Source organism: Ostrinia furnacalis, unplaced genomic scaffold (assembly GCF_004193835.3).
Source record: "Ostrinia furnacalis isolate ACB-3 unplaced genomic scaffold, ASM419383v2 OfSCF2610, whole genome shotgun sequence".
Classification (NCBI taxonomy): Eukaryota; Metazoa; Arthropoda; class Insecta; order Lepidoptera; family Crambidae; genus Ostrinia; species Ostrinia furnacalis.
In genome coordinates, this window is record NW_021132849.1 from 159385 (window position 1) to 303563 (window position 144179).

The 144179-nt window shown below is 38.1% G+C and overlaps 8 protein-coding genes across 8 annotated transcripts; 4 read left to right on the forward strand and 4 right to left on the reverse strand.

Annotated features, from left to right (window-relative positions):
• Nucleotides 1-10553: 10553 nt before the first annotated feature.
• On the forward strand, nt 10554-12235 carry LOC114356045 (uncharacterized). Its single transcript, XM_028309130.1, has one exon. It carries the CDS (start codon nt 10583-10585, stop codon nt 11804-11806), a length of 1224 nt encoding a protein of 407 aa, XP_028164931.1. The 5' UTR covers nt 10554-10582; the 3' UTR covers nt 11807-12235.
• Nucleotides 12236-17441: 5206 nt separating this feature from the next.
• On the reverse strand, nt 17442-43479 carry Parn (poly(A)-specific ribonuclease). The gene is made up of 14 exons (XM_028309128.1): nt 43314-43479; nt 42880-43230; nt 42660-42792; nt 40319-40474; nt 39821-39953; nt 39086-39207; nt 38496-38614; nt 37288-37527; nt 37112-37198; nt 36134-36282; nt 35878-35915; nt 19587-19615; nt 19002-19195; nt 17442-17750 (listed from the first exon to the last, which is right to left on the reverse strand). Exons 1-14 carry the CDS (start codon nt 43330-43332, stop codon nt 17469-17471), a joined length of 2052 nt encoding a protein of 683 aa, XP_028164929.1. The 5' UTR covers nt 43333-43479; the 3' UTR covers nt 17442-17468.
• Nucleotides 43480-43926: 447 nt separating this feature from the next.
• Nucleotides 43927-55215, reverse strand: Dnaaf5 (dynein axonemal assembly factor 5). Its single transcript, XM_028309131.1, has 12 exons — nt 54433-55215; nt 54175-54358; nt 53699-53916; nt 53044-53201; nt 51345-51548; nt 50800-50950; nt 48104-48268; nt 47414-47605; nt 46762-46919; nt 45082-45274; nt 44547-44735; nt 43927-44179 (listed from the first exon to the last, which is right to left on the reverse strand). Exons 1-12 carry the CDS (start codon nt 55067-55069, stop codon nt 44046-44048), a joined length of 2583 nt encoding a protein of 860 aa, XP_028164932.1. The 5' UTR covers nt 55070-55215; the 3' UTR covers nt 43927-44045.
• A 159-nt stretch (nt 55216-55374) lies between these two features.
• Manf (mesencephalic astrocyte-derived neurotrophic factor) lies at nt 55375-57539 on the forward strand. Its single transcript, XM_028309132.1, has 2 exons — nt 55375-56099; nt 57328-57539. The coding sequence occupies exon 1, from the start codon at nt 55554-55556 to the stop codon at nt 56073-56075; it is 522 nt and encodes a 173-aa protein (XP_028164933.1). The 5' UTR covers nt 55375-55553; the 3' UTR covers nt 56076-56099; nt 57328-57539.
• Nucleotides 57540-57822: 283 nt separating this feature from the next.
• Nucleotides 57823-58984, reverse strand: ATPsynF (ATP synthase, subunit F). The gene is made up of 4 exons (XM_028309133.1): nt 58816-58984; nt 58638-58736; nt 58210-58326; nt 57823-57978 (listed from the first exon to the last, which is right to left on the reverse strand). Exons 1-4 carry the CDS (start codon nt 58892-58894, stop codon nt 57950-57952), a joined length of 324 nt encoding a protein of 107 aa, XP_028164934.1. The 5' UTR covers nt 58895-58984; the 3' UTR covers nt 57823-57949.
• Nucleotides 58985-59119: 135 nt separating this feature from the next.
• On the forward strand, nt 59120-60813 carry Rpn10 (regulatory particle non-ATPase 10). The gene has a single exon (XM_028309126.1). The coding sequence runs from the start codon at nt 59230-59232 to the stop codon at nt 60325-60327; it is 1098 nt and encodes a 365-aa protein (XP_028164927.1). The 5' UTR covers nt 59120-59229; the 3' UTR covers nt 60328-60813.
• Nucleotides 60318-77103, reverse strand: RNaseZ (ribonuclease Z). Its single transcript, XM_028309127.1, has 32 exons — nt 76493-77103; nt 76129-76315; nt 75695-75816; nt 75386-75594; nt 75213-75298; nt 74635-74800; nt 74080-74215; nt 73387-73627; nt 72612-72775; nt 71943-72158; nt 71306-71448; nt 70721-70896; nt 68846-69032; nt 68220-68452; nt 66555-66702; nt 65010-65123; nt 64012-64122; nt 63804-63887; nt 63584-63673; nt 63267-63362; nt 63071-63169; nt 62926-63003; nt 62419-62487; nt 62273-62338; nt 61922-62170; nt 61772-61837; nt 61612-61680; nt 61452-61529; nt 61033-61230; nt 60843-60953; nt 60574-60675; nt 60318-60501 (listed from the first exon to the last, which is right to left on the reverse strand). The coding sequence occupies exons 1-32, from the start codon at nt 76759-76761 to the stop codon at nt 60458-60460; spliced, it is 4407 nt and encodes a 1468-aa protein (XP_028164928.1). The 5' UTR covers nt 76762-77103; the 3' UTR covers nt 60318-60457.
• Nucleotides 77104-77228: 125 nt separating this feature from the next.
• Nucleotides 77229-101251, forward strand: LOC114356049 (Cyclin-dependent kinase 1; the record flags this gene model as incomplete). The annotated part of the gene is made up of 8 exons (XM_028309134.1): nt 77229-77612; nt 80777-80916; nt 94843-94866; nt 95642-95927; nt 96829-96896; nt 97925-98131; nt 98979-99109; nt 101116-101251. Coding segments are annotated over exons 1-8 (1089 nt in total), but the record flags the coding sequence as incomplete, so codon positions are not given.
• Nucleotides 101252-144179: the final 42928 nt, after the last annotated feature.

Sequence of the window (144179 nt, forward strand, 5' to 3'; positions counted from 1 at the left end):
TACATGCTTTAAAATGTACAAAGTTATAAATATTTATGCGAGCTAGGCAGTAACGTATCCCAAACATTTTTATCTTTTAAATAATCATCGACTTTATAGTAGCCCTTTTTCATTAAGGTACTTTTAATATGTGCTTTGAATTTATGAATGGGTAGTTCTACAACAGTTTGTGGTAATTTATTAAAGAATTTAATACATTTTCCCTTGTTCTGATAAGTTTTTGACGTTTTTGGTGAGATATACGACTTTTTCTGACATATATTTCGATTAACAACAATGATGTGTAAAGGCTCTAAGTTATGATCTCTATCAATCATTGCCCTTTGTAGTTTCGTCATGCAGCAGCCCTGTAGCCTTGATCCCGCAGACAAGTCGGCGCGTATGAAGGTATTACACATGCGAGGCGAAATTATTGCCCTTCAAGATGTATTGTAACTTCATTGTACAGTCTGGGGCTTTATTAAGGTTTCTTTTTTGCTTTAATAACTTTTTTGACATACCGCTATCTTGGGGAATATGGCGCGTAAAAAGCATCAATCAAAGCATTGAGAAATAGACTAAAGGAAATCGCAATTAAAAAATCTTTAGTCTTTGTTTTAGATTAATATTATAGGCAGGAATTATACTTTTTGTTAACATTAATTAAGTTTTGAGTCTCTACTATTTTTTTTTATCTTATTGATAAGAATCACAGTGGGTTTTTTTAATTTACATAAGTCAAGTAAAAGTAGAGACATTATTTTAATTGTAAGAATTTATTAATACAAGTACGAACGTAAATAATACGTACGTACCTTCATATCTCTTAAATCTCGTCTTCTACGTTCTTGTATTCTAGAATGTTTCAAACAAATTGATATAGTATTTTCGAAGCTGACTGTACCTGCGCCTACGCAGGTCCGTCCGAACAATGCATGTTACCGTTAGAGTGAGAAATGCGTTAACATTCACGACAAGATTCGATCAGGAAATTATAATAATCTTCGTATTATCATCATCTCTTTGCACATTGAGTATTATCCATTGACAGACAAAGGCTGTTGTCTTGAAGTATTATACTTAGCTGATTTAAAAAAGCAACAACAACAGTAACCTACTTACACAGTCATCATCATCATCATCTCAGCCATAGGACGTCCACTGCTGAACATAGGCCTCCCCCAATGATTTCCAACATGGCCGGTTGGTGGCGGCCTGCATCCAGCGCCTTCCCGCTACCTTTATAAGGTCGTCGGTCCACCTTGTGGACTTATACAATATCTTTCGCTAATATGTAGGTAGGTATATTTTTTGACAGATTCTGTAATCCCCACTTTTATAGTTTTGCTTTGTAACGACGCGAGGTCAATTGGTATATTGGTGATAGTTCTCATTTTACTAAAATTAAGTTTCAAAATTTTTTTTCTTATCTTCAAAAAGAAATCCTTGAGGTACCATTTGATAGTACATAATATTTGTGTGGTTCTAAAATTTGATTAGTATGCTTCTTTAGAAGCATACTAAAGCTGAGAAGAATCCAGAAAATCAGGAATGAAGAGATAAGAAAAAAAACCAAACTTACAGATGCCCTTCAACATGCCCTACGTCTCAAATGGAAGTGGGCTGGACATATTTCCAGATACAGTGAAAGAAGGTGGACACAAGAAACAACAAAATGGCTGGGACCAGCTGGTAAAAGAAAATCAGGTAGACCACGAAAACGATGGTCAGATGACATCGTCGAAATTGCCGGCACCAACTGGATGAAAGTCGCGCAGGATAGAGAAAAATGGCAAAAGATGGAGGAGGCTTTTACCCAAAAGGGATCCGTATAAATATAATAAAAATCATATTTTATGTGTAATAACTTGAAATATGGATAAATAAAAAAGCTTTATTATTATTATTATTAAAATTTGATAGCACAACCCCGTGTATGGGTAAAAACCACAAACTTAAACTGTTATTACTTTTGAGAAGTTGTATAATTAAGCTTACCAGTAAGGCATATTTTATATTATTTGTTCGAAGCCGACGGTCACCATCTTTTTGTACAGTACTCTTTCATTTGACTCCTGCACTTCGCGCCGTGAATGCATAATTACCCGTATTGTTGGTTCCCAAGCCTGATTGGTGGTTTGGACACAGTGTAGAGATATGCAGTAATACCGCGGTAAGAAGAATACGACCACACAACGTGTTCTGATACGGCAATAAGCCTACACCGTGACGCAAAATTTCGTTTCAGAGACACATTCGTTAGTTCGTTCGTTTCAGCCAAATGACGTCCACGGCTGGACAATGTCCTGTCACCCAAGTGCGTCAAAAAATCTATGAAGATTTTAGTTCTTGAAAGTACAGTACCCGATAGGGGCGCTGTACAATCTCCTGTCATATACTTAATGTATTTTTTTTTCAGTCACCAGCGAGCGCACCTTGTAAACTCATGGTAAGCACACTTATTTTTGATAGAAAAAACACTTGACTTTTTTACATTTCTGACTAAAATCGTTTCCACTGCAACAGTGCTACTGCATACTGTATACTATGTTGGCGGCTTCAACCCATTGTCGTTTGTCCCACAATATTGACAGGAGCGATGACCTCACCTGCAGGTCGACGCAGCGCGTAATGTCAAAGGTTCGAGTCTCGTTTTGCATTTGTGCTTGCTAACCCACTTAGTAATGGTATGTGAAGTTCTTTTGTACAGCACATCAAGGTAAGTACTGTGGGATCTTATGCCGGTGGAGTAGGAGCTAATTTGCAACAAAAATGGGTGGAATATTATGTATGTTTGTGAGTTTTCGTACCTACTTGGAAAAAGCTTTCTTATTTTGTTATTATTTGAAATAACAACGGTATTATCATTGCTATTTCACGTAGAATTCACTATAATAGTATTGGTCTAGCTGTAAATGTTAGACTGTGGGATTGTACCATTGTATTCATCATTACAACGGCAAATAAAATGACAATTCAAAATTAACAACTACGAACCCTTTTACGAACCATAAATATATCATATTCATAATTCAATCGCTTCACAAAAAAGACATGGTTTATGTTTGTCATAAATCATGAAAGATGACTGCGTTAAAACAATATCAATAATAAAAACACCGTACGCCATTCAAATCGCGAGCGGCATATCAGTGCGATCTCCACGCACGGATTGTTTTCAGTGAGCAAGAGCATCCGTTCGTATTATTATCATATTCTATTGTTTTATATTGTTCATAACAAATATGTAAGAACAAATTGCAGTAGCTAGACTGTGAAATCACTTTGTCCCCTAAAAATATCAATCTTTTTCGGTAGGTACTCAAGTACCTTTTTTGCACATTGACTTTTATTATCAAGAAAGACAGAGCCAAGTACAAGTAAAAAAATATATTGCACTAATAAAATACATATACAAGGTGTTAGGTAAATGGGTATATGAGCCGACACTAGCCCATGTTAACATGGTCATATAAATGATATGGTGAAGTCAGAAAATTGATATCTACATTTTAATTATTTTATTTTTCATACAAATCGGATTTTATAAATTTAATTTTGTATGAAAATTAAAAAAATTAAAATGATGATATCAAATTTCTGACTTCACCATACCATTTATATGACCATGTTAACATGGCCTAGTGTCGGCTCATATACCCATTTACCTAACACCCTGTATATAAATAAACTAATTATTTAAGTATTTATTTAATAATTTGGCCCGCCTAATTTTTGTATCTGAATATTTTATGCAATCAGTTCAAAGTTTATCTATCCCTCTATATCTTTCTCCTTTCCTTACTTAAATTCAACATACGCATTTCAAAAAACTTACAGCTCTCCAGACTGCTTTGTATAATTTACCTGAAACAATAAAAAATAAAATTTAACTGTTGCACTTTTAAAATTTCAATAAATGTCTGTCTGCACAGAGCATTTCTTATTTGAAATTTTTTTCAATTTCTTTGACATCCCACATAAACCCTAAACCACCGTGTCCACCCAAGCTTGCAGTTCAGCTTATTTCAATGCAGGAGAGCAAAAAAGTTCATTTCTCCTTTTGTTGGCCTGTCACATAAATAGCACCACGGGTCCGACTGACCGCCATAAATCATCCAGGTCGTTACCCGATAGCTCGTGCCGATACACTTTTATCGATTTATGTATCGATAAATATGTCAAAAGTCCAGGCCAAGGAGTCTAAAAAATAGTTCTGCGAATGCGTTTGGTGATGCAGTTTTGAAGATTTGTCAATCGATTTTAAAGCAGAGGATATCCTCAACTCAATATTTTGATGGTATTTCGTTGGATTTTTTATTTATAACTTGGAGTTAAGTATCACGGTTGAGTTATAACCAGGAAAAAACTAAGCTCTATTCTAGATATTTTGGCGACAAGAAGTGAGGAATTTTTATCAAATAACCTTGATATAGTGTTGCATTAAAAACTAGTAAATAAATAACTTACAAAACTAGACTACAATCATAAAATTATTTCATAAAACTTAACTATATGTTCCATTGTTTCTATTCAATTTTTATTCATACAGCCATATTCTGTGGTCAAGCATTAATAAATACCAGAAATTAGCATTATAATTAAAAATACGTCATCAAAGTGATTGGAAGTCGACCTACCGCTCGCCTTCTCTTTAAATAACACTAGAAATACCTGAACATAAATACCACAGCGACTTGTAAACAATTTAAGTTATCGGCCGGTAGTTAATAAGATTAATCACTTATACCTTTATTACGACCGTGGTCCTAAAAACGGGTCTCCAGCGCGTTTTGCTCTACGGGTAAATCCACGAAACAGTAAAAAACTATGTTCCGATCGATAAAAAAAAACTGTTGTAGTTCTGGTAAATTAAATTTCTGAATAACGATTCATACAAGTTTCCACATAAGGCGCCATGATCCATATTGATTAAATACTTCAAGTTATTTCGATAATCAAGAAAACACGCACTAAACGTCATTACCATCACAGTAAAAATACTGACCTTTGCCGTTGTCTTTTAATTTTTTTTACTTTACCTATACACAGACCAGATTTTGATTATAAATTTAAAATGTACATATTTACCGTGACAAAATAACAAAATTATATTGAAATCGTATTAGCCAATAAAATGGAACCATGAATTGAAATATTGTCACGAGAAATCGTCATAGCCATCGCGGCAGCATCAAAGGTTCTTTAATGTGGCCGCGACGCGACTTATCCCCGCTTGTGTCCGCGCGTCCCACTCTTCAATTCGTTGCTCGTAACAGAACAGAATGCACGTAAAATTTACGCAGCTCCGAGACTTTTTAAACTCCGAAAACGAGAGACACTCGCAGTTTGTCATCGGCTCGCGTCATTCCCATTTTGTGCGATTTTTATAAGATACACCATACAAGAATGCATGGTAAATTCAGTGAACTGCTCCTGAATCGAATGTAGGTACCTACTACTACTATTTCTATTTATTTATATTAACCGGCAGACAGTAGTGACTGAGTTTGTTGCGGCGCTTCTTCTCAGTACTTGCCAAATGTTGGTCTCGAAGCGCTGGTAGGGTAAAAAGATTATGAGACATGTAGAGGCTTCTTAAGAGCAAAATGACGATTTGTAAGAACTATTTATTAGTCCAAACAAATAAAGAAATTTTGACTTTGACTTTGACTTTGACATGCAGCCTGGTATTCCGCACTCGGGTCTCCTCAACTAAATTGTTTTGACGTCTCACACCAAAGCGGTGCTACCCTACTGTTAAAATGTCCTAGACGCATCCTTGCAATTCTACATTACAGCTGCTAATATCAACCATCTCCGCTTCTCCGCCGGAGGGCTCTCAAGCACTCCTCACCAGAGAGTGTTGATTAATCGCCCTCCGTAGATCCTCCGCCCGCGGCACGTGGCGAATACGATTTATAAGTCGCACTCCACTCGTACACGATAAACAATGCGATGTGCACAACGTTTCTTGTTCAATAATGTAGATTGCTGATCCAATAACGGCCGGAATGTAATGGATGCTCATTATGAATAAACGAGAAGATTACTGGAAAGTACGAGTACGGTACCCACCTACGTAGCACATAGTCGGTGAATCTATTTTCTTTTACCCACGTCCATCATAGCAACCTAGCTCTTTGATTTGACTCATGTACCTATCTTGTCCATCGCTCATTAGGAAATAGAGTTTTATTTGACTTCTTATGCCAGTTGCAGAACAAGAGCTGCTTCGCTCGCTAAAGATAAAAATAAAGCTAAGCTGACGCAGTTTTCCATAGTTGTTGTGTTCAAAGTGCAAACTATAAACTACTTAGCTTGGTCTGCAAACCGCATTAGACTGATTTGATAACAGAAAAAAATTAAAAACACTTCCACAGCAAGACATTCCATGTTTTAAAGCCAGTAGCGCGTATGTGTGTTCAGTATTCATCGATTGGTCCTGCGCTACATTCTGTCACTGGGCAGCGAGCCGTGTTGACGTGCTCCTAACGACAGCCAGGACAGCCTACTAAATACCCGTCGACAAGGAATGCCCGGAACCACACGAGTTTATAGGAATTTCTTCATGAATACGTTTAAAATAGTTTACTTTCTCGTTCCTTATCTTATCTGGCCGATCCATCGCTATTAGATGGAAGATTACGAAAACTAAGCCAACATCCTCCGTTTTCATTTATAAACATGGAGGCAGACTGTCTACTCAGATTAAATACAGTTTTACATGTCTGTAACGACGTAAACTTGTATGATTAAGACGCCCTTTCATTACTTAAATGAAAACTATACTTTCATATTTTAATCGGGCCGGTCGGATTTCCAATTATAACTATATTACTCTGAATGCCCTGATCCTATCCTTATTAATTTTAGTTTCTGTTTTTTACCCACCTTTCACCTTGTTGTGCAAATTTTAATAATTACACAAGCAATGCAACATAATAAAACAACATGAGAGAACAATTACATCAAAATCTCAGTAAGAGATTTTTAAGCTTTTGTGTCAGTATTAAGTATTGACGTCGCATTTTAAGAAAGTTTTGAACATCTACAATTAAAAAAACCTCAAAACTCATCCAAAGGAATGTAAGGTATACCCACATTTCTTTGTCCTACAGATAACTCCTCGTTGTAATTCCGATACCTCATCCTCGCAACATTAAAAGTAAATATTAAAATGAGTTATTACACCTTCGTGCAAAGTATGAGTCGACAATGGCATATCTCTATCGTAGCCTATGAATCGACATTAACGCCGTTTTATTGGTCGCCGTCGCGGCTGCTATTGGTTAATATACAGCATTGTCCACTACTAATAACCCGCAGCGCATGCCGGTGAAAACTAGGTTTACACATCACGAGCTAATTCCCACCTCTCTTTTTCACCGCTGCAACTCCTGTGTAGCTGATCTACAACTTGACCGCCAATAAAAACCCAACCAGAGAAGGTCAAGTTTGACCCGGGGGAAAGTTAAACTGTCATTGGACAGAAGAACATAGTTAATAGCTAGCAACATTAACTAGAAGAACATACAGCGTAATATGTTTGTATCCCATATTCTCAATAGAATCTACCGCCATTATGCTGAACCTGATAGTACTGCTGAATTAGCAGACAGTGGTGACCGAGTTTAGTGCGACGCTTCTTCTCAGCATTTGCCAAATGTTTGTCTCGACTTTCTCTCTCGACTCTCTGTTTATAAAAAGAATGAGGCATAGGCTTCTTAAGAGCATTTGACCATGTAAGTACCCATTTAAAGGCACGGAAACGACTGATAGCTTCCGACTAAAATCGGAACCTGTAAACTGCCCGAAGTTTGGAGCGTGCGTTCGCGCGTGGGCCCGCAGCGACGACCCATAACACGCTTAATTACAGTTGTTTATACGTTTATTCGCCATTTGAATAATACTAATGCGGTACACGATAAAATAGAAGCCATTCGCGCGGATTCATGTTGATATTATAAAGCGGGGATGCGCAGAAAGTCCGTTTGTACAAGCTGTACGCTCAAGAAAAGAAGATGCACCTTGGATTAGCTTGAATTGGTCATACTTAGCTTAGACAAAACGATCATTCGTTTGATAAATTTTCTATGACACATTTTAATTTCGTGGAGGAATCGTACGCGTACTGAAATGGAAGCTGCAGCAGGTTATATTTTGAATTTCCCATTAATAACGGACCTAAGAATGAAAAGCGCTTCTTGTTATTGCGTTATTTACGAGATAAAAATCTGTGCTTTTAATTTTCGAGGCACCTACTTCTTACCTCGATATAAACTAATATGCGCCACTGCATCCGTGTTATAAATTGTTGAGCCAACTGCTTATTGAAGATTATTATCATAGGCTACAATTTTCAATTAGAAACTAGCAGTAGCGCTAGATGAGTGAGCGTAGGTATTAATTAATCTTTATACACCTTAAAGCTTCTGGTGCACCAAAGCTAGTATGAGCACACTCATAAAACTCATTTATTTTTGCAAATAGGCTTTTAAAAAGCACTTTTACACGTCCCAGTACTAACCCTACCACTGCTTCGGGACAATAAATGGGCCAGTGCTGAGAAGAAGCAGCGCAAGAAACACAGTCACTATTGTCAGCCTCCTTTTCAAGGGTTTACAGTCTTTAAAATATACAAATTATAGTCATAAGTATTGATGCGAGCTAGGTAGTTAAACATTCCAAACATCTGTATTAGCCATTTTTCATTAAGGTGCTTTTAATGTGTGCTTTAAATTTATGAATGGGAAATTCTACAACAGTTCATGCCATTTCCATATTCCCCTATTTATTCCCGCTCTGCTTAAGTTTTAGGATTACTGTTAGCATCTCTACAGTGTGGACATCTACAGTCGTGCCCCTCCGTCGTGAACAGCATACATATTTAATATTGGCCAAGAAATTCATGCTAACTGCCTTGTAATAGTATACTAATTAGCGTAAGATAAAACCGATAGTAATCAAATAGTGAGGAAATTGAAATTATTTAAGCGAGTATAATTTTTTATGGCCGCCTCTGACTTTACATTTTGTGTATTGTTCCTTAAACGACTTTCATAAGAATCATCAGTTTGTTTCAGCGAGCAATATTCAATATTTAGAAAATTTGAGTCATAGTCTGCCATTTGCATGATTTTAAGAATCTTATCCATATCTATTTTGCCACCGACTTTTAACTGATGTAAGTTTAATAAGTATAGTGTTTTTCTGATAACAACTTTCCTTTTAATATACCGGACCTGCGCAAGAATATTCAATGTCCATCAAAGGAGGTTTACTATTATCAACACTTCACTAGAAGCTCAATTATTTTATGAGCTTTCAGGATACCGTAGTTTAATTAAAAATCGCCGGCACATTTTGTTACAATTTATTACGTATTTCATTTATGAAGACGTCAGAATATCCATTCTTCAATCAACCTGATATTCCATTAAGAAAAAACAGTTTAGGCTTAGAAGCGTTTTATCTACGATCGAACTTTGTCAGACGCATATTGCCTCCAGCCATCAATAAGGCTTACAACAATGTTGTAACTAAGCACTTTTAAGTTTTACTCTCATTTGTAACATAACTTCCTTTTATAATAAAGCTCGCTTGGTTATAAGCACTCTTGGCCACTTTTTATCCTTTTAAAACCATTTTTAGAATCTACTAATAAGCAGCCACTTACGTACGTGCTTGTATGGAAATGTATGGCTAATGGAAATGTTCACACGTCCTTCCATGCAATCATTCAATTATAAGTTACGATTTTCTAATGCAGTGACATTTTGTTGCAGGTCTGATGAAGTTGGATGAAGTGGAATCTGGAATCGGGTGACTCACTAGAAGATGTGAATAGAAGAATTATAGTAAGTATATTTCATTTACCTAGGTACTTACATTCTGAATATATTACCATAAGATGTATTTACGAAAATTAATTTGAAACTGCATACCTAGCTCACACCAATACATGTTTTATGTAATGTGGCAATTTACTTTAATTTAAAATGTATTATCAGTTGCGTTGCGACTTATGATTTTGTGTCAGTTTTGATAAAAATCGACAGCATATTAACTAATATTTTTGCTACTCATGACTAACTATCAACATTGGAATTGTATCACACAAACTAGAGTTAATTTAGCTTTTGTATTTGCCTATGGAACCCTGTATGTACGAGCTTCGGACATGGCTCCTTACGCCGAGGGTCTTGGCGGTCTAGTGAGTGTGCCATCTTACTGGCCTGCTAAGTCCCAAGCTGTATGGAACCAGAACAACAGGAGATTCGCCGATGAGAAGATACTGAAGATATTTAGATAAGTTCTTAATTTATGTAATTTTGTATACCTTACAAATATCATAATGTAGGAGTACGTGTCGGCAGAAAAAAAATAAAGTACTAGTAGTAATACCTACTTCATGTACATGTATCGACTTTGTGCCGTTCACTCGATCGGACGTGTCAGCGCTATGAAAATAAATATTTAATTTAACTATTCACTAGCAAAATCGCGACCTACATTATCGAAACTCGGAAGTGTTTTATCTGTGTCATTTATTTCTAATTGAACAATGAACTTATAATGATTTGTGTATAGACTTGATAATATGGAAGGAAGTCCCTTCAACCGGAGTGCGCTCACGCAGCGCAGCCCTCCGCCCACGCCCACGCAGCAAGCGCCGCCCGCCGCCCCCGTCATGGAACCACTCGAAGTGGTGGCCACTTCAGAACTCCAGAACTGGATGAAAAGCATCGAGCAGTGCCTGAATGAGGTGTGCATAATCTCATCGGAAGGAAAGCTCAACACTGACCAGAAACTGAGGATTAGTAACCTGTGCAGAAGGGTGAGCAATGGAACATCCCAAATGGCCGTACAATACCAGTCGCTGAAGCAAAAGGCCATTCAAGCTCATAGCAACATACAGGTCCTTAAAGAAAGTCAAGACATTTCACAGCAACTTCAAGACCTCAAGAAAAGCATAGAAGTGACCTCAAAACCTATCTCGGGAGCGTTTTCCTTTGCTGACATGGTTAAAAAGAGTCCTGTCAATTTTATTCAGCCCAAAAACTTCAGTTCTGTAGCTATTTACCCGAATGATAAAATGAAGTCAAGCGAGGAAACCAAGTCCCTAGTGCAAAAAATAATTAAGCCCGAAGAAATGAAATTGCACGTGAGAGGTCTACGGAAAACTAGAGATGGCGGCGTTATCATCAGCACCAACTCCAAAGACGACATCGAGAAGATAAAGCAGTCAACGCAATTAAGAACATCAGGCCTCATCATAGACGAGACGAAGAAACGGAAGCCCAGGATTATAGTACTGGGAGTTCCTGCTTCCATGGATGAAACTGAGGTATTTAAATGCATATACCATCAAAACCTAGCCGACAAACTTCAAAATACGTCACTGGAAGCGTTCATGTCCTCTATTAAGCTAAGCCATAAATCAGGGAGGAAAGACACCGAAACCTGTAATTATGTAATTGAAGTCACAGCTCAAATACGGAAGACCTTGATAGCAAATGACAGAGTTTTTGTGAACTGGTCATCGTGCCCTGTTAGAGACTTTACCCTAGTGACAAGGTGCTACAAGTGTCAGCAGTATGGACACGCTGCTAAGACCTGTCGTGAAGCTAATATCACTTGCGGCCACTGCGGAGAAGTGGGTCACGTATTAAAGGATTGCAATAAAAAGGATGAACCCTCAAAATGTGCGACCTGCTTGCACTTCAAAAAGCCCAACAATCACAAGACAGGTGACGCTGAGTGCCCTGCTAAGAAACTAGCAGAACAAAGATATATTAACACCATAGATTACGAAGGCGCCTAAGAGCGTCCCCTGCGAGTTTATGTTTGTCTTGATGTGTCAGTTTTATCATTAGCTAATTTACTACCTAGATTGTATAAATTAACTTTTACCATTAGTACCTACTAGTAGATAACTCCATAATTAATCATAGAGCTGTCCCACTAACCTTTTATCAAATCTACCTTAACAAACCGAATTGCATTTAAGTATATCTAGAGTAAACATAAATAACTTGTATGATTTTTGCAACATTGAGCGTGACCCAGTTTATTATTTTTGTTTACGCAGACACTGTATGTTGGATGTTTTTAATAAAGTATGTAGAACAAGCAATATTATGTAGCACATCGTATTGATTTCAAATCTTAAATGTAACTTGTGTAGATTTTAATTTTTTAATTATATATTATTATGTATAAATATTAGATTATATATTTTGCTAGAAATAGTTCTATTAATAAAGTAATGTAAGCCTTTTTTTTTTTTTTTGCCTGAGATACAGGAATTATAATTCTTAGTTCAGGCACGTATGTACTTTTACCTATTATAGTTTAATATTAGCCTATTGTTAAAAACTGTCAATAAGTTATTCAATAAAGAATTTATTTATTTATTGTAAAAAAAAAAATATCACCTTATATTCATCATCAACAGCCCTTTACAGTTTACTGCTGGACTATGAGCCTCCTCCACTATAGTGGAGGGTTTTGCCATAATCTCCACGCTTGGCAGGCGGGTTGGAGATCGCAGTTTAAAAGATTGATGTTTTTCAGAGAGCGCTGCTGCCCATTCTCTGTTTGATGTGTAGTCCCTAAGTCGCCTCTTACGACACCCGCGGGATGAGTAGGGGTTGATGACAAATGTATTCTACTCTGCCGTCACCACACGGCTAGACGTCACCTTATATTACAAGGAGGCTTATGCCCGTTTTCACCATCAATCCCTAATTTTTAAGTGACCCCTATGAAAACAAAATGCTTGTTATGTCATACCATAGGGGTCACTTAAAACTTAGGGATTGATGGTGAAAACGGACATTAGGCTGGGTTGCACCATCTTACTTTAACTTTGACAAAGGTCAAAAATCTGTCAAATTCTATTAAAGGTACGTAAAAAAGTCATAAAACTCATTTATTTCTGTAAATAGGCTTTAAAAAAGCACTTTTACATGTCCCAGTATTAACCCTACCACTGCTTCAGGACAAGAAATGGACCAGTGCTGACAAGAAGCAGCGCAAGAAACTCAGACACTATGGTTTAATATGGTCAAAGTTATGTGGTGGTGGTTAGGTGGTGCAACTCAGCCTTAATATGATATAAATTATACATTTATGTCTAAATTGTATATATTTTGTGTACAGTCGCGGAATGAAAAGGTTCGTCAGTTTTCAAATTGATTCCTTCAACGAATCGCGAGCACATATTACCTTTTGAAACTATGTTACAGAATAATCTCGAGTTAGAGAAAATAATCTTTAACTGTTCGTCAGTAAAGTTCAAAATTATTCAGATCAAAGTTGTTTGACGATTTATCTTGTCAAGAAGATTATTATGATTGATAAACTAAAACCTTCTTGTTGGTTCAACCTGCCATTATTATTTCTATTCAATAAAAAAACTATTGTCAATTGGTCAATGTCATTATTGCATTGCACTGATGGGATAGAAAAATAAACAAGCAAAACCTTATTCGTTAGCAAACGTCATATTTATTTCAATGTTAGCAGCACTGTTTCTTGCACTGTTATGTTGGCAGGTTTGACTCTTACAGTACCTTGTGCAAGCGAAAACCGACACTAAGGTGACGAACCTTTTCATTCCGCGACTGTACTATCTTAATAGCTAAATCGTATTCGATTTATGTAAATAACATTTTACATTGGACTAGTTGTAGTCTAATAGATAGTGTGCTAAGTTTTGTTTCACATTAAACGTCAGTAACTTTATAAATATCAAGTAGAACTGAATTTTATTTCACACATTTTCAAATAGAGTTCACAATCCAATATCACTAAAGTGCAAAGAATACTTTTATCTGTCCTCCCACATCGAGTTAACTCTAGATAACATCGATATCGATAACGATTGCAACGAGACACGACACTTGTCGCAAATGAACTGTACAGTCCCCCACAATAGTTTTAACTCAAATTGTGCCATAAATGTAGAGCTATACGGGATAGGTTTAACATTTGAGGCATGCTGTATAGTCATCAATGTCGATCAGGTCCATCCATCCTAGTTGTTGCTAAATGGCTTTACATTTATTTTTGAGCGGACGTGAGCGACGCGACACAACCTTACTCTTACGTGTTCCGTCGACTTATTTTAAAAGCAAAATTGAATAAAACTGTCCACGCATTTCAAATTCTTTACTTGCAGTCAGTTGAAGACGCTTAGTGACATAGAAATTATTGTGATATTTATTATCTTCTTTAGATCTTTTGATTTTTCCTGAAAACTGAAAAGGAATTGAGTATGTAACCCTCGACATCAACCATAAAATGGTACTTACTTCTTGCTACGAGTAAAAGGTAGCAGGTGCGTAATTTTCCCGAATAATGTGGTAACTGGTAACTTACAGCATGTTGAAAGTTGCAAAAATATACATATACCTACAGTATATTTTTATTTATTTTTTTCAGTAGGTAAATCTTTTCAACTAATATCATTGTAATTTAATCAAACACCTAGTTAAAAAAATCACTAAACTATTGTAAAATGTATTATCATAATAGTGTAATGAAATCTGTAACATAAATATGCATGGGACCTGTGAGAACTTCTCCTGACCTTATTTGCTAAACGCTGCGAGTGATAACTGTTAATTTATTCGCAGCAATCCGCGAGTCCAACTGCCCCGCAGTCATATTCTTGGTAGGGCTAGCTGCTATGAATGTAGTTTAACAAAACGAACCATTGCAATTTAATAAATGTACAATAAGTACATACAGTGCCATCTTATTAATACATTATCATTCGTCGCTAGTGAACAACAGTGGTTTTAAGTTGGCACCCAACGTGGTGGTAAATCAAATTCACATTGTAGAGCAATAGCCAATAAGAGTTATTTTTTATTTGTTACAGATTTAATGTCTTACACTGGGTTCCAGTACACAACTTGATTTGACACTATGTCTGTTTTCTCCGGGAATCGAAGCCAGAACCCCCGAGTTGAGAGAGTCCAACTTCTAACCACTTAACTGATACGTTTTCTCAAGAGAATGAGAATATAACTAAATAATAATAACAAATAAACCAACCACTTAGGTTGTTTTTAAATAAATGTTATTGTTCATTAAAAGTAAGAGTTAGCATGATATACCTTTGCATAAATAAATAATATGGATGATCTTTCGATGACGTTTGACATAAAGATAAATGTTGCGTTTGATACCGTTTCAATTAATTCTCAACATTACCCGCAGCAACCCTATCGCCTCAGGCGTTACGTTGCGTGCGTATGTCACTTCCCTCCGAGTGACGCGTCCGGCTGCGCCCGCGCACCCGACGCACGATGATCGGCCGCGAACGAACATTCGCATACATCATGCGAACGCACTTACCCGCTCATCTGCATTTAACAAATTCGCGCTAACAAGCTGTATCAATTTGAATACTGATCATTCGGTTTGAAAGGTGCAAGGAAGCAGTAGGTAGGTATTTAAACACTCATCTATAAATAATAGTACGCCTATGTTATGTAAATATGTTCGTAGTTATTGCATTTATGAATAACAAATTGTTATCCTATTGAAAATTTATTTTTTTTTGTAGTTAAATATTGATTGGCTTACAAAATAATGGCATTTTGTGATACAAACAAAAAAGGTGTAAATTAACCTAAGCACTCAGGTATTTTTGAAAAAAAACATAATGGTGACAATTTTCTATCACATGGCTAATAATGTCAGATTTTTTGCCGCTATAAGCGTCTGACATGGCACTATCGAGCATACTACTGCTATAGTTATCAATTTTGAGAGATATCTATTTTGAAATAATCTAAAACATTCCACATTTATTGTATCACATTAGGTATCTCTGTGAATAAATAATCTCTGAATCTTTAAAACCGCTTAAATTGTGTGGGGATTGTTCAAGCAAAGGTGCTGTATACCGTATTTCTCCTCTTAACCGTGACGTAGACTTAATTGCCCAGAATAATTAATCAGTTAATTACCTGTGTTCTAGTACTAATATATTCATATCGTAAGCACATATTAATAACTAACTCTTTTTCATGTGTATACTTAACAGTTACAATGTCCATCGTCAAGGTTCAGAGCAGAGTTAGTACGGACAATTTCAATATTAATGAGCCGGGATCATTAATTGTCCTATACAACGTCTGTTTAATTAATCCTGATTGACGACGTCTGCATCAGTCACCATTGAGAGCGCGTCGGGCTTGGGAGGTCACGTTGGCCGCGACAATGCTACTGAAATTGTGACTGCCACTACATACTCGTACATCTAGGTACCTTCTAGTATTTGTTAAGACAATCTTTGGTAGTGGTTTTAAGCATTATGTATGAGTAAAAATAAATATTGTTGGTACACACTATCCGTACTGTCAATTTTACTGTAATTGTATTTTAGACTAATAAAGCCTAGATAGATAATAATAATAAGCGAAAGAAAAGTGATGCACTTGAAAGTAACAAATCCGACAAATTGTATTTTTTTAATTAAATGTTTTAATAAAGTTTTTTAATAATAACTTTTTGACTGTAATGACGTAAGACTTTTGCCTCACTTTAGACAAAGCGCTTGTATGGAGATTCATTATTTATTTTATTATAATTAATTATTTTACTAGTACCCATAGTACAAGCTTTGCTTAGTTTGGGACTAGAAGCGCAGTGTAAAATCTCCAAGGATATTTATTTATTATTATTTATTTATTTCATTCAAGGGAAGAACTTGAGGATTTAGCTACATAATGTACGAGTAACATTTCGTTTTCATAATATCGCTTAAATTGTTTTGTAACGCTCTCTTTTCTTGAATCGAAATCAATAATCACTTTCATAAGGATGTAAAGATGTTGCTATTTTTAAAGATTCCCATATGCACCTCCCATAACTCAATGAACTAATAAAATATAAACTTATTTTCAATTTCCCACTGTATTTCATTAGCAGTAGTGTCGAAGGTTGGTTGAGTGTCGCCGCAGAGCTGGGGTTTCAAAGCGGCATGTGCCTCCCGTTATGCAATGCCCTTGGAAATCCCAAACATGCTGGCGACCGCTGGCTCCGTCGTCGCCAAGAAGGATACGGAACATTTATAATGTATTTTGTTTACTTATTTTGTGCACCTATTTCTGTGTTTATTTTAAGATCTAAGAAACATTTCAATTCTGTATTTGACGAGTAGAATCACTCTGCAGGACGGGCTTTTTTTCCAAGCTTGACTTCATTTCGCATGCTCTATGATTTTTGTAACCTCTACTATTTTGTATATGCATACTGTTTTATGATTTTTATCGGATTTATTGTTTGTACTTATTATTTGTTAATTTACTTGGAAATGTGTACAAGAGAAACAGGTGCCCTATATTATAGACCGTATGGATGGACAGTAATACAGTTCGGTCCTATAAAATTTTCTTTTTATGCTTTTGAGGGTGGACCGTAAAAATTAAACCACAAAATGATGTCAACATTCATTTATTCTACGCTTAATCCCAACTGTCGCTCTCTTTGAAAGCAGACACTGTTTTGGTTTTCGCTGTAATGTCGAATTGCTCTATGGGTTTTTTTGTCTCTTTCTGTTTCACTTTCTCTTTATGCCTATCCTTGTCTCCGTCGGCGAGGTCCGTCTTCCGGCGACCGTTGGAGACCGCTTCCGATTTCTTTTGAGAACCGTCTGAGTTAGGCCTCACTTCCGGTTTCTTTTGGGAACCGTCTGAGTTAGACCTCATTATTTCGGCCTTCTTCGGGGGTGGTTCCGCATCATCGACCTGTGAATAGTGAGTTATTACTTAATGAGGGTTTTCGCGAATGAAAAATCCGCTAGATGGCAATACGTAGACGCGAGGTCCAAATGCTGCATGATTGGTTATTTTTGACATGACATTGACAGATATATCAAAATCCACCAATCACGCAACAGTCAGACCCCACATCCACGTCCCGCCATCTAGCGGATCTTTCATTCGCGAAAACCCTCATTGGTATATAATATTGTGATAAAAAAAATGGTCAATTCGAACCTATATTACACTTATTTTGATAACAGTTATAGGTGATGCATTCAATTCAATATCTATTTTGAAAGAACAACAAAACTTTTTGCCGACATCATAATGATATAACCTACCCCTACAAAGTAACATGCGATTCTGCTTCTAATCCTGATTTTGTCTCAATTCCAGATTCCCGTGGATTTCTCTCAAGAGACAATGGGCCGCACTCAGTGTAGTTTTCATGCAAGAAGTTTAACAACAAGGTGTAATCTGAGGCTCATACATAAGGTGTGCGGTAGTGTGTGTAAAGTGCATTAGCATAGCAGATCAACGAGTTAGAATTTTCCAATCACCAGCATCGCTGTAAGAGGCCTAGATAGGCTGCTTGCTTTCTTGGGGGATCTGCCCCCTAGACAAAATGCACTTTTTGATCGAATCGAAAATCAAGTCCGTCAAAACTCAATACAAAAAGGCTTTACGACCACTTTTCGACTGGTTTGCGATTATAATGTGCACTTTGTCTACCACCTTGGTTGGTTGGAGTTCCTACTCCACAAATCAAATCAAATCGCGCACAATAGCCCAAACATGAGGCTAAGTGCGACTTTGATTGCCCTGGAAAACTAATTAAGGTGTGACACTACTAACTTTTGAATACTTCAGCCATAGTTTGGCTATTTTTCCTTTTTTTTATCCACAACGAAGTAGGTCTTGGCCTGTACCTGACCTGATGGTAAGTGATGATCAAGCCGAAGGTGGAAGCGAGCTTCACCCGGAATCCTCAACCGCGGAGGAACTGGCTATCTTACCTCTAACTGCCGGAACACAACAATGCTGTTATGGCGACAGACTTAGGCAAGATGGTGGTAGCTAGCCAGGCGGACTTAAAACAAGCCCTACCACCAACCAAACCGAACAGAAAAATCTGCCCCCACTGGGAATCAAACCCGGGACCTCTGCGTCTGAAGCAGGTGGTCTTACCACTAGACCATAGAGGCGGTTAAACGATTCTGTTATACTACCTACCTGGAATACTCCAGAAGAAGTTCTCTTCCTTGTGGGCTGCGTAGGCGGAGTGGACGTAGGCGAAGACACGCTGCTTGACCGCACTCTGCTCTGCTTGACAGGCGAATTGGCCACTTGCGGTAGCAGTGGCGGTTGCGACTGCGGTTGCGGTGATGGCTGCGGTTGTGGTGAGTTGACCACTTTTTTGTTCACGCCTGTGGGAGAAAAATTGAGGAAAAATATAGGCGTGACGTAGTTTTACCCTTCATTAAAATGTCTGATGTTAAAGTCAGCCAAATTCCAAACTGCTAAAGGAGAAGATCCCAAGTGGGTATCATTTTACAATAGAAGCTTTAGAGTAGGCGCACACCGTTGATTTTTAGTTGGCCGATAGTTGTGCCCGATTTTAAATTGTATGAAGAATCGGCCAAATCGAATCGGCGTAGTCTGCGCACTCCCATACATGCCCATACTGATCAACTGCCCGACTAAACTAACGGCCGACGAAAAATCAACGGTGTGCGCCTACTCTTAATGTAATCCATAAATGCTGTTAATTAATAAAGCTATGTACAATAATAAAACTTTTGTGTATATGAAACTTACTTTGACGAACTTTTTTGTCTGGCGTAGGTCTGGAACAATTAAAAAATAAATTATTAAACATACAGTAAATAAAGTCAATCCAATCTACTATGAGAAGATAAATAATTTTAGTAACTTGATAATGAAAATTAAAACAAGAAATAAACTTCTAGGGACCACGTTTCCTCAGCAGTGGTAATTAATCAAACAATTCAACCGCAATTTATCGCAAACTCTACATTTAATCGTTCATTAGTAAATGCTTCTTTCTAGAGCTCGATTTCCTCTCGAGATAAATCGAATCGAGTGCGATTTTTAAATCGAGTCCATCGTTGCATTCAATGCAAAGGCCGAGCTCATGTGTTGGAGTTAATTGGGAGCGGAACGAATACGCTAATTGTGTCAACACTAACGCCGGGACACGCGTCTGGAACTCTTAGTTCTCACTAATTTACCATGCAATGATTGTGTCTATGGTAATTTTTTGTGGCTTTAGCCTAGGCGCAGACCACCGATTTTTAGTTGGTCGATAGTTGGGTCGGGCTGTTAATCAGTATGGAGATGTATGAAAGTGCGCACATAACACCGATCCCAACTATCGGCCAACTAAAAGTCGGTGGTCAGCGCCTAGGCTTAAGGCTGGTGTAAGGATACAGTCAGCGTCAAATAGTGCGTGACACCCAAATTAGCCAAAAAGTTCGCAACACGTCTTTGTTACAATAAAATTGTAATAAGGTTGCGTTGTAAATTTTTTGGCCGCTTCGGGTGTCAAGAACTATTTAGCTGACTGTACAGTACAATGATTCCTATTGCGCAACGTAGCAGTGTAAAATATAAAAACTCGTATCCTGAAACAACGCTGATAACTCGATAGAAGCTCCTAAAAGTAGAACAACTGGCACCTGTGAGATTGTAGATTATACATGAGCGCCTTTCCATCAAAGGTAAATCATGAATATCATCTTCCAATATTTTGCTTTAGTTGACTGAAACGCTTCAATAATTCCGCCAGTGCCTAGAGACCACAATTTATTATTTACTAGCTGACCCGGCGAACTTTGTTCCGCCTTAATGGCAATAAATAAGCAGACTTTTTTTTATTTCGAACGGGTTAAAAAGTATCCTATGTCCTTCTCCTGGCTCTAAACTACCTTCCTGACAAATTTCAGCTAAATCGGTTCAGCCGTTCTTGAGTTATAAGTGAAGTAACTAACACGACTTTATTTTATATATGTCACCGTGAAATTGTGAATTCTGTCAGAATATAATCTGACGTAGTTAAATTACAATCTAACCTAACCTAACCCACTGTTAGTTTACAATTTAACGCGTTATATTATAAACTGACAGAGTTCACAATTTCACGTTGACATATATATAGATTACATACAAATGATCAACTATCAAAAACTCCTGACACTCACAAGATAATTTCAATAAAGCTACTGTAACTGCACTTAATCCAGTACGAGTTCATCCCTAGAAAAAATCAATAGGCCTATTATCCGTTATACTGGTTTTATTTTAAGAAAATCGAAGCGCCATCGCATTCACCTGTCTTGGCTGCGCACGCCGCGAGCCAAATCACTGCCGACACTCACGAGCGCATTTTTGCCGCCCATTTTAACCCTTTAACTGGTATAGAGAAAAATATCTTTCATTTGTTTTGAACCTTATGTCAGCTCACTAAAGTTCAGCATATGGTGGTATACATATTGCCACCTCCAAAAGCCTTAAAGCGCATCGGTTGAAATACGACTTAGGCGCTAGAATGCATCGGTTTATTCATTAGATAGATTTACACAAATTATTTCAAAGGGACGGATTCTTAAGGGGTCATTCGGAAAACACCGATTTCAAAAAAGTATGTTAGAAGAAACTCAATGTTTAAGACAAGGAAAAATCCGAAAAATCGGCTTACCAAAATACCTGTATGGTGCTTTAAAAAAATTTAATAGAAAAATGAAAAAACAACCTAATTACGACATAGATACGAAGTATATTGTACGATTGGATCGACCTTTAAGCGATATCAACATCGATAAATTAAGTTAATTATCCGACCCATGATTACGACCTGCGTGTAAGTCTCATCTCTAAGCTTTTAAAGTACCTATATCACAACTTATTCCGCAGAACCTTCCAGAACATCGTAGAAAAATGACGGCGCTGATCAAACCTGCATTAAGGAACTGTATAAACGTTTATTACGAATCCTCATAAGCCTGGAGCCATTTATCAAACGCACCGCCGTAAAAGGCGCGCGGCGCGACCGCCCGATGACACCCGCGTCAACTTTTGATTGACTTGTAACTTTCTAGTTTTTGCCGGTCACATCGTTAATAAGCTATATTCCCGCAGTTATTGAGGCTGGCAGTTACTTCAACTTAGTTGAAGCTGTTTTGTGACAAACACTACGCTAGCAGCCTCGGCGGAAGATCATAATAGCCGATCGTTAATGCCAGCTGACGACTTTAATCATTCACTTAAAGGTACAGACAAAATTATCGATATTACTTTACCTAATTAGGATTGAATCGATATTCAATACAATAATACAAAAAAAGACGTTAAATTGAGAGTTTACTAACAGTACTTTCATCTAAGATTATGAGTACCTCGCGAAGTTGCGTTGTTATTCCGCCGCTTGTCTATTTTATTCATTAAAACGTTTCATCAGTTGTCCAACAAGTCAAAACTTTCACTCTTTATCCGTAATGGTATAAATCTGTACGAAACACCACCGGGCTAGGCATTGTATTAGACCTCACAACAAACGCCCGCACCTAATTACCGCAAACGATACCAGCTCCCGACTCTCTTTTGTTTTCTGATGAGCCCCTTCATCACACGATGACAACGATGTCAACTGTTGAGTGAGATCTTGAACGAAGAACTAACGAATTGAATAAGTCTGCCACCATCGTACCTATCAAGTATCATGCTTGTTATTACATGTGTACACTCCATGGTGTCGATATTGTTGGTTTGTACTTCGTATTTCTTTTCATAACTGAAATAAATTCTGAATTTCGTTATTAAAATAGGTAGTACAGTCACGGAATGAAAAGGTTCGTCAGTTTTCAAATTGAATCCTTCAACGAATCGCGAGCACATATTACCTTTTGAAACTATGTTACAGAATAATCTCGAGTTAGAAAAAATAATCTTTAACTGTTCGTCAGTAAAGTTCAAAATATTCAGATCAAAGTTGTTTGACGATTTATCTTGTCAAGAAGATTATTATGATTGATAAACTAAAACCTTCTTGTTGGTTCAACCTGCCATTATTATTTCTATTAAATAAAAAAAACTATTGTCAATTGGTCAATGTCATCATTGCATTGCACTGATGGGATAGAAAAATAATCAAGCAAAACCTTATTCGTTAGCAAACGTCATATTTATTTAAATGTTAGCAGTGGGTCTAGACAAAGTGCAAATTATAATCGCAAAGCAGTCGAAAAGTGGTCGAAAAGCCCCTTTTTTGTATGGAGTTTTGACGGATTCGATTTTCGATTCGATCAAAAAGTGCGTTTTGTCTAGGGGGGCAGCACTGTTTCTTGCACTGTTATGTTGGCAGGTTTGACTCTTACAGTACCTAGTGCAAGCGAAAACCGACACTAAGGTGACGAACCTTTTCATTCCGCGACTGTACATAGTACCTGAATGTCAATAATGTCATCTACATTATACAACTAATCATTATTTTACCTTATCTCATAGGTAAACCATTTATCTGATTAAAAGGCATATTTTGTAACCCATTGGTATACATTTTACCGCCATATACACTACCTAGTTACATAACAACAAATAAAATCAAATTAGATAAGAATCATTGGTACTGAATAAGATAAGGATGAAAAGCCCAGACAATGTTGAACGTCTTCCAATCCAATTAAATATTTTATTGCTTTTCTCACATTGTATTTACAGATAAGTAATTAAAAAATATCTGTCTCGTATCATGTGCACCGTCCATCATAGCACTTGGAAGCATCTTCGCCGCGCAAATCACTTACGCCTGGGAATGTAGACGCCGGGACGTTCGCGTTCGCAATTTTTAGGGAGGACTGGGAATCGCTTATCGTTATCGACTTTCGAATTCGAATGTTAAATTTGAATTTTACAAAATTAAATGTCAAAGAAACAAGCCACGGAAATCCAAATTCAATCGGAATAGAAACCCCCGAAAAAAAGATACCTACATTTTTAATAAGAATTATTAGACTCGCGTTTCAATCAGTCAATAATTATTAGACTCGTGTTTCAATGAGCCAATACCGAGAAGTAAATTAAATGTAAGTAATGATCGCAAATTATACCTCACTCACAGTTTTCTACGGCAAAGTTCATAAAAAATTATCTAATAAAATTTCCACGCGCATCTCTCGTCTAAAATGGCGTTTAGTGTGGAAGTGTCATTTCAAAATAGTGTTTAAATGCGTGTATCATATTAATAATAACGGGGATTATGTTTTTCAATTAAATACAAGAACGGAATCGACTTGACTTACTACTTTGTAGATAAATTGTGCCCACATCACTGGCCTCATGAGAAGTTAACGCGATGGCTAACTAATCATCAAGGAGGCATGCGTTTAACCTGCGTTTAAGTGTAAATGAGCTCCACCATTTTAGGAGAAGCGAGATAATGAATCGGGTGTAATCGATTCGACAACAGCTCGGGACGTCCATTTTTTACGCGTTGGCATCGATAATTAAGCCATGAACGGTGAATATTAATCGATATACAACAGTAAAAACAAATAAGGCGTCAAACTGTGTAGGTACCTTACTTTGAAACACACGGTCCTTAGTAGTATCAAGCGATAAGAATCATATTAAGTATAAGTATAACAACATCATCTATTGTGGTTTGATAAATAAGTTGCTTGCTCATCACATAAGAAAAAGGGACATTAAGAAAATAAGTTCCCAATAAAGAGCCCACAATTTACGCAACTGCCATGTCTCATCCGAAAAATGTCCAAGGAATTTCCGAGCATTTTTCGTGATTTAACACAACAACGGGTACAAGCCAGGAAGAGGGTGAGGTGGTAATGTTAGCACTTGTCCGTAACCCAATACAAAGTGAGCGGACGTTGTCTGCGCGGGCGCGTCTGTAAATCGCTACCAGTATTTATTGTGTGTCGGGCGCGCGACACGACCCGCGGGTAAATCACGAGGGGCCTACCCTGGGAAAAGGTGTCGAATTTGATATATCGAACCCGTAACTGTCTGTAGAGGAAATGTAGCAAACAACCATCTATAGAATCCACAAAAACATTAAAATGCTAGGAAAATTCGTCTATCATCGTTGCGTAGACCGCCGAAATCCATTTTTAGCAAAATAATTGTCATCCCCCATTGATCTATAACAAACTAGCGGCCGCCCGCGACTTCGTACGCGTGGATCCCGTTTTATCCCCTTTAAATTTTTCCTGAATTTTATTTACTATAAACCTCACGGAGCCCGAGACCTTTCCAACGAATGCAAAACCGTGGAAATCGGTTCGTGCGTTCTGGAGTTATAGCGTCAGGGAGGAAAACCCGACTTATTTTTATATAGTAGATTAACAACTAATGCAAACACACTCAATCTTACTGGCATCTTATGATGAGAGGATAAATAGAGACAAATAAGTATCGAAATTGTTTCATGGAATAGACTCCTTGGTGCTATTGGATTCCTAAAGGAAATTAAAGAGATTCTCCAACAATAAAATTTCAACGTCCCTTTTGTTAGAATTCACTGTTCGCTGAAAAATATTTGAAACTTTGAAGGATAAAAAACTTCGAGAAAGAACAGCGGAGATCAAAAACTGGTGAAGGAAAATATCTTTTATCCTGTTTTTAACCGACTTCAAAAAAGGAGGAGGTTCTTTGTTACCGAAACAAAGCTTTGCACTCGAGTGCACGACAGTTGACCGCGTAGCGGGATCAGTCGCGTGCGCCGATCAACGATACAGCTTACATGCTGTAATTCACTTATAAAGGGACCTCGTAGTGGTAAAGTAGCGTACTTTCTTTATGCATGATTTCACGTTAAACATTATTTAAACCATATTTATATCAGATTGATGCTTGAAATGACAAACTAGGGTCATAATTCCCATGAAATAGGTGTAGTATGTATGAGTCTGGCAGTAAAGCTCTATTTTAATTTACAGCTATTTTACGAATAAGTAGTATTTTTGAGTCTCACTCGTCTGTTATTTGGTCGTTTCCCAGCCGATAAGGCTCCACGAATCCTTAAAAGGCGAAATATTTCGACCACGTTAGACTTGATGCATATGGACTTCTGTATTCACACATCGACACAGCTAATTGACGGTCGTCACCGTCGCCTGCGCCGCCCGAAAGCGACCGAAAGCGGTCGAAGTGAACCGACGTCACCTCGCGCCGCAATTTGCCCCGGACGCGTCACTCAAAGTAATTGGACGGTAGGAGACATAGCACGAGCTTTAGGTCTTAGAAACCGACGGTAGACCAAACGCGTCTAAAATTAAAGAAAGGCCTAGAGCGACAGGAATGACAGAAACATTCATTACACACGCCTCTATTAGAAGCAATTATACTCAATTTTCATCAACATACCGGAAATTTGATCGATTTAATTTAACGAAGTTAATAAGTCTAATTAATGGATAAAGCCAATTAAACTTAGATTATTCGATTTGACAAATAAAAAACACTACGACGTAATTTTCACGATTATTTGAACAGAGATTAAATTCAATTACGTATGTAGAATCGAGTTAAATTATAGAGCATTGAGATCTACCTAAATAAATAAACCAACTAATAAACCCAGTTGAATGATATCAAACCAATGCTTCCTTCTGACTAGTAAACGGCACGGCCCGCTAAAAAAGGGTGCTGCATAATCTAATTTGAAGCATAAAAGTGCCGCGTTTCCGCAGTTGACTTGTCGCCACAGTGTGCCCCGGACGCGTCAGTCAGCGTAATTGGCCGGCATTAGCCAATGAGACCGATACGATCAGCCGTTAGCTGGCGCCGATGACAGCGAGGCGACAAGGCCGCGCATCCCCGCCACCAGATAGCGACTGACAGCTAACATCGCGCTATCGAAGCAAATGAGGTAATCAGTTTTTGCTAACTTAGCTAATGAGGCACAGTATTTTCAGATCGTTTTTGAAGCTAGAACGATTCGGGTTTCACTTTATTTCAAATATGATGTAGCATACTTTAATTCAAGTATAAACTAAACCCCTTAAATTCCTGAAGGGATAGAAAATCACGAATACAGAGATACCAGCCGCGAATAATAGTATGAAACATGTGACCATCAATTACGGATCGCTGCACGAAGCAAGTTACAATCCCGAACATCAGTAAAGAGCGTCGGCTTATATTTACTATTATCAGGCCTTACATGATGCTACAAGTTTGGTAGTAGCACAGTAAAGTTGTCTTGGCACGTCGTAACTCTGCGCATGCGGCCCTCCCAGATCTTGTTAGGAGTGCGTAGGGCACATTCCTGGAGCAAACTTATACGCACTCGTTAAGCGCGGAGTTTTAACGATAAATCGCGGGCGTCGTCGGGCGCCACCATTAGTCCGACGTCAGCGAATAAAGCGGCGCTCCTGCGTGCGCGCAGCCTTATCGCGACCTTTGTTTCTCTGTTTCTGACAGCGTGTTTGTTTTGGATGCTTTATTCTCATGATCACGTAACAATGTCTTTCGCGAAGACTGTGGCTCGGGACAAGCAGGAACTTGAAATAGGTTCTATTGGACTGAATGGAAAACCCGCACACGATACGTGACAAGACGTCTGCTTTGTGGATAAGTCACCAAATCACTTTGAACCTCTTGTATAGTCACATGGCCCATCTCAATATTACTTCTTTTAATAATGGTTAGTTACCATTAATGGTATTCTAGGAGATCCGCAGGAGAACCAAAGTAACCGACATAGCTCGCAGAATTGCTAAAATCAATGTGCAGTAGACGGGGCACATAGCTCGTAGAGACGATGGCCGTTGGGGCAGGAAAGTTCTCGAGTGGCGACCACGGGCTGGAAGACGTAGCGTGGGCAGGCCTCCTACTAGGTGGACCGACGATCTGGTAAAGGTCGCGGGAGGAGCCTGGATGCGGGCAGCGCGGGACCGTTCATTGTGGAAAGCCTTGGTCGTCATTTGGCTGAAACGAACGAATGGTATTCTAACAGGTATACAATCTGCATGATAGAATAAGGGATCAGGAATAAATCAAGGGCGTCCTCGCGCGTCGCCACTAGTCGCGAGCGCGCGTGCGCAGCGCTATCAGGGCTTTTGTCTCGCTGCAGGTGACATCGCGGCTCAGAGTAATGTCGCTGCACAAGGCACAAGTGGTGTGAGAGATGACGATAATATTTGTTGATGGAACAGCTATATCCCATGAATGGAAAAAGTGACAATGGTGAAGGTAGGCAGACAGGTAACGCTGTCGACGGGTCCAAGATAGAGTCTAGAGTAGAGACCGAGTAGGTACTACTACTAGCTTCGCAAACTTCGCATTTAATAACGAAGATCCTAACCTAATCGAAGTTAGAACTTGCGAGGAGGTATTCCTATTCCAATCTCGCTGGAGATTCCTTGTTTCACTCTTAACTTTGATATTTTACATTCTATAACTTGCCTTCTCTTTCAGCTAGATGTAAGATGTAGGCTAGGAGCATCTCCATTGTGGTTAAAAAAGTTTCATCAAACCTCTAGCTTTGGCCTTGGTTTACTTTTCAGCTTAGAACAAAGTCTGTAAAATAACCACGAAGTTTTTTTAGGTATGGTCATTCGCTTTACGCTTCTCTCCTGCACCAAATCCCAGCTTCTGAATGTTATCACAGCAGTGTTAATCTGACGCGACACTCGGCCAGCGCAGAATGGCGCTCGTTCGTCATGCCGCCTGCCGCTTGCCCTGTATACAGGTTGTCCAACATAACTGGGGATGGCCAAAACTGGCACTATGAATAACATAACTATTGCTACTATCTGAAAGAAGACACGTGTTCATAAAGTGTGATTATTTTAACTTTGGAGAAAACTGCAGTACATGCCCTATATACAGGGTGTCCAACATAACTGGGGATGGCCAAAACTGACACTATGAATAACAAAACTATTACTACTATCTGAAAGAAGACACGTGTTCATAAAGTGTGATTATTTTAAGATTTTGGGAAAAACTGCAGTACATATTTTTTATAGCAGCATATAAATGTTATGCAATTTACACAGTCATAACAGTCCCGTAGTAAAGCTTACGCTGTATAGATAACCTTTGCCAAGTTAATATCACCAGCAACGGTTATACGTGCATTACTCCACAATAAGATGTGTGTAAATCTTTGATTAGCTACCTTGGGTAGGTAACGGTTATGAAATTGTTGGAAATGCCCGAGTAATTCGAAAAAATGGTCTAGGATGAGACATTCCTGGCTATATACTAACTTACTGCGGGAAAATACATTGTTAAATGTAGGTTAATGATAACGAATCTATGGTCAAAGGTTGAGTTCACTCGACCTAACGTTTTGGTTGTCGTCTCGAGTCAAATACAATTTATTTTAAATTTCCCGTAAATTATCTGTAGTAAAATAAGATTACCACGAATCTGGTGCAACAAAATTGACAGATCAACAAAGTAAACAGTAAAGAACGCTAAATACAACACGCAATTTGAAGATCGCTATCTTCCTTCTAGAGAGTTACCAGGAAATGATGTAGACCGACAGAATGATATCAATTCTCTGAAAGTAACATATTACCGAGATTCATTCGAGACATGAAATACAATATAAGCGGGCCTGATTAACGAGTGCCTTTCGTTTCTTTAGAAAACGTTACGAGCGAAGATAGTGATCATTAATTTTAGCTAACCGGAGCAAAACTGTGCGATGCGACGTCTAAAAGCAGATACTGCGGTAACGCCGGCCGGTTATAAATTGAGACAAGCCACAATTAGGATGAACGAGAGCCTTCCTTCGTCATTAGGTTGCGATTTGCGAGATAGCGTTTATGATGAAAAAGTCGCGACTTGACGGCTGCAACTGCATCTTACGGTAATTAGATTTGTTGACGTAAAATTAAATTTAAACAAATACTGTGTTAGGGACAGTTTCATTTAAACGGACAGCGTGTATGTTATGGACATAAATAAGCAGCTCGCTACTAATTAGCATCTAATTAAAGACGTTTGGTTCGATTCAGGGGCGTGCGATGCATGCTTATAGATATTTTCGCTTATCAGGGAGCTGAAGATTAATGGTAATTAATTATTCGATGATAAATCATTTCTAATAGGTATGATTAAAGTAAAGGTTAGATGGTCTACGCCAATTTACCTACTTCAGTTTCTAAAAAATGATATTTCTATTCCTCAAAGAAATTCATACATGCTGGAAGTTTCTGACGGTGACTGTTTCAAAATTATAGTGAACTCCCCGAACCGTTAAATCACAATATATGACTACCACGAACCCGAGGCGCGAGCTGCGCTTGTCGCTTGTCTTCGGCGCGCGCGCATGTTTATACCAGATACGAGGCCTGCAGGTGCCACGAGCTTTCTAATCCAACCCCACAAAAACCAACCTTACCGCAACGTAATAAGGGAGTTTCTGATATTCGTGAAATACAGGAGACATTTGGAACAAGGTATGGTGAGAGACTAATGAGGGAGACGACGCGCGATTGTCGTTTGACCTTAGGCAAATGCAAATTGGGTTGACGCGGAACTGTTTAAAAATAAAGGGTGGCCAATAAAAGCTTGTGCAAGGCGATTGTGTGCATTCCGGAATAGATTTTGGGATAATTTCAATCCAATTTTTCGCTAGGTTTATTCGGAGGATACGAGCCATCAGCAGTCTATGAAGACTTGCAATAACAGGGTGTCCACTGCAAATGTTCGAAAAAATTCCCTGACTTTTCCCTGACTTTCCCTGACAATTTTTTCAAAATTCCCTGACCAACTATGTATACAACGTGTCCCAAAATTCAAGGATAAGCCGACGCCACAGGATGGACATAGTCATGACTACTTTAGGAAAAATAAGGAGAAAAAATCTATCTCAATTATTTTTTAACTTACACAATAAATTATGAAATTCAACGAAAATTGACACCCCTTACGATATTTTACATTACCACGACCACAATTTTTCAATTATTCCTGGTTTTCTGTTTATATCGGCAACTTAAGTAGTGCTTCTGTTCACCCCAACTCTTAAAACCCCCAGAATCCTTGCAGTTTTTACACAAAAGTTAATCAAAATATTTTATTTCCTTAAAATTTTGAACGATTTTAAGCAGTTTTTCGATATCTTGTGTAGTTTAGAAATAATCGAATGAGATCAATTATCGTTTCCACCCTGTATTAATAGCACTCACAGTGAACTGCTCACTAGTCTGCACTCAATAATCAAATCAATAAATAATTATAAAAAAATATAAATAAACATAAGTTATAAGTTGCACTTTCACATCGACAATAGAAAATATTACCTATTATATCATTTTACTGAAACAAAAAAGTACAACTATTAAAACAAAAAGGAGTAATTTAGTTATGACAAAAAAAATCATAACATAGATCACTCTAATCCTGAAAAAAGAACTATATGAAAGTAATCTAATTATGAACAAAATTATGTCATAATTTAGATCAATCCACTTCATTAGATAAAAAACTAAAAAGGAGTAATATAATTATGACTAATAACAAAGTCATAATGTAGATCACTCCAAACCTGAAGAAAAAAATGCTTCGATAGTCAAGATCAAAGGTCTTTCTAGAGCATAAATTAATTAAATCCCTCATTTTACAATCACTGGGAAATTTCGGGAGACAAACAGTGTTTTGGTAGACAAAATCTCAATTTTTCCCTGACTTTCCAGGTGACCCCTCTATTTCACTGACTTTCCCTGACTGCTATGAGCTTCCCTGACTTTTCCCTGACTTTCCCTGACTTTCCAGAATGTGGACACCCTGAATAATACTTTAGGAAGATAAAATAGTATTTATTATCGCTTAAAGGGTACCAATTAGAACGAGAAAAAATCGATGAAGAACAATGCTTCTAAGAATTATTTCACGTTATGCGTAATTCCAAAAGCTACTTTAAGTAACGAACAGAATTCTAAATGAGCATAGCCGTGGGCCAAAAGATGTATTTTTCTATTAACATTTTTTTCTCAAAGCAACATAGAAATTAACAACAAAGAATAAAATGGAACAGGAAGCACATTTTTCTTTAGCTTGTTTCGCAAAATGTCGATATCCAATAAAGTCTGTCTTGCTTAATAAGTCCAGGAACCTACAATTTTGACATTGCAATACAAACGCGGCGTACGTCTACCCGCACGGAATGTCGAATAGTTCGCTATTGCTTTTATAGGGGACCTTTAGAAATGGGCAATGCCGCGTCAAAGAACACGGCCGCGTGGGCGAATCGGGCGCGGATCGCACATGCAAATTGCTTGCCCAGCCGTGGGCTGTGGGCATGCCGCGCAGTGACATTCAGAATAACCCCAATACCGGGCCATTGATGCATTCAATACAAAATGCGTTTGGGATCCAATATCTAGCCGCATAACGAATTGACTCGTGCCGTGTATTGGTAATAAATCTAAGCTTTCATTTTGATATATTTCTATACTGAGCTCCAATTAAAACTATATAGGTACTAACACAGTTATCTATTTAGAACAGAATCGATGTGCTCCAACGGAATCAAATACGGATCGGACGGATCGGATTCATTCGTGAAAAATTACAAGAAACGAAACGTTTTCCGGAGTCTGGGTCAAAACTCTTCCCTAAACTTGCCACAAGCAAAGATAACATAAATCAAAGACAATATTATTTTCCATGGACACGTGTAACAACTGTTCTGGAGTAAACGGCAAAAATACAGCGTGTGTTAACATTAAACCTAAACGGAATACCTTCGAGGCGCAATCTGTACCCATCTCGCGAATTACATGCCCCAGAGAATGGGTTCAACCAACGGTACCGGTTACTAATTCATAATCTCTAAACACATTTAAAAGCTAACCATAACAAGAGAGCATTAAAAGCTCCACAAAGGTAAATGAGAATAAAATATCATCTCACTTGTCTTCGGCATGCAAATGCGCGCGGCGCGGGCGCATTAAAATGCAAGATGGCGGAAGCGGCACGCGAGGTCGCGGGGTCGCCGGTATCGCCACGCGCCATTGTCCAGGCTACCGAGTAGGGTGGATATGATTTATGGTAAGACTTGGAAACTAATGCAAAACCGCTTATGAGTAAGCCAGTTAAACGTGCACCAATACCACCAACGGCCAATGGTTAGTGGTGAGGCGTATTGACAAGAGAAACTAGATTTCCTTTTTTATTTTGAATTACATCGTTCGTTCGTTCGTTCGTTTCAGCCGAAAGACGTCCACTGCTGGACAAAGGCCTCCCCCAAGGATTTCCACAAAGACCGGTCCTGCGCCGCTTGCATCCAGGTACCTCCCGCGACTTAATAACGCGACTTTAAACTACATAATGGTATCAAATTACCTTACTAACGAATAACCAACGATCAGAAAACAATCCTACCATGATGCTGATTAGCAAATTTTCCCAAGGTTCATATATCCAGACTTTGATGACCTACCCCGGACTTCAGAATGAGACGTCACTTTGCAATTTCAAAACCAAAAATATTAGTCTCAGACAAAACTTGGTCGTAGGGTCGTTCTGACAGATACTAAGTAAAGATTTTGATTGTCAAAGACACACAAGAGCATTAAAATATAAGATGGCGGAAGTGGCGCACGAGTTCAAGGGGTCAGCCACGCGCCATTGTCCAGGCTTCCGAATAGGGTGGCCATTAAAAGAAACAAAAACGAATCTGTGAAAAAAAAACTCAAGTGACCGAAATAACGTGGTGCGAGCAATCCCATTTAGGTGATAAGGAATCAAATTTTGTGTGAACTTGAAGCATTAAATATCTATCCAAAGTGATGGACCCAGCGGTACTGATGATGTGATGCTTTATTTCTAGCCTTGATAGTATCGTAAGTGCTCTACATAAAATAATATTAACGGGCCATAATTTTTGATAGCTGTCACGGGATCCTAATCCTTTCTAAGCCATGGCTACCCTACAGCTATCTTCTCACGATCCGCAAAATCGCAGCGTACAATGGAAGCGCTCGCTAAAACTAGACCCATTGAAACGTTGGGCGGCCATGGAATTATTTGGGTAATGAGCTATTTACCGTAACACTAGTGCGGACTCGATGCAAATGCATCGGCAGTACCAGAAATAATAATGAAGTACGATGCGGCCAGCTAAAATGACCCTTAAGTAAACCAAGGTCTGTGCATAGGACTCTCGATCCGTAGGTTCTGGGATAACAGTCCCAGAGACTGACTACTTGATTGAACTGACAGAAAATCAACTCTCGATTTTGAGATCTAATAAACTAAATAAAATTATTATACCTGTAAGTCCTGCTCTATTACAACTGCCACACACAATTTATAGAAAAAAACATAAATTACTATTTATGAAAATAATATTGAAAATTATGAAAAAATAATGAAAAAAAAGTTGGAGCGATAAATGAAAATGTTTACAGAATACAAACTTACAAGAAATTTGCATTCTTGTAAATTAATTTCAACAATATGACTCCAACAACAAGATGTGAAATAAAACAAATATACAGCCAAAACATTGTTTATTTTATTGCCATAAAATTGAAATCAAAAAGGGGAAAACACAATGAGATCTTATTTAATACCTTATTGTTAGAGTCAACCTGTTGAAAAAAGTAAAAATATTCTAAACGTAAAAAAAACCTACAGCTAATATCATTTAAATTGTATTAGGACACTTTATGGATCACTACTACACATGACTGTTACTAAAAATAACAATTAAAACACGAAAAATTGGCTCTCAAGCCTGAGATTTCAATATAACGAGAAAATTTATGAACGTCTCCAATAAAATATTTTTCAATATGTAATTTAAATTCAAATAATTTTAACTTTATGTTTGAATAAGTATTTGAGCCTCCATTTTTATAAGAATAATTTAATTTACCAACACGTTTACAATAAAGTCTTTTTAAATATAAATATCACATTAAAACGGAATAATATCACGGTTGTCCAAAGCCTTCACAAATATTCATAATATTTTTATTACTAAAATAAAAAAATATCCAAAAGTTCACTTAATATCTAGGAATTCTTATATTACGTAAAAACGCTAAATAGTAAATACCAATGTAAAATACCCAATTGGTAATGACAGTCATCGACGTCGAAATGTATGTAACCATGCAATATTTCTACTTAGGAAGCCTGCTTCACAAAAAAGATATAAAATTAAACAAATGACAAATACCTACTCCTCCTAATTCAAATAATCACCGCATAACATTTCAAAGGAATTTGAAACTTACAAACTAAATCGAATCATTAAAAGAGATCCAAACTATTCGAATGCAACACACAACACAAATACACATAATAATATCAAGCAGATAAAGAAATTTACTGGAAAAATACCCTCTAATCTAACCTCATAAGGCTCCTAACATAAGACACCCTACCCCCCTGCGTAACATTAATGAGGACAAAAGAAATTCACCAACCAGTGCTGTAGACAATGTAACATCGATAGATCCGATGAATTTTCGTCATCGCTTCCATACCCAAACTTATAAGACAATTTGTCACATATGTATCCCTATATTTAAAGGTTCAGTCAAACCAACGCGATCACACGCGATCAGCCGGCGTGCAGCGATGGAGATCAGACTTAACGTGTATTCGCGTTGGTTTGGCTGCACCTTAAATAAATTCAATATTCATTTATGGTCAAACTCAACTCAATTCAAACTACTTGACGACTGCCTTTACAGTTTAGTAATAATAATATTCGAGTCATTTTTAATTTCGACGAATCGACTCGTAACCGTATCGTAGACATATGCTGTCAATGACGATTGTTAAATATGTACTGCTTTTTTGGAATTTCGTTTTGGAATGCAAAAAAGTTAAAAAAAAACGCTACGTTTTTGTGTAAAGCGATCAGTCAAATTACTAACGATATACCTAAAATTATTTTGTAAAAAACCGCGCGATCGTAGCGCCACCCGGTGGCAACATAAATCCTCGATATCGATAACTACAAGGCGCTCATGTCTAATAACAATCACCGGTCCAGTGACACAAATATGCGTGTATACGCGGGTACAATACGTGTTTCCAGTGCAAGAACCACGCGTAACAGACAACACCAAATAAAAGTAGAAATACGCACACTTGCTTCACTGGCGATGGATGCCGATGATCGTGGAACTGTGAACAAAAGAGTCTTGTTAATAAAAATAAAAGAGATAATTCGGTACAATAAATAAGATCAGGTAAAAAATTAAAAATCAATCATGGCAACTTTAGATTTTTTTTATCATAATGTAACAGAATATTTTTTATTTTATTTTTATCTGATCAAAACTAGATCACGCTAGGATACATGTAATATAAACCTTGTAGCCAAGTCATAAAGCATAATTTACCTTGGCTAGCGCGTGCTTGTACCGGGTGAAGGGCACCAGCTTGGTGCGCGAGTGGTGCGCGAGCGCACGCATGACGTCACGCGCCTGGTCGCGCCGCGACAGCGCGATGATGGCCGTCGTGTCGTCTATAAACTGAACTGTGACTGGACCTGTGGAACGGAGGAGGAATTAAACTCACTGCAAGTATTTTAATTGATTTTTTTAAATTTTATTAAAAATTATCATTACTTCAGGTAAATAAAATAATAATAAGGTAGCTTGAGCCCCGCCCCGCTTCCAGCGGATGAACTACATAGTTTTAATTTTTTTATGTATATCCATATTTTTATTTTTGGAAGGTAATTTACATGTAGTGAAAAAAAACTAAGGACGAAGTGAATTAAACTATAATAATAAAATATTACCTACATACTGAAAAATTATATCCCTTAAATAATGTAAATATATTTAAAAAGTATTTAATATGACTGCAGTGCTACGATCTCGTTCTACAAGTGCACCACCAATGACGTCGTGGCTTGGAGGGGAGAGCACTTCGTAGCAGCGTAGTCGTAGTCATTCCGCTATGGACTGTCGAAGCGAACGGACGTCTAAGTGGACTGGAAAGTTGTCGTTTTTTTTCCGTGCTTAATATTTTTTTGTGTGATAAAGTGAGTGTAATTATTTTGAGAAATAAACCGAAAATACCGCGCTCCGGCAAATAGTTATCAATACAGTTAATTCAGTGCAAAATGATTGTGTTTTCCACGGCACGCCCGAGCAACTGCGCGAGCAGATCAGGCGTATTCTACACAAACTCAGGTAAGTACTTTCTATTCTTTCTAGATATTAAGTCGGATTTCTTTTTATGAAATTATTTTCTATTGTTTGCAACTCAAACGGCTGTGTAGTCACATGAATGTTACGGGTCTATGTCTATTATGTAAGAACCTTTATATACCAACATAAAGCATGAAATATAAAATACAACTAACTCACCGAAAGGGCTAAACAGCTGATTGATGTCAGTCCTGAGCCACTCCCTGGGGAAGGTCAAGTGGAACACGTGGTCTCTCGAAGGTGATGCTGGGAAAGGAAATCAATTATTTAAAAAAAAGTCGCAAGTGAAAAATTATTCTTCTTGTTGTAAGATTTAGATCATCAGGAGTACTCACGGTCGTCTCCATTGAAGTTCATGTAGGGCGAGTCCTGGTGCGCCGTCTTTGCCAAAAACAGCTTGTTAAGGAACGGCTTCAACACAGGGCAGTTAGGCAATACGCGGCCGGAGTCCTCGCCCCTCATCTTGCAGAGATGCGAGTACATTGAGAGGAAGCAGAGACCCGTGACGTAGGCGTCGTAACCAGCCTCATGATTCTTGTCTTCCGAGCGACAGTAGCCGCGGCCATCTTTTGACTCTAAAGTTTGAGGAAAAGTCATCATCTTCATCAGATCATTTAAGGATTTTTGCGGTCTGTAGTCAGATCAATGTGAACGTAGCCCGCATCATGTATTAACAACATTGTCTGTCTCTTTACATTTTATATTGATGTGATCTAACATTGCGGGCACGAGCAAACAACGCAAACTGATAGGTGCGGGCTACGTGAGTTCATTTGACCTGATCGCAGGCTGCATCCAATGTGACAATGCTATAGTCTCCAGTACAGAAAGACGATCTTCTCTAATTATAAATAGAGGCAAAAGAAACAAATTTGATCTACACTCCCCATGCTGCTGGCTGGACTAGTTGGGGAGAAAAGCAATGTGTGCAGACGCACACCAATATAAACATTGTGACATCTTATGTCGTTGTAACTTATAATAGGTGATATTTTGTAACAAAAAAACGACTAAACCACCATCCCAATATTTCCAAAGTAAGATATCCATAACGTTAGTCGACATTCTAAAAAATAATGTGATCACTGACGCAAGCCAATGATCACTTGCAAAAATTGTAAGCAATAATACAGGTTCAACGTCTCTCATGTCTTGTACTTGGTTATAAAGCATTTCTGAAAAATTTAAATGTCACCGCGAGTTAAATACGTACACCGCCATCTAACTGACGGAGACGGCATCACATCCTACTTATAAATTTATGTTGCTTGTCCAGCCGAATTCAAAGAATACAAAATCAAACCATTTGCCGAGAAAGTGAACATAAATGAGAACGACTGATTAAATTAGTAATACCACAGAATAATAATAAATGGCATGGCGTGTCCTCCATTGTTTTTAGTCTTTCATAGTAATATGTATATTTCATTTTTTCAAGCGAAAATCTCGATTAAACTATTTTATATTTGGCATGAAAGTTTTTGCTTCAGTTTTTTGTTTTTTTTTGTGTCAAATAAAGTTAATCTTGAAAAACGAAATTAACCTGTCACGGGCATCGAGAAGGGCTCTTCGGCCAGGGTGGTGAAAAGGTGCTGCAGCACGCTGGAATTCACCCTGTCCTTGAAGGGCGGCAGGCTCGACATGTACTTCGTGTCTAGCAAGCTGGAACAAACAATCAATAAAACACCTACTACCTATTTGTTTTTTCTTTTCAAGCAGCTCGCCTAAATTCAGTGACTTGTGATAAAATATCTTCTTGATAATCAAACAAGAGAGCAGTAGCTCGGAAAGCGAAAGGAAGTGGGTTCGATTCCCACCTTAGGCAATTCAATAATTTCCAAATAACTAAGATCTGGGACTCTAAATCCTAAAAAAAATTAAAAATTATTTAAACAAGCTTTTGAAACAAACTCAAGGCTCAAGGTATAGAATTGACAAAATGATACAATTTTCAATTCAATCCACTGAGACCTCGCGCGCAGTTTAAAGTTTGAAGATTTTTTTTATAATAAAAAATACAGTTAGTTTTTCATGAATGAAATTACGTCCAGAATGAAATAGAACACTGTTATCAAATGTTTGCTAATTAAGAGATATTATTTTCAAGGGAATGTGCATATATTTTACTCTTACCTTGGAAACATGCAATGCGTGAACTCCTTGAACGACTCATAGTCGTCAGGCAGCGGCTGGAAAAAGTGGTTGAGTGTGTGCAGCACGTCCAACAGCATGTTGTGGCCTATCACCAGCTTTTCCTGCAATATAAACAATGTTAGTTAGAAAACACAGTGGATTTTTATTACAATGCCATGTCTCTAAGTTACCACATTATAAAATAAGTTGCAAGATTTGACGACAGACACCAGACATGTGAAAGTAATAAAAAGCTTGTAAAAACAGTGTTTTCTTGGAAAAAATGGCTGAATGAATAATAATTAAAATGGCAGTGGCCTAAGTACCAGTTTTAAAAATAAATATTTAGACCCCCTTTTTTTTTATTGATATAGATTTACCAATTTTATACAAACAAAGGTTTTTATAGAAAGGTTTACTTTTAAAGTTTTTTCTCAATACATTTTCATGAATACATAATATTTAAAACATCACTTGGTGGTCACTTGCTCCTGGGCAACATTTTTTTGTACAAAACAATATTAGAAATTTGAATTGTACAAATTACTAATAGTCCCATTAACCCCTCAGCCTCATGCTAAGCTAAATATGCTTTTGTAACTCACAAAACTCATTTTATATTGGCAAGTAGGTTTTTAAAAAGCACTTTTACGAGTGGGTTCCTCATAATAGATAACTTACTTACAGTACAGTAAGGATGTCTATTGTTCTAGTTACTTAGAGGGTGTTACTTACAGACTGACTGATCATCCGCGCCACTTTAGAGAACCCAACGGCAGCTTCAAAGTCCTCCCACTCCCTTTCTTTCTTCTGTGTGTCCCGACTCTTCGAGTCGTCGCCTTCTTTGAGGCGCACCACTTTAAGCACTCTAAAATAATACATGTAAAAGGGATTTTCTTTAGTATACAGCAAAATAAACTAAGAAGTTTGTTAATGTATATTCTAAAATTGATTAAGACTAATATAATCCTTTCAGTAGGTATGTAATTAAGAACAACTATGTTTTAAGCCCAACATCAAATGAAAAAAAAAATTCATGAAACACATAATAATAATATTATTTTGTCTGTTTCATAAATCTAATAAATACAACATGTTTTCCACCAAGTAAAAAGCTTTTTAAATATAAAAAGGTCACTTTCAAACTCACCATCATGCTGTATCCTTAAGGTGCATTATTAAAAAAGATTATTCCAAAAACTTTATTCGTAAACTAATAACCCTGAGGTTTACCTGTTTTTATTCTCTAAAACCTTGGTTTCCACAGCGGCTTCTCCTTTGAAACGTGTCCCCAGTTCTTGGAATAGCAGCCGTCGGATGAAGGCATTGCAGCGGTCTACCTCCAGTTCATCCGAGTCTTCGTCATCAAGGAACTTACGAACACGATTGCTTAAAATTTAAAAAGTCAACTTTATTCATATGGACTATTAAATTTTGCGTACAAATTGACAAATATTTCAAGAATAAAAATAAAAGACTAAAAAAATAGTTTGGCTCTTAAGGGGCCTTTATGTAAGACTAGCGGCCGCCCGCGACTTCGCACGCGTGGATCCCGTTTTACCCCCTTCATCTATCTTACCCGGTTTAGATTTTTTCATACAAATGTTTTTTTCCGCTAACTCCCGTTTCCGTGGGAATTTTGCAATATCCTGTTGTAACTAAGCTTCAAGTTTACTAAGGTACCTGCATGCCAAATTTCAAGCATCTAACTTAAGCGGTTTAGATTTTTCATACAAATGTTTTTTCCCGCTAACTCCCGTTCCCGTAGGAATTTTGCAATATCCTGTTGTAACTAAGCTTTAAGTTTACTAAGGTACCTGCATGCCGAATTTCAAGCGTCTAACTTAAGCAGGGTTCGAAAATATCCGATATTTATTATAAATATCAAAATATCGGATATTTATGATATATATCAGATATATATCAACTTTGATATATATCCATTTTGTATGAAAGCCATACTATTATTTTTTTGTATTATTCATGAATATTATTGCATAAGTGTTACATAAACATGTTTTTAATGTTTTTAAAACTTAAAATCAGACAAATAAAGCAAAAACATAAAATTTCTTTTAAATACGGCAAAATCAACTAAAAAAATAAAAATCTTATGTCAAAAAGTATAAATACAGTAACAAATTTTAAAAGTTGATATATATCAATAAAACCAGCTTGATACAGGGTGGAAACGATAAGTGATCTCATTCGATTATTTCTAAACTATAAAAGATATCGAAAAACTGGTAACTGATCCTGAAAGTGTTTCACGAGCTCTATCCAACGGTACCAAAACAGGTTACAGAATTAATTGGATCTATCCAAAAATTAAATGTTTTCAGCCTCCATACTAAATGTATGCCAGCCAAACAAAATTAGAAGTATTAATTTTTTTTATTAAACAATAAACACTTAAAATTAACTCGTAAATTGCATTCTTATTTAAAATTATTCATGGAAAACATTGGTTTTAGGCTTTACTTGCTATAATATTATCAAGACATGAGTGCCATGACTGTGGCTGTACTAAATGTATGGAAGCTGGAAACATTGAATTTTAGGATGGATCCAGTTAATTTTATAACCTATTATTGGTATCGTTGGATAGAGCTCGTGAAGCACTTTCAGGATCAGTAAAAAGTTTTTGAATATCTTGTATAGTTTTTAATATTATGTGGTTTTACTAAATGTATGGAAGCTGGAAACATTGAATTTTTCGATTGATCCAGTTTATTATGTAACCTATTATTGGTACCGTTTGAAAGAGCTTGTGAAGCACTTTTAGAATCAGTAATCAGTTTTTCGATATCTTGTATAGTTTAGAAATAATCGAGTGAGATCACTTAACGTTTCCACCCTGTATATATCGGATATATATCCGATATATATCAAGATATATATCAAGATATATATCCTTTGATATATATCCTCGAACCCTGAACTTAAGCGGTTCAGATTTTTCATACAAAACGATTTTCCCGCTAATTCCCATTCCTGTGGGAATTCCTAAGTATCCTATAACCTGCCCAGGAGTAAGAAGAATAATTGTACCAAGTTTCGTTAAAATTCGTCGAGTAGTTTTTGTTTATACATACAGACAGACAGACAAAAATTTTACTGATTGCATTTTTGGCATCGTATCGATCACTAATCACCCCCTGATAGTTATTTTGAAAATATATTTAACTAGCTTTCCGCCCGCGGCTTCGCCCGCGTGTAATTTTGTCTGTCACAGAAAAACTTTATCGCGCGCGTCCCTGTTTCAAAAACCGGGATAAAAACTATCCTATGTTCTTTCCCGGGACTCAAACTATCTCTATGCCAAATTTCATCAAAATCGGTTGCGAGGTTTAAGCGGGAAAGCGTAACAGACAGACAGACAGAGTTACTTTCGCATTTATAATATTAGTTGGGATGTACAGAATTGACCTCTCTACAGATTTATTATACGTATAGATAAATCAAATGTTGACTTGAGTGCCAATTTATGAGGATATACACAACTGTTTAATATAAATTGCAGTAAAGTCAAGTAGGTATAATACTAGAATTATACTGGAAAGATGATATTTACCATACATCTTCTATTTGTGGTTTATTTTCTTCAGGTATTGTAATAGTGTCCTTTTCATTTGAATAGTTTTTTTGTCTTTCAGTCAACAGCTCACGCAGTCTGGTCTCTGTTGGCTCTGTCATATAGGAAATACCTAAAACCAACAAGAATATGATGATGATTATTTTTATACAAACCTTAATGTTTTTCACCATATTATGTATGTTAATTATCAACAAACCTTCTTTTATAAGCTTGTTAAAGTCAAATCCTTGTGATGCCAAGAAATCTAAGCTGGAACTCTGGCACATAAACATTTTCTCAGGTCCTGGCCTCCCGCGGGGAAATAAGTAGAAGTTATACGCATCGTTCATGTAATGCCGGTTCTCTTTGTCCCAATAGAACGCGCACAGCCCATACTGGATCAGCAAAAACTCACTAGACCCCTTCAACAGCCGGGAATAATACTCAGATGGAGAATCAAACATAGATACATCTCGACCGTTTATGAGGCCGGTGAACTCTGCATCTATCACCAGGAAGTCAGCTTTATTAATTGAATCCTGTACGAGAGGCAAAACGTCTTTAAAATCTGAAAAGAAAGGATTTCATAAACGAAAACTATCCGCATTGGTGAACAACAATATTTTTCAATTTGTGGGTACCGACACATACTTTTACGAGTCACTTCCATATTTGTGACGATAAATATTAACAAAATAGTCAGATTACAGTCATTAATAATGGAATATAAGCAATAAAATTGATGAAAAATATTAAAAATCACATCACAAGCGAAACCACACCATCCTTATCGTTTCCACAGCTGTCATAAATGACACTAATGACAGCGGGCCAGCAGGATTTTTTATTTATTGTACTTTACGGCTCTGGGCTCTAGGCTTTTGAGCCAAACGACAGCAAGTGTTTTTTTTTATAAAATCTTAAACTAAGACCGCCAATGGTGATTTCCTGTCAACATTTTTCTGATGATGAGGATCACTATTTATCAATTAAATACAAATAATTATTTCAAGTTGTCTGATTGTCTGAAACTTTCCACAAAATAAATGTTACAGGAGTACAAATTGTACTAACAATCCTGGCAACATTACTTGGCGGAACAGCGCGAAATACAGATTTTGCAAACTGTGGTCGTTTTTTTACATCATTGGTAGTTTCATGGAGTTATTCTTTTCTCTCTTTCTTCTTTCTTTTTTTCGTCTTCCGGCGGCAGTTGATAATGAGTTATATTTTGTTGTTTTTAAATAAGTAAAACCACAAAATTAGGACATAAAAATATATTTATTATCTACTAGCAATAAACTTAAAACCACTCAACATAAAGGCACAACCTTGTCAATAATTCATTTCAATAATTAAATTATTCACTACGTAATTCACAATTTATTTTTTTACTAGTTTCTCAGCTTGACTAGAAAGACGTTCGTACGCAGTTTTATTCCTGTAAAGGTGAATATTCGCTTTAACCTTCTTCAAGATCATCTCGGGGTCTAGATCGCAGAGTGACAAAAGTGCATCTGAAAGAAACAAAATAGAAATATCAAAATCATTTCGGATTGATTTTACTTTAGATTTAGATTGATTATAATTTATGCCAATACCATAAATATTGGACTAGATAGACAGGTTCAATTCTTATCTAAACATGCTAGCTAATGAGGGCTATCGTTTTTATACTTAACAGTTGGCACCCCTGGCGATTGACAGGACCTTACTCTACAGTGGCGCCATCTTGATGAGTGCAAATGCGATAGTCCTCCTACCACTTTAGCGCTCACAAGTTGGCGCCACTGTCTTCGCTACTAGCAAGTGACAGGACCTTACTCTACAGTGGCGCTAACTGGTGAGCGCTAAAACGATAGCCCTCATTCAATACTGTCTTACCCAGCATCTCCTTTCTGAATCCTTCGTCCGTGTCATCCAAGTGAATCAACATAGCGCTGTAGAGAGCGTCAATATGGGCGCCGTACGTCACGTTATTATACTCCGGTCGGCTCTTGAAGAGGGTGCATAGCGTCTGGACGGCGTACGAGCGGACCTTATCGCTGCTGTCGTCAAGGCGTTTGAGCACCACTGGAAATAAAAAGGTATTTTATCTTTTATGTATTTGGTGAAACTGTTATAGCATGAATCGGAACGCTCTGTCTGGGAATTTATGATCTGTGGTAAAGGGTAGTATTGCCATTAGAAAAAAAAATACAGGTCTTCTAACTTCCAACCCAGAAATATTAAAATTAGAGCTGTGGTTTTCTGAATAAAGAAAAATAAAAAAAATTAAGATAGTAGTTATCTATCTCTCTTGGGTTCACAGCTGCAGAAAAGTAGCCTGGATAAAGTTGAACCGATATCAAGAATCAAGATAAGTATTGGAAGTTAAGCTTTTGGGATATCTGCAGATATAAAATCCAGTGTTGCTCACCAAAGTACAACTTGTGCAGAATCTCGACGGTGAAACAGCCGCGTTGCTTGGCTAAAGTGGCCAGGTAGCAGATAGCCCGCAGCGTGTGCTGTCTGGTCAGCGTAGAGTTGTCGTCCGCCAGCCCCACTAATAGGGGAACTATTTTCTCCATAAATGGCTCCAAAGATTCTTTAGTCGGGAATAGATTCACTTCCTGAAATAATAAAAAAAAAATGTAACACCTCTGATTCGTGTGTATGAAAAACTTCTGCAGAATATAATTATGTCTTGGGTCTTGTAAATAAGATTTTTTTGGTCTATACTGAGAAACGCTTGCAATCATGGGCGTACTACCCAGAGGGGCAAAGGTAGGCTGCCTCAAGGCCAAGCGACTGTGTTGATGCTACGCTTCAAAACTTCCGAAAAATCTTCAGAAGCTAGATAGCACCAGTGTCCTCACTCAGTCTCGTGTGAACATGCAATGAGGGCTATCGTTTTTATACTTAACAGTTGGCACCCCTGGCGATTGACAGGACCTTACTCTACAGTGGCGCCATCTTGATGAGTGCAAATGCGATAGTCCTCCTACCACTTTCACGCTCACCAGTTGGTGCCACTGTCTTCGCTACTAGCAAGTGACAGTACCTTACTCTACAGTGGCGCTAACTGGTGAGCGCTAAAACGATAGCCCTCATTGCAGCGCGGAGCAGACTCATTGTTTGTAAACTCAATCATAAAAAATATACTTACCTGCTGTCCCATAAAAATAACCCCCCAATCTCAGAAATTCCCAGTGAACATCTGAGTCGGATATGTCAAGTGTCTCTCACCTTCTCATTGTTGTCCCCGTCGCCCCCCTTGTCCCGTACAAGCTTGCAATCGTCCTGCGGAGCATCTTGTAAGGCAGAGCAGAGACAAGCCACGGCGGCGCTGCGGATGGCCTCAGTCGCGACTCTCTCTGCTAAGCTTCATCGTTTGTCCTCAGACACAGATGTGCCAAGTGTGTCACCGTCTCATTGTTATCCCCGTCTCCCCCCTTATGTCTCACCTTCTCATTATTGTCCCCGTCGCCCCCCTTGTCCCGTACAAGTTTGCAGTCGTCCTGCGGAGCATCTTGCAAGGCAGAGCAGAGACAAGCCACGCGGCGCTGCGGATGGCCTCAGTCGTGACTCTCTCTGCTAAGCTTCATCGTTTGTCCTCAGACACATATGTGCCAAGTGTGTCACCGTCTCATTGTTATCCCCGTCTCCCCCCTTATGTCTCACCTTCTCATTATTGTCCCCGTCGCCCCCCTTGTCCCGTACAAGCTTGCAGTCGTCCTGCGGAGCATCTTGTAAGGCAGAGCAGAGACAAGCCACGGCGGCGCTGCGGATGGCTTCAGTCGCGACTCTCTCTGCTAAGCTTCATCGTTCGTCCTCAGACACAGATGTGCCAAGAGTCTCACCGTCTCATTGTTATCCCCGTTTCCCCCCTTATGTCTCACCTTCTCATTGTTATCCCCGTCGCCCCCTTTGTCTCGTACAAGCTTGCAGTCGTCCTGCGGAGCATCTTGCAAGGCAGAGCAGAGACAAGCCACGGCGGCGCTGCGGATGGCCTCAGTCGTGACTCTCACTGCTAAGCTTCATCGTTTGTCCTCAGACACAGATGTGCCAAGTGTCTCACCGTCTCATTGTTATCCCTGTGTCCCCCCTTATGTCTCACCTTCTCATTATTATCCCCGTCGCCACCCTTGTCCCGTACAAGCTTGCAGTCGTCCTGCGGAGTATCTTGCAAAGCAGAGCAGAGACAAGCCACGGCGGCGCTGCGGATGGCCTCGGCGGTTCGTCCCGCAGACCACACCAGGTTCGGCATTATCACCTCTAAACATGGATAGATATCAACGTTTAATTTATTAAAGAACCGGTATCATGTGGTCTGTACATGAGTAAGGGCTGTAAGCTACAAAAGTTACCCTGCGTTGAGCAGGTGCAGATTTGAGCCAGTTTAGGATAATAGCTAACCGATCCGTTTCATTGAAAATCGGGTTTTAGTAGGTAGACCCACCCCTTTTGGCAGGGAGAGTCCCACGAAACCGACTGGCCATCTCCATGCTAAAACAAATATTAATATAGAATCTATTAATATTAGCTTTAGCATGGAGATGGCACAGATAAATGTGTGCATCATAATTATAGTCAGTGCAAATAACAATGTCACACTTGTAAGGCTGATCAAAAAAGTCATCTAAAATACAAACTGGATTATCCCAGTCAGTTACACTGCGCATAAGGAGTTTCGGTCTTACGCGATAATGTCAATTAAATAAAACCCCAAAACCCAAAAAATCAAAGTGTTATGAGAAATTCAAGTATACCTTCTATAACAATCTTGAGGAAAGCCTCCAGCTTATCAGTCTCGCACTTGCAGAAGTTGGCCTGCCTCTTGAGGAGTACAGTGGACAGCACAGTAAAGATCTTCAGCTTCACCTCTGGGTCCACTTTGGGGGTCGCCAGACACTCTTTGAGGAGAGGCGCGATGAGATGCAGCTGATCGCCCATGGCAGATCCTGATGTAAAATGAGTGTTGCTATTAGAAAAAAATATTTGGGACTTCTTCTTTTCGTATCGACAACAAACCTACACAGTGTCAGCCCAAAAATCCGCCACAAGAGTGGCGTTGTCAGTAGCACTCACCAAATCCTGCGTAAGCATCATTTCCACCTCGTGCTCGTCACTAAATGACATTGAAATATTTCGGACGAATTGAGGATTGCCAACATTAAAGATAGTTTAAATAGCAATGCATGAAAATAAAATGATCCCAAGTATTGATTTTATTTATCTTTATTTTATTTTAACTATTAGGACACGACATCCCCATGCCAAGTATTGATGTCACATACAGCTTCTGGCCAATTTTAGGAGCGATAATCTTTCGATTCTGGCTTACTATTACTTTGTAGACTAATTTCGGGGCCTTATGTTTTTAGTGCGATGTCGTCAGATGACGTAGGCAATTTTGCAGCGGTCTCACGGACTAACAAATAGACTTTGAAATCACTTACCGGCATGCATGAGCACGCACTCCAGCAGACATCGATCCGGCGTGAGAAGACTCCAGGTAAGCGCGTCACTAGTAATGGCAGCGAGCACGCGGCGCACGTGAAGCGAGTACAATCCCGTGAGAGACAGCCCGCACTTCTCTATGGCGCGTAGCTTGTCGAGGTTGGCTGGAAATCATTTATTTATTTATTTATTTATTAGGTCTACCAACATTGTTACATTACAACATGGTACACTTAAAAATAACAATTATGAACAAAGTTACAATGCAACAACAATTATAGGCTGACACAACATGCAATATAGATTCAAATCATCATCATCATGAGGGAAAAGTCTTTAATTCAGGCACCAGGTCAGCGCGTCACTAGTGATGGCAGTAAGCACGCGGCGCACGTGAAGCGAGTACAATCCCGTCAGAGACAGCCCGCACTTCTCTATGGCGCGCAACTTGTCGAGGTTGGCTGGAAATCATCATCATCATGAGGAAAGTCTTTAATTCAGGCTCCAGGTCAGCGCGTCACTAGTGATGGCAGCGAGCACGCGGCGCACGTGAAGCGAGTACAATCCCGTTAGAGACAGCCCGCACTTCTCTATGGCGCGCAGCTTGTCGAGGTTGGCTGGAAATCATCATCATCATGAGGAAAGTCTTTAATTCAGGCTCCAGGTCAGCGCGTCACTAGTGATGGCAGCCAGAACGCGGCGCACGTGAAGCGAGTACAATCCCGTGAGAGACAGCCCGCACTTCTCTATGGCGCGCAGCTTGTCGAGGTTAGCTGGAAACCCCACGTCATCATGAGGACCTCTCTAATGGGACAATATTATTTGATCCTCTAAAAACTAATTGATCTTTTTTGTATGTGCACTTTTAAAAATAAATGTTTTTTATTATATTTTATCTTTATATTAATTATTGGGTCTATATTAGTTGATCTACGGATAAATTATGAATGATCTTCATTAAAGGTAACATAATATTTATGTTTAACATACTCTTTTAATATTTGGTAAACAAAAATAATATTTGATCCTCTTTTTTAGTTATTGATCTTTAATTTTGTTAATTTGATGATTTTTATATCAAGTTTGCCTTTTAATATTGATCACCTAATAAATAGATTTCGATCTATGTATAACTTAACTTTAAAATATATTTGATCTAACAAAAAATAGTATTGGTTAATATTTTTAATTAAAAAATATCTTTTAATTTACGCGGTACTTTGTGGTTGAGTGACAATCGTCCGTCATTGGTTACTGAGTTGGCCAAGGGCTTAACTTAGCGGCCAATAAGCAAGCAGAATGGTACATTGCCATGTTTGTTTAAATTACAAGCTTTGCTTAGTTTGGGACTAGAGGCGCTATGTAAAATAATTTCATACTTCTGACATCCCTGAACCCGACATCATAATTTTTACCTCTTTATTTTTTTCAAATCGCAAGGTTGATTCTCTTAGTATACCGATCTCGACCGTGATCAGTGACCATAAAGTCATCTGTCAACGGGTTGATTAGACACGATAAAAGCACTAAACGATATTTATTTACTTTTAGTGCGACATCGGGTCGTAAGGACCTGATAAGTTTTTTTTTCCAAATATTTACTGTGTTTGACGAAACAATTGCAAAACAATATTTATCTTTCGTACTACTGAAAAGACCGAATATATCCATCCCGTACCAACGCATCCAGCACCTAAGGTCAATTCGACCCGATAACGCAGTGTGAACGTGTTAAGTATGTTTTTTTAATAAAAAAAATCTTTGAACATCATGTGCCTTTAAATAGTTTCCATCCTTTGACTACAACTTAATAAAAATAAGTACCATAACATAATTATTTTGAAGATTATTTGATATAGACAAAAAATCTAAATATATGTATAAAAGGAGAAACTGACTGACTGACTGACAGATCAACGCACAGCCTAAACGGCTAAACGTAGGCACTTGAAATTTGGAAGGGACGTAGCTTAGGTACCGTAGAGGTGCACTAAGAAAGGAATTCCCGAAATTCCCACGGGAACGGGAATTAGCGGGAAAAACGGGATTCACGCGTACGAAGTCGCGGGCGGCCGCTAGTAATTTATACAAATCGAATTATTTAAAAAAGTATCACAATATTGAATATTTGGTGCTCATTTCTTTTATTTTTGAGGACCAACAAGTAACGATCAGATATAATTTTTACATCTCAATTTTTTTTGCGTATTTCAAAAGAGGTTAATATATCGATCGATTTCATTTATTTTATGTCTCAAAGAAAGAGGATCAATCATTAAAATAGATGACCATTTAGATTTTTTTATTTGCCGTTTTTGCTAATTTAAAAAGATCATTTAAATACATGCCCTCTCTAATTTACCAGAGGCAAAAGAGAAGATTTGACAGAGGATTAAGAGGCTGTTGTTCGCATAATTATGTCTCCCCTTGTCGCTTCTTACAACATCCACGTAGTCATACTCTGTAGGAACCACACGAAATCCCCATATGAATCGACAGCAGTAAACTGTATAGTTCAGTGAGTAAGACTAGACTTAGGTATCTAAGCTGCACAGTCCATCTATTTTGGCGGAAACTTTATTTTAAAGGCGCCAATAGTACCTACGATGTCGGATTCGTGAGGTCGCAAATACGTTTAATATAGTTACCACAATTCAAGCTTAGCCCTGAATTATTTTTCGCAATGTCAACTCACACAAAGCCATGATCTGTATCTGGTCGTCCACAGGCATGGCGTAGACGGTGAAGCTGATGACGAAGAGGTCCTCGGCGACCGGCAGGCACTCCTCCTTGCACAGATCCATGAGAGCTTCCACCACGCGGAGGAGGTTCGTTTGGTACTTGGGCTGAAAATCAAACAATAAGACCAGATCAAAAAGCATTCCTCCTTTATTTTGCAAGAGGGAGCGTGGATATAAGAAGATAAGGTTGGCTGTTGCCAGCTCGCCACTGGGAGCGGTCAGAAAGATGAAGGATCCTGTGCCCGACTAGACTAAGGTGGACTAATGAAACTCAGTTTAAGAACCGTCACTGAAAAGCAAGTCTTACTGCTGTTTTATAAGATCACGGTCGATAGACCTTTGTAATTGAACTTTGTCTTTTTTTATAATGAAAATGATTGCGGGTTTTGTACACCCCCACTAGAATAACGAGCGCATCGTTTGAACTAAACTAATAAGGATTAAGCTTGAGCCAATGCAGAGACAGTCTAGTATACCTATGGGAGAAGAAGAGCCTTACCTTCCTAACCCTGCACCGATCAGGGTCCACCAGTTCCTTACAGAGCTCCTTCATGACTTTTCCCTTGATGTGCTCAGCCTGCGAGCCTCTGATGATGTTGGCGATGACGAACAGAGCGCCCCACGAGTCTACTTCGGCTTCTAGCAGCGGCCACCACGTCTCGGGCGTTATGAAGTAGCCGAACAACTCGGATGCTCGTTTGATCTGGTGAACATGGAGGATACAGAATAAAAAGCTGATTGTTATGTTAAGAATCTGGTTTTTGACTCTTTTCCCATTCCTAAGTTGGGACGATCATCTCAAGATGGGCTGAATGATGAATCGTGTACAAACGAACACGGTATTTTTGCGTTTGTTATGGCATACCTATACGAGTCGTTACATTCTCCGGCCTGCAGTAGAAGTTCTGGTGAACAAGTTAAGCTGCCAACCAGAGTTTAGGTGGAGGTAGGCAAAAAAGACCTGTGAGTTACGATAAAAAAATAATGAGGGAAGGAGGATTTACTGATAAAACGCTTGTACGTCGACCAAGAATATGATTTCTAAACCTTAAAGCTTTGGATATTAGTAGGTACCTCCAAAGTGATCCTGGGATCGTCATCGCTAGCGCCGCGGTGCAGAGTCCTGACGATGGTGTTGGCGTGCTGCGTGGAGCCCTCGTCGGCGCATAGGATGAGCCAGCACAGCAGCTGTGAGACTCGTAGCCTGGCGTCGCTTGCCAGCCGTCCATCTCTGGAGGAGCTGGATGTTGGTAGGTACCTCCAAGGTGATCCTGGGATCGTCATCGCTGGCGCCGCGGTGCAGAGTCCTGACGATGGTGTTGGCGTGCTGCGTGGAGCCCTCCTCGGCGCACAGGATGAGCCAGCACAGCAGCTGCGAGACTCGCAGCCTGGCGTCAGCTTGCCAGCCGTCCATCTCTAGAGGAGCTGGATGTTGTTACTGTTGGTAGGTACCTCCAAAGTGATCCTCGGGTCGTCATCGCTAGCGCCGCGGTGCAGAGTCCTCACGATGGTGTTGGCGTGCTGCGTGGAGACCTCCTCGGCGCACAGGATGAGCCAGCACAGCAGCTGCGAGACTCGCAGCCTGGCGTCAGCTTGCCAGCCGTCCATCTCTAGAGGAGCTGGATGTTGTTACTGTTGGTAGGTACCTCCAAAGTGATCCTCGGGTCGTCATCGCTAGCGCCGCGGTGCAGAGTCCTGACGATGGTGTTGGCGTGCTGCGTGGAGCCTTCCTCGGCGCACAAGATGAGCCAGCATAGCAGCTGCGAGACTCGGGCCTAGCGTCACCTTCCAGCCGTCCATCTCTAGAGGAGCTGGATGTTGGTAGGTACCTCCAAGGTGATCCTCGGGTCGTCATCGCTAGAGCCGCGGTGCAGAGTCCTGACGATGGTGTTGGCGTGCTGCGTGGAGCCCTCCTCGGCGCACAGGATGAGCCAGCACAGCAGCTGCGAGACTCGTAGCCTGGCGCCAGCTTGCCAGCCGTCCATCTCTGGAGGAACTGGATGTTGGTAGGTACCTCCAAGGTGATCCTGGGATCGTCATCGCTAGCGCCGCGGTGCAGAGTCCTGACGATGGTGTTGGCGTGCTGCGTGGAGCCCTCGTCGGCGCACAGGATGAGCCAGCACAGCAGCTGTAAGACTCGTAGCCTGGCGTCGCTTGCCAGCCGTCCATCTCTAGAGGAACTGAACGTTGGTAGGTACCTCCAAGGTGATCCTGGGATCGTCATCGCTGGCACCGCGGTGCAGAGTCCTGACGATGGTGTTGGCGTGCTGCGTGGAGCCCTCCTCGGCGCACAGGATGAGCCAGCACAGCAGCTGCGACACCCGCAGCCTGGCGTCAGCTTGCCAGCCGTCCATCTCTGGAGGAGGCATTATATGTGAATATACATAGGCGATACGGGCAGCCGTAGGACCGGTCGTTGTAGAAATCCATGGAGGAGACCTTGGTCATGCAGTGGACGGTATTTGGCATACCCAGCTTCTGGCCCAAGTCAGTATTTTAGGTCCCCGCGCTTATTTTATCATCATACACATTGTGACATTACATTATATTATGATTCTACACGAAACATAAGGTACCAATGTAGACAGAGGCATGGGCCTAAAATTTCCACAGGAGGTAGGGCCACCTGAGGGATACGCCCATGTATTTCAGTTATGGATACGTATTTAAGCTTAGAGGAGCTAGAGCACAATCGTAAATGGAGTAGTAGAGTAGAATCTAATAACTTTGAAGAGGCAAACTGATAATCATGTTATCTAATAATTTTAAAAATACATGTAAGGCGAAACGAAGTCGAATAATCGCGCCACAACCGCGCGAGCTCTAGGACACTATTATTATTAAATTAAATACCTCGCCAAATAGCAGGTACGATCTTCCCTATATTGGTCTGCACCAGGACCCTGCATCCCATATTCGGGCGCTTTACGTCGGGGTAGTGCGTCGGCACATCTTTCAGGAAGTCTGCTTTCTTTTTCAAGTCCTCTTCATTCTCCTCCATGTACTGGAGTCCGATGTCCGTCCAAAGCTTGGTAGCTGTCTCTCTTATGTCTGCTATGACGTCACTGAGACTGTTGATAGAAGGTAGAATACAAATGTTACATTTTGTAACTATGCTGCTTTGAAAACCAGGCAAAAGGTGAAGGAAAAAAATTTTTTTTAAGTACTGGGGTGTTCCATATTTCAACTGTACCATCATCATTTTTAATGGAACACCAATTTCCATGGAAGAAAGTGTTTGAAAGATTATAGTAAGTTTATCATAATTTATAATCAGTGAATAAGTTACTATTTCTAGTCATATGAATAATTGAGTTATACATTTTCACCTTGTAAGCAAGAGTGGTATCATACGATGCCAGAAGGAGTATCTGTCCCTGTAGTTCAGCATCCAGTTGCCGACCTCTAGGGTAACCTGAAGACGGACCTGTGAGTTCTCATCAAACAGCTTCTCTGCCATGGGAGTAATGGACAATTCAAAACACTTTCCATTTCCTGCTAGAACTATGGCCCCTGGAAATTAAATATAGTGGCTAAATAATAATGCTAGGTTATTTATAAATTAGTTTAATTATTTTTATGCTTACCAATTGCCTTAATAGCTGCAACCCTAACCCTGAAATGCTGATGAGCAAAATTGGACAACACAGGCTTAACATAGCTTTCACATTGGAAATGAAAATCTCTTTGAAGGACCTGCGTCAACAGGATTATACAATCACAGGCTTCCAGCTTCACCTTGGGGAATGGATCTGCACTGGTCTTGGTCAAAATACTGGTGAAATCGTTAATAAATGGACTTAACAAATGAGTAACTTTGTATTTCTCTACAATTTTGCGTACTAATTGAATGAGAACTAAGCGTAGTTCTTCTGATTCCTCCACTATTTCAGGGCAGCCAATACGCCGGACAATCACAGGCAAAATATAAGTCAAATAATAGTCATTGAGCGGCAAGCGATCAATGAAATTGGAAATGATCAATGCAGAAGCCTCACGACACGCCTCCGACACATCAGAGAAGCTTTTCAGCACGTAAGAGTACACTTCAGGAAACACAACTGTGAGATCACAATCTTGGTTCGCTGGCTCTTCAAATATTTCTTTGTTGATGTTCATTAAGGCTTGTTTTCGGGCCATTTTCGACTCGCTTTGAAGAGCCGTGATGTATTGCTCCAACGCAATTTTAGGGAGATCTTGGAGTCTAGGTTTAGTTCCAGACATGTTTGCTCAAAGGAAACAATAATCCTCAGCCAACTGAATTTTCTTTTACCACTACGGCAATGAGAAATATCTGGAAAATGGAATATTGACAAAACAACGCAGTTCGGCGAATTCAATATAAACAAAATTTGGTTGTCATGACAACTGTCAATGTGACAATACCTGCCAAAATGATCACAGATTAAACATAACTCTGTCTGAGCTCCTGAGCTAAATAGCTACAGTCGCAGAAAAACGTTAGTTTGGGATCAGCCTTATCTTCATTTTGTTTTATTGCAACACTTGAAAGTAATTGTCAAAATCCGCCAACGTGCACCAATCACAGCTCGCCAAGTAAATCTGTCAACGTCTTCATTGCATGGATGAACGAGATTTTTCTATCATTTCATTACATTGAAATTCTCGGCTGTTCACAATATAAGTGCGGCTATTTCCGACTTTAAAATTTATATTTAGACTGCTTTTCAACAGTGAATAATCAAAAATGTGCAGAATAAGCGTGTTTCATTTATTATTCGTGGCAGCGGTGATACAAGTTGCACTCGCACTGAAGGAAGGCGAATGCGAGGTTTGTGTAAAAACTGTGGAGAAATTCGGAGCCACGTTAGCAGACGATGTCAAGAAGGACCCCAAGAAGATAGAAATAGAATTCAAGAAGTTTTGTAAAGGTTCTAAGAACAAAGAGAATCGGTTTTGTTACTATTTAGGAGGGCTTGAAGAATCAGCTACCGGTATTTTAGGAGAGCTCTCAAAGCCACTGAGTTGGTCTATGCCAGCTGACAAAATCTGCGAGAAGTTAAGGAAAAAGGATGCCCAAATCTGCGACCTTAGGTTCGACAAACAGATTGACCTCAATAATGTAGACCTGAAGAAACTGAAGGTTCGCGACCTAAAAAAGATCCTGAACGACTGGGATGAGGTTTGTGATGGATGCATTGAAAAGACAGACTTCATCAAGAGAATAGAAGAACTGAAGCCCAAATATATGGGCAGATCTGAGTTGTAAATTAGTACAATAATAAATATCTAGGTAAGGTTCATTTTACTTTATCACCATTTACATGTTTGTTTCAGCAAAGTACAAAATTACACCATTTTAATCTAATTTAGGGTATGTTAATGTGAAAGGACCAATATTTCAAAACTCAACTGTTGAGCAAATCAAATAAAATTTGACCAGTTAACTACCATTATTTGTTCAGTTGAATTTTTATAGACATTCATTGTTAAAGTTTGATAGGTTATCTACTCAATGTTACCATTCCATAGAAACTATAACACAAACTTTTATAAAAAAAAAATCAAGATTTCATAGTGGTTATTAGCAAAGTATTTGTAAATTATATGATGTAATAATGAGAAAAGTCCATCTGCAATTGCCTATGTGTCTATTTGTCTAGTTAATGAGGATCATTTCGATTTTTAGCTGTGAATGCAGATTTATAGGGCTAAGAAATCCTTAATACACAGTCCAAAAATTTTTGTTCTACGACAAAAATTGACGAAGTTATGGCCAAATTACTAAAAAAGTTCACTGACCGCCCGGCGCGGGACCGTTGACGTCACTGTATCCGATCCGAACGCTGCCGGCGTACTGCGTGGATAGAAAATATTTTTTTCTAGCCAAACTATCAGTTTGAGAGAAAAACTTGTAATGACATATATTCATCAGAATAAAGTAAGCTATCGATAGGTAATTTTAAAAATATTAGCATCATATTATGTATTATTATGTTCAATACAAACAATCATTAAGTTACACTCACCCCAACCGCGTCTCCGCATTGCATCGAATCCTATGAAAATGTGGTTTTTGGACATAGCGATACTTATTTTTCACAATTTTTATTTTTAAAAATTACTGGTCGATAGGTTACTTTATTTTGATGAATAAATGTTATTAAAAGTTTTTTTCTAAAACTGATGGTTTAGCTGGAATAAAATATTTTCCATCCCAATAGTACGCCGGCTGCGCTCGATTCGGATATAATGACGTCACGCGGCCCTGCGTACGTTGACTTTTAGCGGCAAAAACGGCCTATGTTTATTACTTAATATCTTCGTAAGTAATGGTCCGATTTGGATAATTCAAAAAGATATATCTTTCTTATGTCTTAAAGATTAACGTAGATACTAGTTTTATTGAATTTTCTACAACAGTACTGATCCTCATTGGAGCTGTAGTACAATATAATATACAACTCATCTTTCTTTTTATGTCTAAATCTGCAAATTATTATTTAATTTCTTTTTTCCAGGTAAATCGTGGGCCCATTGAGAATTTTGGACATTTCAAGTGAAGATCCAAGAAGCAAGATCAACGTGTGATGAATGTGTCATCAAGTGATGTGGTCCTAGTGATTAATAAATTATTGCATTTGAACTGTTTGTATGATGTGTACTTGAGAAGAATGCATGTCTACAAAACTGATTAAATTATTATTGTGTATAAGTAAATATTTTTAACAAACTTATTGTAGTTTTGATTTATATTACCTAAATTTACTGTGAATTTCTTTCATCCACTAGGGTTATAAGATGCATAATATCCAAAAAGGTTTGCCTACTACTCAATTATCTAAAACTTTCTCATGGATTGTGTTAATTATTTCAAATGCACTTTATTTTTAATATTCCCATGAAAATGAAGATTGCTTACTAATATCACACATAACATAACTATAATATGACCTTGTTGTATTGTATTGGATACAGAAGAAAATAGGGTGTTAGGTAAATAAGGAAAAAATAAATCTTATTTCACTAATATTTTTATTGCAGCTGTTACATACAACACAAATGATCTAGAACAGATAAACTTTTACATGCAGGTGTTACAATCATAAATACATGTTTTTGAATATTATCACAAAACTTTCTTTAGTGGTATTTGTAGTTCCTGTGGTGCTCTGGAAAAAAGAAAAAGGATAACTTAGCAAATTGTGAGACAATGGTAATTTTCTTTTTTTACACACCTAAAAAGGAGGTTCTCAATTTTTTTTTGTAAAATTATCATATTAGGCATGAAACAATACAAAATTTCATGGCAGTAATGAACATGTAGAAAATCAGAGGTTGATTACAAACTTTATAAAATAAACTGAAGTAATAATTGGGTTGTCTTAATAACTGTTACTTACTCATCTTTCCGTAGTTGATAGCATAGAAGAAGGTCATCGAGCCAACCAGCAGCTGGAAGAACGGAGCAATTCCAACCCTCTTGGGCTGCATGTATTTGTGTTGCCAGCTCCACCAGGCTAAATGAAAATAAATTTTTAGTATGAATAAACAGCCATTTCTTCAAATAATAATGATTGAAATAATTTAGTATGCTATAATAAAATATTGCATATACCTGCACATTTTTAGAAAAACAGGCAGTTTAAAAGATTCTTAAGATTACCTACAATCAGAAATTAGTAGTTAACCTTGTGGTAGGTACTATTCTTACTATCAATCTTCTGGGTAGATGCTGAGGTAGTAAACACAATAGAAATATATAGAATAAATGTCATTGGGTTATCCAATACACATAACCTTAAAATAAAATTATTTCATGTTACATTACCTCGGCTGCAGGCACCCATGACAGCAGAGGGAGTCTTGTTCCTGCGAGCCAACCATGAGCCGATTTCGTTCAATTTTACTTGCCCAAAGGGAGTATCAGCTGAAACATTAAAAATAAAATTACATAATCGAATAAATTTCGTGAAGGGCAAGTATATTTTTCTGCATGATTGACTTACGTTTTCCATAGTAGCGGGCAGGGTCGTAAGGCCCATGAACTGATGGATTATATTCTTTAGGATAATCTCCGAAAGCCATGATTATTCGGGAATTTATCCAAGAATTTTACAAAAATCGGGCCGAATTTCCAGCTGTCAAATTTTTACCATAGATAGATTTTGTATTTTTTTTACTAGTGTTGTACATTTCCGGTTACCATAAATCACAGTTACCCCGCACGTGAGAACGTGATAAATCGCATACCGGTTGGACGTTCATCTATCGATTTTTGTCTAATCTGTGGGTTGGGTAGCCATAAAAATACATCTGTCAAAATACGTAGTCTATGATTATACAGCAAATTTCATTCTCTCGCCAGTGGAAGTGCATTTTATTGTTTCTTTGATCCAAACAACTTCTAAATCAACTTCAAAATGGTATTGGAAAGTACTATGATTTGTGTTGACAACAGTGATTATATGAGAAATGGAGACTTTCTTCCAACAAGGCTTCAGGCCCAGCAGGATGCCGTAAACCTGGTATGTCATTCTAAAACACGGTCAAATCCAGAAAATAATGTAGGTTTGCTGACTCTCGCTAACGTAGAGGTGCTAGCCACTTTAACCAGCGATGTGGGTCGCATTTTGTCCAAATTGCACCGAGTGCAGCCAAACGGCGACATCAACCTATTGACTGGGATCAGAATTGCTCACTTGGCTCTAAAGCATCGTCAAGGAAAGAACCACAAGATGCGCATTGTGGTGTTCGTCGGTTCTCCTATCCACACTGATGAGTCTCAGCTAGTAAAGCTGGCCAAGAGGTTGAAAAAAGAGAAGGTGAACTGTGACATAGTTTCGTTTGGAGAGGATGCGGATAACAATCCTCTTCTTACGACGTTTGTCAACACATTGAACGGGAAGGACAACACTACTGGTGGCAGTCATCTCGTGTCTGTACCCGCTGGAGGCTGTGTGGTTCTCTCAGAGGCTTTGATTTCAAGCCCTTTGATTGGAGGAGATGGAGCTGGCCCATCTGGTTCTGGCTTGTCACCATTCGAGTTTGGAGTTGACCCCAATGAAGATCCTGAACTTGCCCTTGCTCTCCGTGTGTCTATGGAAGAACAAAGACAGCGTCAAGAAGAGGAATCTCGTCGCCAGCAATCTACTGCAGAAGGGGAGACAGGGAAAACTACTGAAGCCCAGAACACTGGCATGGAGAGAGCACTAGCCATGTCACTGGGCCGTGAGGCTATGGAGTTGTCTGAAGAAGAGCAAATTGCCCTTGCTATGCAAATGAGCATGCAGCAAGATGCACCAGCTGCTGAAGAGAGCATGGATGTTTCTGAGGAGTATGCCGAAGTTATGAATGACCCAGCTTTTCTACAGAGTGTTCTAGAAAATCTCCCTGGTGTTGATCCTCAGAGTGAGGCTATTCGGAATGCTATGTCCACTATTAAGAAAGATAAGGATGAAAAGGATGACAAAGACCAAAAGGATAAGGATGGAAAGGGTTCTGGATCAAAAGAAATGTGAAATATTTTTCAATTTTTTTTAATTGATCCATTATGCTCGTAAACTTTAACATTAGACACCACTTGAGTGTTACTATCACTATAAATTTATAAATAATACAGATGATATAAAATAAATTATTTCTTTTTGTTCACTTCCATGAAATCCAATTGAGGCCTTCAATCTTTTCATATTCTGAAACAATAATGTTCATTTTATTGAAACCTTATAAAATCATTTAAATATATTGGGACTGTCTTTACTTACTTGAGTCATTCCAAAAATGTTTGCTCTGAAATTTCTGTCTGACTTCAAGCAGTTGTTTTTTCCTAAATTCCTCATTGAATGGCTTTGGTTTATGTATAGCCACTAATTCTTTCTTACTTTCTAAAACAAAGTGTTAATCCTAATGAGAAAAAAATCTGTGTTAAAATCTAATGAGAATTGCAGACTTAGTACACTTACAAAAACCATTACCATAGCATCATTTACTATGTTCATTAATGTTATAGACATTATTTAGGAAAATAAATTACCTTTGTCATTATTGCTTTTGTTATTTTGATCTTGATTTTGTTTATTTAATAACATGTAAGAACTTTTGATGTCTTCCAGTTGTGGCTTAAAACTTCTACTGTAAATGCCAGCTAAAAATAATTTAAAAATATTTTAAAATAATATGGATAAATTATGTTCCATTGTTTAAACACTTGAACAAGAACTCACATGTTGGTCTACCAATACCAGACATTGGCACATCTTTGCAAAGTGGCTGTTTCAGTCTCTCACTCAGCATATCTCTTAGTGGTTGAGATATAGGGGGTTTCTCTTTTTTCCTCTCGGCACTCGATCCGCGAGGACTAGAAAAAGACTTAGGACTGGGCTTCAGGCCTGGATGATCTTTTTTCGTATTTTTTGCGCTATCTGAAATTGATTGTATTTTAATCATTATTTTATTAATATGACATATTTATTATTACAGGCATACTGCTGAACTGAGTAGGTTCCTGCAGTGTGTGCCTTTATTACCGTGATAGCTCTATTACGTCACGTGTCACCCCTCCCCACTTCACTACCGCAGGAGCATAATTAGTTATACACTGTGCCAGTAACAGCTAACCTACTAGGCCTTATTATTAGATTACCTTGTGATGTTTTATTCAGTGTAGGTGCAGAGGGTCGTAATTTATTCCCTGATAATCTATTTGGCGATCGATTAAATTCTGAAAAAGTAATAAATTCCTGGTTATTGGCAACAAAAGCTAATTCAACACTACACATCAAAATAAATACATGGCATATTACCAGGGGTCCAACTTTTGATTTCCTTTTGCAGTGTTGGTCGTATGGGTTTTGCCCTACTGTTCAATATATCTGAAAAAGTTAGTAGTGCACAATGTAGATTAAATTGAGAAAATTATGTTTGAATTATACAAAACTACCTCTGTAATCTTGAGAAGCCTACCTTCTTTATTATCAGGTCTTGTGGGGCTTCTGTTGTTACTTTTAACAGACGCTGACCCTCTCATTTCTGAAAATCACACAAATGATACATTTTGGTCCTTCGAGCCAGATCATAAAGACGACCATTATTTTAACAATATTAGATACTGACGTCTACCAGCAACAGAAGCCCTCATGTTCATAACCTTATCGTCAGGTTTGACTTTTGGAACTGTATTCGTGTTGCGTAACTTGTTCCCAGCCGGTCCCTTCGCCGCTGTCCAAAACAAAACACCAACAGCGATTATTGTGAATAGTACGAGCCATTGCGGGGGGCACAGGTATGAGGCAATGTGCGCGACCCGCCAAAATATTAAGTGGAATAGGATGCTCGTCACTACCTCTAATCTAGGGTTCGTTACTGAAATAGAACGCGGTACGACTAGAAATTATAACAAACCACGCCCATAAAATTGCATTAATTTATTTAGGAATAATTTATTAGTAAAAGACCGATACTCACGGGATCTAGATTTGTTTAAATCTAGCTTTCTACCGGGAACCGATGAACATGAATCTTTGTTGTCCGCTAAAAATATAAAAGTATTTTGAGATTCAGAACTTAAACATCCAAATGCCTTCATATAAAATGTGGGAAGGTAAACTTACTTCTCCAAGGCCTCACTGGTGACTTGCCTCTACTAGTTACTGATCTAGAATTCTTAACTTCACTCAAAGCTGTTAAAAAATAAAACGAAAATTATTATAGTAACTGGTCAGTTAGGCCCGCGAGAGCAAAGAAAAGCTACCGCCCTCTTGCGTCAACGCCACTCAAACCCAGTAGCGGCGTAAGGGGGGGGCGGTGGGGGCGGTCCGCCCCGGGTGCCAAGCATCAGGGGGTGACAGAAGTCGCGCAGATTAGTACTCACTGGCACATCTGCATGGCAAATCTGCGGTGTATGTCATGATANGGGTTACGATTGTCTTTCAATCTTCGAATCGGTAGGTAACTCCAAAATCCTGGGGGGTACCAGGGGGTGCCTTAGGACTTATGACGGGGGGACGGGGGGGTGCCGCCCCGGGTGCCAACCTATGCTACGCCGCCACTGCTCAAACCAGAGATCTAATGTGCTCTAACTAGGAACTTTGGTTTTATAGGTAACAATAAATACTCACGTTTAGGCAGTTCTTTTAGAACTGTTAGTTTCTTATTAAGACTTGTCACCAAAGGTTTGCCATAACCTATTCCGGGACCTGTGAAAACGAATTTAAATTAGAAAAATTGCTGATAACGCTCACAATCGCAAAACCATACACTTACCTATCGAAGACGTATTGTTAACAGCAGCCTTCCTTCCAACGCTCAAAGCTTCCTCGCTAGCCGGTTGGCGAACAGCGGTGTTTATCGTTTTGGAACGAGCTAAAAATCATAATCATTTTAAGCCGGGTAATATAAGTTTCAGAGATGGTCCTTCGAACCGGATCTTAGTAGTTTATGTATGAATATTTGTACTCACTATCAACAACGTAACCGGAGGATGCTTTCGCCATAAGAGAACGGATCCGATCCTGCGTCTCTCTGCTCGCGTTCGATGTTTCGCTCATAGACCGAGCTGCGAATATACTTTACGATGAGTCATACAGTGTGTCTTAGTCCTTACGGCAACTAACTAACTATTCTCAGAGGTCCGTGCGTTATGCACGCTTTAGAAGAAGCTGAACTAGGGTGCCTAAAATGTATTACAAATCTTGTTTATTCTTTGATGCATCTACCTACGATTTCACTACACATATCTAAAAGTAAATGAGTAAAACAAAAATGTATATTATTTACGTGTGGCGATGAGATCTAAGGACTTATCTGGCGATTCTTCTGGGCGGCTACGGGTCCTACTAGCCGCCGCGTTGCTACTGTTTTGTAAACCTTGAAAGAGCAAATAAATTAATTATGTAGTATTAACAGGCATAGCGCATAACTGAGTAGGTTCCTGCAGTAGTCACACCATGTTAATTAGTTGCCGGAAATAGAAGAAATTAATAAAATGGTAACTAACGTGACGCTATGATATCCATAGTTTTTTCTGGGGACTTATCTGAGCGACAACGATTCTTTGGAGTTGCGCAGCCACTGTTTTGTTCTGTCACAGAAAAAAATCATTAAATCACAGAGAGTACTTCCATGGACTGTATTGGCTAAAGAGTTCGTACTTCATTGCTACAATCCTCAAGATGAAAGAAAGTATTCAGTATACAGATACATACTGGGGGTACTTGACTGAGGATACATCTTGCTTGGCGACGAGGATTTACTTCGGGGCCCTTGCTGTCGGACAATACCAGTCACGGTCATGCCCTTTATTTCTTGTCTCAGTCCTGTAATTGTAGTATTATTTTACCAATCAAGCGATAGTCAACCTAATTTTCATCCTAACCGAATATGAGAAAAAGCTAAAACGAGCAATATCAGAATTTGACAATATTTTGCTGCAAAGTCCCCATCAGTTCCTCTCCAGTCCCATTTTAATTTGAATGGACGACGCTGAGCTTATTTACTAGTTGAATTGTCTATTTTCTACCACATTATTTTGAACCTTATTGTCTTAGCTTAGGGCTATATCTCTACTGCATCCTGCAGTGCAAGTTGTTCTTTTGCTGCAAGATCCTCATCAGCTACAGTCCCATTTTTATCTGTGTGGACGACTCTGAGCTCTATTTTCTACTGTCAGGCGCGGATCCACCGTTGTGGGCATGACCACAACCCTAATTTCCTTGTTTTAATTATGATCTACTAGCTTTCCGCCCGCGGCTTCGCCCGCGTGGAATTTTGTCTGTCACAGAAAAACTTTATCGCGCGCGTCCCTGTTTCAAAAACCGGGATAAAAACTATCCTATGTTCTTTCCCGGGACTCAAACTATCTCTATGCCAAATTTCATCAAAATCGGTTGCGAGGTTTAAGCGGGAAAGCGTAACAGACAGACAGACAGAGTTACTTTCGCATTTATAATATTAGTTGGGATTGATAAGATCGATAGGCTGATGATAAAATCGGCTGACTGATGAGCCTTTAAAAAATCGAACGTGATTGAGTTCGTACTCCAATCCAACTCTAACTTTGCTAATTTTCGGTGGCTGTGCCCACAACCTTTGTTGAGGGCTGGAACCGCGCCTGTCTACTGTCTCATTTCATATCGGATATTGAACCTTATCGCCTTAACTATAAGGTTTATTCCCTACTATTCTGTAAATGCAGTAGACTCACTAGAGGCGTTGCTCTCCCTGTACTTGGCTCGCGGCGCGGGCGCGGACGCGATGGCGAGGCATCCCGGCGAGATCTTGCGCGTGCGACTGCTGGAGCGGTTGCGCACCATCTTGTCTGCAACCAGGTATGGAGCCCCTTTTGGAAACTATTCAGCATGCCAAAGTGACCCTTATTGGTGACTCGTATAGAGCACAAATTGGCTTGCCCTGAACTTCGCACCTACTTGTTACCAGTGCAATTTAATTATACTTACGTCACGTCATATTATTTTATGGGCTTCACTATTCGGTTGCCTCCTTGGTATGGGTGGTTAATAATTTCAAATACGATTATAATGATGATCTTGCAATGAAAACAACTGAAATGTACTTTCGAAATTGCTTTATTTTCGATGCATTTACAATATAACAACTAAATTGACTACGTAACATTATAGATGTGAATTATGGCCCAGCCGTAATTTATGGAGAATGGTAGATAAAACAATTAGATACATCATCTTATAAAAATATAGATTCTAAATTACCTACAAAACAAAAAGCCTATAATTAACAACGAGGCTGTATACATAGTAGGGTGGTCCTTATTCCTACGAAAAAAATTTTTTTTCTTATATTTTGCGGGGCACCACGTAATTTGATTATATACCATATGAAAGTCTTTCATTATTTTTTTTTTAATTTTTAAAAGACATTTAGGGGTCGCTACCAAGGTTTGAATTTTAAGTAAAAACACAAAATCTGTATTTGTTAGATTCATTTATTTTTAAAGCCAAAGCCAAATAAAAATATTACAAAATTATTGTTGTTGCTATGAACTAAGATATTATATACAATGTACATTATTTGAATCAATTATTTTGAAGATATAAGAGTTTACTTGTTAGTATCTCGACGCGTCGGTACCATGGTCGGTATAGAAGAGGGGTTGAGGGGAGAAGGGGACAAGAAGCGATTGTCTATTCTATCTATGCGATGTTCATTTGCACGTAAAATGTGATATAAACACTTAAATAAAACATTTATGAAACCATGATTTAAGATCTTCAAAGCTTTTGTAAATATTTTGACAGCTGGTAGCGACCTCTAAATCTTAACCAAAAAAAAAAACAAAAAAAGCTAATTTCATATTTAGAGGTATATAATCGAATGAGAAAGTGCCCCGGGGATAATTCAAAAGTCGAAAAATAAGGACCACCCTAATACATAGCTTTACTTTATAGTAATTAACTACTAAAACGCAACAATCATACTTCAAATTACATTATCGCAGTCACTTAACAGTCTCTCATTCAACAAAAGTACTGCAGCTATACCGACTAAACGCATAATAAATACAATACCTACAGTCACAAAGTGAATGGCTAGCTATTACCGTTATTTACGATCGTCTCTTGTTTCGCGCTATCAGCGTCTGGCATTTCAGTGTCGGCGAGCGCGGTGTGCTTTTCGGCGTTCGCTTCGCCGCCGTCGGCGTTGGGTTTGCCGCTGTCGGTGTTCTTTTCGCCGTCAGCGCTAGTGCTAGAGGTGCAGTATGGCCGAGTACCGGTAGCGGCGAGGTTGGGCGAGGAGGCGCGTTCTCTCTGGCGCGCGCGGTGAGCCGCCTTCAGCTCCATCTCGACGCAGTGTTCGGCGAACATCAGCTGGAGAGGCGCGTACATGTGCGGCAGCAGGTCTAGGTCGCTCATCGTTATCTGTAGGACGTTTGAAACAAGGTTTAGTCAAGTGTAATTTGACCTTACTTGCAAAAATGTAGAAATATAAATAGGAAATAATTATTTTGGAACACAAAAAACTTCTAGTTTAATCTCCAATTCATTTCAACGAATCAAACTTGGTAGCCGTCAAAATCAAAGCGCGTGTACCTGCAAATGCATGATAACCGTGTACCACGAGATATCTAATTGTCGCGCTCTATTGCTTGAAAAGTCGCTAAAGTGACTGATCTTGGTACAGGGGGCTTAGTGCGAGTTTACATCAAACGTCATCTAGCGACTGCGTAAAAAAAAGACATTAAATGTATGATAGATTATATAGCGTCCCTAGCGGATACTTTCCAGAACTAAAATCATATATTTTTTTTAGGCACTCGCTAGCGATTACGATCAATGCAAACTCGCACTAAGCACACAGGTCTAGTGTTGTCGCTCCCTATCGCTATAAAAGTCGCTAAAGTGACTGGTGACCGATCGTGGTAAAGGTCAAGTACACACCTGCATGTTGTCAAAGGCGATGCCGACGCTTCTGTTGTCATTAAGTATGTGTGCATTTAGACGCGGCATTCGCGCGTATCGCTGGCTGAAGTGCGTGAGCACCGTGTACCACGAGATCTCCAACTGTCCTCGCTATCGCCCAAACGGTCGCTAAAGTGACCAATCTTGGTACAGGCCTAATATTTTTGTCTACATACCTGCATGTTGTCAAAGGCGATACCGACGCTTCTATTGTCATTGAGTATGTGTGCGTTTAGACCCGGCAATCGCGCGTATCGCTGGCTGAAGTGCGTGAGCACCGTGTACCACGAGATCTCTAACTGTCCTCGCTATCGCTTAAACAGTCGCTAAGGTGACCAATCTTGGTACAGGCCAAATATTTTTTTGTCTACACACCTGCATGTTGTCAAAGGCGATGCCGACGCTTCTATTGTCATTCAGTATGTGTGCGTTTAGACGCGGCAATCGCGCGTACCGCTGGCTGAAGTGCGTGAGCACCGTGTACCACGAGATCTCGTAACTGTCGCTCGCTATCGCTTAAACAGTCCCTAAAGTGACCAATCTTGGTACAGGCCAAATATTATTTGTCTACATACCTGCATGTTGTCAAAGGCGATGCCGACGCTTCTATTGTCATTGAGTATGTGTGCGTTCAGACGCGGCAATCGCGCTTATCGCTGGCTGAAGTGGGTGAGGACCGTGTACCACGAGATCTCTAACTGTCGCTCGCTACCGCCCAAACGGTCGCTAAAGTGACCAATCTTGGTACAGGCCAAATATGTTTTGTCTACATACCTGCATGTTGTCAAAGGCGATGCCAACGCTTCTATTGTCATTCAGTATGTGTGTGTTCAGACGCGGCAATCGCGCGTATCGCTGGCTGAAGTGCGTGAGCACCATGTACCACGAGATCTCTAACTGTCCTCGCTATCGCTTAAACAGTCGCTAAGGTGACCAATCTTGGTACACGCCAAATGTTTTTTTTTTTGTTTACACACCTGCATGTTGTCAAAGGCGATGCCAACGCTTCTATTGTCATTCAGTATGTGTGCGTTCAGACGCGGCAATCGCGCGTACCGCTGGCTGAAGTGCGTGAGGACCGTGTACCGCGCGTTCATTTGTTTCCCCATTTCTATCGCCTGGGAGGTAGTGGAGTGCATCTTGGTGCGAGCTTCTTCGACCAGCTCGTCTTCCATTGTCGCTTCGTGGATGAGCAGGTGGGAGTTTTCGCCTGGAAAAAAGAGTTGGGTCTTATAACTTTGTCGCTATTTTTTTTTTCATTATAGCCGCACACCAAAGTCTGCGAGGAACTGTGTATTCAATGGACCATCAAGAATTGGTATATATATTGGTATACCTTGCAGGGTGCATGTGATGTGCTGTCCTACCATTCACCAACTATCAAACCACATGTAATGCAATGCAATAAATGATTTGATTTTGAGTTTTACATTTAACATAATATTTTTTTTGGTGTACAAAGCACGCTCATAATCTTCGAGGAGAGGCTAAAACACTACCTACTACACACTACTATTTCAATCAACTTCTATAATGCGTAGGTGTAAAGATTACACATTTAAAATAAAAGAAACAATAGTCGCCTGATTTTTGTCTAACTTACCGATCTTGACAAGATCTTCACAGGGTATAGTGTCCCCAGAGTAGGTGATGCGATGATCGGCGTCCAAGTCTATGGCAACACCGAACGCATTGGGGCAGTGCGATACGAAACACGTGCGGATCTGCTCGACCCCTATGTTGGCTAGTGTTGCCACCATCTCTGCGTTCTGATGGTATGATTCATGCAACTGGAAATAAATAATAATCATAAATAATTTTGCAAAAGGATGATATATATACTCATTACTTTATGAAGTATGTGAACCATTAGCGCTAAAACTAACCTATATTGTTGTTATGCGCTGCATTATTGCCGCGTAGTGATGTCAACGTATACGAACGTAAGAGGAGATCCGTAAACGAACTAAAGTAGCTGACATAGCCCGACGGATTAGCAAGCTAAAGTGGCAATGAGCAGGGCACATAGTACGCAGAACTGACGGCCGATGGGGCAGCAAGGTACTGGAATGGAGGCCGCGTACCGGAAAACGCAGCGTGGGACGTCCACCCACAAGGTGGACCGACGACATCATAAAGGTAGCAGGAAGGCGCTGGACGCAGGCCGCTACCAACCAGCATTGGGGGAGGCTTATGTTCAGCAGTGGACGTCCTATGGCTGAGATGATGATGATGTCAACGCATTGTCACTCGAGCGGTGTGATGTCGTAATATAACGCCGCTTTGAACTGCAGCGCTGCGCTGTGCTGTCACTACGTCATCGCATCCCTATACACCTCGTCGCTCCGGCTATGTCAGTTACGCTCGCGTTCGATCGTTTCAACGCAACGTTGGTTGAAGAAACGACCACAAAACATCAATCATAGTGTCACCAGCTACTTACCAAGTTCTGGTTGGGCAGCAGCGTGAAGTTTCCTTTAATTTTCTCGAACTGCTGGTCATAGGTATACAGCCAGGTATAGATCTGTCCCAGAGAGACACAGCGGTTCTGGTGGCGCGTCAGGTTTTACTTCCAACCACGTCAGTTGTGCATCAGTCTTAAAACTTTAGCGCTGCGTTGTCTCTCATCGCAACGCAGCACCCTTCCCCACCTTGTTTCTTTGTCAATTACATGCAACCTTGGTTGAAACGACCAAAAAACATCAATCATAGTGTCAACAGCTACTTACCAAGTTTTGATTAGGGAACAGCGTGAAGACTCCTTTGATCTTCTCAAACTGAGTCAGGTATATAGCCAGGTGTAGATCTATCCCGGCACAAGGAGATACAGCGGTTCGGGTTTCACTTTCAACCACGTGAATGGTGTATGAGTCTTTGAACTTTAGCGCTGCGTTGTCACTCTCTCATCGCAACGCAGCACCTCTCTCCGCCTAATCTCCCTAGCTCTTTGTCGATTCAATGCAACTTTGGTTGAATCGACCAAAAATCATCAATTATAGAGTGCCTTACCAAGTTCTGATTAGACAGCAGCGTAAAGTCGAAGGTGTAGATCCAAGTGAAGAAAATATACCTAAAATAATTAGATTTACGTGTGACTTACCAAGTTCTGGTTAGGCAGCAGCGTGAAGTCTCCTTTGATCTTCTCGAACTGCTGGTCGTAGGTATACAGCCAGGTGGAGATCTGTCCCGGCGCGAGGAGATACAGCGGTTCGGGTTTCACTTCCAACCACGTGAATGGTGTATGAGTCTTTGAACTTTAGCGCTGCGTTGTCACTCTCTCATCGCAACGCAGCACCTCTCTCCGCCTCATCTCCCTAGCTCTTTGTCGATTCAATGCAACTTGGGTTGAATCGACCAAAAATCATCAATAATAGAGTGCCTTACCTAGTTCTGATTAGACAGCAGCGTAAAGTCGAAGGTGTAGATCCAGGTGAAGAAAATATCACCTAAAATAATCAGATTTTCACGTGTGACTTACCAAGTTCTGGTTGGGCAGCAGCGTGAAGTCTCCCTTGATCTTCTCGAACTGCTGGTCGTAGGTATATAGCCAGGTGTAAATCTGTCCCGGCGCGAAGAGATACAGCGGTTCAGGAGGCGCGTCAGCGTTCACTTCTAGCCACGCCTGCCGCCGGGCTTGGATCACGCCGATGAGGCCTGACATTAGGTAAACAGAACGTGTAATTTTGCTCTTATCACAATTTCATAAGATGCAAATGCGACAGTGTTGAAATTGATGTGTTGTCATATGTTTCAAAAATTAAGTCAGTTAAAAACGGTTAATCATAAAGAGCATAATAAGTTGGAATGGCAGAAATCAGGTCATGATCTCTGTTTCTTACACTTAAGTAAAAAAATATGACAGATTTATCCAACTGGTGAAAGTTGGCTGGTAACAATAATAGCAACCGGCCACAGCCTCCTCTTTCGATGGAAGAGATAGGTTTAAGACGGATAATATCATAAAGAATATGCTACAAGCCAAGGAATTAGAAGATTTAAATGAGTAATGATGTACACACTTGGTTGGTTTATATTCGTCCAAGTGTACACAGCTTTAACTTACCTATATGGTGGTCAGCGTGCAGATGCGAAATATACACCGCCTTCAAGGTCCTAAGGAAGGCGCTGACTTTCTTCGGCCCGAAGAACCGGACCAGCTGCCCGAAGGTGCCCTCGCCGCAGTCTAGCAGCATTGACCGGTTCTCACTGAAGTAAAATAATTAAATCGATTGGCATACAAAAGAAACTAACAAAAAATATTGTTGAAATACATACATCTACTTATAAAACGAAACTAATATGGTAGTCAACATTGATACCACAATTAATTTGTCATATTTTATTTTACAGTATAGATCGTTTTATCCACGAAGACGCGTCCCACCATTCTTCCGCTAATGTTTGAGTGTTATCGGTACACGCTAAATTGTCCATGAGTGCACACGCACACTACAACAATGACGCTCGGATTGCTCGGATCAAACTCCCCGCACCCCGCGCTTCAAAAATTGGTCGGGCGCGTCTTCGTGGATGAAACGATATTATAGGGCCCTATGACGTCATTTATTCGGCAACTCAAATGAACAAATTACTTATTGATTTCAAAATGATATTGATGGCGTTCGTCAACATAGTCACTCGTTCAATCAATACAATTATTAGCAATTAAGTATTTAATTATTATCTGTTACAAAACTCACTCGACTTGCAACACCACGGCGCTAGTGTTCCTAGTCTTGCTGGGGATGCAAGACCCGGTGCCCAAGAATACCACCTTGGGGAACTCCTGGGAATTGGCTTTAGCGTATCTCATGCTGTCCACCTGTCGCCTGAAGTGTTCTAAACTGCCGACAAAGCCGTCCACGTCCATTGTCTCTTGTATGTACTCTTGCACGTGGAGTTTGGGTTCTGCAGATCTAAAGAATTGCAGAATAGAAGATTTGAGAAGTGAAAATTAGAAGAAACGCGAGTGTCGGCATTGATATTTCATGAAGCAAGCAGTGTGCATTTCTTCTTTTGCCATTTTGTGTAACAACTAAGTTTATTAGAGTCAGATCATGGAGACTTGGGGATGCATTGGTCATAGAAGAACAGAACAATATTCTTAACAGACAATCCAATCCAAATCATGAAGAAACTGGATTTCATGAGCATTCATTGGACTTTTTCAGATACAATGAAAGGGGCAATGAAGAATTTTCAGACGAATAGGTCGCCTGAGCCCTCACCTCAATGCGAACTTCATAAAAAAAATATAAATTAAAAAATTGTTAATTCTTTATAATATTTTCGCCTTACTAGTTAACATTTGGCAGATGCTGAAAGTAACCTGTTTCTAGACGAGCATGACGTGTTATAATATCGCATACCTATCCAGCTGTCTCTTTGGCCTCAAATGGAACATCGTGAGCGTGCGTCCAGCGATCACCTCGAGTTTGTTCTGCTCCTCGTCTATGGTCGCGTGCGTCTGGCCGCCGTCGCCCTTGCACGAGCCTTCCATATTTATTATGTTCTGGAACTGCGCGAGCGCAATCTACAAACCAGTTAGTTTTTTACCACCACCGTATATGGAAAGCTTACATAGAATTTTATTATGACAGACAGTGAAATGAATGAAACAGGTGGATTTAAAAGCATTTATATGACCCATTGAAAGGCAAAGGCCCCACCTTAACGTATCAGTATCTCAGGCCATATCACCATGTGGATCTGTGTGGATTCGTGGAGAGGTGAGTGTAGTAAGTGAACCTTACTGTCAGTTGTTCTTAAACCACCCTAGGCATTAGTGACCGAGACCAACTTTTACCGTGCACTGAGATGATTGTGATTGCATAACTTTAATGACAGCCGTCAGCCACCAAATTGCTGTGGCCCATAAGGCTGGTTTTAGTGTTACGCGGACTGTCAGTGCGGATCGCTCCGCACAGCCGATCTGTATGAACTGCTAGGGAGCGGAGCGGTTCCTCCGGACTGCATTACTCTAAAACGCTCCCTAGAAGTTCATACAGATTGGCCGTGCGGAGCGGGTCCGCACTGGACGGTCCGCGTGACACTAAAACCAGCCTAAGGTACACACACGTCCCAACTGAACTAGGACAAAACATCGAAAGCCACATTGAAAATATCAATCGAAAAAACCCTTACCTTATTCTTAAGTTCTTCTAACCCTTTCAGCCTCACCGGACTGTTGGTTTTAGGCAGCGGAGGATGAGAATTCCACACTGCAGGTAAACTAGCGTCCCTCAGGAGAGGAAATATATCCGGATCGAGGAGGTGGAGTTTGTGTTGGGTCCGGTGCACGGCCTCGGAGCCGAGACACGCGTTTTGGGAATTCAGAACCAGGTGCCTAGTGGTAGGCCCGAAGAGAGACATGAACGCACGGTACCTAGGGTTGAAAAATACTTGTGTACAGACGACGACATCAAGCTAAACTCTGTAGTATCTTGGACAGTTGTAATAAATGCTATTTTGCAACAAATATAGTCTGATCTGGTGTACTGCTTGATTGTACATAATAAAGCATCCTAGTAATGTCTCATTTAAAATTGTCCTATCCTTAACCTTAAGCTATTGTTATACTCAAAGAAGTTCTATTTGCAGGCCCTTTTCTGGGTTCAAGATGTTACCTAATGGACGTCCACTGCTGAACATAGGCCTCCCCCAATGAGTTCCATAATGGCCGGTTGGCAGCGGCCTGCATCCAGCGCCTTCCCGCTACCTTTATGAGGTCGTCGGTCCACCTTGTGGGTGACGTCCTACGTTGCGCTTTCCGGTACGTGGCCTCCCCTCCACTCCAATGGATGGTCAAAAGATAAATTTAATATTCTATACACTCACGTGGGATGATGGAAAACTTCTGGTGGCGTGTAATGCACGATGAGGGTGGGGATGTTTTCTGGCGGGTTCGTCCCATTATCGAAGTGGGCGGAGAACTCCGCCTCCTTCAGGTATGAGAGATCGGGGACGTCAAGTACTGTAAAACAATAATAAATAAATAAATATCCTTGGACATTTTACTAAGCAAAGCTTGTACTATGGGTACTAGACAACGGATATAAACATACTTAAATACTTTTTTTTGTAAATAGAAAACACCCAGTCCAATACAAACTAATAATATGTTCATGCAAGGTTTACTGAAAGAGACTCATTTTCTCTCAGTCAGCCTTTACTAGATACTCTTTTCCAAACTTACGCCCTGAATACAAACATATAACTAATTAATAGATTGAATCCTGTGTGATTGAGTCTTGAATATATGCTAGTTTTGAATCTATTATTGAGTGTAGTTTTGTACTACGTGCCATAGACTCTAAGGTGGCTTGACTCTTTCCATACAACCAAGTGAAAATTCAGCCACCTGACTATGAAGCTATTAATTGTCACACTTACCAATGAAAACTGGTCCAGGGTCGTCAGGCGTCTTTACGTCCTTAGACAAGACGAGTGTGCCATCAGGCAACACTACGTCGTGGCCACTCTTGAGCTGGCCCAGCATAGGGCCGGGTTTCACCCCCATCTCCACGCATTTGGCCAAATCCAGGGTGCCAAGGCGTTTCTGTGAAGAGAAAATTAATAAAAATTTTCAAACATACTTTTTTTACTACCTTATTTAGGTGCTTAATGACAAGAAGGTAGACTTTAGCTTCTTTAAATCTGTACCAGTTTCCATTTTTGAACAGACAAACAACATGCTTTGCTATTTATAATACTAGCTTTCCGCCCGCGGCTTCGCCCGCGTGTAATTTTGTCTGTCACAGAAAAACTTTATCGCGCGCGTCCCTGTTTCAAAAACCGGGATAAAAACTATCCTATGTCCTTTCCCGGGACTCAAACTATCTCTATGCCAAATTTCATCAAAATCGGTTCAGTGGTTTAGGCGTGAAAGAGAGACAGACAGACAGAGTTACTTTCGCATTTATAATATTAGTATAGATTACTATTCATATAATTGTAATTCAGGAACTCACCTTCAGGGTGCAAATGTAAGCAACTGAACAGTTTGTTTTTTTTTGCAGATCATGTAATACCTTTTCAGTCTTTTTCTTCATTGGATCTGAAAGAAATTGTTATATTAGTAAATTAGGTATGCCTACTCCAATAAAGTAAAATTATATTTACTTTTTATAAATACATTAGGTACCTTTCTCAAAACTACTTTTTGGCTTAGCTCTATTATCTCTTGCATATCTATTGGTTTTGTTGTTGTCTGGAATCTTTGCTTCTGGCTTGTAGTAGTCAGTATCATCGTGAATGAATTCCTCAAACTCTTTGTCCTGGTTTGATTCCAATTTGGGCCGTTTGGCTGCAGGTTTCAATTCTTTGCCTACTAATAAGTTATCATGAGGGCCTCTGAAATTTAAGAAAAAATATTTTTTATACACAACTTCCAAGACTGATGATGAAGAAAGACTTCTTTGATTATAAAAAAAAACAATATGAAGTAACTTACAGTAAAACATATTTCACACTCATAACACTGTCTTCAAAATCTTCACTTGGACTGCATTTGGCCATGTTCACATTCATGTCTTTCATAATCACAAACCTCTTTGTTGCAGGATATAATTCATCCTGTAAAAAAGTGTTAAGAAAGTTAAAAAAAATAAGAAAAAATATTTTTATTTTTATAATTTGGTACAGAATGGGCTCTGAAACTACTGGAAGGATTTGAAAAATCCTTTCACAATTCCACCAGAATCCTAATTTTTTGAAAGAAAGAAAGAAAAACATTATATGATTTTCATCATTGATGCATATTTTTTAAATTTATGTTAATTAGGTACCTATATCTACCTGTGTGAAGCCTGAGCTGGGCTGCTAATAAGATATAAAAAGGTAAGTAAAAAAAACCTTAAAATAATATAAAAATAAAATAAATAGTACCAATCCCTCTGGCCCGTGTAGAGTGATATTCGGCACACCAACATCCTGAAGCGTCAGAGACAAGCCGGGCAGACCTCCGATGTTCTTCCAAGTCTTGCTTGTGATGAATATGTGTTCCAGGCGGGATAGCTTCACCTTGTGCTCGTGAGCTAGGCGCTGTGTGCATTCTCCACAGTTGAACAGGTACCTAGAATATTAGTGATATAATTATAAACAAAGTGAAGAGAAAAAAATTATACTATTAATCCACTAGAAAAAACAAATACGAAACTGAATAATGATGATGAAATATGTTAGCAATTTTTTTACTGTTTTTGTTGTGTAACAAATGTATAGATGTTTAGAGTACAGCTTATTAACTTACCGCTTCTGATCCGTGAACAAATACAAGGTGTTAGGCGCTCCACGAGCTCCTGAACCAAGAACCTGAAGGTAAACAGTACTTGGTGCATACTTTTCACTTCTTTTGGATATTTGCTGCCTTTGACGCTGTGCCTCAGCTATTCTTGCAGAATTTACTTTCGGCATTTCGGCTAGAAATTCCAACAGCTTTTTAGTGTTGTTGCTCTTGTAACTGCGAACACTACATTTGCTAACTACTCGGTAACTAAACAATACACTTTTACCGTACATGTGTTTTGAGGTTATTTTATTTTGAATCAAAGTTTACGAGCATTCATCAGGAATTTTTATGGAGAATTAATATTTTTGGCATAATACATAATTATTTACTTATTGGTTAGTCTGACACATTTTCAGATTTAGAACAATTTTGAGTTTTCTTCCGACATTTCTTTCCGTAGTATTATGACAGCTGACTGATTGACAGATTCCAATGAATGAAGCGCACGCTGGTGCAAATGTGCATTCTCAACATGCATGTCCGGTTTCCGGACACCATAATTTCGGTGATGATTTGTTTTTTTGTCCTAAAATCAAGAAAATTATAAGAAACAGAGCAGAGGAAAATAAAAAAATATTTTTAGTGTTCAGTCCAACACTAAAGTGTTTTGGAACCAAGAATATCAATCCACAGTGTTGCTATATTAAAATAATTACGGTTAATGGTAGAAAATTTTATCTGTGAGTAGAACACCGGTTTAGAAAAATCAAAAATGGCGTTCTGTACAGCTGTGGGTTGCGCAATTTTATTGTAAAATGTGCATGAAATTTACACGGAATACTAAGTTTTAAGTGCAAAAAATATTCTAGATAGTGGACATGTTATTTTTACTCAGTTTATAGTTTAAATTTCCCGTAGTGTATTGTTATATTTAACATAGTGCGAATCTGTCGTGGACCGTGTATTTTTTGTGTTGTGGTGATGTATGAAAATGATAAATAATGAAACGGAAAATAACACGGCTGTGTAAATAATGTATCTATAATGGGCTTGTTATGGGTAGTGTTTTTCGTGGCCTTGACTGGCTCACATTTTGGATATGGATTACCAATTGGACCAACGCCGCAAACCTACCCTTACGGTGAGTCATTTCAACAACAAAAATATCATGTTTTTCTGTAAATAAACACTGCTACTATGCGTAGTAAACTCTATACAAACTTGGCAAAGAGATTGAGTAGCATTAATGAACATTACATTTGTAGAATCTCTGAAAACAATGTCTTGGGCCTTGTATCAGTTAATAAATTGTTGAGGGTAGACTGGTTTTAGCTGTTTTAATGTAACATAGTTTCAATTGCGAAAATCTTAGAGTATTTCATTTTAAATCAACAACTTTACTATCTAACTATTGTGGTTTATATTAAAATAATTCTTATTTGAAACCACTAAGATTTTTGTAACTTTCCAATACATTTCCTACATTTAGATTATTTCTAAGGCCCTTACGATGACTGTCGTGATGTAGTGCTATTACTAGCTATCACAACACTTGGTTATTCTTCATTGCTAAAAGCATGTAGTTGAATGGGATGACAACATAAAATATGACTAGTTTTTCCAATAAGGTTTCCCTTTCTATGGCTTACCAACTGGATAGTGATAAAGTAAATATTCCTGGGCTAAATAGTAAGAAAAACTAGATTTTTAGATAATGCCAATTTTTGAAGATCTATTTTTTTTTTGGCATTTGTAGTAAATATAACTTTTAAGACAGATCATGTTCTTCTTCTTTAAATTCAAAAGAAGTTTACTGTGACAACAGTTAAAAAGAATCAACCTGTGTCTCTCTAAACTATCGACATTTGCAAAATCAGTGTGCTTCAAATTCACACCATTGAAGCCATTAGACAGAATAATAATAGGGCCCGTACTAAACCTTCTACATAATTTAATTAAAGTTCAGATTGAACATCATTAATTTTATGACAAAAGTGTTTTTCTTTTCTTTTTGCCAATGGATTAATTACCAAATTACCAATTTGATTTATTATCTTAATGTAAAAATACCTATGGATTTAGGAGCAAGTGGTTTCATGGAAGTTACAATGATTAATTTAGTCATAGAATTCAAAACCAATTACCGGACATTACAATCATGGGAACCAACTTTATAGATGCCAGATTAGTTTACAATCTACCTAATTTTATTGTGTATAGCACTAACACAAATGTCCTCATGTTAGGTGAACTTGTATCATTTAATTTTAATTTTAATGAATTCATTATCAAACCAAGAAAATCTGTAAGTGACTACTTTGAGGATTTTTATGTGATAATCCTATCCTACTAATAATAAAGGTGAAAGTTTGTGTGGATGTTTGTTACTCTTTCACACAAAAACTACTGAACGGATTTGGTTGAAACTTTACAGTATTATTATTTGTAACCCAGATTAACATATAGGCTATAATTTATGCGAATCTGTGGCACTAAATTTCACGCGGGTGAAGCCACGGGCAAAAGCTAGTTATGTGATAAATTAGTAATACACTAGCATTTGACATTCAGCTGTGCCAAATATAAATTGGATCATCAAAAAATTATAAAGTAATTTAAATCTTTTGAATGCTAAGCATTGCAATCAATAATGTCAATGACTTTTTAAAAGTAATTGACTAGTTTTCCTAGAAACACCACAGCAGAAAATACTATATTCAATGGTGGTAAAATCTAGGAGCAATATTCATTGAATTTTTGGACGAAATTGTTTTCCATAGGCAAAATTTCAACCCTGACCTAGGTTCTTACTGTTTGCTCAATTCAATATCATCAGCAGTTATAAGCAACAAGGTCCCGGGCGAATGCTATGGCTAGGTAGTTAAGTCGTGCTAGCCCAAAACAGGTGGGCGCGGAGAGGTTTCGTGAAGGACCTTTCAATTATTACTATAATACTTACAACTACATTACACATTTACCAATTTGCATCATGTTATATGATGACAACCCTGGCGGCTGACAAACCCCATTTAGACAATCGACTCCGCTTAGTCTTATCAGACAGCAATACGATTGTTATTAAGAATACTTACTAGGCATAAAAACAACAATCGACTTGAATGAGAATCGATCGACCCACCGAATCTGGGATATAGGTATCGTCAATAGCCTCTGTCAAACTGACGATATTCTGCGGCGCCATCCAAGGCTTAACCTGCCGCTCCACAGTATCAAAGAAGTGGAACATGGGCTTTATATTAAGGAGCATATCTGCATTATAACTTTTACAAGCAACCATCCAATACGTCACCACTCTCCTTATGCGTGCGATAGAAGAACTGAAGTCAATGGGCATAATCGCAATATGAAGCCCTGCACTCTCGTCATACTTTTCACGGCCGTTCACCTAGTCCTAGAGGCTTTCGAACACTGCGATAAAAGTAGGTAATCAGTAATCACTGAATACAAATATTGCGCACGTCCTCACCCCTAATTTATGATGGAAATGTTTATTTGATATTCTGATCTCGTTTTCCATCTCAGCAAAAAAAAAACCGTTTAGTCAGAAAAATCGAGGGCATTCGCATCTTCCCTGATTAGAATGGCCTAAACTCGATGGGTGGTAACCACGGACACGCACGTAATGCACGTCACGTACAGTGATGGTCCTTTGACTGGTTAGTTTACCTTACCTGGTTTGTTGGTAAGCTTCACAATCAGTGGAGGCGTAGCATGGGTTGGCACCCGGGGCGATCACCCCCCCGTGATAAGTCCTAAGGCACCCCCTGGTACCCCCCAGGATTTTGGAGTTACCTACCGATTCGAAGATCGAAAGACAATCGCCTAAAACCCGACGGTGTCCTCCGGGGCCATTGATACGAAGCCTCGAGTTATTGTAATATTGGACGTTTGAAGTGCACTTTATCCTAGACCCACTAGTCGGTCCAAAGCATGGGCGACCTGCCGCACGATTTTGTGCCTTCCACTGCACTGTGGTTGCTTTTATCATCATCATCAACAGCCCTTTACAATCCACTGCTGGACTATGACTATGAGCCTCTTCCACTATAGTGGAGGGTTTTGCCTTAATTTCCACGCTTGGCAGGCGGGTTGGAGATCGCAGTTTAAAAGATTGATGTTTTTCAGAGAGCGCTGCTGCCTGTTCTCTGTTTGATGTGTAGTCCCTAAGTCGCCTCTTACGACACCCGTGGGAAGAGTAGGGGTTGGTGACAAATGTATTCTACTCTGCCGTCACCACACGGCTTTGCTGCTTCATTTGTAAAGCGTCAAATGTTTCTCCTCCAGATGGAAGCGAAGCGTCAGCGCCCTTGGGCTGGGGCGGGCCGGGCGGCGCATACGCGGCGGTGCCGGCGCTGGCGCTGCTGATCGCCGCGGTCGGCCTGCTGCTCGGCTGCACGTGGTGCTACAGGCATAAGGACTGCAAGGTATGTTAGTCTATCCAGGACTTATTGGATTTTGAACCCTTTTTCTAATGGAATTATATCCCTTTTTGAATGATTCAGAAATGTAAACTGTTGTATGTTTCTGTGACTTATTATTACATTTTGTAACCACACATCTAGTCATCTACTTGACATTACAAATACATCTGCGCATACGCATACGAAAATGCGTCGGTAAAAAAATAAATATGTGGAAATTAGAAGCGGGAATGCCATTGAAATATTAAGTGATTGATAAGTAATTAATTATCTGTATGAAATATTGATTTATGAAGGCAATAACACCCATTAATCATACAAAAATACTCTCATCATCAGTAGCATCCACTGCAAATGTAATAATTTCATAATGGTTAAAGAAACTGGATACAGACAATTTTAGCAGTTACACACATGCAATACAATTTATTTATTTATTTATTATTAATTATTGAGCAATTACATATTTACAATAATTATACCTCTCACTAAATACATACATACATACTATTAAATAACACTGTTAACTAACTCATTTCGAATTCGAGTAGATGGTCTCACTCTCATTATTTTTAACATATTCCTAAATAACATAGCTTTCACTTGTCATGTTATATGCAAAATAATAAAATACATTACCATTCTGGCAAGGGGAAATGATTTAATGATGTTCACTATCCAAAATGTGAAATCATAATCTAACTACAAAATGTAGAATGTATACTCAATTACTGCCAAGGATTTGTGTCTTATTTACAAAATTGGAAAGCATTGTTTGTGTGTACAATAAAAAGCTATTAAACTAGGTGAGTAAGCAGCATACTTAGTTGTAAAGTTATCATTTTTATTGCAAGTCAAGGTGAGAGAGAACAGGCCAACGGCTTCATGTATCTAAAGATTAGCGACAAACAAGGTCACGACTTGAAATACGTACAGGTTATGAAGCTGGTCGAAATATGCATGCAATTCTATCTGAACTGGTTCGGGCTGGCTAAATATTCAATAAACAAACAATCTCATGTAAATTAAAATCAGTGACACTGACATTTTAGTTTGAATTAATGTTATGGATCAACATTCGATTTTAATAACAAAACTGTTGCTTTGATATTCAAATTCCCAATAAAATGTTCTTGCAATCTTATGTAGTTGCAATGCAGTAAACTTTACCCTAAATTATTATCTTTGAGCATGTGAGGTCAAAATACTGGGCCTAGCGCGCGTGCCTTTGTTACCCAGATAATCTAGCATAGTTGTATAGTATAGTTGTCCCAGCAAATAGATTCTAGTATCGTACTATAAGTATACACATCGTTAGAGACTAAAATTTATCCCACATCGGCTTCGGCAGCGAATTATTTTTAACAATAGAATGTAGACAGTACTTGTAGATAGGCACCGACAAGTAGCACTTAGAATGTAGGTTGAAAGCAAGTCACGCTAATAAGAGGAAAATGGTGATAACGACGAAAACGTTAACCCTTAAAGAGTTAAATGGCAATAAAGAACCCCACATTATCTCAGCTATTGGGTACCCGAAGCGACGTCGCTCCCGTGGCTAATAAAAGTCGCAGTTGTATACTAATCAGCGGACGGGCGGGGTCGTTACACTCGCTCGCGATGTTTTGATTCCGCACGACCTACTGTGTCTGTGGATTTTGTACAATATGAATATTCATTGCTATCTAACTAGGCCGCTAGGTGACAAGAACATCTCCACAATACGGAAGCATCGCGCTTTTTGCAGCAAATTAAGCTAACAATAGGCTAATTATCTAATTAATTAAGATGAGATTACGAAGATGAAATTTTAATTGGGACCTCGATTCGGCTACGCTAATGACATCAGCGATACCTATTTGACGGTCTAGTGCTCGACAGAATCTTAATATCTTATGTTGAAATTATAATTAAGCCTTAATTTCACTTTTAATGTACAAAAAATGTCCTAGTCATTTGTTACACTTTCTGATTTCTTTTTTAAGGTCCGTCTTCTTAACCGAGTATCATTACCCGCTATCTTTAATCACGCAGTACGCTATAATTTTACAAATATTATTAAAACCCACATGCCTTAGCTCGGCCCCAGCGAGCATGTTTATTTTATTGTTTCCCGTAGTAAACTATAAAAGTTCACTACAATATGTAGATGACATAACGTGCAGTTAGATCACCATTCAGCAGCCTTCGCCCGCTGTAATCCAAAGGTGACACTCCCATTCACGCCCACTGGAAGCGATTATTATTATTCCTGTTGCACAATCGACTTCGTCTGACTCATCCAGGGTTCGGTCCTTCGGTTCATCGCTATTGTCGCTACTTGGGTACCTAGTTGGGACTTGGGATATGCATGCATTATTCATGATTATGCAGTCCCGTAGATTGTCAGGAATTTAATATTGTTTACGTTGCTGCTGTGTTGCTGCTTTCATTTTGATTACGTTTAAGATGTTTCGGTCTTAATACCAGAGACAATGAGTTTGTACTCGCATATTGCTACTATTGTACACCTCATTAGTGTTCCTGGTGAGATAAAGAGACCTCACGTAGTAGCAGTCCTAGCACTAAATTGCTAACGTTATTCAAGCGTTGAATTTATTGCATTTGTTAGTTTGTTCCGTCACAAACCGAGCTTATCTTGGCGTGCTTTGCCAAGTTGCTTTATTCACAATGTATCATTTGTTTGATCAGTAAATCGACTGTGGGAAAATTATGAGTTGCCAGTGGCACTGTTTGACGGTGCACCCACGCCCATTTTGCCTAATTACTCCAGATGCACAATGAGCGAGCTCCCGTGAGTCACAAACGGGACAGCCCGCTGCACTTACTCACCGCCTTTGATATTTGGCAGCAGTAGGACGTTCTATTCTTCGCGATGATGCTCTATAAGTACCAACCTATCAATCAAATGTACGAAGTCGAATAACTTTGTTATACAGGGTGACTGGAACTGAACCCGCCATAGTAATACGCATATAGAGGAGGTCATTTGCTAATTATTGAACCCTACTTTCTATGACTAAAGTTTTATAGTTTAGGAGATATGTCAATTTTTATACTTTTTTCAGATTTTTCCGAAATTTGACCTAAAACCTGCTTAAATTTTTTTTCTCGTATGATTTTAACCGATTTTTTTATTTGATACTAATATCGAATAAACCTTTAGTCAAATAAAATAAATTTCAGATCTAGATAATGATTCAATAACTAGTTACGAGCCGTCAAAGTTCAACAAAAGTACAAACCACGATAAAAAAATCAAGTTCAAATTCGATTAAAAAAAAACTAATGGTGCTAATGGATTGCCAATGATCTTAAAAATATATCTACCTTCTCTTCTTTCCAATGATATATCACACGTAGTAATTAGATATTGAAATTGATTAAAAATTCAAAGTTTATGGAAGAAAATGGAGTAATAATACGAAAATTATCCTTTGACATATCTCCTAAACTATAAAACTTTAGTCATAGAAAGTAAGGTTCAATAATTAGCAAATGACCTCCTCTAAACGCGTATTAGCTATGGCGGGTTCAGTTCCAGTCACCCTGTATGTTTGCTTGTCATCCGTTTATTTGTAGTGCAAATGGCTCTATGGTCGATAAAACACGAGTATTCAGTTGTGGGACTGTAAATTAATTGCGTGACATTATTGGTCACTCTACGAATTATAATCTAGCTTCAGACGTTACTATTTACTGAAACAAACTGAAGCATAACTTTAATGCAAGTTTGTTTTGCTCATTTTCAAATACATATTATACAATCATGTATTTAGACAGTTCATCAGTCAATTCATCCAACGCAATAAGTAGTTTGATATAACGATGCGCTAAGCTAATAATGATGATGACTGCAAATGGAGATGTTAACTTTGCGTAAACAACTTCACAAAACTTCATCAATGCCAAATGAATTAACGGACGCATCAGAATTACTCATGTCCTGGTTTATCGCTTCATTACTGAATATCTGCATAATTTTCCATAATCAATATCACAGAGAAACCTGATGTCCTTCAATTTGAGTCCTATTCTTTTATATTTTCAAAGTAAGGGCATTTAATCAGAGATTCCACGTATACTGATGTTCTATGTAAAAAAATAATCTACCTAGATCTAAAGTACTAAACGGATTTTGTGACTTATAGACACAAAGTTACGAGACGCAATCAGAAGTAATTAAAATCATTATTTTGCTAAACGGATTTTGTGACTTATAGACATAAAGTTACGAGTCGCAATCAGAAGTAATTAAAATCATTATTTTGCTAGCACTTCTAATAACTAATCTTCGTAACGTTATAACGTGTGTTTTGCCACCGTATTTACCACTGTTAATGACAATGGTTTTGTTTTACCCTCCAATTTACCACCAACAATTAGTAGACAATTAGTCAAATTGGATGGTATCAATTCTCGGAGTCCAGGTTAACGCTTAGCGGACATGACTGGCGGCTTTTATGCGCCGGGCTACTAATAGGGCTCCACCTAAATGACGCGCCGAAACACGCGAACATGATAAATGTTGTTTTCATTTAATTACAAAAACATGTTTTTTTCTAACGACCTTTTTGAGGGAAATGGAATGTTTTGAAGCTGTGATTGTATGACTGACTCTTTGCGAAAAGTATTTACTAATGGAAAACATAGCATGACTGGTTCATTTGACTGACTATGCTACTATAGTTACTAAGTGGGCTGTCTAGCTCGAATCACAAATCACAATGTTGTTTCCCAAAGCAATCTTAAATCAAGCTTCATTATTTGTGAACATTTGAACAATAATGAATGTGAGACCGAAATAAACTACAAATTGTATTTACTTGTACCTTATCAGCTGTATTCAAGGATTCTAATCATCACTAAAGCGTTAAGCAGAAGATCATAATAGTGGCATGTAAAGTGCTAAGAAAAACCCACATTATTGCAGTCCCATCATTACCATTCATCAAACGGGCATGTGCTTGATATGATTACTTGTACGCATTCTCCAGACGCTAACGTTACTGGCGTACAAGTAATGCGGATCATTTGCGAACGACCTGAGATAACAGCTAATGGGCTATTCACAGCAATAGATGCCATTTCATGATCAATAAACGTTCTTTCTAGGTTGACTTAGCACGCAAAAAGTTTATCTTCCACACCAGATCATACGATAGTTAGTTGTCATTATTATAGAAATTGATTAAACTATTCATAGCTTGCATAGACTCCTTATTGATCTTCTCTAAAGTTTCGTGAAGAATAAAAGCTTTTTATTCTTGGTTTATATTTTGGACAGTTTACATAGCGAGTCGCAATATTAATCTGTATGAATCTTCTTCTACACCATTAGCTGAGCAAAGAAAAAATATCTGGCAAGTAAACATTTACTATGAATCAGCTCCACCCACTTGTATCAATGGCAATAACAAGAATGATCAGCAAACGATGTCCAATAGCACACATGTCATTACGCACGCAAAAGGACTACATTATGGCCTACCTACACCACAAGCTCAAGGTATCCCCGAAATAAACTTTCCAAATGCTGAAACAATTCCATTCCTCGCCAATTCTTTACACGGTGGACTTTGAGATGCTTCACATTAAAAACCCTAGACTACGCGCGAGACATTCACACGACACAACAACAATGTTACATTCGCATTTCTGAAACAGAAATGTGCGCCTTATTTCCAAGGAGTTGGGATAATGCTCGTATTTCGTATCGCGCGCCGAAGTTGGACGACTGACGATGCAGTGGCGCTTGTACTTGGCATAAAGCCCGGGGCTAACACACCCTACTGCCGTGCCCTCCCACGCTGTCATCGTTTCACACCTCCCCCATTGCTACTTTTATTCATACTCTCATTTTAAGAAGAGCTCTCAAGCCAGCAACCTATGTCACGCGAGATTGTAATATCGCTGATTACTTGCTGAGTAATGCAAACATTTGTAGAATGCTCTATGTGTGCCAGCATTAGTATTGTTTGTACCTATCTGCGTTGAATAATGTCAGCGAATTATTTATCAAAGCCGATTTGGTCCCACGGGTTTCCTAGTTGCTGGTTAATCACGTTACGTTTCGGTTAACCTCAATAATTACGCAATTAGATATAATAACTCTGCTGTATGAGGAAGAGCCTGTATGACACTTTGATTAGGTAGTTTCATTTTACGTTCACTTGATATTGAGTTACGTTTCAACCGCTTCTTGATAAATTATACTATCCTTTAGAAAGCTCAACACCTTGACCATTCAGTTACCGCCTTGACTGATAAACGCGTATCAGTTAAAGTAAACACTGGAATCTTGAGGTAGGTTTACCGTACTACAGTCTGGATTCCATTGTTTAAAACTGGCCTGGGAAAACATCTTGGCTATTGTTTTTATTTTCGTTCTTTGCAGAATAATAAATAACACGATGATCATTTCGTGCAAAAATAAATATTAATGTGACAGCCTGTAGTCGTAAATCCCATTTTCATGAGTTTAAAAGTATTATTAAGCAATGATGTGGCTTGCCATGGTTATTTATGTGGTGGCGTTTAATTAGCCTCATGATAAAGCCCTTGTCTGCATTCAGAAGCAGCGAGATAACGCACGCTGCGCGGGCGCACCGGCCGCGGCTTCGGACGCTGACTCACGCGATCGCTAATTACAATGTACGCGAGCACGTGTGCCTGCTATGAGCCGCGTATTGATAACTCCACTCAATGGCTGCTTCTTGTCCGATATGAATCGACTGCTGTCCTCGGTCAAAGGATCGGACATGCACAGAATGCACAATGCGCCCTGACGCATACCTCTGATAGGATTTAAAAGGATTATGATTCATATCAAATGTTAAGACTTTCCACTGTGCATCATGTCGCCAAATGACATTAGAATTTCTTGGATTATCACCCTTGAGTAAACCTTGATTAAGAATAGGCGCGGTAAGTAATTTGTCGTACTTATAATAATTGAACTGGTTCCATTTGAATGTACTGAGTAACTACTGACTGAAGACATGCAGTAAAGCTGTATAATTTTTTTATAGCTCTACCTGGTTTGCTTCGAAGAATGTCAATGTCCACGCTGCTATTCGAATAATTTTGGCAGCAACACGATGTCATTCATTATAAATCTATTTTTGTTAGGAATCCACAAAGTACATCAAGCGAAACTGCATGTAGTTTAAATTCCTTTGATATTTTTCTTCGCACGACACTTGCTAAAAACCCAAAGCCGCAGAGATGACAAAGTATTTACTGCAAACACCAAGCGTCATTTAGTATGATTCATATGTTTATGAGAACATAAAACAATTAAAAAGTTATTTAGAAAATGCATTATTATTAATGTTCTCTTTATCACTTTTTTTTTCTTGGGTCTCTTATAAAAAGCAGCTTCTCTGTAAATCATTTTGATAGTCAAAAAATATAGTTTGTTTGCTCTTATAATCTAGATTCTAGATAATCGAGAGGCTTTTTACAGTTCCTGTGTTTAATATGCAGGTGCGGTATACGAAGATACTTTTATAACATCACACAAAAGTAATCCACAATTAGATTAATAAGACATTATAGGCTTATAGATTCCCTTAACCTGATTGCCCGATTAGAAAGTCATTATAAAGTCTATCAGCGCTTCTTATACGTATACCACCAGGAAGATTAATGCAGGAGGGCCAATTTATGATATTTCTGCTTATGAGATATCTCTACAAAACATAAAATCACGAATGTTTACGCTTCGTCACTAGATAAATATGTACTTAAGATTCTTCAAAGAATTACCACATAGTTACAGTATACGAGAAAAATATGTTTCATGATCGTATCAGTTATCCTTGTATGTATTAGTCATATCGATTTAGAGATATTATGACCTGCAAGCAAATGTTCGGATCTTATTATACTTTTATGATGCCAACGGGTTTATATATATGCAATTTTCCTGCTTTTGTGATCGTATCAAGGTTTACTGAATCATATAAACTGCAATGCATAAGATTCTCTTATTATACTATTTTCTCAGTATTGATGATCCGCTACCACGATTCGCTGTTTAAAGTAGCATTGCCTCTAGGTGGCTCAAGGAATACAATTATTGCAGTGAATGGGGACTAAGCAAAAATTGTCTCAAAAATATTTAGTTTTCGTGAATGCTGTTGATTGCAATGTCATTGTTGGTTTTTCTTCTATACAAATTGTTTACCTCTGTCGACGGGGCACAAAGTCGTAATAATTCGCACCGCGTCATAGATTCACACGTCGTGCTCTGTACACACTTATTTGCATTGATCGTGCGCATTGCGATTGTGTGTACAGTTGTGTCCTCTACTTCTCGGATGCAGCGGCGAACTATGCGTTTTTGTAATAGTTTTCATAGACCTTATAAATAAAGGTAAAAGTATCGATAAATTCTAGCTATTTTTACAGATCCGCTACTGAGCGCTATCTCTAAATTATATCTGAGAGAAACATTTGTCATACAGCAATTTTCCTCATGGGAAACGAGCTGAAGATGGCATCTTTGTAAACACAGTTGATATGTACATACTATTTATGTTAATAGATTCGCGTACGATTGTATCATGAATGAAATACGGCACAAAATAATGAGAATTCTAGATCATTTTCTTCAGATTGTTCTTTTTAGTTGTTGGTTGACTTAATTGTAAAACTAATTTTAATTACTAAATAGTCTAGTGAATGACGTGCAAAATGCAATTTTCAACATGCCATGCCATCTCGCAATAGTTTCGCACTTATTGTAGCTGCATGCATTTAGCTTGTGTGGCTTCAATCGTAAAGCATTTTACAACTTCATTGTTGAAGGCAACGCCTCGGTGGGTCGGTGGCGACAGTATGCAGTTCTTGCGAACTCCCTGCAATCAACGCATGTAGTTGTCACCCATTGTTGACTCGACGGGAAAAGTATTCATTCAGTTATGAGGTTTTGTTGTTATTGTGTAACCGCGGTTTCCGTGAATGTGAGGCCATGCGAGTCTGTTTATATTGCTTATTTGCCATGTTTTGTATCATTAAAAAACTTTATTTTGATCAGATTTCAATTGCGTGATTATGCTATTTCAAACCAACTGGTGATCTAATTTCTCATGATCATAAAATGCCACATGCGCTAGCTTCTAGTTTGGATCTATTTATGAGTAATCTAGACATCTGCGTTCTACTGGAGGTTCCAGTTTATTTTGGTGCTTTAGAGATACCTACATATTTTTACAATTTGGGTGATGATTTATAAACACAAGTTTCTATCCTAAAACTTTGTTTTTTGGCTGACTTTTCAAAGGCGGAACCGTTAAAAAGCCCTCTGCCACGTCTGATTTGGTATTCAACGCACCATGAAGCTCAATCCAATGTCAACCCATTCTCCGCGGCAACAATACGCCCATCTCATCAATCGTGTTCATTCACAATTTTCGCATGTAACGTCATTGGGAAGGAAGGCGTAGTCCTAATAAAAATAAATTAGCTACAAAAAGCCTATTCACGAACATCAGTCACGTCCTCACCCCGAATTCCGATAGTCAGTCTCGAGTAGGTTGACTAAAGTAACGTAGTTTAGCTGCTATAAAACGTAACTTATAGCTCTTTTATCTGCAAAATGGTTCCTCACTGTTGACTGACGAATATTATGGATATTATAATCTAGTACTTTGACAGGGTAAATGACAGCGCTTTCAGATTTAGGTATTCAATAGAATTTTACTGCGACCAACCTCACATTTTTTATGAATAGCTAGAATAGAAGACTTCTAACTAAACCTACCTACTAACATCAAATTACAGACACAGAAAGAACCGTCACGTGTGCAGGTAATTGAAACCGGGCTTCCTATTTTCACATAATAATTACGTTCGTGTGAAATGGAGTAGGGAAACGTTTCACAACAGTCAGGTGACTCGAACGAGGATGTTCATCCTGGCTCAGGGCTGTAATTGATTCGCGTAATGTTATAGGGCTTAATCTTCCGGGCCTTTCCGATCCGACAGACTCCGCGTAATCTATTGGGGATATTTCAATTTACTTCGTCTAACATTAATTCTCTACCGGGAGAATGAAAAACGAATTACGTTAGTGCAGTCCGCCTTTGAACTTTGTTATCAATTCAAAAATGACTTCTTTATGCAAAGCCATGTGTTTTGCCTGCCATTCAGTTTGCCGACTCCCGAGTCCGACTGTATGTAGATTGTAGGTATCATAAAGACATGATTATTTTTACCAGGGAGGTAATTTCTGGCAACTATACTGTCTAAATTCTACGATTTAGATCTCTATTTGGTTAAGCAAATCATTATGAATTCAAAGTGATACTTCATTCAATGTTTTGTAATACTCCTTGTCAATATGATTTCAAAATTCTTGTAACTTTTAAAGTGCGCATTAATTGTAATCATTAAACTCAATGATTAAAAAACTAAAGCTACATGGAACCGCTTTAGGAGCTACATCATCTAGTGGTGGTGCTTTACAGCTATGCTGATCATTAGAATAGGGAAGTCTTAAGACCGTAATAGAAGGCAACGTAAATCGATAATCATAAGCAACTGCCAGACAGGCAATTCAAGCTGTTCTTGCAGCTAGCACGCTGGTGGTAGCGAGAGGTCGGCTGTCCCCATTCGCACGGGTTGCGTGTCGGTGTGACGACAGCCGATACGAGAGGCGCGCGGTGTTCGGTTATAAATGGAATGCCATCGAAAGTGTCTTTTGTCTTTACGTTTGTCGAGAAAGGAGGATTTGAAAGGCTTCTGTTCTGATGAAGGACACAGAAGAATTACAGGAAGATCCAATTGCAGTCATATTGTTTATTACCTTTGACTAATGCTATTCTTAACGCCAATCGTTGAAAACCTACCTATACTTTCTCCATTTTTCGTCCAAAATCATAAAAATAACCTTTTATTATGGCTACCGAGTCCGTGTTGGAACAAATGAAATAGTGTCCGACCGAAACTAGTTTTACGACCGAAACCGAAACCGAAAACGAATTTCGGCAACGGTGTCTATTTCGGCCGAAACCGAAACCGAAACCGAAACTTCCTTACAAGGCTCATATTTTGAATTTGAATTTAAATTGCATTAAAATTTAACTTATAAAGCGCCTTTTTACTCTAAAAGGTGTCAAATTATGTATTAAAAAAGAAAAAGAAGGATTTATAGTCTACATTTTTTTTAATTACTCGCATTATTCAGGACATCTACATAACCCGTCCCATGGTCGGGTCTTTTACCTTAATAATTTCTCAAAACAAAATTGGTAGTACGTAAGTTAGTATCTACTGTCGGTACCTACTGCCACTACTGCCACTTGGATACCTTGGTGATAAATACTAAAATGAACTTTGAAACTCTGAATCCATAATATTATCACCATGAAATGCACTATAGTCATTACTATTACTAACTACCTAACTAATGTTTGTTTACGTATAGCATTTGCGAACCAAAAAAAAATTATTGGTTAGATTAAACTTGATTATACTTTTATCAGTCATATTGAATATTTTTTTTTATGTTTACTACCCGCTCTTATGTTATAACGACATAAAACGAGATAAAACTTACCAAATTCAAAACAAATCACTCGAAAACTCGCCACCGCAACAAAACTAACAGCAAACAAACAAGCGAGCGAATCACGACATTGACTCTGAATGGATTCATAATCATCATCATCATCAAAATCTGTAATACAGATTTTCTTAAAATCTACAATAGGCACCAGCTTTTACAATGATAATCTAATATATCTGTTAAAGATATATTATACGAAATGTTTTTCCTAATATGTTGTGAGAGAAATAAATAAATAAATAATTCACTCATTCAACGCGCCGAACATGACCGATAACAGCGCGGAAACTCCCGAATGCACATTCGGTTTCGGTCGTAGTTTCGGCAAGTTTGCCGCCGAAAACGAAACTACACCGAAACTCGTGTTTTTACCGAAACTCAACCGAAAACGAAACCGAAACCGAACATTCGGTCGGACACTAAAATGAAACATTAATTTCTTCACGTGATTTCCCAAAGGGTGAAGTGGATTGCCCGACTTTAAAATATCACTCGTTCCAGTTATTTAGCGAAATATTTAACGAACTCTGGGCACCAGTAGCTTCGCTCCTGACCTTTACTTATTTAACAATACGACTAGGTACATCGCTAAACGTGTCCATATCATCATGATATCACGCAATCCTCATGAGTACCTATGCGCGAGCGATATTTTTAATAATTGTAACAGCTTTAGTGCGGTTACTCACTGTATCCCGTAAAAATCCGTAAATGTCCGAAAAGAGCAGTGTTACCACATAGGTACTATTTCATCTACTAACCCATATTTGCCTATATTCATTGGCTTCCTTAACAAACTGTTATCAGCTCATCGTCTATCAGTTCTTCAACCTATCTTGCCTATCCGACTTCGATGGGCTACGTGCTTATCATGCGAAAAACCACCTAGTTCTTGTATTTTTAAAACACCTACTGAATTTAATCTAAAAGATAGGTTCTGGATTCACTTCGACACGTGCACGTCACTTATTTATTACCTAAGTCCTATCTGTTTTCTCATAGGATTTGCCGAGATATTTAAGATACGAGATAGAGTTAAGATAACAATACCCGCGAACAATGTATGTAATTAGTAATTATTGCATAACAAGCAGTAAACTTCCACAGATATGAATAATAAATTATTTTATTCACTCGTTACTTATTAGTGCGATTACCATGCATGCAATGCTGTATTTATCATTCAATGGTATTGCTATTTTAAGTGATTTACCAATCACCTGTTATTATAAAGTATCATCATCATATTTTCCGGAATTTTATACTTCATCTTGACTTATAATTTATTTAGCCATGTTCTCAAGGAGAACTTGAACATTGTTTCATTTTTTTTTATCCACAACGAGGAAGCTCTTGGCCTGTATCTCACCTGATGGTAAGTGATGATCAGGCCGAAGGTGGACGTGAGCTTCACCCGAAGTCCTCAACCACAGAGGAATTGGCTATCTTACCTTTAACTACCGAAACACAACAATGCTGTTAACATTGTTGTAATGGTGACAAACTTAGGTAAGATGGTGGTAGCTAGCCAGGCGGACTTGAAACAAGCCCTACCACCAACCAAACTGAACAGAAAATTCTGCCCCTACTGGGAATCGAACCCGGGACCTCTGCGTCTGAAGCAGGTGGTCTAACCACTAGACCACAGAGGCGATTGTCAGATCATCGGAAGTTATTTATCATAGTAATTTATCATATCATGGGCTTATTACAAAAGATGCACACTCCAGCATCTATCGAAAGTAATCAACAATATCACGGTAAGTTAGGGAAATGGTACTTTCTATCTACCGTTTAGCTTTAAAAAAGAAAACCTATTACCCCCAAACCCCGAAATAAAACACAAAAACTCTGTGTACGTTATTATTCCAGCCATTGTATAGGTACCCACCAAATAGCCGGAGGGCGATTTTTCTCGTTAGTATCTGCCACAGACAGTGCTTTCCTTTTCAAAGCTACTCTCTAATTGTGGTTGTTCTACACAGTTTTTATTGTCATCTACCATACCTTTTTGTGTAATTAAGCTCTAGGACATTTCTAGCTCTTGTATTTTATCAACAAGTTGTTAAACCAATTATGTACAGTCAAAACACTCTTCAGACTTGTAGGGACACATTGTATTTTGTTGAGTGGAGTATCAAATCTTTATTAGCACCAGCAACAGTGGACCTACCACCAATACAATAATACGAATTCCATAAATTACATGATTTCATCCTGCTTTTGCTAATGTTAATAATAATAATAATTACTTACCTACTAAAACTGTTCCATATAAAATTTGTAAACACTAACAACATAATAATACTTTCATTTTAAACAATGTTCTCATTCGATATTTTTCTTGTCTCCAGCCAAACCAAGGAGAGGACAATCAGGTAGTTTGTCATACAAATCAGTAGTTGTGTGATTTGTTGTCTGTCACGTTCATTTGTGTCTCATCCATCCATCATTAGACTCCCTCATTGGTTTATTACGGTCATTCATATTAATAGTGTATTGGTCTTATCATTGTGGTTTGGTTTTGTGTATGTTGTGTTGGGAACTTACGTGTTTTGTTTGTACCTACTAATGTATTTCTGTTTGTGAAGTCTAATTTTAGTCTTAATAAACTGGTCACTTTTATAATTAAGTAGAGGTCATTAATATTCATTACTTCATGTTTATTTTTAGATTATTATTCTAAAACTTTCAATATTAATTTGATAATTTTATACTCTCATCATGTTTTTATTACTTTTAATCATCAATTATGATTTAAGCACAAGTAGAACGAGGCTGATTTTTCAAGATTGTCAGAAAACTCCCAATAACTTTTAAAAGTAACTGTAGAAAGATTTTCATATTTGACAGTTTTTACATAAAAATATCAAATTGTCAATTGATTCTTGAGAATATTATCTCGACATTGAAAAATCGGCCACAAATTAATCATTCACGATTCACAATTAGGTCGCTCAATTCGGGACGGCCAGGCGCCATGTCTACATCGGTTAGAAATATGTCTGAAGTGTCATTATGTCGTCTATACCAGCTGTTCCGAATTAGCGGCCTAACTCAAGAATATTCTAGTCTAGAAAAATCCATTAACTCGCTATTGTAGTCTAAACTTCTAGAAAAATCCACCATTAACGTTGTATTGTCTCTCGATAGTTGTTCACGGGGACTGTCACTCACCACCTCCATGAAGTCCGGCGCTCCAACCCGCCCGACTCAGGCTTCTCGGAGCCTGTCAACAACAACATCAGCGAGGACAACAACAATGGCCCAATCTCGCTGCGGGAGATGCAGAACATTGCCAACAACAACGCGACAGCGTACATTGTCAGCGAGAATGAGGAGCGGAACAGAATCAGTCGAGAGTCTGTTGTTGAGTTCGAACCGCTGCCGACGGGGATACGAGTGGCGGACCCTCTGGAGCCTTATGCGGACTGGTTCGGTGAGTAATTAATAAATAAGAAACGAAGCATTCCCCAAACAACGTGGCCGCGTTCATCGTCCGTGAGAACGAGGAGCGGAACAGAATTAGTCGAGAGTCTGTTGTTGAGTTCGAACCGCTGCCGACTGGGATACGAGTGGCGGACCCTCTGGAGCCTTATACGGACTGGTTCGGTGAGTGATTGACAAAATGATTAAACATTTCCCAAATTACGGGACCGCGTACATCGTCAGCGAGAACGAAGAGCGGAACAGAATTAGTCGAGAGCCTGTTATTGAGTTCGAACCGCTGCCGACTGGGATACGAGTGGCGGACCCTCTGGAGCCTTATGCGGACTGGTTTGGTGAGTAATTGATGGTAAAACATTAAATGTAGTTCAACATTTCCAGTTCAGGTAGGACAAAACAACAGCGCACAGCGGCAAATAATAAGCAGCACATCCTTTGGTGATTTCAAGGACGAAAAAGCAGAAGCACCACTGACCTACTGCCTAATTTCGAGTAGGTACCTATGCGCCGCACGTCCTAATAGATTTTCAAATCGTTTTGTGTGATGATTACCAGTTTTGTTAGGATTAGGTTTGCATTTTGCACTTAAAACCCCTGTTATAAAACAGTTAAAGCAAATTAAGCTTATCATAAGAGCTGTTAATAAGTTAAGAATGGAGGGATAAAATGTTATGTCCTTACATAAAATAACCATAAGTAAATACACGATAAAGCTAGGTAGTTTAGTTTCTAGTATTCCTTTTAGATACAACAAATCAGTTGCTCAACTAATCGAAACTCGTTTCGTCTGACCCGATGTTCGGTCCCCAATTAGTCAATATTGGCTGTCTAGGCCGTCACACGTTATTATGCTTATATGTACTTACGAATATTCATTTTTGTATGTTTTACAGGTGGAGAAGATTTCTCTAGAAACCGATTGCAGTACCTAAGGGAAATAGGGCGAGGATGGTTTGGCAGGGTACGATATATTTTCATTACATTTCTCGATTTTAATAAAAGTTAAACAGCGCACTAGTGGTAGTATGTAGATATTTTGCTCTTATTTGACTCATTGACTGCAAACTAACAACATTTTCTTAGAACGAGAACAGCGTCATTTATACATAGTTCAAACACTATTACATACCAACAAGGAAATTATAGTAACACAAGTTTAATACAATCATCGTATTTTTGGAATAAATAAATAGGTCACGTCAATTTCTCAAAGGTAATTTTGACAGTCCAATATAACTTATAGAGATCGGTTATGTTTATCTACTACTAGCTGACCCGGCGAACTTTGTTCCGCCTTAATGGCAATAAATAAGCAGACTTTTTTTATTTCGAACGGGATAAAAAGTATCCTATGTCCTTCTCCTGGCTCTAAACTACCTCTCTGACAATTTTCAGCTAAATCGGTTCAGCCGTTCTTGAGTTATAAGTGGAGTAACTAACACGACTTTCTTTTATATACAGTGTGAGTCACGTTAAAGTGTACATATGAAAATATATGAAACTAGACCTATTTTTATCGACAAAAAAGAGGTCAAAAAATTTTTGAGATTTTTTTTTAATTTTTTATAGAATTTTTTTTCTTCCAATTACTTATTGTAAAGAAAACGTAATAACTTTTAAACTAAGCGGTATATCCTGATAAAATAAAAACAGTAATAATGCTAAATAATAGGTGATACTAAAAAAATACATAAAATACCCTCAAAATGCCAACAAATAATAAAAAAAGATACTTTTTGAAAAAAATCTNTAGATATAAAAATAAGTCGGGTTTTCCTTCCTGACGCTATAACTCCAGAACGCACGAACCGATTTCCACGATTTTTCATTCGTTGGAAAGGTCTCGGGCTGCGTGAGGTTTATAGCAAAGAAAATTCAGGAAAAATAAAACGGGATCCACGCGTACGAAGTCGCGGGAGGCCGCTAGTTTATTTTTATAACTCAAGATTTGAAAGTAAATTAATATGTGTTATATTTTATATACCTCAGGTAGTAGAAGGCGAGATAGAAGACAATGGTTCGACGAGTACAGTCGCGGTCAAAATACTCAACCAGAACGCGTCCTTGGAAGACAAGGCGCGATTCCTGGAAGAGGCGCGAGTGTACCGCGACGTGAGCCACGAGAACATACTCGCGTTCGTCGACAAGTGCTTGCAGGAGGACCCCTGGATACTGATATTCGAGTTCTGTTCTGTGGTAAGTACACCTTAATCCCTTGTAAAAGGACAAACCAGTACAGTCACGGTCACAATACTCAACCAGAACGATTCCAGAGTAGCGAGAGTGTACCGCGATCGAAATGCAATCTCTTTTGAAACAAGTTGATCGATCTGAAATATATTTATAGCAGGATAATAAATAACCTCATGACTCAGAAAAATACTAAGCAAATCGTAAACATCATACTACGTAAGTTGTCGCCTTTGACCTCTGATAGCAGATATTTGACGTTGAGCTATGTGTCATATCGATATGACTTGTTTGTGAAAGCTCTTATCTACTTATGAATGTAGGAAAGAAGTGACTCGTTATCAATGAAAAGTTCTCGGGGGATTTTCACTGTTATTGCAGCCCTGGCTTAGGCCCAGTTTTTTTATTCATGGTTAAAATAACTAATTGTTAAATTTTGCTACTAATGGTTAAATATTAACAAAATGTAAACTAAAAGTTAAAAAATGTACTAAGTGAAGCTAACCATTGTTCGAAAAACATTTTTTTCTGATATTTAACCACTTGTCATTTCTTCTTCTTCTTATGCGTTACGCTCTTGGCAGAGCGGTCGTGGTCACGTTGAGGCGTTGTTCACATCGGTTGTAGAGGCGGATACAACTCTCCGCACGATCACTTGTCATTTGACATATGTCACGAACTACGAATAAAAAAACCGGGCCTTATATGTTCCGTTCCATTGCATACTACACAACACCTTCCAGTAAAGTCCTCAACTTATATGTAAATCTAAGATCCAAATCTTGCCATAGAGTGTTAATTTGTTCGAAAATAGCATTCACCTACTAATGATTGACTATTTCTCTGTCCCCAGGATCTGCAACAGTATCTGATAGTGAACCGGCACAAGATGGCGTCGCTGAACGAGGGCGGCGTCCCGCTCCGGCTGATGTGCGACGTGGCCTCTGCGCTCGCGCATCTCCACTCCAGAGGACACCTATACGGGTATGTATGGTTTGAAATTAATATTATATAGCCTGACCAGGAACATAAAAACCCTGGCATAGAGGCGCGTCAATTGCATTTGATAGTGCAACACTGAGTACAGTCGTACCTGTGTTAAATTAATAGGCTAACTTTATGTATCAGGATTCTGGATTACGGGCTAATTTGATATTTTCATAAATTTACGAAAAAATATTATTATAGGTAACCTGGTTTAAATAAATTAAATGAAACCATCAATCGAGTTAGTAGGAATTATTTTATTATTCGTCAATAATCAAATTCAGAACTTGAATATTCAACTGCAATGTCTGCTCAGCTCATGAACGCTTCAAACTCGGTACTTCTTTCCCAATTCCATAAAATTCAAAACTAAGGCCCAGTTTTTTGATTCATAGTTAAAATAACAAATTGTTAAATTTTGCTACTAATGGTTAAATATTAACAAAATGTTAACTAATAGTTAAAAAATGTATTAAAAGTCGAGCTAACCATTGTTCGAAAAACATTTTTTTCTGATATTTAACCACTTGTCATTTGACATCTGTCAAATTTGACCATTGGTTATTTTAACTACGAATCAAAAAACCGGGCCTTAGAAAGTGACAAAAAACTTTAAAATAGGTAGTTGAAACAAACCACAGCTAATTTTCATAGTGGACTGTACTATACGATAAACATGTCAGTCAATTTGACAACCTTTGTCGGAAACATTATTCAATGAAAATATTGTCCGAACCCTTAGTATTTCTCTTCGACAAATACTTTAACACATTGTGAACCACTTTTCTTTCACGACTATAAAAATATTTTAGCAATTTAATTCACAAAATCAATTGCGCACATTTAAAATAAAGTTTGTTTACACTTTGACAGCAATAGACTGACATGCAAGGTGACATGTCAATGAAGTTTTCAGTTACTGTTGCCATTAAAAGAAATTAGTACCATTAGTTTTCCGCAACATGGCGAGGGTTTTTATGTTCCTGGTCAGGCTATACTTTGTACTTCTCTAAAGACTTGGTTAAATTGGTTGCGAGTTCTAATATAGACGACCTCCTAGGTTCTGCTGTTGTTGGGTTTCATCAGCAGCGATCGAGAGGTGGGGAGGTGGGAATCAGTCAGTATACTACACTATACTATAGTACATAATATTGTGTACTAACGATCAGACAACGCTCTGCAACAACTTTCCTAAGACACCGAAGCAATCAGTCATTTTGTATTATTGGGATGTCAACTTTTTTGAGAATTTAATATTGGTAGAAAAAGTTTCATTTGAGACAGTAGTATCAACTTTTGATCAAGTATAAAAACGTCAGGTGCGCTGTGCTTGTCTGATATTTTAAATCTCGCCTTATCTCGTTGCGCGGGGTTGACTTTCCCAATCATGCGCCGCCATTTAGTTCTATCTTGAACGCCTTGTTCGGGGAGTCCCAATACTTGTCCTTTTGGGCATTCGTCATCCAGGTGGTTATTTATTGTCCAGGAATCGATTACGATATCACTAGCGAGCGCGCACATCACTACGGTTGAATCTGCCAGGTTAACGGTTGCGATCGCGCCCGGCGATAACCGCACTTGACTACCATTCATCTTACCGCGATTATCAAATATCTTGTTTTGTAATACGTTATTTCATGCTAAAAAGTGCTTTTTAAAAGCCTATTTGCAGAAATAAATTCACACATTTACGGGGGGCACATAGCTCGTAGAGACGATGGCCGTTGGGGCAGGAAAGTTCTCGAGTGGCGACCACGGGCTGGAAGACGTAGCGTGGGCAGGCCTCCTACTAGGTGGACCGACGATCTGGTGAAGGTCGCGGGAAGAGCCTGGATGCGGGCAGCGCAGGACCGTTCATTGTGGAAAACCTTGGGGGAGGCCTTTGTCCAGCAGTGGACGTCATTTGGCTGAAAACGGGATGAGTTTTTTATAAACGCTGAGTATCGAAGGAACCTAGTCACATCCATCTACATTTGTTTTTATGTGTGGACTATGATTCGCAGCACCATCTGGAGCGGGTCTGTGCTAGTGCGCGGCGAAGGCGAGGCCGCGCGCGCCGTGCTGGGCCGCTACGCGCCCGCGCCGCCGCCGCCCGACCTGCAGCCGCCTGAGGCTAGCCGCCCGGCTTTTGTGCACACGGTAAGATGGCTCGGACGCTATAGCTAAAGCCTGGTCCGTGAGCACGTAGAATTTTGTCCAATGACCCCAAGCTACCCATCCTTATCGCTCGCGTGTAATTTATATTGCTGTCGCGACTGTGCGACGGGCGCCCGCAGTGAGTGTGCGAGCGCGACAGCAACATAATAGACAGTTTGACACCATACCCCAATAATTCGAAACCACAACTTTTTTTACAAGACCCTTCATTCTGGTCGTAAAAACTTAATTTATTTTAAATTATCTGTAAATTACGATTTTTGTTCGCATTGTAATTGAAAAAAGTAGTTTGATTGAGTTGACAAAATAGTGACGTCACTTGCTTGTAGTGCCATACAAAATCTATGGGAGAGTTTCATTTTGACAGTTTTAAAAAGTACGTCAGTTGATTGGTGGTGTCAACATGTCTATTACGCGCGAGCGATAAGGATGGGTAGCTTGGGGTCATTGGACAAAATTCTACGTGCTCACGGACCAGGCTTTATTCAAAAGATTTACATTTATTTACAACCCGATCGAACTGCGCACCTCCCTGGAAGGAATGCGTCTCTCCGTCCCACTTATCAGCACACCTCCCCGCGTTCGCCCAGAGCGTCGATTTGACTTCACGGCTGCCAGGTTCGCGGCTGAACCATTTAAGAACCTAGTAAGTGCAGCGGAGCAAATTTTACAGGAGAGCGAAAAAACGCATTTTCATTTGCCCTGCTAAAATGCTTAAAGATTTGGATAACTTCCGATGTTTATATTAAAGATTAGTTACTAAAGTATACTTTATGGAATAAAAGAATATATTTAGTTGAAAATTGCAAGTTTTATGCTCTTTACTAACACTAAAAATTATTTTTTTGACAAAAGTGCCTCGTAAAAATCTAAATCAAAATCGAATATGAATCAGTACTCATGTAGTGCCCAGATTTTGATATGGTTATCGAGTGTCAGCCAACAGAACTCGAAATAATATTTAAATTACAGTAGCATTTTACCTCTAGTAAGTCTCATTGACCATTTTGAAACCTAGTAAGTCCATGCACTTACTAGGTTTTAAATGGTCATTGTAACTTGCTAGGTTTTGATAATGGTTTTTGCAGATTTGAATTGGACTTACTAGGTTTTTAGCAACGCGTTTCTCCGGTGTTAAGTGTAATAGAGCGATTTCTGTCTTCACATCCTGTGGAGACCTTAATTCTAAGGTGATTTATGACAAAAAACGAAAATCTGAAAAAGTGTCCCTTACTAGGTTCTTAAATGGTTCAGCCGCGCAGTTAACTAACCGCGTTGCAAGACTTGATTACGCTAGAGTACAAATGGTATATACACTTGCGAGCAAAAGTATGGAATCACTTACATGAAGTTGTTTCCACGCGATCTTGTGTACAAACCAATTTGTTAGTAACAAAAAAAGTAGCACCATTTTAAAGATTAAACTTTTAACTTTAAATTGATACCAAATTCATTTAAATCACACCAGTATTTAAAAAGATATCCCGGCTGATGTAAAGAAGTAAGGAAAAAGACATGTATCAACTGTTTGATACGTCGCGAGTTGCGGCCTATTTACCCCCCATAAAAGCAAATGTTTTCGGATTTTTGCTTTCACACGTTGATCCATACACATCTCCGCTTCTTTTGACACTTAACCTGGGATTCTACACCTTCAGAAGCAGCACAAATCTTCACACACACCCACCATCTTTCTGAGAGCCCCCATTGTTGGCGCCAGCAGTACCATATCATCAGCGTAGCTTATGTTGTTGATACAAACACCATCTACCCAGCATCCGATACGCATACTGCTAAGGGCAACAATGAGGTCATTTACGTATAGGTTGAAAAGCCTGGGAGACGTCAGCCCACCCTGTCTCACCCCGCACTGCAACCCATACTCCTCAGAAAAAACGTTAGCCCATCTTACGCTGTTAATCTGGTTAGCATACTAATAATGGAATATTTGTGATACTTCTGACGGGACGCCCTGCCTCCTCATCTTATCCCAAAGGATGTCATAAGACACAAGATCGAACGCCTTGGAGAGGTCGAGGAAGCATGCGTAAATGGAAGTCCCCTGATCCGTGTAGTACCTGACAGTGTGCTTAAGACTAAGGATGGCGCTCTCGGTCGACAGTCCAGGCTTAAACCCGAATTGAGCATTATGTGATTTTAAATATTTATCTAGTAGAGAGTCAAGCACACTGTCAAGGACCTTTGCCGTGATTGTAGCTAGAGAGATCGGTCGGGTATTAGCATGGTCTATCATACAAGGTAGGTATTAAAGTGCTACAGTTCTGGGGACGTTTTGTCCCATTGTTCTTTAAGCTTTGTTTTTAAATGAGAAGGTTTTTTATTAGTTTACGAAAAGACGTTTTTTTATTCATTTCTTGTATGTTGACTATTGTGTAAGTCTAAGTAAGAGTACCTAGGCATATTTTTCAATCAAAATCCTCATTGGTGTAAATATATATTTTTTCTGATTCTGAATAATATTAGGAACGTAAAAAAAAATTAACTAATGTCCGTATTGTTACAAATTCAATAAATTCATTAAAATATTGAATACATTTATTTTTATTTTCAACCCATTCTTTAATAGGTAGGTACGTGCTTAGCTAGGAAAATAACATAGATAAAATTGGTGTTTAGCTAAACAATTATATTTAAATTTTAGTTTTTAAGTAATTTCAATTTAATGTATTACTATAAAATATATTTCGTCATCACCATTAACATAAGATCATTACCATTTTAATAAAATCATTACCATTAGGAAAACGTCATTACCATTTTGTGAAAAAATATTTGGACGCTTGTTACTTCTAAAATCACGATTGAATCTAAGGGCCTCACACTGATCTAAAAAGCTTATTGCTTAACCTTTCAGTTTAAGCTAGTTTGCACGCATCCCTGTTAAGTTTTTCAAAAAACGTAAAATAAATCCCGCGGAATAAAATCGGCGGATCTACCCTCTACACAATCAACAAAAACATCCACAACATTCAACAAAATTGCCTACAAAAAGTGTTGAATGTTGACAAGTTTTTCTTGATTGTGTAGAGTAAAACACGCTGGACACCCGGCTTAATATTAGCTTGTTGTGTCGATGCAGGATAAACAAAACACTTGCATCGTACCTTCAAAGCATTACAGCGTTTAAAGTATACAATAATAAGCAGGTTTTCCTTAATAAATTCAAGGAACATCCTTAAATTATAACCCGTCGTCTTACGCTCGATACGCATCGGTCTGCCCTGCCCAATCTTGATCAAAGGGCATCCCTGGGTTAACCGTAACCCGACGCGGCGCCCCGCGGTGGGTCACTGTGACCCAGGGTCAGGTGTACCTCTTTTTGCAATGTCACATCATATTTACGACGCTGCTCGGCGGTACATGGAATTGTTGGCCATGGAAAGTTAAGATATTGGTCTAATTAAATGTTTTATTTAATAATAACTCAAATAACTAACTTCTATTTAACAAATCGTCTCTATGTAAAGCTTTACGCAGAAAAAAGTTCTAATTTATGTATTATACCGATCTATATTTTTAGAGCTGTATGTTTCTTTACATAAACATGGAAATGAATAAGAATGAAGTCAATAAAACAACGTTCTTCTTTATTTCTCATTAACGTTTGATAGAAGTTTGACCGTATTGATTAAATAAATTTATTTTCATGAGTTTTTTTTTTAATATAAAAAATAAGTAAAATTAATATAATTACTTTTACATTCAGTCTACGAGCAACAGCTTGTTTGAAAAACAATATAATTACGAGAGTATTTGTCTTTCAGAAGGATATATTATTATTATACTCAAGTTACGACTATCTGTAAAACATTCATTGCCCAAGCAAACCCACTGCAATAAACTAACAACATAAACTCACATGAAAATATGATCATTACAACGTATTTTTGAAGGGAATCACATTTCAAATACACGGCTATCTCAGTCCATGACATTCTAATACATCTCACACTATCTTTAAAGATAAACCGTTTCCATGATATTGAGTTATCATAAATTATGTGACGCAATTACTGGCTATGTATTAGCGGAATCTATGGACGGACTGGGTTGTAAATTGTGCCCTTAAAGAATTACTGGAGTTGCGGCTTGATCAGCCACTGGTTCCCAACAAGAAAAAGGACACGACTAGTATAAATGGGTGGACTTTGTCTTTCTGGCGAGGAGAGCCCCACATAACTCATTGGTCCCCCGAGCTGGTGCCAGTTTCATGCATTTTCCAGTTGTACAGAAAAAAACTGATTTAGAACGCTTAGTCAGTCACAATGAGGTCACAATCAAAACGAAAACACATCCGATTTAAATGTCTCAAAGTGTGTCTCATTTTACTTAGAAATGTAATCTAATGTGTAGAATAGAGGAAGAATTCTTTCCCTAGACGCGACGTTATAAAAAGCTATTAAGAAACAAACAATCTAACATCCGGCTTTTGCCCAACCCGCCTGACCAGCGTGGGCAGTGTACGCCAAATGCTCTGTCAATAATTTAAAATATCAAAACTATTGTAGTGAACCCCTCTCTTAACATAGACATAATTCTATATACAGTGTGAGTCACGTTAAAGTGTACATATGAAAATAGATGAAACTAGACCTATTTTTATCGACAAAAAAGAGGTCAAAAAATTTTTGCTATGATCGTTTGAACAAAGGCCTGCCACAACATTATTCTCCGCTACAGTTAGAGACAATTTTAATTTTAACTAAAATGCTTATTTTACTTCGAAATCTTTTGTTTTTATTTGAAATCTAACTTGTCTTTATCAAAATAACAAATCTAGAGCCATTTTCAGTTTCGTTGTTAACGAAGCGTTGAATGGCGCGCCCGGAGAGGCTTAGTTCAAACGATCATTGCAAACGTTGTGCCGCCATTGATTCTTTTTCTAATTTTACTTAATATGCTTAAAGTTTCACCACTAATACTGTGAACTAACTACTCGTAGAATAGTATTTGAAAGTTTGAGAGCCTATGAGCTAATCCCAACGTAGATTGCAGCATTCATCAAACCTGGTAACTGTTGGTAATAGATTCCAGATATTGGCTACACGCGCTGGTGTATAATCTATGGGGGTTTCTTATCAGGGCTGCCATCGTAAAACCAAAGATATGATGGAGTTAAGAATTACTACGATAATACAAGTGCGTCATTTGGAAATATTGATCTAGGTGCAAAATGGTTATGTTAATCAAGTCAATGTTTTGTAACTAACTCTAACTAAAGTAAGCACCTTCTTTTTTTACCTTTTTTAATTAAAATTACCTACGGGAAGTAAAATGGGCATTCTGAATTAAAGGTCTTTTATTGCCATTAAATTATAGGAGACGGTGCTCTGTTCAATTGAAATCAATATTATCTGGAACCCTTGGTAGGGTTAGGCACACCCCAAGTTAAAGTAAAGAGTATTTTTGGTACTTTAACAGAATAGTTTTTAATTAGGCGTAATCAGCTTTCAAGTTTTGATTGAAAGCTAGTCGTCCGATCGATAGAGGTGGGTAATTTACCGACGAGTGTTATACATTCAGTTGAGTTTATAAATGTGAGATTTTTTACAGCAGTGGTTAAAATTATCAGTAGGTAACTTCATAATTATTTGAAGGTTAAATAATACTAACTTTTTTTCAACATAATTTGGTAGCCCTAGCACGATATAGACTTGCGAAACGAACAGGGAAACAAGTAAAAAACACTTATATTTTATGCGATTTATGCGATACACAGATAATTACACACTTATGTCCGTAACTAAAGTATGGAACAACTTAATTATAATTATATGCCATTATTACTTTATTTACTTGACCACATGTTTCGTTAAACTATAACATTATATACGTCATTAAAATATAAGTACACAATTTGAGTCTGTATAAAGTAGTCCATATTTTTAGCCAAAGAAAACCACGAAAGCTCATTTACGTTCATGTCACTAGATGTAAACAAATTTACTCATACTTATGTAGAGATGAGGTTATGATGTTATGAAAGTTCTAAAGCAAAATCATGTGGTCGAGCTATGAGACTTTTAAAAAAACTCCTTTTAAGAAACTTTTAAAATATTTTTTGAAAACAATTTCACTTTTAAGACTTTACTTATGTATAAATAACTCCAGTACGAGTAGGTACCTAAATATTTATATCATGGAATTTTACATGGACTAAGCTAATTATAAAATTTATAACTTATAAACTATTTTCACGAAACCGTAAAGTTGCTTTGCGCTCTACCACAGACTACTGATATTGATAATGATTAAAGTTACGGCTCTACATAAAAACAAATCTCAAAAAAAACTCTTCTTCGCAATGAGAAATCTAAAAGAAGTTTCACATCGCAGCTCCTACGAGGCATTAGGTTTTTGTTGCAGTCAGCCACGATTGCCCCACGGCCGCCACTCGTCATTTCGAGCGATTGGTCACAGATTTCAGTAAATCACAACAACGTTGAGTTAAGAAGCTTTTTATGTTGTGGAATAGCTTTATGCCATTAATTTACTTTTTGTAAGAAGATAATGATAATTAACTATTGTAATTTTTGCACATCTATTTATTATACTAAATAAATAAATTCTTAATAACTAATTCAATAAAGAAACTGAGCGGTTATCGAACTTTCCGTCGCGTTTTGCCTTGTTTTGTTTGTTATGCAAAATACATGGAATACGTCGTCGCTGAAACTATTTGAAAGGTTCATTGCTACACGAAATTCATTACACCATCTACCAAGTTATTAAATTTGATGTGTAAAATCTCTACGAATATTATAAAGACTAATAACTTTGTCTGCCTGTCTGTACCCTTTTCATGCTTATACCACTGAACCGATTCACGTGTTTGGTAGGCTATCTGATAGAGATTTTGACAAAATTCANGAGATCCAGCACATTATCGACCGATTGCCTTAATACCCGTCCTGTCAAAAATTTTGGAAAGGGTTATGCATGGGAGACTAATGAATTTCTTAATAAAATACGATATATTATGTTCAGAACAAAGTGGTTTCCAAAAAGGAAAGTCCACGACTCTGGCTGCGTATAAACTAGTAAACAATATCATCGAAAACTTAAACTCAAAAACCAGCACCACAGCAATATTTTTTGACATGACGAGAGCTTTCGACTTCGTGTGCCATAAGTTGCTATTAAAAAAATGCGAACTATATGGTATACGGGGAATGGCTCTCAAATGGCTATCCAGTTATTTAATAAATCGCACTCAGCATGTTGAAATATCCGCTCTTGACTCTAACATGGAACAAGTAGTACACAAGTCTGATTTATTAAAGCCTAAAGGAGTTGGTGTACCGCAAGGTAGCATATTGGGTCCACTACTGTTTCTCCTATATATCAACGATCTTCCCCAAATAACTGAACATAAATGCTTTCTGTTTGCTGATGACTTATCGATCGTAATTCCAAATAATTCATCATTGGCATACAATGACGAAATTAATAGATGTGTCGACAATATAATTAAGTGGCTTGATGCGAATAATTTGAAAGTAAATATAAGTAAGACAAAATTCANTTTAATTGAATAATTCATCATTGGCATACAATGACGAAATTAATAGATCTGTCGACAATATAATTAAGTGGCTTGATGCGAATAATTTGAAAGTAAATATAAGTAAGACAAAATTCATTCAATTTTTGAATAGAAATGGTATAAATAAAAAATTAAATGTGACATATAATAATACTAATTTGACGGAAACTGATGAGACTACTTTTTTAGGCTTAAGACTAGACAATCACCTCACTTGGAAACCACATATTAACTACATATGTCAAAAAATTAATCGCTTTAGATATGCACTCTGGAGACTAACAAAGCTAACCAACTTACAAACGGCTTTAAAAGCATATCACGGCTATGTAGCTTCCAATCTTAGATACGGAATTTTGTTGTGGGGTAACTCTATATCGATACAAAAAGCATTTATTGCTCAAAAGCAGTGTATTCGAGCAATCACAAATGTACCTCCCCTAACAACATGCAAGCCTTTATCAACCGACTTCAAAAAAAGGAGGAGGTTCTCAATTCGACACGTATGTTTTTTTTTTTTTTTTTTTCTATGTTTGTTACGCGATAACTCCGCCAATTATGAACCGATTTGAACAAATCTTTTTTCGGCGTATAGGTAATATCTCAAGGGTGGTCCCATTTAAATTTAATAATAAAAAAAACAACCCCCAAGGGTGGAAAATTGGGGATGAACTTTTTTATACGCAATATCTCCGCCGATTATGAACCAATTTGAACGATTATTTTTTTATTGAATAGGTATTATCANTCTCAATTCCGTGAAATTTACTTTTGTGTTCCTGTATCACAAACTACACACACTACGAACGCCCTCGACCGATTCCCGCAAACCGCCAGTTGCGCCCGAGCGGCCGAGCAGTGTGGACGGGGGATCTGTCGCTTCGCGGAGCATTTTTCGAAGGTACGAAATCATAAAAATTTTTTGGTCACTGGTCATTTCTCAATTCGGTGTGCGACATTGTTAATATTCATGATATATTTGATGAGATTACTGCTGATTTAATTGAGTGTTTAAGTGATATCTGACATAACGTTTTGTAGAAACTGTTGTAATTTATAATAGTTTCGAGTAATTTGATGAATAGTGATATTTTCTCAATTCCGTGGATCTCAATCCCGTGGAATTTGGGGCACCGAATTGAGAAAACTTACACCGAATTGAGGTTAAATAAAAATTTAGACTTTCATCGTACTATAAATAGTTTGGGTGGTTTAAATGATAATGTAAATCAATAGAGCATAATAATAGGGTGAACTACCAATCATTAGGCACTACCAGTCATTGGACAGAAGACAATAAAACCTAAGTTATGAGGTATTCTTAAAAAGAATACCACTGCTACTGCTATCTTTATTAACTCCGCATAATGACAAACACAATAGTTCAAAAAATTAGTAGAGCAAGTTTATCAATAACTGATTTTTGTTGTTGTGTTTAAAAAAAATATATAAGGCTTTTTCTGTGATCATGCAGTTCATAAGTCCTTACTGNCCTTCTTACTGTAATCGTTAACATGGATAATTAAGTTACTTAGTTCATCCTGCTAAACTTATTTTTTCTTTATAAAAATCGTACACAAAAACATTCTGTTTCATTTCGATGTTTTTTTATCAGATGGGAAAACAAAGTGAAGCCGAAAAAAAAGAAAAAAAAAAGGATTGCGGAGAAAAGAAGAAGGGAGAAAATTAAAAACGATTCGATATTATACGAACAACGTAAACAAAAAGACCGGGAAAGATATGCGAAAAGAAAGGCGGAAGGTAAAGTAAAGAAAATGAGCGAAAGATCACGTCGTGAACAAAAAGCTTTAAGAAAGTATTACAGAGAACATTCAAAGAAAAGTTACGAAAAAAAGAAAAGAAACTTTCTATCGGTACTTTCGGTACTAGATGAAAAACTCATATCGCTTCCTTCTAGTCCCAAAGTTCTAAAAGATCATGATCCTTTGAGTGCATCTCGATCCGTTGGTGCAAATTCTCCAAGGAATATATGTACTGCAGAGCCTCAGTCTCCGATAAATATATTTGTTGATCCATCAGTTCCCGTTTCTCCTAGTATTTCTAATACTTTGAATGCATCCCGAACTATTGGTACGAAGTCTACAAGAAATGTAAGAATTACAGAATCTCAGTCTCCGATAAACACCTTTACTGATTCTTCGGTTCCTGTTTCGCCAACTATTTTTGATTCTGAAAATTTTACGCCTGCCTCTCCACTTTCATCGGAATGCTCAAGTTCAAGCCTTGCTGTGGTCAACAATAGTATCACAGAAACACCAAAGAAACGACAGAATGTGCGAATATCATTATATAGGCAATACAAATACAGAGTAAACAAAGAGTTGAAATTACTGCATCACAGAATTACTGAATTACAAAAGAAAAATCAGACTTGCCAAAGAACGATACAAAGATTAAGAAGTCAAAAAAATAAAGTCTTGACGACATTGAAAAAAAATACTTCAGAAAGTTCAAGTAAAGAAGAACCTGCGGAATCTATAAAGAGATTAAGAATGTCATCAGTTAATATTAAAGAAATTGTTGTCAATTTTTATGAAGACGATGAAAACAGCCGAATGTGTCCCGGAAAAAAAGACTTTAAAGTTCAAAACAAAGTAAGAAAACAGAAAAGGTTTCTCACAGGATCATTACTCGAACTGCACAAAAAATTTCAAACTCAACATCCTGAAATAAATATTAGTTACTCCCTGTTTTGCAGATTACGACCTTTTTGGGTGATAATACCGAATGTGCAGGCTCGAGAGACTTGCTTGTGTCAAACTCATGAGAATTTTAATTTCGTAGTTACAGCTCTTCATAAACACAAAATTATCTCGGAGGGTTCTGCAAATCACATACTTGAAAAAATATGTTGTGACCCCAGAAATGTATCTTGTTTAACTCGCGAGTGCTTAGAGTGCAGAAATAGAAATTTAACGTACTTGGAATACGATATTAATGCAGAAATTGATTACAGTGTATGGGAAAAGCTGAAAAAGGCCTACATTAAAGATGGTGACGAAAAAATTACATTGCAAACAGTCAAAGTTAAGAAAAATATTTTATCTACAGATTTATTACAGCATTTTGAAAACATACTCTACCCATATATGAGTCATATTGCTAACATTATATCACAATTCAGATATATTAAAAAAATCAAAGCTGAACTGTCTTATGACCAATGCATAATCCACTGTGACTTCAGTCAGAACTATTGCACGAAATACGCCAACGAGATACAAAGTTTTCATTTTGGTAGTAGCAGACAGCAGATATCATTGCACACTTCCGTTATTTACTTTATGAAACATGGGAAGCTGGTTACTCAACCATTCTGTACAATAAGCGAATGTCTTAGGCACGATGCCGTAGCCATCTGGGAGCATCTTATGCCAGTTTTGCGATTCATAGAAGATGAAGTTCCTGACATACAGTCTCTAATTTTTATATCCGACTCACCTTCAGCCCAGTATCGGAATCGTAAAATGTTTTTTATCATGTCTTCTCTCCACTGGAATTTACCCAGTCTTAGTTGCATTGAATGGAATTACACAGAGCATGGCCATGGTAAAGGAGCGCCTGATGGTGTTGGAGGGTGTCTAAAAAGCACAGCTGACAAAATAGTTGCACGTGGCCATGACATACCTGATATGACAACTTTCGTTAATCTTTTGAAAAGACACGTCGATAACATCAAAATTGAAGTGGTCGATGAATCAGGAATTTTTGAAAAAGAAATGTTGATTCCAAATGATTTACCTGAATTTCGTGGAACATTGAATATTCATCAAGTAGTCTGGAATGCAAATAATAACAAAAAGCTAACTATGAGAAAGCTAAGCTGCTGTCACGAAGAATGTTTGCATAAATCTGTGGCATGTCACCATGGGCTACATACAGGTTTTTATGAATTGAAATCTGCAGATTACACGAAAAACAGACAGTTACCAAAGAAAGATAAGCTAGATGTCAGGAAAAAGTTTCAATTGAAAAAAACTGATCTAACTAATAAGCCACAAATTTTGTCATGCAAAATAATTAAACCAGCAACTGCAAGCAGTTCTTTAGACAAATTCGCTGGGGAACTAGTACCTGTGAAAACTGAAAATATTAAAATGAAAAAGGTCTCGATGAATGATAGTGATTTTGATGCCAATTTGACGGATATAGAGCTATCAGGAAACGACAGTTTTTGGGGAGCCAAGATAAACATAGAGAACTTAATGACACCAACACTGGGTGATACTAAATTTACAGATATTCAGGTAGATTCCGATTGTGATTCTAATGATTATAATATATTTTAAGATATTTTTATATAAAACTTTAATAATAAACTTTAGGTTAGAAAGTAAGAATAAAAGTAATCTCGTCTGTGATTGAAACGAGTATTTTGTAGTTAAATAGAACTAAATACCTACTTAAGTTAGAAAGTAAGAATAAAAGTGATCTCTTGTCTGTGATTGAAACGGGTATTTTGTAATTAAAATAGAACTAAATACCTACCTTTGCCTAAGGCCTTAATATAACATGTTATTTTGTATTGTTATTTGTTACACTAGACTGAAGTATTGTGCTAACCATTTTCGTTATAATTATAATGCTCAATTTGTTTAAGTAAACTGATATAAAAATTAAGACTGAATCATAGTTCTGTATTGAAAAATTAATAAACATGTTGATATGAATTTTTGTTTTATTCCATCTAATATTTCACTTTTAACCTAAAATTAACCATCTAACTAATAGGTTTTAGTTATTTATTATTTTGATTAGTCAAATACATTAGGTATATCTTTAAAATGTCATCAATTCTAAGTTAGCTGAGCGATTTTTTAATTAGGAGATTCATTTCTCAATTCCATGATTCATTTTCTCAATTCGGTGCTCTCTCAATTCGGTGCTTAACTTTTCTCTTAAACCACTTCGCAATATTTAGTGACAATGCTATTTTTACATTCAGAATGGAGTAAACTTTAAATTATTTTTTGTATTGAAACTACTTAAAAAACTAAATTTCAATTTTAGCACCGAATTGAGAAAAAAACCACCGTTCTGTAGAAATGCCCACCTATTAAATACTAAAATACGTTATAAAATAAAGTAGTAGTAAATAAAGTTGCGTTTTTCCGTATCGTGAAAAATAAATTACATTACTCGTAACTGTGAATATTTCCTAACAAAAATAGAATGAGCTGTTATTTTTATACCTTTCGAGTTACAAAAGGCGATTATGTGGGAGGCAGACGGTCGTCAGTGCTTTCATCATATTCCTATGAAATTAAATCCCATGATACGCCAAGTGCCTTTACGATTCCATCTAATTTCATATCTATGTGTGCTTTGGCTGACTTTTCTCCTTCATCAAGAGATTTTAGAAATTCAGGACTGTTTGAACACCATTTTTGTAATCTGAATTTTCCCTTGCTTAGTACAGTCTTCAATTGCTTGCTTGCCTCTATGGCTTCTTTGACAGTATCACACCCGGACATCACATCATCAACGTAGAAGTCTTCGCGTATAATTCTTTTGGCAATAGGATGGTCTTCACCCTCGTCTTCTGACAGCTGCATTAGTGTTTTTATAGCGAGATAGGGCGCTGATGCTGTCCCAAATGTGACTGTAAGTAGCCGGTAGTGTTTGACCTCGTCAGATATTGAAGTATTCTGTCTCCACAATACTCTCTGGAAGTCGGCGTCTTCTTTTTGAATGAGAATCATTCTGTACATCTTCTCTATATCGCTCACAAAACAGACCTTGTGCATTCTCCACCTCATGATGATACTTCTAAGATCTTCTTGCAGGACAGGTCCATTCATCAGTTCATCATTGAGCGATATATTGTTTGAGCCCTTGCACGATGCATCAAAAACAACGCGGGTTTTTGTCGTTTCCTTTTCAGTTCGCACGACTGCATGGNTAAAGTGATTTGATTTGATTTGATTTGATTTGATTTGAAAGGTTTTAGAGGGACATGCGCACAATATTCTGTCCTGTGACAGACCAAAACTCTTAATCAATTGACTTTTTGAACAGGTGACGTCAGGGATCTACCTGTGATTCTGTTGATCACGTTAACTCATAAAAACACGTCAGTTGATGGACAGCCCATAATAATTAGGTTCCCCGTAGACTACACAGCACAGTTTTCATCGGCCGCTAAGTAGTTTGACGTTCAACTGTTACAAAGCTCTTTCTCCTTAAAAATAACCCTTCCCTAACTTTCTTAGCTCGATGTACGAATCGGCCACGGTGCACCGCGATCATGCCCTCAATGGAGCCGGTCGGGTTGCATCAGCCATTCACAATAGAACAGGTTATATATTTAATATAACCATTGTGCATTCGAACTTGATACGCTTTGGTTCATTCAGAACTATAGCATTACGATGTTGTTTTGTTTCAATGAGTAGAACGATGATGGAAGGAGATGGAAGGACTTTTACTACGTTATTCTATTGTTTTTTTTTTAGAGGTAATGGAAACTTCTGTTATTTACTTTGATTGATGAGATATCAAACTGTCGAGATGCAAGCATTCTGAATAAATTATTAATTGCATTCAAGTAATAAATTAACTTGTACCTTGGTAATTACTAGTATGGTACTATAGGTGTACCAGAATCTCATGGCAAATGGGGAAAATAAACTTTTTTGAGTGCAATACTGGGTAAATTGGATTAAACGATCTTGATACTGTTTAATTTTTATTTATGACTAATATTAATGAACATGAAGTACGAATGCCTACCTATACATTTTAGGTATGTGTATGAAGAATGTTGTTATACATCGGGTTTTTAACATAGGAACATGTCTTGAAAAATAAGTAAACCGTATATTAAATAAATAAAAAAAAATAAAATAAAAAAAAATGATCAAGTTAAAGAGGTATTAATATAATATAAATCGCTTTTTCAGCATTTCAATTACTCAAACTTGCTTGATAAAATCTTTTTCAATTTTCTTTACATGGTCATAACATTTTCACCATTCCTCTGCACCAATGCATGAAATACACCTGAAAACCCCGATAAAGCAGCTATTAGGTAAGAATAATATAAAAAATAATCATAACCCTCCTTCTGACGCAGTTAGGTAATAAACTAAATGTAGGTAAGTATCAAAACATTTCACTCCAACTTACTGTCAACTCAACGCCGCGCTTTAAAATCAAAGATTGACTTTGAATTATGCCTTATTTTACAATACACTTTGAAAACAATATGACTTGCTTGAGTTTTTTCGTCTTTTTCACAAAAATAACAAATAGGCATGAAGAGATTACAAAATTTCTGCAGCGGCTGACAGATCTCTTGATTTACTTTGACAGGTGACAATAAAGCCATAGACAATGGCCATATGAAAAACACACTTTTCCAATATTTTTGTTTGCCATGAGATTCTGGTACACCTATAGTAATATTTTAAAATAATATAGGAGGCTCCAAGCCTTTACTTGATTGCATTATTACTTAGGAAAACAATTAATTAACAATCATACAATCATAAAAAGTATCTTACTAGGATTCAGTGAAGGATTATCGTAAGTCATGAATTTCGATAAATTAAATGATAAGTTTTGTTATTTATTTGAAGACAATCAAAAATCTAGTTTCAGACTTTAAGATAAATAAGCTCTTTGTTTTTAGCAATATTTCTTAAGTCTGCACCAAACAAGGTCGATCTTATCCAGCTAATAGAGCGAAACACAAAATCGCTGCAAAATCTTAGCCTCAACAATCACAGCCCTAATATCAGTGGGCAAAGCAAACGTTTATCTAATCTCCAGGCACCACGATTCTCAGACACGCCACAGAAATCAGGAAACAATCGGTCCAAATTGGCTCGTGCACGACGTTCTTAAGGTTCGGCCAAACCAACGCGTGCAGTTGCGTGCGCGATGGCGATGGCAATCAGTGCCTCGATTTTCATCTTCAACGCGTCCGGACGACGAAAGAACATCAGCCCCCCTAGACAATACGCACTTTTTGATCGAATCGAAAATCGAATCCGTCAAAACTCCATACAAAAAAGGGGCTTTTCGACCACTTTTCGACTGGTTTGCGATTATAATTTGCACTTTGTCTAGACCCACAGCTGTTTTGACAAATCCGTATCGCGATGTCGTTTTGACAGCTAAAGCCCGGTCCAGAGACCAGACTATAGTAAACGAAGTATAGTCGTAAACAGAGAGTAACTGCGCCTTCGAGTAAAGTTAGAAAATTCTTCAAAACCTTTCAAAACAAAGTAAACGTCTTTATTTTCTGTCAAAAGTAGTGCAAACAACACTTGAACTTTGAAATCGACCTTCGATTTTAGCTAAACATCTCATGTGACAATGAAAATACTAGGAAGGTACGTACTTTACCGTGATTACCGAATTAGCACCTCAGTTGAAATGAAAAACGGAGCGCAACTGGAGAAGAAGCGCCAATGAATTGGAGACGTTAAAAATTTGCGCAATGGGGCACACTGAAAACCAGCGCCGTGGCCTTCGTCACCGTGGGCCACGGCATATGCAGAGTGGGGTCCCGTTGCAGTGGGCATCTTGTTGGTGGATGGGTGGCACTGCTCAGTTTGCTCTTGTTTTTATTTTTTCTTCTTTTATTATTATGTGCCACTGTCATGTCTATGTAATTGCCTGTATTTGTGTGATGTCCGTTGTAATAAATGTATCTTTCTTTCTTTCTTTAAATATCGTGTATGAATTTGTAGCGTTCACATCAACGCCACCTTGTGCACTGTGTCGCAGCAATCTATGCACCCGCAGTGATCGCCATTGCCGAAGCGAGCTGCACGCGTTGTTTTGGCCGAAGCTTTAGACAGCTTCACGCCGGCCCGGACGGAATTCTGCAGGGTTTCTCCAAAACTATGCTAACGCGCTGCTCAGAAACTATGTTAACGTAGTTTTATCTATCTGTCATTGTCGCTAATGCTGGCATCTCGCTTTACGTGAAAGGGATAGCAACATTCGAAACTTCGGATAACATTTTTCGGGGTAACCCCGTTGAAATCGAGTTATCTCTAATCTGCGGTGGGTGTGATTTGTGACAATTTCGGTGTCGTCATCTTCGGCCCACGTTGGACTTGAATACTTCATTGACGCTTCTTCTATCATGTTCACAAAATGAAGGGACAATGTACATATTTAACAGTGTTCCAGCTACTCCAAAGAAATCAGGAAATAATCGGTTCAAATTGGCTCGCACACCACGTTCCGCGGCGGCTTCACACCGGACCGAATTCCGAATCGAGTTACAAATACAATCGAGTTATCTCTAATCTGCAGTGGGTGTGATTTTGTGGATGTCAATTACGGTGTCGTCAGCGTCGACCCACTTTGGACTTAAACAGGCGTCTTAGTTAGCGTCAATCTTCCGTCGAGTTCACAAGCCTAGTGTCAAATTCAAATTCAAAAACGTTTATTGCATGTCACATTACAATTTATACAGGGTGTTAGGTAAATGGGTATATGAGCCAGACACTAGCCCATGTTAACATGGGCATATAAATGGTATGGTGAAGTCAGAAAAGACAATACCGGAAATTGGCGTCTTTTTTTTTTCGCGCGGCCATCGACCAAACCTTGTTTTTTGATTACAAAATAGTATAATAAAACAAACTTACTAAAACATGTACACCTCTAAATTCAGTCTGAACTGAGTTACGAGCATTAGAAGTTTGATAATTTTCATACTAGATTTGCTTTTTGCGCGCAAGTTTTGTAAGAAATTGCAACAAAATAGTGACATTGTATGTGTAAACAAACAATATCATCCATTATAGGCTCCAGATATCAGTATGCAGCAGAATCAGCGCAATAAAAAAATAGCGCAATATTTTGTTGCAATTTCTTACAAAACTTGCGCGCAAAAAGCAAATCTAGTATGAAAATCATCAAACTTCTAATGCTCGTAACTCAGTTCAGACTGATACCAGGCCTCCGTCACTCGCCTATGCCGGCCGAGATAATTACCTACAGCGCGCGACAACTTCAAGTTGCAAATCAGTCAGGACCGCCACGCGCCTGTGAGCACACGCGTATTTCTATACACGCTCGGTCGATCATCGTCACAATCAAGGTTTATTGTTCCAACAGCACTGTTATCCTTCTTTAATGTAAAATCGTAGTATTTAGGAATAATAATTAACTGTACTAATTTGAATAATTAAAAAAAACTACACTTTTTAAATAATTTTGAAATACTTATGACAAAAAACTGTAGCAAAAAAATTATTTTAGCTAATATAAACATCAACTTACTTCACCGTGTCAATTTTCCGACACTACACCTTTTAAAACTATTTGTCCAATTTCGAATTATTGCAACACTGAAGTTTATTAATAGGTACTTTAGAGATGGTACGATTATACAAACACCACTAGATTAAAGATTACCAATCGTAAATACAATAAATGCTTCTTAAAATTAAGTTATTATTTATTTTACTTTGCTTATACAACCCTGACGCTTGAGCTGCGAGGTAGATTTATTCTGAACACAAAAAATTTGCGCTCTTGTGAGCGTAGTAGTAAGGTGCGATTTCGAATGCACCATGTGCGTTGGATATTTTGCATTATTATTATTACCGTTAAAATGTCGGCATCTGATCCTACACAAAGGAGTGCAATTTCTGTTGCTACTATTATGTATTCTGTGGTATGACGTAATAATAACACTGGAAGCGTGGTCGAGGCGTGAGCGAGACAGACAGATCGATGCAACGTGCGAGCGCGTACGACTACTTTAGCGAGCAGCGGAGTGACCCAGCTGTGACGCGTAAAATACGGACTAACGAAAATTTAATAAAAAAAATAACTTCATGAAAACCATTTCTTTTTCTTTTGCTTTCAATATTCCACACGTTTCTACATAACCTGTTAAATTTTTTCGGTGATAAAAATTTAGTGGTGTATACTTTTTTATATAATGAATACTAGACCTTTCATTCTATCTAGTCTTTTGAAAGGTCGTAAATTATTGGTAATTAGAAGATATTGTGGACCGGATTAATAGATCCACCAGTTAATTTAGGTCAGGACTAATACCCAGAACCGAACCGAACCGGCCGTGCCGCCCGGCATGTGCGGATACGCCATAACTAGGCTTGTGTAGTACATGAACTATGTACTAATAGGAAGTAATTCCTTTAATTAAGTGAACGAGAACGAACTATTCCGTCTTGGTCGTTCAAATCGGTCTTTTAGTTCACTTTAGTACAGCCGATCACTAATGAATAGGTGTGAACGAGACGTGAAATTGGTGACAACCGCGCGCGAGCGAGATGGATTCGGCTCTGTGANTACACTATTTTGTAATCAAAAAACAAGGTTTGGTCGATGGCCGCGCGAAAAAAAAAAGACGCCACCTTCCATACAAAATCTGGCATTGCCATTTGATATCATCATTTTTTTTTTAAATTTTCATACAAAATTTTTATAAAATCCGATTAATTTCCATAATTATACCCATTTACCTAACACCCTGTATGTCTGCGAAATTATCAACAAATAGTCCTAAATGATAAGAAACATCGTCACACAGGCTACCAACCGGACTTAGCGTGGGCCGTGGGCCGAGTCCCGGATATAAACTAGTCATTAAAAGTAATAAGGAATAGTGTACACTTACAACCGCCTCAACAGATCTAGCAATCGATCTGGCGTAGGGTTGCCATTCCACATAAAATACGAATATACATTCTCTCAAAATAAATGTGTTGTTAAGTCTGAAATAGTTTTTAGCAATTGATAAAATGTCCACCTTACTTATTACATTCTACTGACACTTAACAATAGCCCGAGCGTACAATACAACGCGGGTTATCCGTGACGCGCACCATCCGTGTGAGTCTGAAATCAACCCTAATTCTATAGTTATTAAATTTTTAGCGTTTAGAGTCGCATCTCAAACTAATTTGAAAATTATAAATAACTTCATGGGTTCAATTCCCGCCTTAGGCAGTTCGATTTTTTCAAGTTATTTATAATTTTCAAACCCTAATTCTATTTTCCAAAAAATAACTAGTATAATACAACGCGGGTCATCCGCTTACGTGACGCGCGCACCATGCGCGAGCGATCCTGACTCTGAAACCAGCCTTAATTTTCTATTTTCCAAAGTGTGGCAACCCTAGCCAGCCAGCACGCTCGGCCGCTTCCCAGGGATGCGCGCGCGCTCTCACGCGCAAATCACACAACATCGGATCTGATTTAGCGCAGCGCCACTTGCTCACTAATTCGAGAAACGTGGCGATCAAGTGCGAATCGATTTAAAAGTTCCCATCGGTATCGGGTTGCGCTACTCATTTGAACGTTGTAAGTAAAACAAGAGCCTTGTTTGTTCGAAAGTTTACCATTTTTTTATGCAGAACAAGGCAGGTGTTTAACCGCAATCGCACCTAAATGTGATGGAGTCTAGGATTAGTTTTTTCTTGTATAACAAAAATTTAGAGAAGAAATATTATAAAGCCTGGTCTGTGAGCACGTAGAATTTCGCGCTCGCACACTCACTGCGGGCGCCCGTCGCACAGTCGCGACGGCAATATAATTACGCGCGAGCGATAAGGATGGGTAGCTTGGGGTCATTGGACAAAATTCTACGTGCTCGCAGACCAGACTATAGTAGAAAAATATCTTGGTTTGGATACTTTTATTGGTCAGTTTAAGACAAAAGCATGTAAAAGAAAACAAATATATACTACGAGTATTAAGTCTAAATTAATTAATTTCGTTATAATCTGTTGTTTTTCGTGGGTCCAAAGGACTGCCAGTGACCAGTGAGAGAATAGAATTGACCTAGACATCACAAGTTAATTCAATTACTTTCAATTAACGGTCGTGCTCATAATTAACGTTCAAATTCAAATGCAATGTTTGTGTATTTAATTTTGTAGTAAGTAGTTCAATGAACTGATTCAATTATTTGTTTAATCTTGATTCAATCGATCGTATAAAATCCGTTAACAAAGGGATATTCAGCAGCAATGACTCTTAATAATTAATTATGTTACTGTACGAATGTAATTTAATTTATTTTGCAATTAATACACGTAATTTAATATTAGTTATTATTGTTGCAATTGTATTTAAAATAGAGAGCGTTCACTGAGACTTCTAATTCACTGAATCATCTACACCTAGCCTAAACCCCTAGACCTGAAAATATATTTGAATATTATCTGTTTTTCCCCAAATTAAACGCAAAAAAAACCGCTGGTAAATGTTAGATAGGTAAGTCAAAACGTCAATTTCGTCATGTCATCAGATGATGATAGCAAAATCAGCTCTAATTAACGTTAGTATATGTATAATTATTGCAGATAGAATATAGAACCTGGAAGTTTAACACACGTCCGTAGTAAAACACCGCTTACGCAACGCAAACCTGACCTACGAGTCGCTCCTGTTACACCAGCTGCCCAATATGGCAGGCAGCTCTCGTTATAGACAGCAAGGCAGGACAGAGCTGTTTCGATGATAGAGGATCTGTATATTAAAAACAAAAGAAAAGGCCCTAACTTTTTTTCTTTCCTTTTTTTAGGGCTGTTCTTGTTCAATGGTGGCCTGTATCACTGCGACTAGTATCGATCTATTAGTGCAATTCGCCTCCAAATTTTGCATATTAGTACAGTATCTCTTGGGGTGTGATATGAAATGTATCCCGTGGGCCTAGGAAAAGGATTGCTTCATCAACATCACCATCATCAGGAGGTTTAGTCTCCACAGTAGGAGGACGACCATCTTATTTACCAGACGCAAATGGAAAATTTGGCCTGAGTCTAGGGTTGCCAGGTCCAAAATCTCAAAAGCCGGACTTTGTGCTTCATTTGGCCGGACATTTGACCCTAAAAGCCGGTGCATGTGACGGGGGGGGGNTAGTGTCAGTTCATGAGTGAGTACTATCATCATCGGTTACTATCCAACATCCTGATGCGTGCGCGTCATATAATTCTGTGTGACTTTCGCCTGGCGCGGCAACCAAATAAAAATCCTAACAAAAGCCGGACAGGAGGCAATATTGGGCCGGGCAAGTCCCTAAAAAGCCAAACATGTCCGGCTAAAGCCGGACGCCTGGCAACCCTAGGCCTGACGCTATCTAGACGGATTGGGGAGGCCTGACGTTCTCATGTTCCTCCCTTAGCCGCCTCTTACGAAATCCACGTGAAGACAAGGGTGATACTATTCTATTCTTTCTGAACCACAACACTAGTTTTAAGAACAGTAATCAACAGTCATCAGCTATCTATCCAATAAAAACACCTTCCAGTCTTTATGAGTCATACCAGTAACTTACTGTTTTACAACCAACCCAAGGGTCTCTAAAACTGTCGATGACAACAGGTAGTAAGTAAGGTTATGTGAGATAAAGATTGTATCTTTCTTTAACGTTTCTCCGTGACTTTTGTGTTAACTAGAAGGTCGAGGATCGTGTAAAGATAACTTTTGTTTTAGAGCAGTCTGTACAGTCACTAAAAAAATGCATTTTCAGAGCTTTATCATTGGCAAAGAAGTCAACGCACTGAATTCCAATCAGGAAAGTAGAAAAAAAATGTTTTCTGTAAGTATGTGTTGTATTGTTGTAAGTTTGATTCATAGAAAGCATTTTAAAAATTCTAAATTGGACGTTGGACGCCATGCGGCTCACCGGTGAGCCTCGAACAATCTATTTTGTGAAGTGTCTCGGCCGGCAGTCATCGATTTAAATAAATATAATTATAGCAAATAACATATTAAATCAATATTTTTCTGAAAATTATTTTTTCCGGGAAAGTTTTCCAAATAATAAACTTTTTATAGTCAACTGTACCAAAATTCCTCACGGTCGTAACACGCCTCCCGCCGATGACTTTGTTACGTGTTGACTCGGTGTTTATGACAGTTGCTTATTGCACCATTGACTTACCCATTAAAACTTGCTCGTATACGTGCTACAGAGCACATCAAGCTAACCATTAGCACCTTATGCCGACGGAATAAGTGCCATTTTCCAACTAAAACTTCAGTCCAATGTGCGGTTGTTTGTACAGTTTCCCTTTTCTCACTGAGCCAGTTTATAGGATTATCTACTTTTATATTATTAGCACTTAGTCGAGTACTTAAGTATGTTAATGCGGATAGGTACTTAGTAAGCAGTTGCTATACTTTTTCAATTTGTTTTTTTTTTATCTGGGAGTTGGGAAAATGTGTGTTATAATTTTACCTTTTATCGTAGGGAACAAAATAGAATAAAAACTGCCGAATTCTTCATTATTTTGTGTTACATTTTATATCTTTTATTATTAGTAAACAAGTTGGTAAGTAAGCGTATAACTATGGGTCTCATGAATGCTCAAGGTCACCCAAAGGGTGCTGTGCTCGGAGTTTCGGAGTTTCAGTGCGTGATCGAATCAGAAATGAGGAGGTTGGAAAACCAAAGTGACAATCATAGTCCGCAGAATTGCCAAACTCAAGGGACGTAGAGCTGATGGCCGTTGGGGCAAAAAGTTCTCCATTCTCCAACCAGAAAACCAAACCAAAAACTGCGATTGTTATTATGTTTTTTTCTTACAAACATTGCCGTAAAAATAAAAGCCGTTCAACCTTCGGCCCTCATCCGTCATATCGCGTTATCAGTTCGGCGCAAGCGCCGGCCGTAAGAGCAGCCCCGGGTTACGTGTGACTCATGCCCGGTAGGGTGACCAAAAATAATGCTTTATCTGAGACAAAAGGTCTTAAAAAGCTACGGATGGTGTCTTGGAATTTAAGTTAAAAGAAAGAGAGAATAAAATCGTTTCGAGCAACGAGCATTACAAATCGGGCTGTACCTACTGTACGGTAATGTTATGATTTTGATGTTATCTTGTGGTGAGCCTAATGCCCGTTTTCACCATCAATCCCTAATTTTTAAGTGACCCCTATGAAAACAAAATTCCTGATATGTGTTACCATAGGGGTCACTTAAAACTTAGGGATTGATAGTGAAAACGGGCATAATAGTGTCTGTGCGATGCTTTAAAAGTAGAGCTCTTACGCCCGTATTCACAAACTATGAGGTCTCACAGTGTGCGTAGAGGCGTAGACGCACACACGAACCAATCACAGAGCTCTATTCAACGATATGCGTTCGATTTTCTGCTTCACTTATGCAAGTATCGTTTGTGAATACGGGCATTAGTATCATTATGTTTAGAATGTTCACGTTAAGACTGACTATCTACTAAGCTAGTGCACTACCAACATGGTGCTGGTGTATGCAATTACCTTTACTTCAAGTATAAATATCTAAGTGTCTGTAATTAGAAATGAGCCCTTAGGTTATGTGTGACTCACGTGCAGGTAAGGGTGACCAATTTAAGTGGTGTATATGTGATTTTATGGATAAATATGGCACTTGCGCAAGAGACAGGATGGGAAGTCCGTCAAAGTATGTACCTTTATATTTTGAATGGGAGAGGTGAACTATTCAAACTTTAAATTACTACTTCTAATTATGTACTACTAATTTATAACATACCATTAAGTACAGCACTATAACTACGACTATAACCTCATCTCATACCATAATATTTTATCATTAAACCAGTTCCTCAGAACTTGCTATCCTTTATTTGTGCCGCCTGCCCTATGCTTGAAAACGCGCACTAATAACTAGTAGACCAGCCCACCCTTTTGCTGAAATTCCACCACATTATTAAACGTCAGTACTCATAATTAAACTCGAGACACGTTCTTTGATCATCCCTGACGCGTTGTCACAACAGCTTATGCGTACGCGCTGCTTAACCCTTTATACGGCAGTGGGAATATACTTCCCACCATATTTTGAACTTTATTCCCTTTTCTTAAGGTCCAAAAACAATGAAAAATTTGGCCAAAGGCTTTAAGTATTCCGGTTTATGTAACTACGAGCACAAGTACAGTCCAGTAATACCAGTATTTCAAATTCGTAATGAACGCTCATTCACATAATAGCGTCCTGTGGCAAATTGTTGCAATTTACATTATTTTAAATTAAATACATAATATTTTCACCTTTTTTACGATCTGATACGTAATTGAGCATGGCTGTAGATTTCACATATCGTTACATTTAATGGTGCTTGATAAGTACAGATTTTGTACAATTTTCTATTTAAATTAGCTAGCAGCTCGACGTTCTCTTCTAATCATAATTTACCTACAAGATTGTTTATTTTTAGCATCGAATAAAAACAAAAAAAAAAACGTAGAATTTACTCGGGGTATGCCTTCTTCATCGAGTCAATCAAATCTACAAGCAAGTCCAGTCGTCATTTGGTTTTTTAAATTCTACATCTACATATTTTCCTCCCTTTTTCTTTAGATAGAATGTAATATTATTCTTCTTTCTTTCTTTTTACCAAACCAATACCGAATGGTAAAAAAAAAATACAAATTACTTAGCGACACGGTTTGTTGGTCTCTACTAAAACTTATCCTACATTGTCAAGAAATGGGCTTATGTATGGTCTTAACATTGTATCTTCCAAACTAGAATTACTGCCTACATTTACACTGCGTAATTGTCCTGGATTAATAATCACATTATATTTTTTACGTTTTACTACATGACGGCGCCAAGGAGGCCCGTGTTGCTTTTTTTGTTCAATGAACATGTTTTGCGTATACTTTAATTAAAAAATTGGTCAAGTGCCAGTGTGTTGTATACTTAGGTTCCGTTTTGATAAAATTGTCACAGACATGAGGGAAAGAATCAACATCAAACTTAGATGAAAAATAGATTCAGTTAATTATACAAATTTAAACAGCTTTTTGAACCAGTTCTTATTGAGAAACGAACTTTTTTCAGGTATCGATATTTGGTACCATACAAAATTTTAAATATTTGACCACCAGAATCACCTCTTTCGTATTATTTAACTTCAGACATGCTTGGACAGGTCCATAAAAGCTTGCTAATATAAAACATTTTCTTGACAGAAATCAGCATTGGCCGTAAGTAATCAGAATATAATATGTTTATAGTACAGCCAACGGGTTAACAGCTTGTATCGTTCAATCGTGGCAGTAATAGGCTACTTCTCTTTGATGGAGATCTCTAAGTACGTATTACATTTTCACTGAAAGTGATAAGTGAAGGTTGATCTAGGTAGAAAGTTGAATTATCCCATAGAGTTGTCGGCTTACTGAAAGACAAGACAAGCTGGAAAGAGTAATAGCTAGCTGTCGCCATCTTTACTAGTCTTTACAACAATATTAACATCATTCTCATATTTTCGGTAGTTGGATGGATGTAAGATATCTTTTTTTTTTCGTTTGAAAATGCTTTGCGCATACACTGGCCGATGGGGACAGTCAGTGGGTTATGTGGGATTCTTCCCGCCAGGAGGGCGGGGCCTACCCACTATAACCCGAGTTATTGTCCTAAAATTGGACATTCGTCCGCGTCTGGATGGATCTACAATAGCTAGTTGCTCGTGTTAAGGATACGGGTATAGCTTGATTCATCCAAATCTCCTAGACTGCATCCCACTTAACATCAGGTGCGATTGTGGTCAAATACCTGCCTTGTTATGCATAAAAAAAAATCTTTCCAGCCGTTCTTGAGTTATAAATGGTAACAGTTATAACATTTATTACAAACACAACTTTGTTTTGTAAGTGGCTAATGTGCTACTTATTGAAGGTTTTGGTTACTAACTACTGCAAGGAACCCTAATAATCATAATTTCGCACGCGGAAGCTGTTGGCATATCGGCGGCGGAGCCGTGGTTGATCGTTTTGTTTACGGTATAAACATGGCCTGTTAAATGCATTTTTGGATTTTCAATAACATGACAACAGCAAGTTAATCGGTTTAGTAGAATTGTTGACAGGTATAACAATATTCATTATTATGAGATAGTTATTACCTCCTACGTGTTGATAGGCTTTGAACAGGTTAACTAATTTCGTCTCGACATTAGTCTGTCTAAGGCTGGGTTACACCATCTTACCACTACTTTAATATTAAAAAACGTCAAAATTCAGTGAAATTCCATACAAAAAGCACCGGTTTTTGGTGTTACGGTTAAAAAAAGTTAGGTGGTGCAACTCAGCGTAACCGTTCTATGAGAAAACATAGGGATTTTCCGTTTCCCGGGACTATTTTCAGGTGAGATTTCAGTCTTTTAGCCAATTACCTATAAATCCCTAGCCTACAAAATCAAAAATCAAAATCAAAAAATATTTATTCAGTTTAGACCACAAGTGGCACTTATGAACGTCAATAGAAAATAATAAAAAAAAGAATAGGTAGCCCTTATGGGGCACTTTACATGTCTCCTTATCTTTTGGGCCCTACCAGCGCTTCGAGACAAACATATTATGGCAAGTGCTGAGAAGAAACGCCGGAACAAACTCAGTCACCACTTATTGCCAGGAATTATCTAACGGTAAGAATAGTCAAATTTAAGTACATCAAATATGTGCAGACTGAACTGACCACGCATCCTTGTCATCAATATAGTCTCGAACCTTGTAGTACCCTTTGGACATAAGGGTATTTTTTATATGTATCTTAAATTTGTTTATTGGCAATTCGACAAGGTTGTGTGGTATTTTGTTAAATAAGTACAGTGCAACAAAAACACATTTTACTAGCCCCTTTCTAGCTTAGCAACTGTTGCCAATGCTTTCCTCCATGCTATGTCAATGCAAACATGAATGTATGTCAGCGCCGAAGATAACACTGTCACATTTGACATGCTAACCGTTTTGTACATATTTGTGGATCTACGGTAAAATTTGATAACTGGTACATTGTCTTTGTAAAGTACACAGTGTGTTACCAGCATAACTTAAACCCTCTAGTCTAGTTTTCTTCTACAGGAGAGAGCTCTAGCATAACTGGTTAGTAAACTTATCAAACTGATCCCTATGTGAAGTTACTTTGTATGCAACAGTAGGTCTTGCTATGCTGGTTTGATGCAAGTAGGTCAATTCTCCCTAAACAAACATGTCAGCCGCCCAAACGTATTTATAAACGTTTCGGTGTCACATAGACGAAAGCAGAATCACCCGTGGATGTCGTAATTGAAAAATAATACGCAATTTTGTTTGTTTGAAGGTGAAATGTTAAGTTCATTGACTGTATGAAAAATGGGAAGCCGTGCCAAAACTAAAATAGTTTGGAAGAAACATTAAAGGATTAATTAGTAGCGGCAATTTTTTCAAATTTTAATACCTAACTGCGTAATGTAATTTAACGTCAGTGGAAATGCCGAACCGAGAAGTGGACCAACGATCTGGTAAAAGTTTCGGGAGGAGCCTGGATGCAGCGCAGGACCGTTCATTGTGGAAAACCTTGGGGGAGGCCTTTGTCCAGCTGTGGACTTCATTTGGCTGAAACGAACGAACGAAGAAAAAAATGGTAAAGCGTCTTGGTCAAATGAAGCTTTAGCATTTTTTCCTTTCCACTGATTTAATTACTCTTAGAGGCAATACCTCCGAAGTCCATTCAACTAAGAATGACCGATCGATTACATTCCTACATGAAAAGTTTTCCGTTCTCAATTCTGTGAGTAATTAAAAAACCAAACACTATAAAAAACGTCCTAAAAACTTCTACAGCGTAAACATCACGTAACACCATACGCCACAATTACATAAAAAGCCATTTTCACCTCCATTCGAAACCAAAGGCATAAAAACTGCGTTCCAGCAGAGACTCGAGCGCATCGTTCCACGTCGCATTGTCCATGATTTTATTACTCAAACTTGCGTACGTGTTAAGGACGTATTAAGGGCAAACTGGGGCCCCACTTGTACAACAACAGGGCCCCACGATCCATTTCATAATATCTCATACCCATTTTGCCATACATTTCACGGCAATTTGGCACAATGGTAGAGATATCACTACCATGCCAAGAATCATTTACAGTAATTAAGTATAAACTATTAAAGTAATAGCAATGGTATTTCCACTTTACGCTAATCACCAAATCCTTGACCTCTACGATTACGTCCATTAATCCTGTTGCTACTCAGTCACAAAAAGGTAATTCAATTAAGCCGTACTCTGCTCTGGTAGAGAAAAATACTCCAACTAGTTTTATAAATTCCATTTATACCTACATAATGGGTCATACCTCGACTGAACTACGCGCCAATCTTTTCATTTTCTATCACTCAAGATCATTATAAAATTGCATCTGAATTTACTCTTGTTTTTTTTCTTCTTTTATTATTATGTGCCACTGTCATGTCTATGTAATTGCCTGTATTTATGTGATGTCCATTGTAATAAATGTATCTTTCTTTCTTTTTTTCTTTCTAAATTCAGATTTATTTTATCATTCATTTTTGGTTTATTTTTTTGAAATAGCATACGCGAAAACGCCGCAGGCCAATCCTTTTCAATTAATGTTCGTCCTTTTAATTAAGGGGCCTTGTCCACCCTGCCTCCAGCCCTGTATGAGCATGTATGTATGTTACATGCACTTGCATTATCTCACGCATCACGTTTCTGTCATACAATATTCTGCGGTTGGAAGGTAACGGCTGATAGAAAATAACGGGATCATCTGATACGGTTTCCAAGTGCCATTGATCAGGATTAGATAATAGAAAAACATAACCCTCCTTCTGGCGCAGTCGGGTAAAAAGTTAAAAACCAGGAAAAGCAGCCGAATATGGTTAAGTAAGTCATTAAAGTTCAGCTTGCCTATAAAGGTATGATGAACATAAGTAGAGCGAGGAGAAAAACTTATCGATGCCCGTAGATTTACTGACACTTGGGTTTCTTGACACTGCTTGAGATTCTAGATCACGCTATGACGCTAAGGAATCTGTCATAAAAAGTAGCCCGTGAAAATATTTGTGTAAATAAATAAGGTACTTGATACAAATAAGGCCTACGTTCTAATAAGGCCTATGCATCAGAAAACACAGATAAATAAATCCAACCGGGATAATACTTCAAGGACACGTACTCATATGCCCTATAACCCGGTAGAGTGCAAGATCGTCCCGATCCACGATCCCAGTACCAATTGGCACGCGTTCTTCTAAGGTGGTGGGTGATTTCGTGCTGTCTTATAAAAATCTGGCGATTCCATCTTAAATTTTCGGTAAAATGACGCTGTTTTAGATTAAGCTTTTCTTGGTAATCGTTTCTAAATGTTTCTTACTAGCTAATAATTACCTTAATTTGTACTACTGGCTATAGATGCATTATTTGTAAATTTTTAAAGACAACAAGAGCGAGATATCTAATAAGGCCTAGGCCTTATTTCAGCATGGTAGGCCATATTAGATACTTATGTTAACACCTGATTACGGACAAATTCATTAAACTAAATGAGTAAAAGAGTAACTAATATTTATTTAATAAGAATGTTACTAACAGCACAGAAAAGAAAAAGAAAACAGAGTCGAAAAAAATTACAAACCCTGTAAAAAAAAGAAAAAAAATACAAAATCAATAAAAAAATAAGAAAAAAAGCCGTATGTATAATTCTAAAGGAAAGAAGAATAAAAGCTGGTATTATCATGCCTGTCTCGAAGACAAAGTAGCAGATATGCGACCATAAAGGACTGCTTTTGGTGGTATCACAAATATTGTGTAGGAGTTCGTAAAGATGATTCAGAAGCCTTTTTATGCACTGGTTCTAATAAAAATAGAGATCTCATTTTGTTTACAAAAATTCAAGACTAAATGATATTCCTAAACTGATTTATTTAAAAGGTTTTATGTGTAGGCCTTATTCGAACACGGTGTTTTAATAAGCCCTATACAAAAAAATAATATTGTTTGTTTTTGATATTTTTTTCAATAATATATGTAAGGAATCATTACTTTGTTACTATGAATATTTAATTTTATGTATAATTTATGTATAATTCTTAATAAGTGGAATTAAAGTTTATCTAGAGATATACAGTATATTTCTGTTTACTAGTTATGTACAATTTTAATAACGCAAACAAATCGACGTGTTTAATGATATAAGACCACATTTTGTTTAATTCAACCTCAATTTTAAGGTCTAGAGGCATTTGAATCATATAGGCCTTATTCCGTGTAGGTGATTTATTAAAGCCAAAATCAGTGGTTTCGTAATTTGCTTATTTTGAAGAGATTTAGTTAAAAATTTTGTTATTTTTTGTAATATTGCTAAAATTAAAGGATGGAAGAAGTTAATTAACCTTGTTTTTGTTGATTGGCGTTAATATTTATTAAAATATAAGCATTTAAAGTTAGGTAGGCCTTATTTGTATCAAGTACCTTATTTTATGATCTTCAAAATCCTACTAAAGATTCAAATCTAAACATCGAAACTATAGTTCTTTAATTGACATAAAGCTCTAATGTGCAAAAGACATAGTTTTACGTGCATTGAAATAAATGTTACCTAAGATAACATCTTTCGATACAATTCCTCATTCCAACATTATGCAAATCACGTTATCATGGTCAACTACGCCATTTTTATAAAATATTTGTATTTTTAAACGTGCGAATAAATTAAAACTTACTGCTAAGTTTAATTTAAACTTGACACGTCGTATCCTCTAAAATACCGACTTAGCTTAAGGGATAATATCACAACTAAAGGTTTAATGTACACACGACAGCACATTAGGCTACCCATTTTTGTGCAAACTCGCCCCTATTACAACTGCATAAGAACTCACAGTGGTTACGTTGACGTGCCGTCGTTTACCTTCAGCGATACACATCAGCATTTGCTATGGCATTTACCACACACGTTCCAAGTCTGAGACATTACGAAGAATGCCAGTGGCTTTATCTAAAAGCGTCTTAAGTTTATTGTAGAAATATTTTGAATATTGCGTAATTTCACTTTAATCCTTTAGTAAAGTATTTGGTAAAGAATGTGCGTGAATTATTGTTATACAGGGCGCTGTTTTGTAGTTTTTCAGAATTTAAGCTGTAGGGATAGCAGCCCCCACTAGGTGGACCGACGATCTGGCGAAAGATGCCTCCTTGGGGGAAGCCTTGCAGAAGTGGACGTCCGTTGGCTGAAACGATAGCTGATGTAAAATTTAATGTTATTGCTTAATTACTTTTGCAATCGAGTGAAAATTCATGTTTAATAAAATTATAATAATTTGAACCAGAATTAAATTAATTCAAATTTTCATTTTGATGAATTCTAGTTAAAGCTTGATTTTAAAAGTAATCATGAAATGTAGCAAGAGTATTTAAATGTAAATTTCGCTTAACTATTTCCTCAGAAAACTGTCCAAGATTTTAATTTGATTTTGACTTGTAACTTGATCGTGTTCATGTATTAATTGTACGAGCACAATTTACAGCACATCAAACGTAAGTTTCAGTGCCTTTTTAATGTGATGCGGATTTCAGCACGCGTGCGAATTTAATCCGCATGCAGGTCCATATTTCATTATTTTATACATGTTTTGTATTACACGGACTACACGCACGCGGAACGAGGATTGGCTGCGGGCACACAACACTAAATCTTTGTCCTCCGTGCAACCAGGACCCCGATCGCGCTAAAGATTTTCAACTGCAACGCGATTGGACGACGAACGATATTCAACTGTTTGCACAAATGTAAACGGAACGCAACTGCGTCTTTGTGTAATAGCTACTTCTTCTCAAACGCAAGTCTAACGCTTCACGAACAGACAGTGGTGACTGAGTTTGTTGCGGCGCTTCTTCTCAGCACTTGCCAAATGTTGGTCTCGAAGCGCTGGTACGGTAAAAAGATTATGAGACACTAGCGGCCGCCCGCGACTTCGTACGCGTGAATCCTGTTTTTCCCGCTAATTCCCGTTCCCGTGGGAATTACGGGAATTCCTTTCTTAGTGCACCTCTACGGTACCTAAGCTACGTCCCTTCCAAATTTCAAGTGCCTACGTTTAGCCGTTTAGGCTGTGCGTTGATCTGTCAGTCAGTCAGTCAGTTTCTCCTTTTATATATTTAGATGTAGAGGCTACTTAAGAGTAAAATGACGATTTGTAAGAACTATTTATTAGTCTAAACAAATAAAGAAATTTTGACTTTGACTTTGACTTTGAACATTTGCTGTGTTTTAGTGACAGAAGATGATGTCGTTCAGATGTTCGGACTTTAAATGGAAAGTTCTTAACGTTGTTTCGTCATTGTTTGCGCGTGAACTTTAACGCGATACCGAATCGCTCATCAGCTGGAATGAAAATGGAGCGTTACTGGAGTGTGGACTAGATATAAACGCGAATGAATTGGAGACATTACAAATTAGCGCTATCGGGGCCCAGATCCGCACACGTGTCGAAATCCGAATCACAGGAAAAAGGCACTTCCTATTGCAGTCACACTTACAACTACATAAAGGTACTAGGTACAGCTTTATGTGCTGTCGTAGGTACAAGGAGCCTTGCCCTTAGTGTACTTCTCAGAAGACACTACCACTTCTATTGCAGCATTCTGAGAAAGCTTCCTCATTACCTGTCAGATATTATCTTTGGTGCGTGTCTGTAATGCACACCTGTTTTACTTGCCTAATCAAATATGAACAGTCTGGTTGCAGTTGTGTAGGAATTAATTAAAATGAAGTTGTTGTGTTTTGGTCGGGATCTACCATATTACCTACTCATCCCACGATGATAAAACCTAAGTAATCATCATCATCATCATCATTTCAGCCATAGGATGTCCACTGCTGAACTGCCTATTTGTGGAAATAAGTAATGCTTACTCGTGTTATGTGCTATTAAACAGAGAGAGAGTTTTTTAGATACTTTTAACTAAAGGGCTTATCTCCAGTTAATGCTGTTTTGCACCATGGGCTTCCAAGTAAATAATACATGTTGTAGGTACCTACAATAATAATGTTGTCCCAGACTACAGAATTTTCACGGGAACGTTACATCTCTAATTCCGACTCATAGGTACTTTGATAAACTTGGAAATCTAAACAAATTGAAGGTAAATTAACGGGAAAACCTTAATTAATAGAAATGCTGTAGGCAGCACATCAAGCTTCCACAAAATTCTATCAATTGATTTAATGCCTTGAATTACAGACATAAAGTTTAAAATCCTTTGAGCAAATCCATCATTTTGTGATAAGCCTAGAAAGTTTATCGCATGCAGTTTTATAATCCGCCAGTAAAATACTTATCTTTATGCGTTTTCTAATTAAGATTAGCAATTTCATTAAATAAGAATCTTTAGTTTCTGTATACCTACTAATGACTGAAAGATTTTTTATTAATAAAATATGACTCGATTTCCATAATTTATCTCAATCATATTTTAGAAATTAGTAACTTATTCTTATTTTTGTAATACAGAACAAGGCAAGTATTTGGCTGTAATCACGCCTGAAAGAGAAATTTATATGGTGCTACATTAAAATTAATGGTTTATAGCGAAATATTACCATATTTTGGCATCTAAAATCTTCAAACAATACTTATCGTCGCTTGCCTCTCTAACTGACGAAACTGACATTTAGCAAAATTTTTAGGCGATTAGACAGATCGATTCGTTTTGCAAAATTGATTAAGATGGTGTAGATAACTCAGTTTCGAAAAAAATGTCAAATACCTACGTCAGTTAGAGAGGCAAGCGACGTTATTTTTAAAAAGAAATTCTTCCAAATAAATTACGAAACCCGGAATGAGTGTTTGTTTGTCCATCAACCAGAATGCGATAATTACTCAAACAAGGAAATCTATTAAAAGCAAAACAAACGTTTATTGCCCCAACAAGGAACTGTAAAGCTGCCTATCCACGGTAGCGGAGAGAGGGAGTAAGCGGAGCGGAGAAAGTTTCTGTTTCCACCAAGACGAAGAGGAGCAGAGATGAGAAGAAATTATCTGTCCATAGACGCGAAGCTAGGTAGCGGAGCGGAGCGAGAAAGTAAGCGGAGCGGAGTTGCGGACGGTGTCTGTCCACTGGACCAAGAGCTAGATAACGGGACAGAGAAAAGAAGTAGAAAAGAAGTAATACGAATGTCCATAGACGTGGAGCTGGTTATCGGAGTGCAGCGATAAAGTATGTGGAACTAGGCCACAAGCACGCGACTTGTCATTTAATTTCTCCGCTCCGTTACTCCGCTGCGCTTCGCAGTTTTGTAAATTATAATGTAGATAGTCTACAAAGCCCTGTCTTCTAGACAGGAGCAGATATTTTAAGCAATTTTATTGGTGGATTTTTACTTCGCGCGTCGCTCCACCTCGCTCCGCTCCTGTGTACAGGCAGCCTAAAACTTTATCGGGCCGATCGCAGTGTTAATGCACAGAGCGCATGCTCATACATGCACCTAGATAAAACGTCATAAAATGGCAATCAAACCGACTGCATCATTCTTTCACTATATATGTATATGGTGAGCGCAGTTAACTTTTTATGGGCCCCTTGCCTCTTGCTTAGTGCTGGCCGTATGGGGATACAGGGATAAGGCACAGAGTAGAAGGTATGGACCACAGTAGATCATGGAAATCATTGTGGTATTTTAGTGGTTTTTAGGAGCGAAATTGCGTAAAAACATCGCATTCTCTTTGAAGCCTTGGCTTGTCGTTTCAATATAAATTGACAGCTAGGTCGTAATGTCGTCGAAGTCGACACCAATATGAATAACGTTAAACGTTTGTCCACTTTATGACGTATGATCTAGACTTGTTTGTTGAAAGTTGTACAAACGTATAACTTCAGTTATAATATTACTCATATTGGGAGTCGACTATCTCCACTCTTGCACTAAGTTGCTAGTAGTTTCTAGGTGCTAGAAAAAAATCACTTGAAAAGTACTTAATTGAATATTATAAACTAGCTTTCCGCCCGCGGCTTTGCCCGCGTGGAATTTTGTCTGTCACAGAAAAACTTTGTCGCGCGCGTCCCTGTTTCAAAAATCGGGATAAAAACTATCCTATGTCCTTTCCCGGGACTCAAAATTTCATCAAAATCGGTTCAGTGGTTTAGGCGTGAAAGCAAGACAGACAGACAGACTGACAGAGTTATTTTCGCATTTATAATATTAAATATAGAGACAGAAGCAGCGTTCGGTATTTCATTTTTAAATCCGATCCTGAACCTAGCAAGCCTTTCGATATTCTCTTCGACCAAGCTTTACTCAATCTCAAAATTATTAACTGCTCAGCAAATTGTAATAACTCAAGCAACTGACTCAAGACGAGGTGATAACCGACGTCCGTATTCTTATAATAAATCAAATAATCCTAAGATAACTTATAACGAGCCCGTTGAATTTAATTCAAGAGCCACAGTATCTATGGATGCAATAGAAACACACTGGTTAATGTTGATCGTAAATTTAACTGTTAATTGGACTTCTCCTAGAACTTACGGGTGTACTCCACCAAAGTAAATTGGACTTTAAGATTTGAACAATACAATTCAGTTTTATGGTATGTTTCGTAGCTACCTAAGTAATGGGAGAAGACTGCAGTGCTGCAGGATTTGAATAATTTCAAGTTACATGTGCCGTAAGGCCGGTTCCTCATTGGGGCTGCTATGCTAAATACGAATGGCAGTCTAAATTGTGTGGTGGCTATTAAACAATTATCTATATATATGTTACTGTAAAAGCTCGAACTACGGTTAATCTTAAGATTTAAGTGTAAGTCTTAGGATTTACCAACATGAGTTGGTAAATGTAAGTATTTCTGAAAATACGACGATTTTTTCGAGCTTTTACCATTCGAATTCAGTATATGCTAGGTTTTACCTCTGTTAGCTGGTAGATGTTGGTTTTAGGAATAAAACAATGAGTAATTCTTAATGGAGAATTATAAAACGATCGACTAAAAAATAACTTAGCGACTGATGATGGCATACTTACTGTAGTAACTTGAGCGGTATGAAGTAAGTTGAGTAAGCGAAAAATTAACTTAACTAACGACGAATATTGGTTAATAATCTAATGCAGAACGAGCTTACAAAAAGTAGGTTATGTTTAATCCATTTTAGATATTAAAATTCTGTCCGTGCAACTACATTACTAAGTGAGCGACTAGAAATACAAAGAGGGCAACTTCAATATTAAGATAGATTCGATTTTTTCCAATTGATGTAATTTCTGATGATGATGATGATGATGAGATGCGCTGAGCACGTTATGACATGTTTTGTTTTTCAACATTTACCGTGCCATTAATGTAAATCCTAAGATTTACCAACGAAATGGTGGTAGGAGTTCGAATCGCAAACCTTTTGGGACATTTACCATTAGAAATTGGTAGATCTTAGGTTTTACTGGAATATCTTAGGATTTACTGCAATTCGAGCTTTTACAGTAACATATATAAAAGAAAGTCGTGTTAGTTACTTCGCTTATAACTCAAGAACGGCTGAACCGATTTAGCTGAAAATTGTCAGGGAGGTAGTTTAGAGCCAGGAGAAGGACATAGGATACTTTTTATCCCGTTCGAAATTAAAAAAAAAGTCTGCTTATTTATTGTCATTAAGGCGGAACAAAGTTCGCCGGGTCAGCTAGTAATTCCTATATAACTCAAACGTCACAGCATTTTGCTTGTAAGGTATAAGGTTCTATGAAACAGCAGTCACCAAGATACGACGCGAGTGCATCGTGAAATTTTTAAGTGAAAACTTGTGTAAACTAGACTGCATCTCACTTAACACCAGGTGCGATTGCGGTCAAATACTGCCTTGTCATGCATAAAAAAAATTTTTTTTTTTGTCAAATAGTGCCCTAAATATGTTTTCTTTAAGGTTGTGATGCTCGATTATCGAGATTTCGGCAAATATAATACACTTCTTTAAACCATGTTACTAAGACACCTTTAAATGTTAAAGGATGACAGATGTAACTGAAATATGCAAAAGGGCCTGGAACCTTTATTTGACCTCTAACATTTGCATTCGTCAAAAGATCACACTACAGTGACTACACAATAACAATTACTGTCGCATTTTACGCCAAATCGTGTCAACAAATCTTATGAAACCTCCAAAGCTTTAAATCAACTAGCTACATTGGTTGGCACATCAACCTACAACAACATGACAAGATTTATTTAATCAGTTTTGATCTCTAAAAAGAAGACATAAAGTTCCAAATAGGTAAATAGCCTAATCAGGTAAGGAACTGCCCTAACAAGCATACCAGTACTGGAATATGAAATGAAATTAATAATTTAAGAACTTACAAGCAAATAATGTAGCAATTACTCGTGGCCTGGCTTTGTCTAGTAAATTAGTTATCAAGCAAGATACAGACCAGAGCACATCATGCTTAACTGTGGTACCTTATCTAGTTGGAATAGGTACCAATTTTCAACAAAAGTGTATAGGTTTATGTGCAGTTTCCACGTTAGCTGAGCAGTTCTAGACATTTAATAATGTTCCGTGACTTGGAAATTCATAGCAGACTTTACGAGAAATATGCTTTGTTTAATTAAAGTAACGTAATTTCGAAGCTTAATTGCAGCTTAGTTACATAATGAATGTACTTTCCAGAATCCTTTGAAGTCTGAACCTCACTATGTATATGTATTTCTAACTTTCTACTTGGTACTTACTAAACTGCCTGTAAAAGTCCTTTCAGATTACTTGTTTCGGGGGCCAAGTCAAGCTGTTTTGATCCAATTTAGCCATTTTTTCTGACACCAGGATCAGTTGATGAAACACGTTTGAAGAAGACCAAAATTTGGTGATACCTTTGGAGAGCTTTTCAGATTTATGGAGTCATTTGACGCATTACCTGCAACAAACATAAGAATTGTTAAGTTGTGTTTTAAGTACAGACTTAAAGCTTCGAGGATCGCTAGTTGAAACCTACCTATTGAAAATACACTTAACTGAGATCTTGGACCATTTTGGATCTTATTTTCCGAATGAAAATAGACTCAGTTGAGGTTACTGGCATACAGAACCTTAAGAAATCGACTTAAAACAGATCCCACAGATGCAAGATAGTGTCGCTGCATATTACGTCAGTTGATTGAACTTTCCGCGCAACGGAGGGTAAACAAAGAATGCCAAACGCTATCGTTACCGCCGCCCTGTCGAATCTGATTGGTTGCGTGTACTGCTGACTTCCGAGCTATGCGGGTAGGGCTGTCAAAGTACGGATGATTCTCATCATCAGGAAGTGATGATGATGATGTTTATGAAAACTTGATTATCCGTTAATCTGTGATTGCATGCTTCAGTCATGCATGTTGAGTTGTGCATTGGTTTGATTGAACCATATCAGCAATGTATACACAATTTCGGCAGCTGTCATCCGCTTTGCACTGGAGGGAAGTCGATTCCTGTTCTCTAATTAATTTCGTTGCGAGTCCAATGGCAGTTTAACTTTCCCCGGGACAAACTTGGCCTTCACTAGTTAGGTTTTTATTGGCGGTCAAGCTGTAGATCCTGGCTACACAGGAGTTGCAGCGGTGGGAACGAGAGGTGGGAATAGTCATTAGAGAGATAGTCCTACTAATCACTTGCTTGCATCGTGCGGTCCACACAGCTTATGACCGCAGTCTGTGGAGGACCACATATAGTGTGGGCGTGATCCTCATCAGTGAGGGACCGAGGAAGAAGAAGAATCGCAACCTCACTGGTGAGTTCAGAGGTGAGTGTAATAACGATTAAAAAAATAAGTCTTCCCAGTTGGTTTGCAAGATAAATCACTGCAACTATGACATACTGGTAGCCCTAAATGCAAGGCACATCGTGCATACCGCAGATTGCACAGTCACGATGGTGCCATTCCGATTCGATTGTCTCGATTAAACGTCGGTAATTGAGAGTGATGGCGGATCGATCGGAAAATCGGGTGGCGTTTCAAAATATCGATTGCATCGGTGCTGCAACTCGAAAAATTGGAATGAGATCGATTGTAAGATTGGGAACGTATCATGACTGTTAATATTTACTAGTACCTATTTTATCTGACCTAAAAGTAATTCTTCTCCAAAGTAACAGAGAGGTTTTTCAGTGTTCAAATATTAGTAAAAAATCATTAGGTATGTATCTATTTCAGTATGTTTTAAATAAACCGCCTTAGGTAGTTCGATTTTTTTAAGTTGTTTATTTAAAATTTAGTTTGAGAAGCGACTCCATTTTTAATTATTTCAGTATTTTTGTTTATCTTTTATTAAGTTCCCACTGTACCTATGTACAAGCTCTACGGACTCAAACGTAGTTTGGGGCTAGGTCCAGGCACCAATTAGCGTCTGATTTTATCAACCCCAAAAACTACAATATAGACCTAAATTGTAACTGTAAACCGTATGGAGACGAAGAATGCCAACAATGCTAAGTAACTATATCATCATCAGTATGCCCCATTCACAGAACAACAGGCAGGAAGCGACCCACGCGGGTGTCGAATCTCGGAAACTGCTTGTGTCGAGTGGTGTTGGCTTACCGTTATGTATGGGAAAGGATTCTTTTCAGCTGTTACTAGAGAGGTAAGTGTTACGATGAAAGTCCGTTCAAAATAGGACTCTATTGGCAATGAATTTTATGAAAATACTTGTAATGATTAACTGCATTCTATGATTGCTTTGATAGCTTTTGGAACTTGGAGCAAAGTTTTTAGGTACAGAGTGCAGTTGAAAAATTAATATGTTCGAAGAAAGGAAAAAAGTAAATGAGGCTGGAGCAGTGTCTTTAAGGAGAGTGACAAGATAATAATAAAATTAACTTTAAAAAATATATAAAATAGAATGTTTTCACAAAAGTCTGCTTTATTTCTTGCTTATCAGTAAGAAATAAAATATATGTCAGTTGGATTGTTTTTATGTTTTAAATAAAATAAGAGGAATCGTCGCGTTAAAAACCTAATGGATCTGTTTTGATGAATTATTTATGGGATACATTTTTAATCCACGGAAGAAAGTCCTTCCTTTCCTTTACAGAAATATCATCTACATACTGGAGTCAAAGACTTTATTACGTTTTCCATTATTAATAGGAGACTAGATCATTAACTGCTAAATATAGTCGCATTTACCGATTCGACACAGAGGTACAGACGTCACACTTTACACTGTGGGGTCTTAATATGAACTCTTGTATAGCTGTAATAAGAGCTATATTGCAACGAAAATGTAGAGCTTAATGTGCTGCTGAACATCAAACGTCACAACTTGATTGATTGCCCTTTATGAGATGAGAGAGCATATCCTATGAGACAAGGCTGGTATTACCATAGCTACTAATCTTGTTGATTAATAATCAAGTAGCTTTTGCCCGCGGTTTCACTTGCGTGAAATTCAGACACAGATCGTCATAAATTACAGCTTATACGTTATTCTGAAACTAAACAATAATACTGTACAGTTTTCATCAAAATCCGTTCAGTATTTTTATGCGTGAAAGAGTAACAAACATCCAGACATCCATACAAACTTTGGCATTTATAATATTAGTAGGAAGGATAGGATAGTAGGATTAATCTGAAATGGGTGCGCGTTTTGTTGATATTGGAATATTCTACAGTTAAATAAAATAAAATGCATATTAAATTAACATGGCTTTAGCTAGTTGATGAGTGTGTTTTTTTATTTTTTGTCATCACAACACATTATGTACATAAAACGTGATAAAACTTAATTAATATCTTTTATAATAACAGAAGTAGGTGTTGACTGAAAATTTTGAAGTACTTAAGTGTTTGTTTTGATTTATAGTATTAAGTTATACATATTAAAGTAGTCCATCATAAAACTAGAATAATAAAACTTTGTAGGTGATGGCCTAGTTTTCTGTAAAAGTTTAAGTTTTGAATTTACGACTTTAACATGCAAGCACGTAATAAACACTATTAAATTTAACCAAAGTTCATGTAGCAGGCACTGTTACATGTGCTAAATTAAGGAAACTAGGCACTTAAAAACGCAATATAATAACCATATTATTTTTAACCTTACCTCCTTGTCTTAAGGTCCATAAAAACGTTTTAACCGACCTGATTAAGTTTTATATAGGGCACTGATAAACCGCAAAGCCGAATAAATCGATACTGCACACAATGATCCCAATTTCACTATACAAACTAACACGCCAACATTAATACTGCATATCCTATCAGCAACATAACCAATCCAAACGCAACCTTATTCAACACATATAAGGTTTAAAATAAACTAGATGGTAGTGCAAAAAATCGATCAGTTGAAGTGTTAAGAAGTAGGGTGCCTATTATAATCTGGAGGGCCAGGATTAAGGGGGAAGCTTTGTCAGCTGCCCCTTGGAGAGTCGCTGTCCCGGGTTCAAGTGTGGAAGTCGCTGCTTAACTTGTATGTTTTAGAAAAAGGAGCTAGAATTTATTTTTATAGCCATGAATGTCAAAATTCTTTAAAAAATGATCATTTATGTGAACTTTGTAAATGCAATAAGTCAAAACTTAGTAGTTTTCAAACTTTAAGGTAAGCATAATGATATACTCGTACATAAAATTCGTTATATTTATTCATGTGTTCTTTCTGATAATATGACTAAACCAAAGGTTAACTGGTAAAGAATACCACATTAAGTTCGCCTTTTGTGTGCAATAAAGTTTTTTGAATAGAAAAATGAACTAGAGTAAAATTATTTATTTATTTATTTATTTTAATTACACAGGTTTATACCTTATTACGTAATTAAATAGTTAGGTAACAACAAACATAATAACAACACCTTAAAGATTAAAGAGAACACTGCTCACAAAAGGATTGGCAAGTTGACAATATTTTATGCCAAGGCTCCGCAAATATGTCACGATGAGGGTAGTCATCCAGGAGTGCATTGAGGGCGGTGTGCATTCGGCAGAGTGGGGACTCAGCGTGCGCTACCGTGCGGCTTGGTGGCCGGGCGAACAGCTTGTGCCGACGACAGGCGCGATGCCTGTTGTAATTATTGGGCACGAATAAACACGATAATTGTTCTAGGAGCTCGGGACATTGAGTATGGCCACGCAGTATTTTTAATGCCGTGATCATCTGGTCTTTTTGACGCCTAACCTCCAACGAGCACATGCCCAGCGTACCAAGTAAAAACTTCGTAGGATATAAAAATGGATAATATCCAAAAGTTCTCTTATAAAGATATCGTAAAAAGGCCTTCTGAACCTTCTCTAGCATTAGCTTGTACTTGGCCTCATGCGGATTCCATACACATGCGCTGGTCTCTAGTTTACTTCTCGCCAGCGTTGAGAAAAGTAGTTTCATAACTTGTGGGTTGCTGAGATCGCGCATGTTGCGGAGTAAGAAACCCAAGCGACAGAAAGCATTCCTGGACAAATCGGAGATGTGCTCGTTGAAGGTCAGGGCCGGGTCAAAGATAACACCAAGGTCTTTCATTGTTGAGGTGCGAGTGATACTACCTTCGCCTAATTTATACTCGTATAAAAGTAATTAGGAAAAACTAATTCGATAGGAAGTACAATGTAG

Coding starts and splice junctions, on each gene's coding strand:
- LOC114356045 (XM_028309130.1), top strand. CDS start 10,583: ATGGAAGGAAGTCCCTTCAACCGGAGTGCGCTCACGCAGCGCAGCCCT.
- Parn (XM_028309128.1), bottom strand. Junction 36,283..37,111: donor TCAGCTGTTTAGCCCTTTCG/GTGAGTTAGTTG, acceptor TCCGTTCCACAG/GTCCAGTCACAGTTCAGTTT. Junction 19,196..19,586: donor AGACAAAAAAGTTCGTCAAA/GTAAGTTTCATA, acceptor TTTCTCCCACAG/GCGTGAACAAAAAAGTGGTC.
- Dnaaf5 (XM_028309131.1), bottom strand. CDS start 55,069: ATGTCTGGAACTAAACCTAGACTCCAAGATCTCCCTAAAATTGCGTTG. Junction 48,269..50,799: donor GATACAGATCATGGCTTTGT/GTGAGTTGACAT, acceptor AATGATTTCCAG/CCAACCTCGACAAGCTACGC. Junction 44,736..45,081: donor TCTGCACAAGTTGTACTTTG/GTGAGCAACACT, acceptor TTTTATTTCCAG/TGGTGCTCAAACGCCTTGAC.
- Manf (XM_028309132.1), top strand. CDS start 55,554: ATGTGCAGAATAAGCGTGTTTCATTTATTATTCGTGGCAGCGGTGATA.
- ATPsynF (XM_028309133.1), bottom strand. CDS start 58,894: ATGGCTTTCGGAGATTATCCTAAAGAATATAATCCATCAGTTCATGGG. Junction 58,327..58,637: donor CATGGGTGCCTGCAGCCGAG/GTAATGTAACAT, acceptor ATTTTCATTTAG/CCTGGTGGAGCTGGCAACAC. Junction 57,979..58,209: donor TATCAACTACGGAAAGATGA/GTAAGTAACAGT, acceptor TCTTTTTTCCAG/AGCACCACAGGAACTACAAA.
- Rpn10 (XM_028309126.1), top strand. CDS start 59,230: ATGGTATTGGAAAGTACTATGATTTGTGTTGACAACAGTGATTATATG.
- RNaseZ (XM_028309127.1), bottom strand. CDS start 76,761: ATGTACGGTAAAAGTGTATTGTTTAGTTACCGAGTAGTTAGCAAATGT. Junction 63,888..64,011: donor TCCTCAGTCAAGTACCCCCA/GTATGTATCTGT, acceptor TTTCTGTGACAG/AACAAAACAGTGGCTGCGCA. Junction 61,530..61,611: donor AATCAAAAGTTGGACCCCTG/GTAATATGCCAT, acceptor TTACTTTTTCAG/AATTTAATCGATCGCCAAAT.